The 135,457-nt window shown below is 31.7% G+C and overlaps 9 protein-coding genes and 1 long non-coding RNA gene across 24 annotated transcripts; 6 read left to right on the top strand and 4 right to left on the bottom strand.

Moving 5' to 3' along the window:
- Positions 1 to 3,846: 3,846 nt before the first annotated feature.
- On the top strand, positions 3,847 to 28,050 carry LOC121128567 (uncharacterized). The gene is made up of 2 exons (XM_040724158.2): positions 3,847 to 6,218; positions 26,263 to 28,050. The coding sequence occupies exons 1-2, from the start codon at positions 5,919 to 5,921 to the stop codon at positions 26,440 to 26,442; spliced, it is 480 nt and encodes a 159-aa protein (XP_040580092.1). The 5' UTR covers positions 3,847 to 5,918; the 3' UTR covers positions 26,443 to 28,050.
- Positions 28,051 to 28,867: 817 nt separating this feature from the next.
- Positions 28,868 to 31,578, bottom strand: LOC121128596 (uncharacterized). Its single transcript, XM_040724189.2, has 5 exons — positions 31,305 to 31,578; positions 30,917 to 31,226; positions 30,566 to 30,854; positions 30,161 to 30,483; positions 28,868 to 29,436 (listed from the first exon to the last, which is right to left on the bottom strand). Exons 1-5 carry the CDS (start codon positions 31,559 to 31,561, stop codon positions 29,134 to 29,136), a joined length of 1,482 nt encoding a protein of 493 aa, XP_040580123.1. The 5' UTR covers positions 31,562 to 31,578; the 3' UTR covers positions 28,868 to 29,133.
- Positions 31,579 to 36,700: 5,122 nt separating this feature from the next.
- On the top strand, positions 36,701 to 37,467 carry LOC121128149 (fatty acid-binding protein). Its single transcript, XM_040723714.2, has 4 exons — positions 36,701 to 36,863; positions 36,940 to 37,112; positions 37,175 to 37,273; positions 37,347 to 37,467. The coding sequence occupies exons 1-4, from the start codon at positions 36,794 to 36,796 to the stop codon at positions 37,395 to 37,397; spliced, it is 393 nt and encodes a 130-aa protein (XP_040579648.1). The 5' UTR covers positions 36,701 to 36,793; the 3' UTR covers positions 37,398 to 37,467.
- Positions 37,468 to 59,259: 21,792 nt separating this feature from the next.
- Positions 59,260 to 81,863, top strand: LOC121128442 (beta-1,3-galactosyltransferase 1). 2 transcript variants are annotated; one of them, XM_040724023.2, is made up of 5 exons: positions 59,260 to 59,396; positions 73,480 to 73,951; positions 81,001 to 81,430; positions 81,494 to 81,543; positions 81,620 to 81,779. In XM_040724023.2, exons 2-5 carry the CDS (start codon positions 73,516 to 73,518, stop codon positions 81,640 to 81,642), a joined length of 939 nt encoding a protein of 312 aa, XP_040579957.1. In that variant the 5' UTR covers positions 59,260 to 59,396; positions 73,480 to 73,515; the 3' UTR covers positions 81,643 to 81,779. The 2 variants fall into 2 exon arrangements, with proteins under 2 accessions (XP_040579957.1, XP_040579956.1); XM_040724022.2 differs by having other exon boundaries at positions 81,494 to 81,863.
- Positions 81,864 to 84,014: 2,151 nt separating this feature from the next.
- Positions 84,015 to 85,973, top strand: Noa36 (zinc finger protein 330 homolog Noa36). 2 transcript variants are annotated; one of them, XM_040724030.2, is made up of 2 exons: positions 84,015 to 84,093; positions 84,986 to 85,973. In XM_040724030.2, the coding sequence occupies exon 2, from the start codon at positions 85,015 to 85,017 to the stop codon at positions 85,819 to 85,821; it is 807 nt and encodes a 268-aa protein (XP_040579964.1). In that variant the 5' UTR covers positions 84,015 to 84,093; positions 84,986 to 85,014; the 3' UTR covers positions 85,822 to 85,973. The 2 variants fall into 2 exon arrangements, with proteins under 2 accessions (XP_040579964.1, XP_040579963.1); XM_040724029.2 differs by having other exon boundaries at positions 84,015 to 84,152.
- A 268-nt stretch (positions 85,974 to 86,241) lies between these two features.
- On the bottom strand, positions 86,242 to 89,118 carry Oat (Ornithine aminotransferase precursor). The gene is made up of 4 exons (XM_040724020.2): positions 87,907 to 89,118; positions 87,501 to 87,665; positions 87,254 to 87,437; positions 86,242 to 87,192 (listed from the first exon to the last, which is right to left on the bottom strand). Exons 1-4 carry the CDS (start codon positions 88,118 to 88,120, stop codon positions 86,484 to 86,486), a joined length of 1,272 nt encoding a protein of 423 aa, XP_040579954.1. The 5' UTR covers positions 88,121 to 89,118; the 3' UTR covers positions 86,242 to 86,483.
- A 2,258-nt stretch (positions 89,119 to 91,376) lies between these two features.
- On the top strand, positions 91,377 to 93,115 carry LOC121128444 (gamma-soluble NSF attachment protein). The gene is made up of 2 exons (XM_040724028.2): positions 91,377 to 92,094; positions 92,152 to 93,115. Exons 1-2 carry the CDS (start codon positions 91,897 to 91,899, stop codon positions 92,920 to 92,922), a joined length of 969 nt encoding a protein of 322 aa, XP_040579962.1. The 5' UTR covers positions 91,377 to 91,896; the 3' UTR covers positions 92,923 to 93,115.
- On the bottom strand, positions 93,060 to 111,830 carry LOC121128443 (NIF3-like protein 1). Of its 4 annotated transcripts, none has more exons than XM_040724024.2 (5): positions 110,479 to 111,830; positions 94,077 to 94,338; positions 93,897 to 94,005; positions 93,471 to 93,845; positions 93,060 to 93,410 (listed from the first exon to the last, which is right to left on the bottom strand). In XM_040724024.2, exons 1-5 carry the CDS (start codon positions 110,529 to 110,531, stop codon positions 93,130 to 93,132), a joined length of 1,080 nt encoding a protein of 359 aa, XP_040579958.1. In that variant the 5' UTR covers positions 110,532 to 111,830; the 3' UTR covers positions 93,060 to 93,129. The 4 variants fall into 4 exon arrangements, with proteins under 4 accessions (XP_040579958.1, XP_040579959.1, XP_040579960.1 ...); XM_040724025.2 differs by lacking the exon at positions 110,479 to 111,830 and adding an exon at positions 95,038 to 95,233; XM_040724026.2 differs by lacking the exon at positions 110,479 to 111,830 and adding an exon at positions 95,118 to 95,213.
- LOC139906921 (uncharacterized) lies at positions 107,193 to 110,377 on the top strand. Its single transcript, XR_011783127.1, has 2 exons — positions 107,193 to 109,718; positions 109,789 to 110,377. It is a non-coding gene; the product is annotated as an uncharacterized lncRNA (long non-coding RNA).
- Positions 111,034 to 127,401, bottom strand: Drat (Death resistor Adh domain containing target). Of its 10 annotated transcripts, none has more exons than XR_011783125.1 (9): positions 126,694 to 127,401; positions 124,906 to 125,183; positions 124,539 to 124,679; positions 124,164 to 124,322; positions 123,955 to 124,102; positions 122,036 to 122,263; positions 111,952 to 112,425; positions 111,236 to 111,461; positions 111,034 to 111,184 (listed from the first exon to the last, which is right to left on the bottom strand). XR_011783125.1 is itself a non-coding variant. In XM_040722912.2 (7 exons), exons 1-6 carry the CDS (start codon positions 126,739 to 126,741, stop codon positions 122,075 to 122,077), a joined length of 963 nt encoding a protein of 320 aa, XP_040578846.1. In that variant the 5' UTR covers positions 126,742 to 127,401; the 3' UTR covers positions 111,034 to 112,425; positions 122,036 to 122,074. The 10 variants fall into 10 exon arrangements, 4 of the variants coding, with proteins under 4 accessions (XP_040578846.1, XP_040578845.1, XP_040578844.1 ...); XR_011783126.1 differs by having other exon boundaries at positions 111,999 to 112,425; XR_011783121.1 differs by having other exon boundaries at positions 111,236 to 112,425.
- Positions 127,402 to 135,457: the final 8,056 nt, after the last annotated feature.

Raw genomic sequence — 135,457 nt, 5'->3', positions numbered from 1 at the left:
TGTTATATTATATTTACACTATCAAGCTCTTAGCAAGAAGATGGAAAATTCAGGATATCAAAAATAAGAGAAATAAGAGATGGAAGGGATTTGAGATATATATCAGCGTACGGCCAAACTGTTCACTTAACCCCAATCCGGATGATACTTTAATTATTAATATCAAGGATTTGAACAACGCCACTGAACGTTTGATTAAAGTAGCCAATCCTCAAAGTCAATTGATCAGTTTTGTCGTGTTACCAACTGTTAAATGATAATCTTATCAAAGAATGAGAATGAAATGATACAACTTATTAAAGGATGCCCTTGATTTATATAAATTAATGAAACAATTCCAAATTCTACGTAGTACCTTTCTGAGTTCATATGATGTAGTGTTAGCTTCTTTTAATAATACAATAAAGGGTTTTACTGACGTCATAAATTTGATGATATTTGAAAGAAACGCCAATTTGTAGCTCAAAGTTGATATTTTTACAACATAAAAGTTATACATTTCCAATAAGACTTTGTTAAATTTCTTTAAGAGTAAATAAAAAAGACTTAATAAAGGCATTGAATACTACATGATGCCAATGATAAACTGATATTTGAATGAAATTAAAGTAATATGTACTAAAAATCTCGTAAAAATGGCTAAATTGATGAAGAAATCTGCTTGTACTCTCTGTTCTTTATGAACACACTCACACGTGGATGTTCTCTACTAATACGACGTGCTGAGTTTTAGCTGCACATGTTCATTGATAAATTGATATTTCTTAGATCACGTAGTTCTAAGATATTAAGACCACACTCATAATTTTTTCTTTCATTCCCAGTAATTTTAGTAATCTAGGGTCGGTATAATATAATAGGGGGAAGGGGGCTGGGGGTGTCTAACAGAAAGGGGATGTAAAAAGATTTTTCCAACAAAAATACAAAACCCGAAATTTGTAATGTTGGGGCGGTATATTAATAGTAAGGGATGGGATTGCTGCAGAGAAAAACACTGTTTACAGATTAGAAAAACATACTTAATTCATAGTATTATATATATATTTAAATATTACTATACCATTTTTTCTGCTTTAATGCTAATTTAAATGTATTTATAACAGTAATTATTTTTCTACCTCCAAAATCATATAAAATTCCAAGGTTAGTAGAAATACAAGGTTAGACCATCACTTAATCGGGCTTGCTAGAATTTATCAATCTGATGTATTGTACCGACTACTGGGCAAGACAGGAAGATTTGGACTAAACACGCAACCACTCATATGACGTCATTATTGCTAAAACTTTCAATTTAATGTATCGTACTGATTGCCCGGCAAGAAAACAGATTTTGACAAAACACGCAACCACTCATATACTATGACGTCAATATTAAAAGCGTGGTAGAAGTCAAACATCAGTTGTACACAAGTTATGGTATAACCTTGTATTTCTATTAACCTTGACAAAAGCCAGCAAATGTTAAGAAGGGTCTTAATTCACAACTATCACAAGTATCCCTCCCACTTTTTCCTCGCACTCAACAAAAATCTCATCCCTAATAATATATAATGAAAGGGTGCGGAATAAAAACAAAAAATGCAAGATCCGAAATTTTCCTTCAAAACATATTCTTATATTTATAATATAAAAGGGTATCAACTCTAGAATAAGGAATGGTAAAATTTACCTAAGGCCTCTCTTTGGTAAAACTACGCCACTGGTTCCGAGTCTTTAAAAAAGTAGGAACTCGAGTAGTGGAGACCAGAGACACCCTTGCTCTGACTAACAATATGATATCAATGAAGCTTAAATATATAAAATAAAAAAGAGGGATATACAATACGAGGAAAATTGCAGTAGTTGTTGCAACTGACCCCTTTCAACTGAGAACTACAATATCTCAAATTTGAACTAAATGAGTGAGTTTTGAATGTTTGGGGCAAAATTATATTTACTGATAGCAAAATAAATCAATAATCTACTATATACACCGAGGTCGGTCTGAAAAGCTTCCGATCTAACAAAGATACAAGACATTTTTTCAGAATTTTTTATTTTATTTTTCAACATAGTCTCCTTGTAACTCTATACACTTCTCCCAGCGATTATTCTATCTCTTTAATCCGTCCAAATAGTACGTGCCGTTTTTCTCTGCAAAATCATTGTTCAATAGAATTTTTTTGTTTTTGGCTCAATTACGCCGAGTTGGGTTGACTTGGTGCGTCAAGTTTTAACTAAACAATCCTTTAAATGTCTGATATTGTTTGGACCTATTTAAAAGTTACATTTTTAATATAAATATTTAACGACAGCTCGATACTCGATTTTGACCATTTGCACAAAACACTCCCATCAACTCACTCAAACGACTGTTAAATAACAACTGCGTGTCCAAAATTGCTAAAACTTTGATAAGTAACTGCCACAGATGCTATATAGATGGGACTAGCTTTTATTTACGAGTCCTACTATCTGTACGATGGAGGTTGGAAACTTTTCAGAGCACCCTCGTAATCAATAGAATATGTGGAAGATTTTACAAATCTTATTACGTATCTTTGCATAGACCTGATTAGAAAAGTGATCACCAAGACTAAGGATTCAAGTTCCTTTATACATTTTTCATGAGTCTTTCTAATAAAAGGGGTATCTGAGACCGGAGTCAAAGGATTTGGCCTTCACATGAAAATATTTATTCATAATTTTTGCATCACGTAATGAGTATTAACTTTAATATGTATATGTATTGACTTAATTAGAGTGACTAGTTGTCATATTTTTACCGGACATCTTCTATTTTTACATCTGTTCCCGAGACTTTTTTATAAATTTGTTAAATTAATGCTGCAATTTAATAAAGTACAAATGAAACATGTTAAAATTGGCTTAAATTTAAAATAATTTTCTTCATTAATGAAAGAGAAAAATCCAAAATATTGCTTTGAAAAACAAAAATGTTAAATCCAAAATATCTTTTGGAAAAAAGTAAGATTCAAAATATTTTAACTTAAAATAATACAAACAAGACTCCAAAAGTATTAATTTAAAATATTAACTCCTTCCCTACTAATTGTAAAGGTTAAATTAGTAATATATCTATCTTTAATTCAATTCAAAATAAAAATATTTTAAAACTATGTAGCAAATTATTTGCAGTCGAGGATTTTATGTTAAACATGTTATGTTGAAAAGTTATAAAAATATCAGAGTAAGATTTTGTGATACAACCTTTAGACGGGCCAGATAGATGTTTTAAAAATTTAATTGAAATTATAAGCACATTGACCTAGGTAATGATAGGACTAGGGACAACAAATGTAATACAAATTGGGGACATTGATGGACTTTAAAATAAACCCATTTCGTTATGATATTTTTTATAAGCAGCTCTCAGCCTCCATCTTCTCTGCTTATATGTTAACATATGAAATATAAATGTCAAACATAGAGATAAAAATACATTGAGTGATGATGTGAAGAAGAAGTTGAAGGCGTCGAAGAAACGAAGGAGTTACCCAAAAAATTTAAATTGTAGTAGTATTAACTAATACGTAATAAATACTATTTGATTATTCTCGTAGTCTTAGATAGTTTTTAAAAGAAAATGTCGTAGGAGATGGAAAAATTGATCTTACTCTGTCCATATGAAATTAAAGTATGTATTTTTGGTACTTTCTGCCTTACCATTCTTCAGAGTTGGGAACATAGAATCGACTTGAACGACTTAAATGCATATTTTGACTTTTTATGGAGTTTTTCCATTTTTATAGAAGTATAAAATGATTTAACACAAGGTCTAGAGTGATTGACCGAAAAATAACTATATGTTATCCTTTTTTACTTATTTGCTTTGTTTTGTAGCTTGATATTCTAGGTCCATGCCATTCCTTGCAACTTGATGTTCGGGAATCTGGACTTTTTCCAAGAGTTTCTTAATCTCACTTTCTGGATCTTATCTCCTTTAATGAAAGGATTATATCCCTTGTGAATTTTGTGTATCTTTAGTTCATTTCAAATTCATAATTTGTAATATTAGCTCAATAGTGTTAAGGGTTTCCTAGAGTTCACAATACTAGCTTTTGAGTCCAAGTCAAGTTGAGAGTCTTTGATTGTGAGATCAAGTCTAGTCGCAAGTACACTATAACTTCCACCACAATTGTTTTGACAACAAACAATAGTCCTCATGGAACAAGCAAGGAGAGACGCCATCCTCGAATTGGCTCGCGCGGGACACAATCCCTCTGCTATCTACAAGCTTCTTAACTACCACAAGACCACGGTGTACCGGGTCTTCAATGCCTGGGAGGTTGAGGGGAAGGTCTGCCGCAAGGCCCACAAAATGAGAAGTGACCGAATCCGCACTCCCCGCTTCCTTGAAGGCCTCCAGAAGTCCTACCAAATGGCCAAACAACACATCCTTACGGCATCCATGAAGGCCACCAGGCTCGCCATCGGTAAGCGTCTCCTCAATGACCTGAAGAGCCATGGAGGAAGAATCATATAATGGATGGATGTGAAATAAATTAAAACAAACTTATGAAAGGAGAGTATTTTAATTATCAAATGCTTTAAATTGTAGCTTTAATTTGAAGAAAATTGTTGGAGTTATGGGGATAAACAACTATAATTTCCATTGTTTTGGACTTTTAACTTTTTTCTCTCTTGTCAGTTGCATTGGTTTTAAAAGTTTCCGTGGCTATGACCTGGGATATATATTTTGTGTCTCTGATTTCAAAAAATACAATTTTCTTATCCTAATAATTATTGATTATACAACAAGATAACTTTCTTTTTCCAAAAAACAATAAAATAAGTTATATAAATCAGAATTATATATATATATATTTTGTTTCAAGATGATATTGCACATTTAAAGTTCTTTTTTAATATAGTTTTAAAAACCCTATCAGATAAGTGATGTTCCCCATTTTTTAACATTCGTTTTACCAATGTGGAATCCACGTATTAACACAACACATTGTCAGAAAAGTACTTGGCTAAACAAAGAAAACACACTTTTTTTTCCGTTCAATTTTTTTTTTTTAAACTATTATTATTATTTATTTGCTGTACGGAGCAGAGTCTCCCGAACACATTTCAAGCCATTGTTTAGCTTCACCAGTATTTATACCATCAAAAATCACCGCAAAATTAAAAATAGGACATTGTTTTTGATCCATTGTTTTGGACAAGCATCACACTTTAACCAATAACTCACAAAATTTGTATGAAATTTTGACAGCTGTCTTTTGAAGGTTGATACAAACTCAAAATAAGGTGAATTAAAAAAACAAAAACTGTTCTATCTAATTGTGAAGCCTAGGACTTTTCAGCTCATATACGATTTGTGACATTTCTCCTATTAACATAGTTTGAGAATCATTGATGTCATGTACAATGAAATACTTTAGAGTATTAAGAAACGTTATTTATAAATCCATTGAGATCCCCTTCCTATTTTATTTTTTGACCATTTTAGCCATTATGGTATTACATAATTTATAAGTAATTATGGATATATCATAAGGATTCATTCCCATTTCCTAATGATTAATCAAATGTGTAAAGCTTATAGTTAAACATCTATTTTTGTATAAATAATATTCTTCTAAGCATGTACTCCAAACAACAAAACTCAAACGTACTTTCTCACTCAAAAAGTAGAGTAATGGAGAGCATGGAACCTCAAGAGCGAGAGAAAGAGAGCAAAAATAAAAGCACACAATCTACATAGTAAAGTCAGCATCTAGTAACAGCGTAAACCTTTCTCCGCCAAAATTACAAATCGTAGTCAGTCGTTTTACACATACATAGAAGAAGAAGAATCAGTTGAGTGCTCTTTCATCGACTCTTTACTCGTAAAAACAGGAGAAGCAACAAGTGCACAAAAACAACACAAACAATTCTGGAAAACATAATGATCAACTAACCTTATGGATTTTATACTTCCCCAAGGACTGAATGTCACTCAAGTAGTTTCAAAATTTCTAATGCATCCCTATGAGTCCAGAAGAATGGTTGTTGCTGAGGGGATTCAGGCATCAAAAGATATTGAGGATTGTATAAACACGACTCTTTTTGAAAAGTTTATTCAAAGTGTTGTCACAAATACAACCATAATTTCAAACAAGAAAAGAAGGGAGATTGAAGGAGATCCCATGATTTACATCATCACCGTCCTCACTTTCTACTCTTGCGGAATCATCATTCTAATGTATAATTATATGAAAAAGGTAAGCTTTTACATATCTCTCAAGCCTCACACACTAATCCTCTCTTACTTCTCTTGTGTATTTATTCACCTCAAAATACTGACATATCCTTCTAATATTATCTGTATATCGTATTTTTGGCCCATGTAGTATCCCGCATTGCCAGGAGTCGACTAACAGACAAATTTTGCTTTAATAATATAGAAGATCACTCCACAAGAAATCCTTATTTCATTTACACTGAGACTTACACACATAACTACTCAATACTTATTTTAATTCCTATGACATGTTCTGTCCTCAAGAATGAAAGTGAATAATAAGACTTTGAAAATAAATATATATATAAAGGGATGACTGATGACTACTTTAGTCTCTCGAGCGCTCACTAACAAAAACAAACCAACCAGTGTTTCTTCTATACTATGTACATGTAAGACGCCTGCGAGAGTTAATTCTTTTTTACATACCAGGATTTATATTTTGTTCAAATCTTAACATACACTGAAAATACATATGAATTATGATATATATACATTAGATACCAATAAAAAAACAAAACCAGAAACAGTGCTGGATATTCGATCCTATGTGCAAATGCCTGCAATACAGGGTGTCCACGATAAATTGGAACTATCTTAAAATTCAACCTGCTTGATAAAAATGGAATTTGGAGTGTATTTGTTAATATGAAAAAGTTAGACATGATATTAAACAATAAATTTATTCAACATGTCCTCCCTCAGCATCCACCATCTTCTCCATCCTGCCCCTAAAGGATTTGCATGCCCTGATGACTTCCGCGGAATCGACAGCATTCCACTCTCTCGTAATGGAGACCTTCAGGGCCGCGATGCTCTTGTGGCTGACCTTGCACACCTCCCTCTCCAACTTCCCCTACCAGTAGTAATCACACGGATTGAGGTCGGGTGAGTTGGAGGGCCAGGTGTTGCGATCCCAGAAAGTGATGTCGTGGGAGTTGAAGAGGTTAGTGGTCCTCATGGTGATGTGTGCTGGCGCTGAGTCTTGTTGGAATATGAACTTCCTCCCAGCGGCCGTATCCTTCATCCAGGGGATGACAAACTCCTCCATGACTTCGCAGTACCTTATTGCGTTAACCCCTTCCTTGGGATTGACGAAGAAAGGAGGCATCACCTCACCGGTGCTACAGATGACACCCAGGGGCATCACAGAGGCCAGTAACTTTGTGGTAAAGACCGCAGGGACCTCTTCTCTCTCCTTGGCAAGCCACCTGTCATTCTGGATGTTGTAGCTTCTTTCGACAGTCCAGTTCTTCTCGTCAGAGAAGAAGATGATTCTTCCTCCATGGCTCTTCAGGTCATTGAGGAGACGCTTACCGTTGGCGAGCCTGGTGGCCTTCATGGATACCGTGAGGATGTGTTGTTTGGCCATTCGGTATGACCTGTACCCGAGGTCCTCATTCACAGCCTTGGAGACCAGCTGCTTGCTCACTCCACGGTTCTTGGCCAACCTGGACAAGGAAGTCCCTGGCAAAGCCTTGATGGACTTCCGGAGGCCTTCAAGGAAGTGGGGAGTGCGGATTCGGTCACTTCTCATGTTGTGGGCCTTGCGGCAGACCTTCCCCTCAACCTCCCAGGCATTGAAGATCCGGTACACCGTGGTCTTGGGGTAGTTAAGAAGCTTGTAGATAGCAGAGGGCTTGTGTCCCGCGCGAGCCAATTCGAGGATGGCGTCTCTCCTTGCTTGTTCCATGATGACTATTATTTGTTGTCAAAACAATTGTGGTGGAAGTTATAGTGTATTGTTCACGCAACCTTTTATATTAGTATGATTTAACCCCAAATATCCACATTATGGATCTGGATGAAGTTTAAAGTAGTTTTAATTGATCGTGGACACCCTGTATTTCATTAATAAGACATTATTGTTGTTTTTTTGATGAACGATATGTATGTGAAATACATCAGAGATCATGAACCATGGATACACGTTCGATGCACCATGCACACGCCTGCAATAGTTCATTAATAAGATTGTTATTTCTCAGATCAAAACATATTTATGATATCCAGGGGACTATATATAGTGAACCCCAGGATTTTTTTTCATACTAGCCGACACAATTTGCTTTATTAATATAGATATAATTACTCTGTTCATTCTTTTTTTTCGGGAGGATACTTCAACTTCATTAGTTTTTGAGCTATTAACAAATACTGCAATTAATTATCCTGATAATAAATAATGTTTTTATGTGTTCTTAAAAAAAACTAATAAACTATACATTGGATGTTGCTTGCGTGAGTCAATAATCAGATTCAAAAATGTTCGAGTTATAGGATTATAATTTGAGTTAATAGTAATTGATAATGATCCTCTTATAAAAACATTAGATTTGACATTTTACCTGAACTATATTGCTAAGACTCTCGATCGTTTACGACTCGTATCAATCATATGATACTTGAATAAATACAACAACTCAATAATTTTCCTAGAAACTCGGACTTGTTTCGTTCTCGTAAGAAATGAGTCGTGAACACCCTTCTGCATATCGATCCATTTCTAATAGAAACCTTTTCTCATTTTACTTGCAACGTAATTATAGTAATTTACTAATTTGGTTATATATATATATATGAAAGTTATCCTAATTTATATAAAATTTTTATTAAAATTAATCATAAACATATTATGTACATATACCCGTTATTTCCATACTAATGAAATGATATACCTTTTGAAGGACTTGATTGCTTTGTTATAAGTTTTCTTAAGACATAATTCTTTTTATTTATTTATTTCATATTTATATCTTTTGATGATAAACTTCGAAATGAAATGATGCAATCAATTTCTTTGAATTTTTCCTTTAATAAAAATGAATAAATTGATTGCTATCCTAATCTACACAAATAGTTAGAGCAGATACCTACATTTGGCCAAATCGAACATAGAGATATATTTAAAATTTAAATATTTATAAGACTATTAATTAACATATTCGAGGGTGGTCTGAAAAGTTTCTGACCTCTACATAAAGATGACAGCACTCAAAAATAAAGGGTAGTAACATCGATACAAAATTATTCATACTTCTCCCAGCAAAGTTACATACGGAATGGGTCACTGAAGCATCGTTTGGAGAAGTATGGAGAGTTAAAAGGAGATTATGACGGTGGAAAAATAAAAAAATCAGTATCTATTTTATCACAAAAACACTCATATTAACTCACTCAAACGACTACTATGGTGATAGGGAGGTACACACAAATTTAAAACTGTATTATCCTAAATTGATATTGAATTAAGTATTTATAGCATCATTCCGTAATTACAACATTGAGTTTTTAATGACGTTACCCCAAAATTTCTTAATTAAAATCAAAAACAAAATGTGCTTTTTAAAGAACAATAATACAAAATGTATTTTATTGAAAAAAAGTCTTACAAATTCTGAACTCATTCTGAACTCAAGATCATTATCTTGCAAACCTCCGTGGAAGTGCACATGAATTATCATCATTTATGTGATATTTGATTAAGAATATTCTGGAAAAGTATCGAAATACTTATACCAATTTTGCTAACAGTAAGAAAATATTGGTATCCTGTTCATAATAACTTATATAGTTAGCGGTAGTACCCAGTATTGTCCAGAGTTTTTAGACGTGAACAAATAAACAAACTTTGCTTTAAATGATAATTCTTCAACAAATCATCTTTGATACTCTCCGTGTGTCATGGGCACACTCAGACAAAATTCGGGGAAAAAGTAATTTTTGTATTTCCCGCCATTTTTTAAACTTTGTATATCTTGGTCATTATGGGATCAAACAACAAAATGTTGTAAAGGTGCGAGTGTATACTAAAACGGGGTTCGGATATTATTTCGCTTGCCCGGTTCAGTATTGAATTATCCTACGTTGAGTATTGAGCTATAAAAGGAAGAAATTCGCTATATTTTACATTTTTTCTGCCTGAAAGGAATAAACGCGTCTGCTGGGACTAAGAAAATTTGGAATGTATAATGGGCTAATACTCTTTTGGTTCGTGTTGTAGTGGAAGTGAATGATGCACCAAGCACTGGCAGGCCTTTTGTTGATAAAATCATAGAAAATATCGTGATAAACCATCATGTTAGTAGTCATAGCATCGCCCAGGAGCTGAACATCGATCTTACCATTATTTGTAGAAGGGTAGAAACAAAAAAACAAAAAAAAAAACTCGAATAGGGGAGGAATCGTATTTCATCAAGACAACGCCAGACAGCGCATACAGGGAGCGGGGATCAAATTGTCGCCTAATTTAAACCTTGATAACTTGAAGACGGTATAATCAAATAAAAACCGGTTACCAAATAGGAAAGCTATTCTCGTCAGCTGACCATACGTAGTTCAGTTAGCATCATGCCGTCATCATATGAGGAGATAAAGAGCTATAAGTGGAACGAGGAGCTTTAGAGGTCCGCCGTAGTTATGGCATTGGTTAATAATGGAGGTGAAATCTCCAGTTCATCGATTGTTTCAACCTTAGGAGTGAATTTACGGACTGTTCAGCGTATCCGTAAGAAGCTAGAGGACACCTGGGATGTTGATGCCACCATAAATAGGGTACCCAAGGAGAAAGGCGCCGACAGGAAGGTCAGGGACACCGTCTTTGTCGACAAGGTGAAGAAGATGGTTGAGAATGACCCTACCAGGTCCATGAAGGAGGGAGACAGGCCCTGGGTGTGGCAACAGGACTCAGCACCCTGCCATGTGTCCAAAATCTCTATGCAGTGGTTAACTGAGAACTATTATAACGTCGTAACCAAGGATTTGTGGCCTCCTAACTCTACCGACCTTAATCCTTTGGACTATTTTGTCTGGGGCTATGTCGAGAGACATACGAACAGACATCCCCATAGCACCAAGGCCAGCCTGATGGACTCCATCAAGGAGGTATTCGGCAACATGGACAATGAGATGGTCAGAAGAGCCTACGGCCGGTTCAGAGGCCGTATTGAGGCCGTTATTGATGCCAACGGTGATTATATCGAATGAATGGCTACTCTATACCTATATGCTCGTCATAGTTTTGATTTTCAATAAAAAAGTTAAAAAATGTATATTTTGTGTTGTTTTTTGTAGAAAAATATTTTGGCGACAATTTGATCCCCACTCCCTGTATATATGATGACGCGCCAGAAGCCCCGGGTCCTTGGATGGTAAGTTCTTATGCATCCACCCTAAAGTATGGACCTGACACTAAGTGACTACTACCTGTTCCAATCTATGGCCTACGCGCTTGAAGGTACAAACTTGGCCTCAATAGATGCTTGTGAAAATTGATTGTCCAACATTTTTGCCAATAGGGATAAGGACTTTTAAAAAGTGAGAATTTTGAGGTTGAATTCTCGTTGGCAACAAGTTATCAAACTTAATCGTCTGGTCCAGCTCAGTCCTAAAACTCGAATAAAATAAACTTTGGTCATTAGGATAACGACTGAGTCCCGTCCATATCAGTATCGGTCTGCTATCTTTTTTTAAAACCAGTTCTAGTACTAATAGCTGGAAGGACCGACGGTCTTAAAGACTGATAGGACCTGTTTTAAGACTGGGCTAGATTAAATCAAATAGATAAAGACTGAAACAATAATAGGGTGGGAAATAATATCATTGAACGGTCTAGTGAGTACTTTAGCTAGTTGCTAAACTTCATTTAAAGTCACATTCATTTTCTTTATTTACATAAAGTACTTGCCATTTTTTTAAATTTTTTAATAGGTTTAAATGCATGATTATTTCTGAGATCAAGTACCTACTATCAAAAAGACTTGCTTTATTTATATAGATAGAACAAGTCAAAAAAATTGTTCTTATTGAAAAAAACTTTTTACTTTCAAATTCAATGGAATCTGTAATGATTTTTTCGTATCAAATCTAGTTATCGATCATTTTTTATTTGAGCTTCACTGTTTTGATATGTTGAATCAAACTTTTAAAAAAGAATGATTAAGCTACATTACTATTTGCAAAACTTTTTCTTGATTTCAAACATACAATAATGTATACTTATATTTTGTATGCGATCATCCAATCCTGAGAAAAGCAATTTTAAAAGGTTCAAAAATTACCTTATTTGAAGTGTTTTGTTTGAACAGTTCTCAATTTTTTTAATTGTTTTTATGCCAAAGGATTTTATTTGAAGTGCGAATATTAAGAATTTCATTTTGAAAATAGAATTAGAATAAGGTTCATCAGCAAGCAATATTATACATTTCCATTTATAAAGAAAAAAGTCAATAAGAGTTAACTAAAACTAACCATAGAGATAAAACACATGGAGTTCTTACGCTGATAAAAAACAAGGGAAACTTTTGAAAGCCGAAAGTTAGTTGCCAAAATGATAGAAAATATAGTTATTTTTTCATCAATCACTCCAGACCTTGTGTGAAATCATCTTATACTTCTATAAAAATAGAAAAACTCCATAAAGAAAAGTATAATTAAATCTAAAATACAGTCAAAATTGAACTTAAAACATTTGTAGGGCACTCTATGCTGTTAACATACTTAATTATTACTAATACAATTTGAATGTTTTGTTCAACTACTTCTTCACATCCTCATAATGTTTAAAAGTTATTCTAAATCTATAAAACGAGTAAAAATAATCGAACAGTTCAAATCAACAGTTCTCAAGTTCTAAGTAAGATATTAATTATGACATGACTTTGTGTCAAAATCATGTTTCTAGAGGCATATAAATTGGTCTAACTTAAGATATAAACTGTGTAGTCAAAAGAAATTCTTTATTATTAATGGATTTTTCTTTAAATTTTTATCTCCTTGTCAATCAAAAATTATATGACGCCCGGACTTATAATTTCCAATATTTTATCCTCATTTTAGACAATTGGCCTTGCATCTTTGGTATCAAAATTATCAGAACAGAATCAAAAACAAAATTGCGTGGGTTTGGATGTTACAGAATTAGGGACATAAACCCTATTCACATTTTCAGCCACTTGGCTTGCAGTTTTGCCTTCATTGAATAAAAACTAAAATATGCAGTATACTCTCTTTTCTGGTGTCCATCATTGATGCTCGCTCTAACACTACTAAGTCAAACAATCATGAAATTGTTCATACAGTTGTATTTTTTTTGTACGAATTCTGATCTCTTTAAAACCATCCAGTGTAAACTGATAACACTTATAAAACGCGAGATACTCATTACTAAAGCTATCTATTGGATAAATAATGGATTTATCTTTACTACACCCTTTATATGTGCAATGCAAATAAGGGTGTTGCAGTTACTCCAAAATTATCAAAATTACTGAACTCGAATTTTGGTACTGTAGCTAGGTAAATAAAATACAAAAACTTTTTTAACAAATTTGGTAGAAATTTACATTTTGTTCATTTGCAATTTCTAAGCACGTATGAAGAAATTTTTTTTTTAATCCTTTATTTAAAAATAAAAAAAACATGTTTGAAAATAAAATATTTCTATGGTCAAATAAAGAGGATCTTGATTAATAATTTTTTTGTCACTAAAATTTCTTTGATTCATGCTAGCAATAAGTGATTGACCCTAAACCGTTTATTAAGTAAAGAGGACATAATTAAACTTTAGTTGCGAAAAGAAGAAGAAAAAAACAATAGTTTTTCGTTATTATTATTTTTTTTTTTTACTAATTATCATCTTCATCTGATAATATAAGTTTATAATTAAATTTGTAACTAATTTACACATATAAACAGATCATTTGCCAATTTTTCAATACCAATTACTTTTTTGTTGCTTTCTGTTTCTTGGATTTGGAAGGGTATATCTATCGCTCTCAACGATTTGAAGGTGATTCTCTAAGTTTTTCTTCTTTTCTAGGTTGGCTTAAAAAGTATTGCACACTATCTTCACCCTTCATGCTTCTCCATCGTTAACCACAGACAAGTTATCGATTTTCACTTTGGTTATGCAAAAACCAGGATCTGTTTACAATTTTTCAGCGGGTTTCTGCTAGATGCCTTTTGTTTAGCCTCATGACCTCAAAAAGACTAAATATATTCGCCAACAAACCGTCTTAAATCCAAGTCATCTAAAGTATCTTTTGGAATCTGTGGGAACATTGATTTTCCATATCTTGAGCCGTACCTCTTGTTGCAGAGTCGTTGTTCTAAAGTCAGTAATTTTGATACCAACTTTGTTTTGATGTCGGTTCCAACTTGATCACAAAAAATAATATTAATGATACAAGTTCTTCAGTTGGATACCATAAAGGTAAGGAGAATGCTTTACTTGCCGGATCTGTGCAAGTATTATCGATCTTCATATAACTGATTAAGTTATTGACAAGTATGAGATCATTCAAAGGTGCTCTTGAAGGAAGTGGAGGAAGTGTATTGTGTGAGGCAACTGGTCTGATGAACTGTCTGTTACTTTTATCCTTTTGCACACTTAAGAAGAGAATCATCAGCATTACAAGTTCTCTATATGATTTATTATTTTGGGGGAACTGCAACACTCTAAATATGGTTATTTTCTGTCTTTGTTAGAATATAAAAACAGTATTTATATTATAAAAGGTTAATTAGACAGAAAAAAATGGAGATAGGTTGACCTTTTTTATTTACTGAACCGAAGTTTAATAATGTCCATGATACTAAATAAATGGTCTAGGCGCAATCACTTATTGCTCTCTAGAATCAAGGAAATTAGAGACATATTTAAAAAAAACAACAACATGATAATCCTTTTTGGTTTCATAAAAATATCATATTTAAATACATGTTTTTAAAATAACCCACAACAAAAAGTTTTTCTTCATAAGTGTTTAGAAATTGCAATTATGCAAGAGGTAAATGTTCCACTTACCCGGGTCAGTAAGGGGTCAAACTTATTCTGAGAAGGATTTCTAATTTCAGGGGCAACTGTAAATAGAAGTATATTGTACCCCCTAGATCTAATACTGGATATATTATTCTTCATTAAGATATTTTACAAGTTTTTGAACTACAAATATAAATATATTTCAAATACATTTTGTTCGATCCGGCCTAACATACATATTGTAATTTGAAATGGATATATCATTATCTTTTATTTTTATTATCATTAGGTATTATTAGAATGCATTTATGCATTTCAAGAATATTGATGCAAAAATGAGTTCATGTGTTGGTTTAAATACTCAACTCGTGTTTTTGACTAATTCATATTTTAATATATTTCAATATTTTAGGGGGGTTTCCCACTCGGTAACACTATGCAACAGCATTTTCGCCCGCCAGGTTAAGCCGATATTTATTATTGTTATTTTAGCCATAGAACACTAAATGACAATTAAAATTAAAGCTTATTTTTAAAAATCAGATTTTTGATTATAATTTCGATTCAGAGCCGTATTTTGAAATGAAATAAGTAAAGAAATGAAAATTTTTGTCAATAACAATTGATAAAAGACATTTTAGCATTCAAATGATTAATTATTTATTAAGTTATCTTGAATGTAGCTCCTATAAATTGTGTTTAATAATTCAAAAAGTATTTATGGGAGCTAGTACTTTTGAATTACTTTTTTTGAATTGCTTTATATTATTGATAAAATGAAAGAATAAACATTGTTTTATAATTTCAAAAGATTTGCTTAAAAAAAACTCGAATTTCATTGATTTTTTCAGTTTAACTTTCATTTATTTTTTTTTTTGACGTTGTTATAGAAGATTTATTCTTTAGCTTTAGGTATAATACATATAATGCAATTGAAAAAAAAATTTAGGTTCTAAAAAGACCTTTCATTTTACTAGTAATTTGTATGATAAGATCCATTTTGTTGGGACTGTAATATTTTTATATTATTGTAAAGGAAGCACAAGTTGTAATGAGGAAAAAGAAATAAAATGACGTTATCTGTGATATTATAAAAAATGACATCTTATGTAGACAATAACATCACATCGTTACCTTAATAGTAATAGTAATATACTGCCACTTATATCGTATGTACTTCCAGCCTATCAATCACATAATATTTCTTCACCATTTAATTAACATATTATTTAAATATATATGCATATTATTTTAACGACGAGGGATCAACACGAAATTGTATTCCTGTTCTCTTGGAAACGGATCATTAGTATAGAATAAATCATTACTTTGTTATTTTTCAAAAAGGATACATTATGAAATACCAAGTGAGACGAGGGAATCGACAGCTGACAACAAAAAAACAAAGTATATTTTTGCATTAACGAGGTAACGCTGTGCTGTACGACCAGGAATCTACTCAAGCTAACAGTCGGTTGCCCCACTTTTTTTAAAGCTTTATCTTTCACAATCGGTTCTCTTCAAATATCCTCTGTCTTCATTTTATGTTTAGCATGTACATATCTACATAATTTGGTTAAGAATGCAAAATCAATATAAGTCAGTCTAATTAAACAATTATTTTAATTATAAGCTCCAAATTATATTACCATGTACATGGATTCTATTCAATTTAACTTTATAAAGGTAGAAAGAGAGAAATTGATTAAAATTTAAGTTACGGAGTTATTTTTGTAGCTGATTGCAATATCCATTGTCTTTCTCTAAAAAGAGAAAGGATATAGGCGTAAAATGAGTTGGTAATTAGACAACTTTTCTCATCTGTGAAACTATACTTCATTAAATAGTTTGAAAATTGGTTATAGCTTAGCAACAGGTGATTTAATTGGGTAACAACTCAACGTTTCAAAACATTTATTAATATTAAGATAAGTAGAAATATCACACTGTATATGATACTGCCTGATCTATATTATATACCAATAAAGAAAAAAAAAGTATACTATATATGATACCACGAGCACTGTGCCATCCAACAGGATTACTAAAGTGTGTGAACACTGTTACAGGTTAAAAGCTAATCTTTAAAGGGATTTAAAAGGTTGTTCTCAGAAGTTGAAAAGTTGTAATTGTCATTCTAGGCCTGTAAAATAGCCTCAATTGGAGAAAAGATGATAAAGAACTAACTTGTTTGAACTTGTATTCTGACGTTAATATAGCCAACTGAATTTATAAACAAAACAAAAAAGGGTTATAAGAAAATAATGATGAACACAGTAAGTGGACAAAGTGTAAAAGAAGAACAGAAAAGGGGCACGCAACCTCGAATAAAAGAAGAGAACTAAAATATCCAAATGGGAAAACCTCTACGTATCAAACAAGGAAAGAACCCTCAAAAATAGCTGATAATCAACAATTAAAATATATAATATATAGTTGTTCTTTGATTTTTTTTTGAAAAAAAATCAAAAAATCCAAATTTTTAGAAAAACACTTGACATAATTATCTGACATATAAACTAGAGTATATGAATATACCAGGGGTGTTCCCAAGGGGTGGGCTAGAGGAGATGCAGCCCCCCCTGTAATTAAGGAATTTTTACTTTTTACTAGAAAATTTAATCTAATCTTTCAATTTTTTTTTCCAAAAGATTTAATTTTCTGTGAGTAGCTATGGATTTTTGAAATTTTTTGTGCACAGTGTGGATTTTTGAAATTTTTTTCCAAAAAATTTCAAATTTTTGGAGAATAGCTATGGATTTTTTAAATTTTTTTCTAACATTTTATATTTTTTTCCAAAAGAATAATTTTTTATGCGCAACTGTCGATTTTGAATTTTTTTTCCAAAAAAATTAATTTTTTGAGAAGTATTTTTGAAATTTTTCTCTAAAAATTTAAATTTTTGGGTACAACTGTGGATTTTACAAAATTTTGTTTCAAAAAATTTAATTTTTTTCAATTAGCTATGAATTTTTGTAATTTTTGAGAATAGCTATGGATTTTTGTAATTTTTTTCCAAATAATTTACTACTTCATATTTAATTTTCGATATTTCTTTCCAAAAAAATTAATTTTTTGTAAACATAAATTTTTTTTCTTCAAAATTGAATATTTGAAAATTTTATTCAAAAAATTTAATATTGGAAATCTAATTTTTGATAGTGTTTTTCTATAAATTTGGATTTTTTGATTTATTTTCAAAAAAAAAAAAAAAAATCAAAAAACAAGTACCTATCCCCCCAAACAAATAAATATATCAGCCCGCAGGGGTCCTTTTATAATTTTTTTAATCAATGTGTAACGTCATTTCCATACAACTCACCCCAACCACTCACAACTGAAGATGAAAGTGTAATGCTTGGATTATAAGGCCTTCATTCAGTATTTTGTGTTCTGGGGCTATGTACAATGAACTTACGCATTATGTGTCCCATAAGGGAGAGGTGGGGGGAGTAAAGAACGTCAAAACTTGCGGTCTTACTTTATTGAATTGATTTTTTTAGTCCTTTGCCATCGACTAGGATAAAAAAGTATGTCTTATAAATCTATATACATAATAGTATCTATGTATAGGAATTATAAAATCTATTTTTTAAAGAATGAAACGTCCTTATATGTTCATGCTTAAATCATTCGTGTCAACATTTTCCTTGATAATATTTTTTTTATCCTACACTTTTCCTTAAGCTCTTGTAATAACAATGTTTCTTATATAATACGTATCACGGATTCTAAAATACGAGGATAATAATAGTTGTAATGAATATACAAAAATTTAAGTCATCTACGGAGAATAGTAAAGAATTTGGGACATTTGAATGTCAACAAATGATTAAATGATTTTACAACAATAAATCAAGTCTTTAATCAAAGAACAAGTAAATCATACCTATTTTTGAATTTCTTGGTTAAAAATAATTCAAAAGTGCAGTAATATCTCGAAAATCGAGTAACTGGTTACACGAGTGTTTTGATTATACATATAGACTTACTATAACAGAATATTAGCAAATACCCCAGCATTAAGAAAAGACAATGAAACACAAAATAGTATAATCGAAAACCCTCTTGTAATATACAAGAAATGGGTGTAAGAAATAAAAGACTGTAGCCATATACAGAGCGTGGAAAAATGTTTGGGACATGGGGTGGAGAATTGTCAAATCCCAAATAAAGAGCAGGGGAACAAGTAAAGGGAGCGGGGATCAAATTGTCGCCAAAATATTTTTCTACAAAAAACAACACAAAATATACATTTTTTAACTTTTTTATTGAAAATCAAAACTATGACGAGCATATAGGTATAGAGTAGCCATTCATTCGATATAATCACCGTTGGCATCAATAACGGCCTCAATACGGCCTCTGAACCGGCCGTAGGCTCTTCTGACCATCTCATTATCCATGTTGCCGAATACCTCCTTGATGGAGTCCATCAGGCTGGCCTTGGTGCTATGGGGATGTCTGTTCGTATGTCTCTCGACATAGCCCCAGACAAAATAGTCCAAAGGATTAAGGTCGGTAGAGTTAGGAGGCCACAAATCCTTGGTTACGACGTTATAATAGTTCTCAGTTAACCACTGCATAGAGATTTTGGACACATGGCAGGGTGCTGAGTCCTGTTGCCACACCCAGGGCCTGTCTCCCTCCTTCATGGACCTGGTAGGGTCATTCTCAACCATCTTCTTCACCTTGTCGACAAAGACGGTGTCCCTGACCTTCCTGTCGGCGCCTTTCTCCTTGGGTACCCTATTTATGGTGGCATCAATATCCCAGGTGTCCTCTAGCTTCTTACGGATACGCTGAACAGTCCGTAAATTCACTCCTAAGGTTGAAACAATCGATGAACTGGAGATTTCACCTCCATTATTAACTAATGCCATGACATCGGCGGACCTCGAAAGCTCCTCGTTCTACTTCTAGCTCTTTATCTCCTCATATGATGACGGCATGATGCTAACTGAACTACGTATCGCCAGCTGACAAGAATAGCTTTCCTATTTGGTAACCGGTTTTTTATTTGATAATGTTGTCTTCAAGTTATCAAGGTTTAAAGTAGGCGACAATTTGATCCCCGCTCCCTGTATAAGTTTGCCAGCATGCCATACTTTCTCTTTCTATCTCAAAATGGGAGACAATGACAGCGGATAGTTGAAATTCAATTATTCCAACCTTTTCATAATAAGTGAATAACTTTGCTAAGTGCAGCGAAGCAACGCTTTGTACAACTCAGCATATATTATTGGATTATAAGAAGAGTATGTCGACTCAATAGATCACAATTTCTCAAATAAGTTTTTACATAGGATTAGACAATCTTTGGAGTTTGTACTATGTCTTTTATCTTTATTGATGTATGTTTATAACAATTTTCTGCTTCACGAGTTAATGAAACTCATGACATAAAAGTTCTTCTCCGTTATACCTATTACGTTCATCCTGTAATTATAAGTAATGGATCATGGTAGATGGAAAAAGAGTAAAAGTACTTTACTCTATGAAATGTGATCTCCTCTGTCATCATCTCTCAGTCCATGAATCGACTCCGAGTCCCCCGTATCAGAATACTTCATAAGAGACAAACTCACAACTTCTTTGACATAATGAGACCTTCCATTTACTTTCATGATCCTCCAAATATCTCGAAAAAGTCGAGATCCCTCTCCCCCTAATCCAATAATATTATTATTCGATTTGAAAAGTTATTTCCTTATTATTAAAAGGTTGTGATATTTGAGTCTCAACTATCCGCTGTCTCCATTTTTGAGATAGAAAGTATGACGTGCGGGTAAACTTATACAACGTACCCAAGATTAATAAAAATACAAGGTTATACCATAACACTTTTCCCACTGATGTTTGACTTCCATCACACTTTCTAACAGTGACGTCAAATAGTATAAACGAGATGCCCTCGTCAAGCCTCACTGCTTGGGGAAGAGGAACCCAGATATTTTTAAGGCCTTAAAGGTAATGAAGATTGACAGAACCTTCATTAAACGCACCGTAGACAGATACAAGGAAACAAATAATGTCAAAGATCGTCTTCGATGTGATTTACCACTAACAACATAGACTTTAATCATTGGTTATAATCAGCCAAAGGTCCAAAAAATTCATATTGGTCGATCCTTGATAAAAATAAATTTTCAGGGTGTCTGCGAGTCATTTCTTGCCTATGATGTTACATAATCAAATCAATGTAGCTAATAAACTACAGTTAATAGAACCAAGGCTTTTTGAAAATAAAGATTGGTTCTAATAGGACTATTTTGTTTCTAATCAAATACAAAACCTGGGGTTTATTCAATTCGGAATAAAGTCCTTAAAAATAGTATTTGTTATAGCTAACCTTGATCATTTTCAAAATGGAGTACTTATAAATTAAACAAAAAACCATCATTGGAAATAAAATGTCAGTATACATACATTAAATAGGAAATGATTTGATTTTTAAGTGAATTTCTTTATTTTTTCATTCTTAAAAATTAGCTAAATATCCATATTTATTTATTTAAGTCCGTGTGTCATCATAATGAAATTTTACAGCAAAGTATTAAAATAAGTAATAGTTGACAGTTTTTGTGATGGATTTTCTAATATTTAGCAGTGTTATCAGCGGTGAATCGGTTCTTTGCAAAAAATTGCATTATCGGGATAGATCTTCGTTTTCATTCATCTAAAACACGGTATACTCAAAGTACATCGGATTAATTTGACAAATCACGAGTAAAGAAATTGCAGTTTATTTTTCTTTTATTAAATGATTCATTGTATTTTGATTTCAAAATAAGAGACCACGTTTGAGGGATTTCCCTCGGATTTTTATCTGTGCATAAGCAGAATGTGCTTATTTGAAAACATGAATATCTAATCTTTTGTAGACAAAAAAACGTACATATATGTTACCCGTTAACACAAAATCAAGTTAGAATGATATTTAACAACAAGTGTCGATTACATTTGTTTTTTTTTTTCCAACTACTATTTTCGTTAATTTCTATAACCTAAATAAATTATACTTACTAGGAAAATTTCACTTTAAAATAGTAAAAATTTCATAGCTACAATTATTATTATTTTTTTGAAAAGAATCAAGTTTGATTCTTGTATATTTTGATCCTTGTCTTTTTTTGAATATTTGTCTTTCCTTATTTTTAATTTAACTTTTATTTCAAGTTGAATAAAAAACCCGTATTTATATAAAGATGTAAAAAGAGAAAATGTCCCCAGAAAAGAAGACGGTTGACCATTTAAAATTGCTATCTTGTTCAAATAAATAATAAAAAAACTCATTTATTTATAGAGTTTAAAGAAACTCCCCAAAAATATTAGAGTAAAGTTGTTAAACATCATTACCATTCATCATTATAAAAAAATAAGTAATATGTAAATTGTATAAAAATTATGAGAGTATAATAATATATCATTTCATCTTATTCAAACATCAATATTTGGTAAAATAGATTGCATTTTTACTTGTATCTTACATTTGTACATAGTGATCATTTTGTATCATTACCCTGATGCAATATACTTTTACATATGTATTTTCTTCAAATATTTATTCATAATCTTATCTTTAATTATGCTTATAATTCTATATGATTCGATTCTAACGAAACTTGCAGTCTAACAGTTGTGGGAACCTAATAATTTTTCGTTATTCTGCTAAACGTTAATTTTCCTATTGCTAATTCCGCAAAGTTTATGGGTTTGCAGGTCTGCTAAGTTTAATCTGCAAACATTAAATCACCGATTAAATTATTTTAATGCAAAGGTCTTTCAAATGGCCTTGCTATTAGTTTTTTGCCCGGGTCAAAGTAAGTTTTGATGTGGAAAAAGATCAGAAAAACATTGTCTTTTTTGGGTAGGATGGATTCTTGTGTAAGAGTGTTACTCATTGAGCCTCCTTCCTCACTTGATCTGCTGGACGAGCCACTAACAAGGTGAATTAACCGAGGCTTTTAGTGAGCCCATTAAGAAAACGCTCAAAGCGTTACTGAAGCTATAGGCTTAAATATCAAATCTTCAAAAAACCAGTAGATCTCTAAGTAAGTGAGAGGTAATGATGGATTAGAGTTCCATCAATTTTGGTGTTCCACTAATAATTGATCCCCTAAATTGTCAATCTGCTACTATTTTTTCCCCCACTAATTAGTAGATAAGCGGAAGTTATTAGCAGAATACCCACCTCTGTTATGTAACAATCAATATTCTGGGGAATTACAACGTTACTTATTTATTTACCAACAATGGGTCTGTATGTAAATCAACAAATAAAAAGTTAAATAGCATATACTACAGGTAAATGGACCTCTTACTGTAACGAATAATTGATTACTTTTGCCCTTGAGTAACATATTTACTTTTTTAGACACATAACTAGTAATTGAGCACTTACTCCAAGTAACCTCTCGCCAGAGGTAAATTGAATGCACATTTTGAAGACATATGATTCTACTTGATCCACTATCAAAGACTCGTGACTTGAATTGGACTCGATAGCTAAGTCTTATAACAAAACTTTCCCTCGAAAGCTTGATCAAACTCAACTTAAGCCTTAAAACTATGAACCCTATATCATAATTATGAACAGAAAATGAGATTAAGAAATCTGAGGGCTAGAACTAGACTCGAAGAAAATATTTACAATTTTGAGGACAGATTTGAGACTTTTCCCCAATTCTTCTACACTCACTGCTCAGGAGTGAGCACGTAATCAAATCTCTTCTCCCAAAGCAATAAGCTTGGGTCTAACGAGTTAAAAATTTCTTTTTTGCTTTCGTTACTAATTGAAACGTTAGATTTGTTTCCGGGGTTTTCCCGAATCTATCTAAGCTCATACTAAATTTGAAAAGTTAAGATTCAATGTGTCTAACAACCAATTGGGACATTTGTAATTTCCTAATTCATTAGCATTTTTAGAAGTTATCCAAAAAATGAGTAATTATTATTCAAGTTATCAAAATGTTACTAGTTAGAAAAGGACTTACAACATTTAAAAAGCAAAATGAGTTTATTTGAACTGTAAAAAAAATAATTTTTCAAAAGAGTAGCATCAATATGGTTTTAATTTTTTATTACATTTTTATTAGGAAAAAATAACTCATGGTTACGAACTGATAATTTTTGTATAGTGTTACATCAATCATCTGTTATTTTTGACTCATAAATTTGTAATCAAATCAATATTGCTGCCGAGCGAAATCCTTAAGAAACATACATACTGCTTACCCCAACGAATCGTTAAGGAAACTTTGGAAAGGTTTCATTGACTTACTAAATTATTTGTATATTTTTTTCTACCTAAACAAATAACTGATTGAGCAAAACCAAAAAACAAATTTCTTCATCATAACTGTGAGTCAGCGCTTTTTGACGCAGGAATGAGTTATGGCGAGAATTTTTGCCTGGTCCCCTGCTCCAAGGCTCATTACCAAAATTGAAAACCTGTAGGACGATAAAAGTGTTGAGAGGAAGCCACAAAGTCAAAAAAAAAAGAAGAAGAACTGAAAAGTGGAATTAAGACAACTTTTCGAATTTCTGAGTCTAGTCAATGAGGCCTCCGTTCTCACCAGACTGCAACCATCTTGCCCATGGGATCCATTAAGAGGAAGGCCTGAGCCATCTCCCATGGGAATGAAGAAATCCTAAGGCTGCGGTGGAGTAAGAGTGGGCTAACAAGTTGGAAGAATACGTGAAGACGGCCTGCAAGGTCTTCAGATCTAATACTGAGCCGTGAAAGCCTAGAATAATCACATTGAGATGTAATTGATTGTATAAAGTGATTATACTTTTTGAAAATCGTGATCAAGTTGAGCTAGGGAAAATTCGTTCACGATTCTTTGGAACACACTGTATAGTGTATATACATACATATATGTTACGAATAATTGAATGACGACAACATAACGCTGATATATAGGTGTAAAAACGCTACAGGAAGCGGGGATCAAATTGTCGCCTACTTTAAACCTTGATAACTTGAAGACGACATTATCAAACAAAAACCGGTTACCAAATAGGAAAGCTATTCTCGTCAGCTGACGATACGTAGTTCAGTTAGCATCATGCCGTCATCATATGAGGAGATAAAGAGCTATAAGTGGAACGAGGAGCTTTCGAGGTCCGCCGTAGTCATGGCATTGATTAATAATGGAGGTGATTTCTCCAATTCAACGATTGCTTCAACGTAAGGAGTGAATTTACGGACTGTTCAGCGTATCCGTAAGAAGCTAGAGGACACCTGGGATGTTGATGCCACCATAAAGAGGGCACCCAAGGAGGAGGGCGCCGACAGGAAGGTCAGGGACACCGTCTTTGTCGACAAGGTAAAGAAGATGGTTTAGGATGACCATACCAGGTCCATGAAGGAGGGAGACAGGCCCTGGGTGGGGCAACAGGACTCAGCACCCTGCCATGTGTCCAAAATCTCCATGCAGTGGTTAACCGAGAACTGTTATGACGTCGTAACCAAGGATATGTGGCCTCCTAACTCTCCCGACCTTAATCCTTTGGACTATTTTGTCTGGGGCTATGTCGAGAGACATACCAACAGACATCCCCATAGCACCCAGGCCAGCCTGATGGACTCCATCAAAGAGGTATTCGGCAACATGGACAATGAGATGGTCAGAAGAGCCTGCGGCCGGTTAGAGGCCGTATTGAGGCCGTTATTGATGCCAACGGTGATTATACCGAATGAATGGCTACTCTATACCTATATGCTCGTCATAGTTTTGATTTTCAATAAAAAAGTTAAAAAATGTATATTTTGTGTTGTTTTTTGTAGAAAAATATTTTGGCGACAATTTGATCCCCGCTCCCTTCATACGAACATGCTTGTGCATAACCGACATTGTTCTGCTCTCTACTTGCATATAGTTTGTTACGTGCCATAGAAATGTTTGCTAGACTTACATGACTTACTTGTATGTCACAATCCTTGAGGCAAATTTTTCTCATGGGGAGTTTTACACTTCATAATATAATATATAGTAGCATATATTATAGAGTTACCTCAAAGATGGTGATTGGCAAGCCTCATTCGAGTATTATACATATCTATTATTATCTTTACAAATAAAAAAAAACAGTATGTACGTTATATCTTTTTGTACTTTTGAGGTCAACAGCAATGCATAACCGGCTTTGATAAGAACACAAGTTTGAATGAAGTATAGGTACAGAATGAAAGATTTGAATATTTAAATATGATAATAAAAGTTATTATATACATATTAAAATATGTTTGTTTCAGGAACAAAGAGAACAAGAAGAGGCCAATGTCTACAAACAATATTTGGATAAAGCTAGGAGTCGATATGAAGAGTTCAACAATCGAGGAAGTAGTCTGAATCGTTTAGCCCTTCAGGCCCTTAACGCTGTTAATGTCATCTCTCAGCATAATGAGTCAGGGGGAAGGGTTGCCTTTGTATAAAAGATCAAATGATTTAAAAACCATTCTCATTTTTATATGTAGATATATCTGTAAATATTATTTATATTCTATATGTGTCTAATTTTTCTTAAACTCGGCTATTTTCTTTGGTTTTTGGTAATTTATTTATTATTAATATTCTGTAATAAATTAGTTTGTATACTTATTATTGTTACATGAAATCAGACACCTAACCAATGTTTTTATACAATAAGTTCCAGCCGTAGACAACTTATACTTAAAATAATCGAGGACACTGTTGTTGCGCGTATTTATCATACTAATAAGGATGTCATTTTTTAAAAAAAAAAGGAGTAAATTTTGGCGAGTTTATGTCTATAAAAAACTCCGTTTTTTTTATCCAAAAGCAAAAAAAAGTTCCCTTTTTTGACAACTAAGCTGTCTACTTAATCAAGGGCGTCTGCAGATATTTTTGGAAAAAAAAATCCCCAGCTATTCAGAAAAAATTAAATTTTTTGGGAAAAAGTTTAAAATATTAAATGTTATATGAAAAAAAAATCAAAAAGCCGTGGCTATTCTCAAATTTTTTCTTTTTTTTGAGAAAAATTAAAAAAATCTACAGCTGTTCACAAAAAAATTAAAAAATTCCGCAGCTGTTAACAAAAATTTCAAATATTACATTAAATTTTTTAGTAAGAAGCAAAAATTCCTTAAATTGGGGTGGGTTACAGGCCCACCATTCCACCACCTGTGCACACCCCTGTTTATATATAAATAAGGATGCCATTTTTGTAAAGACAAAAAACGATCACAAAGAAAAGGCGGGAGGTGATACTTATGGTATTACTAAATTATGATCCTAATAACTATCAGGTGCCTTATATATGATTTTAGGGTGAAGGAAATGTATTACTGCAATAAAGGGGATATCCCTCGAAAATGAAAATTGCTTTAGTGCAGGGAAAATATGATATTTATATTTCAATTCACATATATAAATTTAATTAGGCATTTCCAAAACAATTTGCACCAAATATAGGTGAGAATGCTTATTTTGGGTCGAGAATTGAACACCACGACGACCTATTAAATAATGTACAAAAAATAGGAAAGAGCTCACGCAACAATTTTTTTCCTTTTCTAACTTCTAAATTCAGTTTTTTCATCACAAAAATGGGGCATTCTTTCATATTAATCAAAACCAACTACTGGCTGTTTGAAACTCGTTAATAGTATATAATTACCTAATTTTTATATAAATCTAATTGTTTTCTAACTATAAAATATTACTGTACATTTTTGTTGTTGTGATGATACCAGCAGAAACAGCGCACTTACCAGCGTATTTTTACACTTGTGTTCACAAAAAACTTGATCACTATAATATTTTTCTATTTTGAGAACATAATTTATATTATATTTTATCAAAATAAAGGTATTCATCAATTATATTGGCCAATTATGATAGTTTTGTACTTTTATGAATGTGTGTAGTTCATTGTTTATTATGTATGCAATAGTTAGATATATGTCCATAAATCCATACTTTTTTGCTGAATTTATTTAATTCTTGAAAATAAAGTATTTTTAATTGTTCTATGTTTAATAAAGTATTCGAAATAAACTTTCAAACTTTGCATACAAAAATATGAATAAATTATCAATTGGTATGAACCCAGAGCTATCCATTCTAGGTCATTCACAATATACGGGATGCAGCAATATAACTCAGGCGTGGTTTTATTCTAAAGGCGAGATTCGAAAATTTTATATCATACGATAGAGTAGTGAAGAACGTACATTTGCTGTCAAGGATATATTAGTATGTAGTAAGTATTAGTAGTTTGTTTAAACTGGTTAATTGAAACCGTCTTTATTCTGGATAACAAACATTAAGGATCCAGATTTATAAAATAACATATGTTGCAAATTAAATTTTTAATCTTTTTATGGAGAATAACTTTTCCACTTAGTCTCTCAGTGAAAAGTTATTTAAAGAGAAACCAAAATAAATAAAAAATGACTGGGTATAAAAAGTACCTTAGTTCGGTGTATGGACGTTGGGGTTGTCACCTATGCAATAGGATTTTTAAAAAAATATGTAAGAACAAAACTTTTAATGTTTTAATGAAACCAAAAAAAAAACTTTTCTGATTCATAAAACTAGTTTATTGTCGTTGGAAAAAATAAGTGATGTTGAGCCTAACCTATTTATAAATTTGTTTCTTATTTCTTTTCGAACTTTTAGGGAAAGAAAGAAAATAATGAATAACCACTCATTAATATTTGTTAAATACACTATAAAGTTCAGGAACTTTCATTCCTGAACAGAACAACCCTACATTTCCAATTTAAATATTGAGATAACATCTAAAAAAACTGAAAGCTTTGACAAGATCACGAGTGTTTTCAATCAAGGCAGCAAATATTGAATGAAAAAAGGGCTTTCTCCACAGTGTGGTTGTAAGTATCTATAGTCTATTTATTTTAAAACTCCTTGAAAAGTATAATTTTTTTTTTTCTGAAGTAAATATTCGAGGACAAAAAACCTCCCATTTTTATTATTAATAATTTTGACGTCAATTTTGAATTGGTATTCTACTGAATTTTCTTTTTGTATAAAATTTATTAAAATCTCACTAAAAGGATGTTTAAATCTTGTCATAAAGTAAAAAAAAAATATATATAAAATTGCTCAAACTTTGAATGGATGCGTTTGGACAGGGGTAATTAATTGCATCTGCCTTTCCTTGAAAATTTCCTTATCCATTTCGTGAATTTTGCAACATTGGTATAAATCCCTGGTTGATTCAATCCAGCACATTGTTCTCCCCTACTCACAACCCCAATAATAATGGCTCTTTTCTTTCCTTTTCTCTTTTTAAACCTATAAAGAGGCCCACCAGAATCGCCTTGACAGGAATCAGCATGTCCAAGGAAAAAATTCAATTGAGATGCGTTCCCAGTGATGTTTAATCGATTGATTTCAGATTTTCTTCGCTTAAAGAAAAAATTATCTTTTGTTCCTTTAATCTGAAAATGAAGTTAATTTATGTTAGTACATATTTTAAATATCTAGAAAAAGCCTTCGTATTATATTTTAGAGAAGTCAAACGCAACCTCCATGAAATGTCGACTACCAAACATCCGGTCTCAGTAAGGATGCTCGGTATTGTTTTATCTGAAGGCCTCAAAATGAAGCCAATTTGGTTCCCTTTTGATACATATTGACTGGCAAGGATTACTTGATGATTTGCAAGCAAAAGTGCTTCCTAGGCTTGCAAGATCACAAAGCAATACATTTAAAAAAAGCCGACGGAGCTCCTGCACATACAGCTAACATTGTGCAGTATTGGATGATCAAAAAATTGAAGTTCTGACCGAAGGACTTCTGACCAGGGCAGAGCCCCGACTCTGGTATTAAAATGATTTCTTATTATTTAGCACTCTAAAGACTAAAGTAATCAATAAATCATAACAATATGTTCATTTTTTTCTCCTCAAACTCTGACTAATATATTTTGTCGTTCTTAAGGACAGAACACATATGCTTTGATATAAGTATAGAATAGTTATGTGTGAGTGTGATCATGAGAAACGTAGAGTAATACGGATGATTTCTTGGGGATTTATTTGCTACATTATTAAAGCAAAATTTATCTTTTGGTCGATACCTAATTACTCCGGAAAATGCCGGGAACTACAGCTAGAATGTACATAAATGCTTCAAAGAAAATTGCTTACTAGGGATTTTCACCTTGTAACGACGATATACTCTTCGTTTAGGAAATAGGATTTTGTGCCCTGCGCAAATTTCTTTGTCTTTATCATATTGAAGTGTCTCCGAATTCGAAATGAGCAGGTTACACTCTCTTTTACGAAGAGCAACCAAGTTGATTTCCATTAGTTTGGTTGCTTCTAGCTGTATTGCTGAGCATTGCTTCGAACAAAATCCCCAATCTTGTGTAGGGGACACCTCTGTCATGGTTTCATCTTCCATTTGATAGTCATCAAAAGCAGTGCAATAACCAACTTCATTTTCTTGTGCATCTCTTCTACAAGATCCACACCAACCATGACCTTTAAACATGGAAACACGATAATGCACACACTACATACACTCTGAAAAAACATAATTTGTAGAATCAATAATTATAATTACCATTGTTTTCAAGTCTGTAACAAATTGTTTCCTTCTTCTTGGAATAAATGATTTTAATTGCATCTTTGGTTTTGAGATTATACTTGTTTCGACCAATCGCTTTTAAGAATTCTTGACATATTTTATTATTTGCAGAAGGGCTATCCGATGTCAAACAGCCATCAAATACCTGTCCATTATATGAAAAAGGTTTTCTACACCGAACATACTTAGAAGGACCATTGCTATCTGTTAAGCAAGAACCTCCAGTTACACCCCACCCAGCCGCATAAACCTTTTTGTTATGAACCTATACAAGTTCAAGTATGAGTTGAAAGAAAACACACAAATATGACCTATTTGGATATTTACTCTAGCTTTTCGTGAGGGCAAGCAAATGGGTCCTACTTTTTTGTCAATAAATTTAATCTTTCGATCAGTTTGAATAAGAGCCAAATCTGGAAGATGTGGATGCCCAGTTCCATCCCAGTTTTGGTGCATAATGACATCAACCGCATGAAATATTTGGACATCTTGTAGTTGATCCAATTGAGAGACATCCTTATTATTGACTCCAATATACATATTTATATTCTTCGAGGGGTAAAGCAATTTTTTATCCTCACAGGGAATGACGTCACTTCCATACAAACAAACGCAGTGCCCAGCCGTCAAAACAAACCTATAAATATGTAAATGTTAAAGAAAATATGTAGATAGAAGTACTCCAAAAACTCCTTGGTCTAGAACGTATATGCACCTATCGTTTATAATTGTTCCTCCGCAGGTACTCTCGTCTTTGTTAACCTTAATCAGGGCTAAGAAACTTCGGGGCGGGGGTTCGTATCCATTCACAATCCTTAATTTTTCCTCACTTTTCTTTTCGGGTCCTCCAAAGAAACGATGCCCTGCTTTCAAGTTCATTTCTAGATCTTCTCCACATTGACGTCGACAAATTAGTGATTCTAGGCCTTTAGGTAAGATAAATAGAGTCAGATTAATAAAAAAGCTCCTCATTCCTATCCGCAATTTCCCATCATGACAATAAATATTAATTCAAACAAGGGAGAGGGGAACTGGCGTATAAATCACCTTTACAAATCGTATTTATTAATATCATATTCCACACAGGAAATAAGAGTATTAAAAAAAAAACTTAATTAAGTTTCTTTAAAAAAAAAAAGTACTTAGTAGAGTCATGTATCTTCCTTATATATATATATACAGTATTAGTGATGGGTATGTTGGTTTTTTAGAGCCTTCATCAGATCTCACTTATTTCATATTATGTAACTAAAATAAATGAGATCTGTTTCGATGTTGATGGATTTATTAAGAAATAATTTGAATTTATTAAAGTTTACGGCATGATACTCTACGTTGGATCTGAAAATTCTTAGAAATTTCCTCTGGCTTGTCGAACTTTGTTCATAAATAACTTTCCTATCATCCATCAGACTCCTCAAGATATTTTTCTACTCTAAAATATATAGTTTTTTACAACCAAAGTCGAATAAGAAGAGTAGAAGACTCTCAAGATTTGGACTTTTTTGGTGATTTTAATATTTACATACATATTTTTCAAAAGTTCCATGTCCTGTATTATAGTTCTATATATCTATTTGTTTATTTTTTGTACGGTCCATTTGATGTACAAATTTTAGATAACTTTCTTATGTTGTTTTTTATTCGTATTAAAATTATATTTCTTGTATCGTTGCGATTATATTAATTAGAAATCCTCAAAAGTCCATTTTTTTAAATATTTTTATCGAGTACAATTCAAGGCCTCAGAGAGTAAAAGTTAGTTTAAAGAGTACTTTATACCGGACCGTCGATTGGATTGTGCTTTTGGGAGGGGTGCGAATTTTTTCTTCAAATTTTACATTTAACATCTCATTTTTTTCCCCGACTCTAATATGAAATGACTTTATTTTCTACAAACATATTTTTGCCTTTCATATCATCAATATTTTCTATAATATTTATGGATCGATGTTTTTTTTCTTTAAAGAATGACGTTTTTTTCTGAAAAGCTTTCTTTTATCTTTTTTAATAAATTGTGTCTATATTTAATTAAATAAAAGTTTTTAATAAGTAATATTTATTTGGTAATTTTTTTTTTCCAAATCATTACACAAATAATCCAAAAATATTGTTGGAATGTACAGGGTTTTGCAGATAAATTGGGAATTTTTCAAATTGTTATATCTCGGCTTCCACATAGAATTTCCCCTAGAAATTGCTTTGCTGTGACTGGCTGAATTCTTTCTTTCATATGAGACTTTTTTTAAAGAGAAGGTCAAGACCATAATAGGTGTTTGCTGCCCAAAGCTTTTGAACTACTTAAGCACATGGGGGATACAAAAGTTATTGTCCACCTCGATGAGAAAAAGTTTGTGGTAGACGCAGGAATTAATCGGCAAAATGCAAGAGTCATTAAGTCAATAATCCAGATTTGAACATTGTAGATTACTATTTGTGGGACACCCTTCAAGAATACGTCCACAAACGCTTCAAAACACTGTTAGCTCGCTAAATGAACTGTAGGATGATCCTAGCCGATCACATAATCAAGGCTGCACACAATTCAGGACAAGAATCACAAAGGTTATTGAAGCTGGAGGTGGGCACATCAAATGAATTAAAATATAAGATCACTAGCAACAGCTTTACAGGGTGTCCACGATAAATTGGAACTACTTTAAACTTCATCCAGATCCATAATGTGGATATTCGGGGTTAAATCATACTAATATAAAAGGTTGCGTGAACAATACACTATACCTTCCACCACAATTGTTTTGACAACAAACAATAGTCCTCATGGAACAAGCAAGGAGAGACGCCATCCTCCAATTGGCTCGCGCGGGACACAATCCCTCTGCTATCTACTAGTTTCTTTACTACCCCAAGACCACGGCGTACCGGATCTTCAATGGCTTGGAGGTTGAGGGGAAGGTCTGCCGCAAGGCCCACAACATGAGAAGTGACCGAATCCGTACTCCCCGCTTCCTTGAAGGCCTCCGGAAGTCAATCAAGGCTTCGCCGGGGACTTCCTTGTCCAGGTTGGCCAAGAACCGTAGAGTGAGCAAGCAGCTGGTCTCCAAGGCTGTGAATGATGACCTCGGGTATAGGTGATTACTACTGGTAGGGGAAGTTGGAGAGGGAGGTGTGCAAGGTCAGCCACAAGAGCATCGCGGGCCGCATGAAGGGCTCCATTACGAGGGAGTGGAATGCAGTCGATTCTGCGGAAGTCATCAGGGCATGCAAATCCTTTAGGGGCAGGATGGAGAAGATCGTGGCTGCTGAGGGAGGACATGTTGAATAAATTTATTGTTTAATATCATGTCTAACTTTTTCATATTAACAAATACACTCTAAATTCCATTTTTATCAAGCTGGTTGAATTTTAAGATAGTTCCAATTGATGGTGGACACCCTGTACATATTTCAAATAAATTTGATGAATGAATGACCATCTAAATATAATAACTTGCCGAGAACTTCAAAGCCCTGTATTTACTTACTTCCAAAGAATTACAAATGAAAAAAAGGCAAGTTTCAAATTATGCATTAAGTACTGTAAGTGTATAAAGTGCATATTAGAAGAAGAATATAATACTCAAGTGGGGATTAAAGGGGGAAGGGCGGAAATGACGTCATTAGACTTCCATGCATCTAGAATTTTATGCCCTAATGTATGAACATATAGTTGCTGTAAAAACGTAATCAATTAACCTTGATAATTAATTAATAATTTTGTATATGAAAAAAGGAGAGAATATATTCATACGTGAGTAAATAACTATTAACACCTATGTATATATGTAAATATTCTATGTACATATACAATCACATATATGACAACTACATCATAAGGTGATCCACAAAAGCGAAGTCGATCTGCTGTGTACATATTCTAACAGCTTGACATTTTATTATGTGATAAAATAATAATCTATTTATTTTCACACTAGTAGAAACTATTGCATCATTTAGCAATGAAGGAAATCCAACGTTTATGACTGTATTGCAATTTATGAATTATTTATATAAGTATAGGGTTGGCTTTTATGATGAGGCAATAAAACGGTTAGGCTTTTAAGATTAATGCATTAACAAATTTTTATTGGAAGAAATCTAAAATGTGTTATTTTACTCAGAAGTAGACAAATTTCCATTTATGCTCTTGGTACGAATTCACGAGATGATGATATTTTATAGAATGAAGCCAGTAAAATACTACAATTTATTTTGTATACATATATAGATATATAAATAAACATTCTAACACAAAGTTTACAGTTGTTTATTCTACATAAAAACACGTATATCTGTAAATATTATTTTTCATTCGAAGATAGAAAATAACAGATCTATGCTAATTGGTTAAAAAAATTCATTTTTGAAGAATGTTTTCTTTTGTTCTTACTAAATATATGAATTTAATATATGCCAATAAAATTAACATTAGGGGCTAGGTACAGGAATTGAAATTGCAAACACAAATTATAGAGAATCAGTCACTCCAATTTGAACAAACTTTGACCTCACCCAGCTCCCCTATGAGTGAATCACGGCCGAGTTTTTCCCTACTCATAACAGAGGTTATGTGACTCATAACAGAAACACAGAGAAAAATAGAAAACTAGGCCAGATAATGCAAACCTTTTTTATTCAAAACTCTGTATATTTAAAAGATCTACTAATCCTAAAACCATAATTTAAATGTAACATCAATATTACCAACTCTGGGACCATTTATGCAAGATTTACTTTTTTTGTATTAAGTAAAATAGTTACTCCGTGGGATAATTGAGGCAGTGGACCATGGAGGTCATATATAAAATTAATATGACATTTATACTATTAAATAAAACCAAAGAAATCATGATAATGTCGTTGCTCAGGATCTGGACAAGGTCAAAGTGCGTTCCAGTTATAGGGCACGACCCTATATTAAAATGTGCCAAGTGCAAATATGTGTGCAAAAACTTTCGTAAATACTTTGGACATGGTCCCATACATTTATTCATTTATTATAGTAGATAACATGTATTTAACTACTCAAAATATTTTTACCTAATATAATATAATGACAAAATATATATTACATTTCATTTCTACGAATAACTAATATAAGAGATTTCCCCAATTAACTTCATTGGAAAAAAAAATCCCTTTTGCAATGTCTATAGTGTAAATATATATGATAATTATATGAGTGACTGCTATGGGAAATGACAAATTCTTGTGCTTTGGGAGGGGGGAGTAACTACTATCGAGGGGTCTGACTAGAGTATTTTCACTTACGTCATAAATTGCATCATAAATAAAGGAGACACCCTTTTTGGGGCTCAAAGTTAATATTTTTACTTCATAAAATAAACAAATGTCCATTACATTTCCATGAAACTTCATCAAATGACATTATGAATAATAAAAGACTGAACATCCGCATTAAATACTACTTGATGCCAATGATTTACACTCATATTTGAATCTAGTCAAAGTATAATCTACTGAAAATCCCTGGATTTAAAAAAAAATCTCTGAGTCAATTAAGGAGGAGAAAAGTAAGATATTTAGAAAAAATATTGGGTTCTTTCATCGTAATAGTTAATTATTATCTACAGTATAAAATTAAGAAAGTATGTAATGAAATATTTTTAATACATTTTGGGGTCATTTATATAATAAATTCAGGCAATAGAGCAATTGATTTTTGAAAGACTGCAAGGCTCAAGTCCTATTATTTGTTGGCCCCATTTTGACATCACAATTTTTCTTAATATTAATCAAAAAAAGGGTTTCCTTGTTATACAACTTTGTTGTTAAGTCCTTATACATATACTCGAATGAGTGAATGGGATATGTTACTATAGATTATTAATATTATCTGAGATCCTCTTATTTTGTATCAAAATAATGAATTATAAATTAAAAACTGCTAAAAGTTTGATTAATAAAAAGACATTGATAAGTGCTTTATTTATTTTATATATATCATATGTAATTTGTAAAATAGAAAATAAATATTGTTATACAAAAAATAAGAGGTGATAATATATGTTACACTTCTTATCTCATGATAGAGAAGAGGGCACAAAAAGTATAGTTTGTGTATATATACTCTCAGCTATGCTTTTTGAACTTCATTCTTGTATCAAGAGACTCAGAACATATATACATCAGTATATTTGCAACCCTTTCACGTGAAACAAATAATCACTTACTACATTCAATATGGTCGCCATGGCTGGAACTTATAACTTTGTCTCTCAAGACAACTTTGACAAATATCTTTCAGCTTCAGGTAGAGCAATCTGACTCTTTTAATATTAGTCTAAAGATATATCAACATACTTTTTTTTTTCTTCTTCTTCTTCTAGGAGTTGGAACCATTCATCGTATGGCCATTACCAAAAGCAAACCAGATATTGTTGTAGAATGCTCTGGAGATAACTACACTTTCACAACGAAAACAGCATTGAAAGACATTAAGATTTCCTTTACTTTGGGCCAAGAATATGAATGTGATCCTGGAACTGGGCGTGTTGCAAAGGTAGATAAGATATATAACTATACAAATATCCAGATAATTTGACTTTTTTTTTTCTCCGGTAGTACGTCACTACCAAGGATGGAGATACATTGATTACAAAGGAAGTTTCCGATCCTGATAGTGTTGCCACAAGGAAGTTCACAGACAATGAACTTATCATGGTAAATATATTATATCCTTGATACCTATATGGGCATTCAATTACTCTTGCTTATATGTATATTTTTATTACAGACCATGACAGCTAAGGGAGTCACCGGTACCCGGACATTTAAGAGAGCTTAAGTTTCAACATTATCTCAACTTAATTTTGTCAAACATTTCGCAGTCAATATAATAAAATATTATAAAAGAATCACTCTTATTTTGATCCTATTTTGACTCTCATTTCAATGACATAATTATTTTCTCACCTTTTAGCGTCCAAGGAGCCTTCCAATTAAATACCTTTAATAAATCTAATTATAAAAATCATTTAAACAGCATATTTCTATAAAATAATATAGGATTTAAGGAATTTTTTCTAAGAAAAGAATGCTGTTTTTCTTTTACAAAAGTGAGAAGACAGAAAAAATATTACTCAGACATAAATACCATTATATGAAGTGTGTATATAAAAATGCATTGGGATGTTTGTGTAAATAAAAATTTAAAAAAACAAGAAAAGGCAAGAAGAGGAGAAGTTAAGTGTGTTTTATAGAACATGCCAGAATAAGAAAAACATTGACTTTTAGTCCGATGTCTTTGGATAGGTTTGGTTGGGATTTGTGCAGCTCAAAAATATTGATGATGTTACCGTTAGCCAAAGAAGCAATTTTTGATGTGAGGAAAGGTAATTGAGGGAGGATTCTTCTCTCGTATCCCCTTTTTTTCAAGTTTAAATTGATACTTGAGGATAGAGATTTTTTATATGAGAGGAAATAAATTACATAACTGCAAAAAGTACAATTTCTGATTATAAATTTAGTTACACAAGAACACCATTGCCTATGGATTTTACTATAATATTGCAGAATATTATATTTAAAATTAGGGTTTTTATAAAAGAATAGGTGAAAATATAATTGTACTGAGGTAAAAAAAAAAATTGTTTATCTCTGACTTGAACCTGTTCACACTTTTTGTGTTCTTTTGTTCATTTAAAAAAAAATAAAGGTAGTCATTCCTTTGTGTTTTTTCTTCTCTAATTCGTTCATTTAAATTCAGTTATTTTTTAGCAGAAAAAGTTCAATAATTTTTTCCCGTTCATCCCTCCACCCAATTATAGATGCTCGAAAATGAACTCAAATCATGAAATTCACTCACTTTCAGCTCAATCTCCATCCTGTTAATTTATACAGGACTCCATAAAGTAGTTAGACTTGAATAAGTAAATAAATAGCTCAATGAGCTCGAAACAAATCTGAGGGATCGATCAAAATATTTAATGGCTTTGACTTGACTTCAACTTGTGAGCAAATACTTGAGACTCGCTTTTAAGATTTTAGACTTTACTTTGACTTGCAATATCCTAATTTTCTCCCGTTTACGCCAATTATCCAGACTTTGTGGAGTATTACTTTTAAAAATAAATCAATAATGAAGATATGTACAGGGTCGTGCAATACCATTGGAACAAACTAGAGCCTCATCCAGATCCCGTATGGGTGGATCACGGCTAATTTCCCCCCTCCTTATACAAAAGGTTAGATGACTAATCAAATAAATATCCGTTTTTTTACGTTATTAGTCAGTTGTCCAGATAGATAAATACGATCACTCATAAAGAAGTAATTTTCTAAATTATTTGAACGCGAATAACTCCAAATTTAAGGATGCTAGATTGCTATAATTGGTCACCTGTCATTCAAGGCTTCTAAATTGCTCCAGTTGACTCAGAGGAGGTAATTGAAACCTACTTGAAGACCGTTGATGGAAGATTTAAAATACACTTTTATGAAATAAAAGTGTTACGGTCGTTTTTACTTCATAAATGAATATAAATTTAAATATGGGCATGTAAGAGTTGAAATAGGATAAAATGCAAGGAATACCAACTGTTTCGAATGGTACCATACGGGCTAATACAGTTTTAAAATTATGAATTTTTTGGATTTAGCGTCTATTCCTTGAAAAAGTGCAACACCGAGAACAATCGAATGCTAGGCTAGATAATGCAAACTAATTTTTATTCAAAAGATCTACACATGCTAAAACCAATCATTTGACTGTAAATTAATTTTATGGACTCTGGAACTGTTTATGCAACATTAATATTTTTCTTTATGAAGTAAAATTATTACTCCTTGGGAGAACGGATGTACTGATTGAGGCCCACGGATGTGATATTTCTTTTACCATCTATGTTTATAAATAAAACCAAACAATGCATTTGTTCAGCATCTGGATGAAGTCAAAGTATGTTCCAATTTTAGTGCATGACAATATAGATCAAATGTCTATCATTAATGTCCTACAAATATGAATATGAATTTAAAGTTCTCAAAAGGGACTCATTGCAAAAAGATAAATGTTGCAATCATCAGAAACGTCCCCAGGGGTGGGCTGGAGGGTCTTTACCACCCCTCAAATAAAATTTTGTTTCGTTTAAACTAAATAAATTGTTGTTTAAGAAAAAAATTTATATGTAAACAGCCTTGCAATTTTTTTTTCCATTTAAAAAAGGCCATTCTGTCAAATTTAACTCTTTCAAAAAAATTCACCTCAAAAAAAAAATTCCAATTACTTTTTTGTCTCTTCTAAAAAAATAAAAACCCAACACAAAATAAAATTCTGGAGACACCTTTGGTCATCCACAACAAACTAGAGTTTTTATCATGTTTGATATGACTCCTTATCCTATTTCTGTTTTTAAATGAATAATTGATATAAACCGTTTTGTTACTGTAGTTTATATACCTATGAATCAGCCAGATTGTACCTATGAACCCTTCAAACTTATTTTGTAGACTATCCATATGTATATTGACATAAAAAGCCTATCCACATACGCTATGGACAGTCTATCTTATCATTCATTTTTCGAAGTTTATCAATATTGATAATATAAATGTACAATGTACATATGTATTTGTGGAAAAAAAATCAGTTGATTGAGGGCAACAAAAAATTGATAATAAGATAGGATTAAAATATGCATAGAAATTGTTTCAAATATTTATACCTAACCCCACAAAATATTTGTAATATTACATGTGATACAGAATGGATATTGTGAATTAAATATCTGTAGTACTTAAATATGTGTAGAGCCTTAAGTGATTGGATACATATTTGCAAATACAATTCCAATAATAAGAGAAAGTTACATGACTTTTAGTTAACATGAACTATGAAAAAATCGACTCCATTTTTTAAGAGTCATTTTTGTATGTAGGTAAATTTATACAAATGCAATCCTACTTATTAATTCAGTGTTTCTTAAGCTTTTTAGGGTGTACAGCTCCTTCCTTTTTCATCAAAGGTTCGTGAAGAATGGGAGCAGTACCAACACTTTGTTTTTGACTCAGTTAATCGAATTTGATCGGACAAATTTAGAGCCGGCGCCAAAATTTAAGAAAACAAACCTATACTGAATCTATTAACTGGCAATCAGTAGGGCGTGGCCAAGTATGAATATGAGGTCAGCGAGGTCACTCATATTTTTGAGATGTTTTAATACCCAATTTGCCCAACTGATTAAGATATAAACAATTGAAACATTTTTGCGAAACGTATTTTGTAAATTGTGGTAAGCATCGAGAAGGACTAATGAACCTTATACACTAACCCAGAGGTGAGTACACTTCTTATCTCCAGGCCCATTTAGAGTTCATTATGTCTGAGGGCCTTAATATAGGAATATCTACTATAATATACGAATGTCGTTTGAAATTCAGTGCGAAGTCCGAGAGATGGTACTACTGGGACGTATCGAAGTTATTTTTAGTTAGTAGCATTTCTTGGAAGAACACACACCAACTTTGAGGCAGGTCAGTCTATTTATTTCTGCTTGGCATTCGTTTGAATCAAGGAATCGGTTGGAAATAATAGGCTGTTGTCCTTTTGTATTAATGGTTACGGAAAACATGAAATAAAAGTTGATCAGAATTCTGAGTTACGTACCTGAGGCTATGTTTTATTATGATCCAACTAGATTCCTGGGCTCTGGAGGGCAAGTTTGTTTTTTCACCAGTAAGTTGATTTTTTTTTTTTCATAAAACAAGATCGATTCCCTGTCTCTCAAAAAAAATTAAGGTAGTAGTTCTCGATTCGAAAATGCACTAAAAAAAATTATAAATCCAAATACAAATTATTGCACCCACGGAAAAGAGGAGAGGGTATATTGAATACAAATTAAAGGAGGGAATTGGGAAGAGGATCAGCGAGTTAGTCCTAGTATGTAGCTTCATTATCGTTGAAAGAGGAACGAACATCTTTTTAATTATAATGGTCAAAGGGATGGGAGATCATCAAATGTTTTCTAGTGACAAGCTTTACTAAATATTGGAGTTATTTACTGCATTAATAAAATAATTCGAAATAATAAATATTACGGGTACGTCCTGGTATGACATGAAATAATACTATACAAAATATTTAATTTTAATATTCATTCAAAAAAACAAGTGACTCACCTTTATCAGAAGTACGAATATTAATGAAATTTCGTTGACCCAATTCAAAACATGCTGTCTTCAAAAATGCTTGCACTGAGATATTTAACACAATGTTGAATCTCCCAGATTACACCATTAACATAATCTATTCACTAGACTGTTATAAATTGCATTTACCGAATAGTACAGATTTTAGTTGTTAAAAGCTGATAATATGGATTGCACACCATTACAGCTAATAGTTAGTTTAAAATAGTCCCAATTTATATCAATGAATGCATTACAGATGGGCTTTTTAATGCCAGTTAGCATGGTTTTGTACTGAATAGATTCATAGCACATTACAGTTAGCAAATTGTTTCTTCTGAAATATGTAAAAATATTGACTTTTGGCAAATAAAAATGCAGAATCAAACTCTCCATCCATGGTTCCCATCAAAAAGTTATTAAAATCACTTTGTATGCTTTCTCCGTTAGTACGTTTTTGTGCTGGTGTGCATTTGGTTATAATCGTTAACACCAACTTGTCAAAATTAAAGGGGTGAAGTTGGTTGTGACGATATTCTTAAACACAGTGAAGACTTGAGTCTGTGATCTGCGACTAGTTCTTTGATTTCTAATTATTTTTAGTATTGAAAAAGTCTGCTTGCAAATGTACAATGTACATAGGTCGATGCAAATATCACAGGCATTTTTTTTTTTTTTGCAAAGTTAGAAAGAGCAGGAACTGAATGAGTTCCTCCTCTATCTTCAGGACTTTTTCATTCTAGGGCGTTAATCGTTTTTTCAATTTTTTCATTAGATTTATTAGGAATTTCATCTTTATTAGGGCTTGTAAATTTTATCGAACTATCTCAAATCTGCGTTATTTAGGTATATTAGTAGAACGGATACCAATTTTCCTTCATCCGTACTATTTTTATAAGTGCAATTTCATTCAGTTTGAATAAGTTTTAACATCATTTGCTACAAGCAATAAAATAGTTGCTGACCGTATATGGAGGCGGACCTTAGTTTACTCACCTTTGGACTAACCTAAGCTAAATATGCTATACTTGAAGTTGTCCCCTTCTTACTTATGCTTTGGAAGGTCTAAAGATGCAAAACCTATCAATCAATGATCATTCTTGCCTTACATAAAATACGTGTTGAAGATTTTTCTAAGTTACCCAGTGTCAACTTACATCAATGAGAGGTCATTCTCAGCCATGAAAAGACTGAAAACATGGCTTAAATCTCCCATATTCAACGACAGATTGAAAAACTTATTGACTTTAAACGAAAGAATATACTTCCAGGGGTAGATACGTCTTCTCACTGGAGGATTCAGCTAACTTTAGATGCAAAAATTGATTTGCATAATTTAAGGTGATGTAATTTGTATTCATTTCTAATTGATCATAATTTTTATTTTAGTATATAATTAGACTAGGGTAAAAAAAAAGTATTAGTAGTATTTCCAAATTTATGAGACTTTATAAAGACTATTTAGTATTTAAGCGTGCAAGTTTATTTTCACCCTCACCCAAAAATGGTAAAAAAGCCAAATATACCTAGAGTAACAAAGCTCTTAGGAAGGATTTTCATATTGGGGAAGAGGTAGAGAATATCATTTTTATTCGATTATTCGAACAGAAAATAAGTCCTGGTCAAAGTATTTCGACCAGTTCTAGGTTTTTAATCCCTACATCTCCCATATGTGCTTGGAATAGTTCCCTTTTGAAAAATCCCCTAAAAAAAAGTCTTAATTTTTGACAGCATGGGTGCTCATATCTACAAACTCGCACTATGGATCAGTAGGGGGGCATATGTAGAGTTCATAATTTTGTAAGGGAAAAACTAAGTTCAGAAATTAGAAAAGAAAAAAAAACGGTTGTTTCTTGTACTCTTTCTTCTTCTTTTTTTTTCTTCTCATTATTTAATAGGCTATCGTGGTGTTAACTTCTCCTTCTGAAGTAAGAATTATTGCCTATCATTGGTGTAAATTGCTTTATTTATTTCGACCACCGGTGACAGTCAAAGCCTATAACGATCTACTTTTTAGTTAGTATATTAAAATGATCTTTGTTAGTGCAAGTAATAGGAATATTCAAATTTTAAAAATAACATAAAATGAAAAAAACAAAAAAAAAACTCAAATTGTAACTAATATATCTATAAATATGTCACAGAAAAAAATAATTAACTAAAATTATAATTATATATTTAAATAGCCATAATTATCTCTATATGCCAGTAATTCATTCCCCCCCAAAAAAAAAAAAAATATATATATAATAGGTAGCTGATAATAACAGTGTCTTAATGCAGTAGTACCATATGTCTTGGCCCCGTCTTCTCCTCACACTCATTTTTTCCTTACAAAAATTGCATCCATTGACATATGTAAATATTTCCATTACAAAATTTGCCGCCAGTTTCTCCTTCTTTTTTTTTAAAACAATATATATCAGATAAATTTACGTCAACCTAATTTTTACTATTTTTTCAGTGGAAAAATTCTTAATTTGTCACAGTCCGTCCTAAAATATGCCGCTCCTTGAAACAGGAGGAAGTTCCCATATGGCTTCTGTTAAACTATATATGCTTGTTAATACTAGAAAAATTTAGTTTATTGTGGGGATACGTAATTGAAAGAATTGACCTATAAATCTAGTACTGACAATTAAACATCTAACATTTTAGAACGACGTCATCCTTACTTATATAAATAATATAATATGTTGACAAAGAATTTCATTTGATACCCACTAAATTCATAGACCTACTAAATGCACTTGCATTTTTAAAACAAACACGGAGATCAGTAGATAACTTCATATTTCTTATTGCATTCTACTTTAATTATTAAGGAACTTTAGGCTACAACCAATATTAGCCTTTACTGAAATTCTTCTCTGGGATATTTAATAAAGCTTTTTTCTGCATTTTTAAATGCACTGATATTCATAGATAGAGATTTAAATAATATGAAGCTTCGGTATATTAAAAAACTCCATAAAATTAACGTGGTCACCCTAACAGATTGAAACATGTTTGGGAGGAGAACAGCTGAATCGAGAATAAAAAACAAGTAATGAAGTGAATGTTCTGCAACATGTTTTGCTTCACCTTGATCCATAACTTTAAAAGTTATTTGTTTTTGAAAGATACTCATTATTAGATTTATAAGTCCCTTTTTGTCCTTTTGATGGTTACACTATAAAAGGGCGCCAAATTTGAAAGAGGTAAATTTATTTATAACTATCTTACTCTGCTACTGAGTTTCGCCAATCAACATTTAGAACACACATTAAAGGAATGATAATTTAAAAAAATAGACGGCTGCTAAACAATACAGTGTATATTTTTTATGTTACAACTGTTTCTTTAATATGAATATAAGTTGACTACTTACCGAGATTTTATTTTAGCTCAACAAATTAAGATTCACGTGGCCTTGCGTAGGGTGCTAGGTAATTTTGTCTTTTACTATTTTGCCATAGGACATTTTCCTTAAGCCATTTCGCATTAGGACATTGTGCTTAAAAGCCATTTAGTCTCAAATATATTTCTCCTTAATATACAAGGTGAGGACTCAAAAATTAGAATCCTCTTCGAGGTTGTTCAGCCTCAATTCTAAAAGTACCACAATTTTGAATTTGGCGCCATTCGAAAGAGCTGAAAAAAGCTACAATTTGATGTTTGTCTAGTTTTTGAGGGATCTACAATGTCCGAGCAATAAGAAAAACGGTAGAGAGCGTGCGATCTCTTCCGTGAACAAGCCGATCTCCGACACGAAAATTAACAGTGGACGCTGTTCTGAACAGGAGAAATGATGGCTTCTTGGCTGAATCAAGAGCTCAGGTACCTTCAGGACCAAACATCCACCTCAGGTTATGGTCCTCGGTGTCGTGGTGTCCGACGGTAGCAAGATCCCTCCCTACTTCTTCAAGGCCAACAAGAAAGTCAATACGGACGTTTACTACAAAGGCCTCAGCTAGCATGCCTTGTCATGGTTGAAGAGCACGTTCCCCAGAGACAACCATGGGTTTACACAAGACCTCACCCCTGCACACACGTCCAAGAAGGTGTAGAATTTCTTCAGGAGCTACCTTCTGGCCGGCAGACATCTTGCTTTCGTCCTCACCCGACGTGAACCCCCTTAACTACGCTGTTTGGTGAGTCTTGGAGGGCAAGACGAACAAGACTTCTCAGCCGAATGTCGATGCCCTGAATCACAAAGGAGTGATCCCCGTGTTCAAGCCATTATTCAGAATGGAGGGGGACATATTGAATAAAAAGTTTGAAACATTGCTGAATTATCAACGTTTAATTCAAAAGTTTTCCATAAAAATGGCACATAATATAAATATGTAGAAATGAAAAAAAAAAGTAATCCCTCTGTAAACTAATGAGATTTATATGCTGTTTTTGTTATTTTTGGTTAAGACGGATGTTCCCTTGGAATTTTTTAATCAAAAAATGTCATGTGTATTACTATAAAACGCATGAAATGGTTGTTTTCTGGTGGAAAAATGATGAAATCACGCCCCAAAATGTCAATGCATATACCAACAAAATCTCATTACGTAATGAATTTGAACCAGAGACAAAATAGATAATAAATTAGTATATTAAGGAGAAGAAAAATGAATAAACACGTCAACGATGTAACGTTAGTAATTAATAATTATCATAAGACATGATAGATTAATCCTTGAAGAAAAAACTCATGGATTAACGAAAAATAATACAAAATTTGATTAAAAATTCGAGTGGAACATAAATTTCAACCAATAACGATGATGAATAAACATAATTGATTTATATATTAAGGCAACATATCCTTGATGCAATGGCTTTAAGGCAAAATATCCTGAGGTAAAATATTTAAAGCCAAAATTATTGGACACTCTTACGCAGGGAGAGGCAGGGGGTGTAAGAGGGGGGGGGGGAGAAAAATCTTTACCTCTAAAAAAAAACACAAATTGAAAGGATTATTTAATTATTCTAATTAAACATAAATTAGTAAGAGTAAGCTATACTGTAACATGTCCCTTCAGGGGCGTCCGCAGGCTAATATTTATATATATATATTTTTTTTTTTTTTTTGGGGGGCTTGGTTTTAGAATTTTTTGAAAAAAGTTACAATATTATTTTTTTTTTTTTAAATTTCAAATATTTAATTCAAAAAAAAAAAAATTCAAAAATCCACAGCTATTCAAAAAAATTCCAAAAATTAAATTTTTGGGAAAAAAATTTCAAAACAAGAGCTATATTTTTTTTGGGATAAAAATTTTCAAAATCCATAGCTATACTCCAAAATTTAAATTTTTTGGAAAAAAATCTACAGCTATTCACGAAAAATTAAATTTTTTGAAAAAAATTTAATGTATAAAATTTTTTTTCGAAAAATTTCAAATATTAAATTTTTTATGGAGAAAAATATCAAAAAAACCAAAAGTCTTTAATTTGGGGTAGGCTTAGAAGTTGTTAGTTTAGAGTTTGAATAGCAAAAAAATCAATAATTCAAATGATATAAGGGATTTATAGCAAAAACAATGAAACCCCTCAAAATCAGTTTTCAAAGTTTTAGTGCCACCCAAGTAATCACGAGCACACTCATATTTAAACCCCCCCACCCGGTTATTTATAAATCAATGATGACACTCCTTAATATTGAACACCGCTCACTATTGCTTTGATAAATGAGCACGAGGAGAAGGCATGGTATATGGTATTACTAAAGTAAGACGCTTGTGAGATGAAGGCTTCAAAAAAGGCGCTATAATTGTAATTGCTACCTGAAAATATTATTTATATTTCCATCCCTGCCAACATGATTTTTTATTCTATTCTTGAAGAGAGAACAATAAGTATAAAATAATCACTATTGTATGAAAGGCAAGGAGTATCTCTGAGGATTTGTTGGTGAGTTAATAGTGTAAGTTTTGTTGGACTCGTATTAGAATTGAGGACCGACCTTCCTGTAATTCCTGCCTATATCATTGTTAGCTACGGAGTGGGATTGTGTTTATTTCCTTCATCTCACGGCTCCTTGCAGCTGATTTAATAAAACGTCTGCTGTCAAACATTCTTCAAATTGTCAGGATGACAACAATAGTTTGAATATCTGCCTGTCACTATCAGCTATACGGGAATGATATGATTTTGGGGGAGAAAAGGAATTACTGTAATAATAAAGTATGTAGAGAGCTTTCGTCCTTGGAAAATATTATGCATATTTAAAACAATTTGCACCAAAATTAGGGAGAATGCTTACTTCAGAGGGAGAAGTTAGTTACAGAATAATGATCTATTAAATAATAAACATAGAAAGAGCATACGCAACAATTCTTTTCTTATTTCTAAGCATTGTTTTTAATTGCAAAAATAACATCCTTACCGATTCCTAGGTTAAAAAAAAGTTGTCAAAAGCTTTTAATTTGAACATCATATAGTACAATTGTAATGTAAATTATATGATATTGTTGTAGGTTTTTCCCCTTGAGCTGTCTGTTGTTCGAGATTAAGTCCTTGGTGTCTCGAACGAAATGTAATTTTCAATTATTATTTTTACATAAAGTTGCTCTCTTATACTCCATAATTTGAGAAGCACTGCATTAGCTGTAAAGCCATTGCTCTTTATGGTATTAAAAATTCTATGAAATGCATTTTAACTAACAATCTCTACATATTTGTGAAAGATGATAATGTGATTTTTTTTTTCATGTAAATAAATTAAAAATTAAAAAAAAGAAATAGAAAACTTAGGGTGCATCAGAAAATGGATTAACCTTTGATGTGCGCTTCATATCTAAATGTGGGTAATGGAATACGTAAAGTACGTCTTAAAATTAAATTTATTTTTTAATATACAGGGAGCGGGGATCAGATTGTCCCCTACTTTAAACCTTGATAACTTGAAGACGACATTATCAAATGAAAACCCGGTTACCAAATAGGAAAGCTATTCTCGTCAGCTGACGATACGTAGTTCAGTTAGCATCATGCCGTCGTCATATGAGGAGATAAAAAGCTATAAGTGGAACGAGGAGCTTTCGAGGTCCGCCGTAGTCATGGCATTGGTTAATAATGGAGGTGAAATCTCCAATTCAACGATTACTTCAACCTTAGGAGTGGATTTACGGACTGTTCAGCGTATCCGTTAGAAGCTAGAGGACACCTGGGATGTTGATGCCACCATAAAGAGGGCACCCAAGGAGGAGTGCACCGACAGGAAGGTCAGGGACACCGTCTTTGTCGACAAGGTGAAGAAGATGGTTGAGGATGAACCTACCAGGTCCATGAAGGCCATGGCGAGGGATCTGGGCTACCATGAGAAAAAAACAATAAGGGACTGTGTATCCAAAATCTCCATGCAATGGTTAACCGAGAACTGTTATGACGCCGTAACCAAGGATTTGTGGCCTCTTAACTCTCCCGACCTTAATCCTTTGGACTATTTTGTCTGGGGCTATGTCGAGAGACATACCAACAGACATCACCATAGCACTAAGGCCAGCCTGATGGACTCCATCAAGGAAGTATTCGGCAACATGGACAATGAGATGGTTAGAAGAGCCTGTGGCCGTTTAAGAGGCCGTATTGAGGCCGTTTTTGATGCCAACGGGGATTATATCGAATGAATGGCTACTCTATACCTATATGCTCGTCATAGTTTTGATTTTCAATAAAAAAGTTAAAAAATGTATACTTTGTGTTGTTTTTTGTAGAAAAATATTTTGCCGACAATTTGATCCCCACTCCCTGTATGTACAGCAGCACTCAATGCTAATTAATAATTGTTATAAAGCAAAGGCAAACGTGGTTCAGGAGATTCAATATTTATTCATTAAAGGAAATTTAAGTTAGTTAACGAGTGGTCGATTAAAATTAAATAAATCTATAAAAGGGTAAGTAAATTGTTTATATATTCTTTAATCGCTGATAGTTTATGTAAAAATATATTGAATTCGGAAGATTCTTCTAGGTTTTTGACATGCCGTTTTTTTAATCATAAGATCACAGCTTTGAATAAGTTTAAAGTAGAACAATACATTAAAAACCGAATTTACGATAGGAGTTTGGAAATGTATACAAGTTGCATAATTCATTCTAATTCGGTTATTTTCAATTTTACTTTTGCCTCTGAAATCGGAGCCCAGAACATTCCTGATACTTACTACAGAAATACCTGTAATCGTTTTATTGTCAGCTTTTGTAACATCTTCCAAATTAATGATAGAAGAATGAACCAAAAAATAACCATCCAAATGACCAACCAACATTGCAGTCATGGATCGCTGTCGAGTATCTGTAGTTTCGTCCCATACAAGAAATAAGCCCTTCATTTCAAGTTATTTTCTTTATCTTGGATAATACTTCTTTAATTTGAGACTCAAACTAACTTGGTGATGGAGAGGAGTAAATTTCCATGAACTTAATTTCTTTTAGATGATTCCCGATATGGAGTAGAATATTACAGAAGATAATTATCTTGAAATGTAATAAAATTGGAATGTTCAGAATTGGAATTAATTATGTGGCTTGTATAACGTACCAAATCCCTTTTTTTAATTTGAGTTTTACTGTCTACTTTAAACATCTGTAGGTCAATAGTTCCATAATTAAAAAGACGGCATGCTAAAAACCACGAATCATCTTCGTAACTCCATACACTTTTACTAACATTATCAGCAATCCAGGATTTCATATCAATAATCAGTACTTTATCCCAAAAGTTTATCACGATACAACTTTACACATTTCTAAAACTTATTCAATTAATTAATGAATAGTTAAAATTTATTCATTTATAAGTATATGATTATGAACTAAATGTTTTCTCCTCAAGAAAGGAAAAATAATGATAAAATTTTATATCATTGGTTTGTCGTATTATATGGATTACCAATTGCAAATTTTAGGATATATAATATGCATCTCTCCAAATATATTCCAGCGCTGCGCCGATGAGTTTAAACATTCTATGTACCAAACAATAATAACATCAGAACTTCCTTAAAAGATCATGCATAAGGAAAGTTGCAAAATGTTCTTAAGAGTTACTTGCAAATAGTGCTACATTTTATTGCAAATTCTTTTTTATTACTTTACATTTGGAAGCATGTTTTTTTTTATATTTAGAACAAGGCTTTGAATAGCCTTGTGAGAATAATATCGACTGGCTATATCAGGGGCGTCCGAAGGATATATATATAGATTTATTTATTTTTTTAAGGGGGGGGGGGTGAAATGGTCTCTTTGGAATTTTGAAATAAAAATTTTTGGGAAAAATATTTCAAAAAAAAAATTTCTGAAATTTATTTTCAAAAATCCACAACTGCACAAAAAAACAAAAACGAATAATACATTTTTAGAGAAAAATTCCAAAAATCTATAGCTATTTACAGAAAATTAAACTTTTTGTAAAAAAATTAATTTTTTTTTTTTACTGTCTTGTATCTAAACATTTACAATCTTATTATAGTTTAACAACATATACTCTAAAAAATAATTCGTAAAAACATGTAGACAACCGAAAATTAAAAAGACAATTATAGAATATGGTACAATCAAGAGTATTTAAAATAAATAATTAAATAATTTAGAAATAACATCCATTGGATGATGAACTAACAAAAATAAAAGAGTTTAAATCTTCAATAAAATATTCACATAAAGATTAGCTATATTTAAAATTAAAAATATATGGTACATATTATTTTGTTATTGCAACCTCTAGTTGGCATCTCCCATTGTAAATATAACTTTTTAACTATTTTAGTAGCACCATCACAAAAAAAAAATTAAAACGCCTTGAGTATAATGATAATACTATAAAAACATCTGAAAGTCCTAAATGCGGGCTTAGCTGAAATTCATCGTGATTTAAGATAAAGATTTCATTTAAATGAATTCTACAATAGTCGTCATATTCCCATAACTTTTTAATCTAATAGAAGCTCAGAGATTTCCATAGAAACCCAAAATCCACCATACCCGGGCCCTCAAAGTTCAATGGGGGTTTATGGACTCTTAAGTGGTTTATGTTTTTGTTTTTTTGTTCAATAATTTCAAGTAGGAATCTTATAGAGATAATATTTTCCTAGTCATACTATTGTTGAAAGGTGTAACACGGAAGAGGTACGTTACTTAAGGAATAATATAAATATTCCATGCCATCATCCTATCCCATACTTTTTAATGGAAAGAAGAGGAATAATACTTGTTTTCCTAATACTCTTACAAATCTCTTTCCCATTCATCTTGCAACAACTTCTTTCGCCTATCCAAGATCCCAAGAGTTGTACATTTGATTTCAATTTCAAATTATGGCAAGCCTTTCCAAGTAACTAGTTATAAGGACTGATATGTAATTTCAGTTTTCTCTTCATTTAACAACAAACCAGATAATTTGGAGAATGAAGATAAGATCCCAAACGTGTTTTTGATTTATTTCATTGTCTTATAAGAGCTCCCACAAAATATAGTTGGTTAGTCGTCCGCATATCATATACATTTTAAATTTGAGAGTGGCAACTGAAAGCCTTTTATTCCATCTCTATGATCTATTTCTTGTATTAGCCCATCATGGCATATAATAAAAAGTCTTGGGGACCGAGGATCTCCCTGACGAACGCCCCTGTTGTTCGGAAAATGTTTAAGTTCGTTTTTGTATTTAATCATTGTACGAGTACACGCAGTGATAAACATACGAATTATAAAATCACCAAATTCTTTTCGTTAGAGTGTTTTTATTATTATACAAAGTATCAAAGGCCTTGGCAAAATCAACTGCTACCACTATTAAGTAACTTTTATGCTCGACAAGAGACTGTAGTGTTAAAGGAATAATATCCGTGATCTTCTTTTTTACAAACCATACTGTGATCTATGTAAAATTTTGCTTAAAACTTTGTTTATACGATTAGAGACTACGAATGAAAAAACAATTTTGCATAACAAGAGGTTTTAAATTTTTAAGATATCTAGTACCTTTTTTTTGTTTTGTTGTAAAAAATTCAAATACTACATTTTTTGGAAAAAAAATTCAAAAATTAACAGCTGATCACAAAAAAAAAAAATGGATTTTTTTTTCCAAACATTAGTGATGTGCCGTAAGCTGACTTTTTCTCCATGAGTATTTTTGAGTTTCCAAAAATAATTGAGGAATTACGAGTTATACTCGTTACTCGCCTGAATACTCGTTACTCACTCTACCACTTTTTCTTCGCTAAAAAACTCGTTACTTTAAAAAATCCTATTTTTTAAAGAATTATTGAAACAATGGATAAATTTTTGGATCCCTGATCGGAATCATATCTGCCCTTCGATCAAGCATTTCTTTTCGAGTCCTAGAAAACTTTTTTTTTTTTTGACATAATCATAGACAGATAGTTCTAAACTATTATTATTGATAAAATAATTTAAAGCAACTTTATGGATGTTTTCCAAGTGGTGTTTGATTGAGGCCGTGCTGTTGTCACAAGAAACTTTTATATTTTTGTTGGATAGACAGTAAATTTCTTTAATTTTTATCCATTTAGATGTAGTAAAAAAATTGTAAACAATGCAATTTTTATCATTTTCCTTTTTCTAACTGGAAGTGAATAGAATAGATTTCCAGAATTGGAATTAAACCCTAGTATAACTGTTATAACTTATAAGATATTCAAGGTTGATAATTTCCTAATATTGTAGTTCAACTAGAGATTCGAAAAGATAAACCAGGTTGTTAGAGTCACATACTTCACCATTCAACTTCACCATTACTTTCCTCGTCATTAATATTCTTAATGACCAATTTATTACTATTATTATTTATTGAATATGAATATATATTAAAATTTAAAGGAATAAATTCATTTCAAGATATAACTAATATTTATACAAAAAAGATAATTATAATTACACAGTTAATACCCTAATCCTGAAATGCTGCAAGAGGAATGGGATTATATTTAAGGTTAAATTTCAAGGGATACATCAAACGAATTTGGGACTAGAAGAGTGAAAATCAGATTTGAACATTCGAATGTATGTTCAATAGAGGCCCCTCCCTCATTGCATTTAGAAATATTCATTATTCTATTTAATACATACAATTTTATCGTATGTCTATTGGTCTGAGGAGGACTTTTGAGCGTATACTTAATAAACTACGTAATTCCAAGCAATGATCAGTACTCCCACTATACTTAAACATTCAAACATAGATTACTTTAAAGACTAACTGGGATTAAGAGTATTTATTTAAAAAAAGTCAACATGGTGTTGCCTCTGAGAAAACATAAATTGTAAATTTAGTAGAGAAAGGAAGTCAGTCTAGAAAGTTTACATGCTATAATGGGCTCGAAAAAGAAAAAAAAAGTGAATCCTAAGTTACAAGGTTTAGTCGAGTTCAGAGTAACCCCGGTTAAAATGCAGTGGGATTACTGGCCGTGGGGAAAATAACCTTCTTTTATTTAATATTAGCCGTTGTACCCGGCATTATCCGCAGTAATTAGGCTTCGGAAAAAGACAAATTTTCCTTTAATAATACAGAAAATAAATCTGCAAAAATGCTCAGTTTTGCATTACGACACTCCCACTAAAAATTTTGTTTTATTCAAATAGAAGAGACAGAGATATCAATATTGTTACTTTCTATTCTTCACAAACACACTTACATGTAGCTACTCTATACTTAGAAGTTCTCTCTTCAAGAATGAACGAGTAATAATGAAAAATTAATATGACGTGATGAACCAGGTATTACTTTAGTCTCTAGAGTACTACCTGACAGAGTTTTAGGACGTAAAATAAAACTTATAATAAAAGAAGGCATAAAGAAATGCAACGGGGGGGGAGGCAAAAAACACATCATTTTTCAAATTGTCAATATCAAAAAAGTATATTTGAAATTTAATTTTTCAAATTTTTTTGGAAAAAATTTCAATTTTTGGATGTTTTTTTGTGAATAAATTCAAAAACCAAGCCCCCCTAAAACATAATTATTTGGACGCCCTTGATAGCAAAATTGTGTTTTTTAACTATTATTTAAATATTAAAGAATCTGAATCCCTAATTTTTACTAGAATCGGATATGGATTTTATTTATTTATCGTCCCATAACTAATTTCCTGATTAGTTTATTGTAATTTGATTTAAATATCTATAACATGGTGTGCTAATGCCAATTTGAGGGGCATATTCAGTGTGTATTAGGATAATACATGTAAACAACTTTGTGAAATGTATCCTATAGCCAAGAAAGATGATCATGGCCTCTTATAAAATCAAAGAGAATATAATGTAGTTTTTTTTTGCACTTTGAGTGTAAAGTCACATAATATAGTCATTTTCTAAGGTAAATATTCAAAAGATTATTTTATTCGGGGACACATTTAAATTACATTCAATCCAAATTACGTGTACGAACAACGTCTCCATGGTGTTAGGTATTTTCATCATTAACTATTTTGCCTCACGACATTTTCTCTTAAAAATCCCTAGTAAATGAAGTTTGTACATCGTTATTGTTTATTTTCGGTTGAAATTAATGTTTGTTTCTTTAATTTAACTAAAATAAAATACTTTAATGGTTGCTTTCTATTGGAATAATGAACCAAAATTAGAATACATACTATCAAAATTTCAACCAGAGGCTTCATAATTATGTAGTAATATAATTAATGGAGTCCAGAAATAAATAAATGAAGAAAAAATGGTTCATAAAGAAAATGACAATCTAGAAAAAATGGCACAATTCATTTAAACCAACCAAGGTTATAGGAAGACCCTTTATTTTATCGAAACATTAAGAGAATCCTGATTTATAATAAAGAGGAGCTTGGTTTATTTTTGATTTTGTATCCCTGGTTTTAGAAAAGAAAACAGTAAATAAGTTAATGCCTCTATTTGATTCGGAAGAGTAGAAATTCAATTTGACAAATTTTGTACCGTGAAGGAAAAATATTGAATCCAGCAAGAAATAATCCTGAGAGTTTTATTTCATATTAAGATCATTGATGTGTTGACGAGAAACTGACTGTATATGATATGGGTAACTGATGCATATAAAAAAATATCCTGAAATACTTGATTAATTCAATTAAAGGACTCCATGGAAAGAGGGGACACTCAGTAGAAGACTCACTGATTGGCTTAAAATTGTCAGATGCCATGATACATTGGTCTTGGAAGGGTTTTACTTATTATTTTGTAGGCTTAATTTAATTATTTGTTATAATAGACAATAATTGCAATATATTTTTCATAATGGTAATGTCAAATGAGTGTCCGGTGTATTATAAAAACAGATCAGCTACGAATAAAAAGTCTCCAACCTTTGTTTTAATAGGATGTCACTCGGCTTTATATTCTAATTTTTCGTACTTAAACTATTTCCTTAAGGGACATTTTGAGGATAATGTGCCTTAAGTAAATCTACAGAAGGATTGTGGCGTGTGGTACATAATGCAATTCCTACTTTATTTGAACATTATGTATTGATACATAGAAAAATATTATATTTTAGACTTACAAAGTATACCGGAGTAGAACAATATTTACTATAAACATACAAGCAAAACAAATTTAGTAAAATAAAGTATAAACTCAAAATGAAAAGCAACACATCAAAGCGGAATGATTTAAAAAAACCATCATATTAGAAAAAACTAATTTATTGGTGAACAAACATCATATCAGGCAACAACATTGATTTCCACTTTGTTATGATGCAGGATATGTCAAAAAAAAGAAGAGTATTGTGGGGCAAAATACTGAAAGGATTCGGGAGGCACTCAAGGAGAGCACGAGGAAATGACAAACTTTAGCAAGGGAGCCTATAAAGCAGAACGGTTGGATCTATCTGGGATCGGAAAATAAAGATTAAAAGGATGGTCTTCATCTCTTCATTAACCTTATTTCTTATCCAAAGAATACAAAACAGGCTGCATTGTGTATTTGGATTGGAATATTATAAAATCAGAAATCTGTAATTAATAAAAAAGATACACCATTAATAAAGTTTGAATCAAATGTTCAATTAGCCAACAGACTTTCCCAAGATTCATTCTTACTGGTCCTGTTCAATGTATGTAATGTACAATATTTTTTTCAATGCATATTATGTATATTTGCTTAGATTTGTTATTAATTTATTTTGACTCTGACCTTTTAAGGTCGATTTATTGGATGAATTGATGATTCATTCTATTTAAGATTTTTATAAGATTTTTTTTTTGTAGAATATTACAGATCTCCTTAATATACAAAAACCAAATCAAACAATTTCTGAAAGCTTGAATTGTGTTTTTTTTAATATGTGTAGTAAAGAAAATTAAATACAGGAAAACATTGCCAAATTTGGCATTCCAAAAGTTACATCATTCATTTTTTAAACATGTATCCTTGTATGAAAAAATAATCATCAAAATCACTAAATTAATGTAAAAATACATTTTAAGGGCCTTTGAAAAATTACTAGCATATTTAAAATCCCCAAAAATGCATGAATACCTCCCCATAATCAAAAGAAATACAATAGTTTATTATTCCTCAAAAAAATAACATATTCTTTTTTTGATTTGGATCTTAATTTATTTTTATTTTTTACAGAAAATCTGAATTGTACTTTAAATTAGGGGGATCAACCATTATATTTACTTTATTTATATCTGATGAATAGGTTACCACAGAAAAAAAAAACTGCGTAAGATGCTTTATTGTCTCCTGAAACCAACATTTACGTCGTTATAAATGATTCTTGGAAATCTTCAACTCCATGATAATCTAAAAGAGTGACAAAGCATATACTACTGATAGTCTATTTGAACAAAAGGGTCACCATTTTTCCCTCACAATTGTAAAGTTCTACAACAAAGGCATGGGTGAGTCGATTGCATGGATCAAAGAACTGCTTCATACCAATTATGTCTCAAGTCATCAACACGATTTATTTAAGAATCTTCTTTGATTGTCTGGATATAGCTATATCGTTTATAACATGAAATGTCCAAATAAATTATGGATTCTTGACTACAAAGTTGTAATTCACACCCAAACACCCAAAACGGACACTATTGCCCCATCAAATTCTGGCGAATCTATTGAAGTTATTAAAAAAATATATCTAATTACTTCTAATATGATCAAAAAGATCAAGAATTGACAATTATTATCTTTGATTTTCTTTTCAATTCAATGTGTGCCTGAAAGGGTTAAGGAGGTCAACCGTTATATTTTCTACAAACCTGTCCAAATTTTGCATTCCAAATATCCATAAACAACTGAACATTTCATTACCTTTTAAAAAAGTCCCCGGACATTCCGGACAGGATTTAAAAAAGGTCATATCCGGGCAAATTAACCAACATATAGCAGCGATTTTTTTAAAAATTATAATGATTACTGCTTCAAAATACATGCGGGGAGAATGAATCGTCCTTATTTCTTCAAACTCCTCAGGGTGTTTGATACCTTCTATTCTATCTTTTTTGTATCACTAATAAGTTTTTGACATATTATAGTAGAGGGTGCTCAGATCATCTTTAAATTGTCACTCAGGCCACATTTTCAGTGGATTTACTTAAAAATTGGCTTTAATTGTAAATATAAATGTTGAAAAAGAGCTTATTTGATGTATCCGCCTCGTGCATCAATCATGGCCGAGATCCGGGCCAAGAAAGAGGTGCAGGCGTTTACAAGGTAGCTCCTTGGTGTGTTGGTCATTGTCTCCTTGATGGAGGCAACCAGAGAGTCCTTGGATCCATGAAATTTCAATTTATTTTAGATTCAACGTAGAACCATATAAAAAAATAATCCATCGGATTAAGATCCGGACTGTTGGGGCCATATTTCAGTCCCAATGAAGTCATAGCAGTACTCACTCAGCCAGCAGCTGATGATAGGTCTAGGATCATCAGTGTTCAAAAGAGATATACAAATCTTTTGCACGCTCTGGATTGGGACGCCAGTCCCATTTGAGACCCCCGATTTGAAATCTCCATGTTGTTCTGGACAAAAATTCTTTTCATGGGTCGGCGGCACACCCTTATACGTATTTAGAGCAGCTGTCATCATAATGCCAAAAACTTTTTTTAAATTTGTTGTTACAACAATGTTTCTGCCGGCAAGTAAAAATAAAGAGACGCTATATCATGACAAAATTACCGGGGTACATAAGTGCCGATTCGATCTAAATCCTCTGTAATTTAGAAGTATTTTCTCATATTTTATGTTACATATACTTTGAGTATAAAAAACACCCTAAAAATGAGACAGCCTTTTATACGGACATACCTTAGATGTGCAGCTTATTCTTTGAAAAGTAAATACTCAATATTAAATGAAAGTCACAATATTTGATCTAGGGGTAAATACTATGTACACATTTTATGAGTAACCGTATACCCTCCCCATTTTATCATGTTTCTTTAACCGTATGTCGTGTACACAAGTACTTTTAACTACGTAAACAATTCCATAATAAAACAAATGCGTCTCATAAGTCATACTATAACACCGCTAAGCTCAGGTAACTTCTTCATTTCTCCTTCTTCATTTTTTTCCCAAACATAAACGCTGGTGAAATAAACTTAGAAAATTATTTTATTCTTCCAAGTAAAAAAAAAGGTAATAAAGAATTCATTTGGATTTTACAACTATTTGAATAAACTCATTTATGTAAAATACTATTGAAAATAGCAATAAGGTAAGGATGACTTTATCTTATAATTCCTTTAAAAAAATAAGAATTAACCCAATCATATCATTTTGTTAAATCATTGGATATCAGAGCTATCCGCAGGATTATATATATTTTTTTTTTGGAGGGCGGAAGAAGGATTTGTTTTTGGATTTTTTTTTTTAAAAAAAATCAAAACATAAATTTTTTGTTGAAAATAACTTTTAAATTTTTTTTTTTCTATAAACAAAAAGTACATAATTTGGGGAGGGCAACAGTTCCTTCAGCTCACACCCTGAGGACGCCTTTGATATCAATGTAGTATCAAATATTCAAGAATTTATACAATATGATATTTTTTTGTATGAGTTTTGATAATTTTCTATCTGGTTCAAATATAATCACAAATTGAGCTATCACCATAGTGTTGATATTTAGCTTATTCCAAACAGAATGATAGAATAATTTTTTCATTACTCATATTTTTGTGGTTTTTGTTAATTATAATAATATCCTGTCTGAGAAATATTATTTTTACTAGATATAGCATAAAGTTTAGAGAGCCAATAATTCTACATTGCCTTTCTATGACATCCTTGCCCAGATAGGACATTTTTATTCTAAAGCATTTCTCTTAATTTTTTTTCAAAAAATTAATAGAAATATAATTGTACAAATGGTTATTATTTAATTAGTGTTGGATTTGTCACAGGACTTCATTCCAAATCAATCAGACGATTAGTCGGTCCTTCAGTGCTAGCTATTTTTTATTTTCTTCACTTTTAGCTTGGATTGAAGTAAATAAAACCAAGGAAATAATTAATGATAGCTATATCCAAGGTTGTGCCTTTATCGGCCTAGCAGTTCAAGTTCTTGAACTGCTGGAACAGACAATGTCCAACAGAGAACGCCATATATTCCTTACAAGTCTCGGTTTTTGTGCTTTTGTTCCTATATATAATATATATAGAAAATACAATATATATATTATAAAAAATAAATTAGCTATAATCAATAAGTTAATTTTTTGAGGTTAAAGTGTAGTGTTTTCCAAGATTTTATTTTACTCCCCCCCAATACACACACTTATTCATTTTTAGCTGAGGCCGCCTTTATACGAATATACGAAACATGTGTATTATTACAGGGAACGGAGATCAAATTGTCGTCTACTTTAAATCTTGATAACTTGAAGACGACATTATCAAATAAAAAACCGGTTACCAAATAGGAAAGCTATTCTTGTCAGCTGACGATACGTAGTTCAGTTAGCATCATGCCGTCATCATATGAGGAGATAAAGAGCTATAAGTGGAACGAGGAGCTTTCGAGGTCCGCCGTAGTCATGGCATTGGTTAATAATGGAGGTGAAATCTCCAATTCAACGATTGCTTCAACCTTAGGAGTGAATTTACGGACTGTTCAGTGTATCCGTAAGAAGCTAGAGGACACCTGGTATGTTGATGCCCCCATAAAGAGGGCACCCAAGGAGGAGGGCACCGACAGGAAGGTCAGGGACACCGTCTTTGTCGACAAGGTGAAGAAGATGGTTGAGGATGACCCTACCAGGTCCATGAAGGCCATGGCGAGGGATCTGGGCTACCATGAGAAAACAATAAGGGACTGTGTATCCAAAATCTCCATGCAATGGTTAACCGAGAACTGTTATGACGTCGTAACCAAGGATTTGTGGCCTCTTAACTCTCCCGACCTTAATCCTTTGGACTATTTTGTCTGGGGCTATGTCGAGAGACATACCAACAGGCATCCTTATAGCACTAAGGCCAGCCTGATGGACTCCATCAAAGAGGTATTCGGCAACATGGACAATGAGATGGTTAGAAGAGCCTGTGGCCGTTTAAGAGGCCGTATTGAGGCCGTTATTGATGCCAACGGGGATTATATCGAATGAATGGCTACTCTATACCTATATGCTTGTTACAGTTTTGATTTTCAATAAAAAAGTTAAAAAATGTATATTTTGTGTTGTTTTTTGTAGAAAAATATTTTGGCGACAATTTGATCCCCGCTCCCTTTATGTGTAGACTGAAAGCAATCCTCGATTCTCCATCTGCCTGTACGTATAATTTATACATACTAGCCAATTCCTACTTAAAAAGTGTTACCTTTATTGTATCTTGCAACCTTTCATCCAAAAAGAAAAAAAAAAGCCCGAAATCAGTAAGTAGGTAACTAAATAATTTAATCGTACCACCTTTTATTTACCTCTTAAGCACTCCAAGACTATCATTGTCTTTTATTTCTCCACAGTTTTTAAAATGAATTACATACTCGTAGTTATGTTTCATAACATTAAGATCCTACGTAGTATTTTGATTGATGCTGTATTATAATATTCGTAAATAGTCTTTTATTAAAACCATAGATATAAATTTGCATATAATAGCCAAAATTTCTTGATAGAAACAATACAATAACCAATATACCTAGGGTTGTTGGAATCGTGGATCAAGAGCAAATTTGATTGGTTGAAAGAGATTTAAAAAAAGGAAAAATAAACGTTGATACCCTTGCATCTTCTAAATAACTTCTCCTTAGTATTGTACTAATTGTCAACAAAGCAACTTCCCTTTTCGGCTCTCTCTCGTACATCATGCCGAAAATAACTCGCCTTTTTTAATGGGTCTCTAACAACGGAGGTATTGATGTGGAGAGTAAGAGTATCTTTTTGCGGTTGTTCCTGCCCATTTCGTAATTTATAGCAAGTAATCTGTCACTCCAAAACCATCCATCACATCAACAACTTAAAAGTCTTCAATAAACATAAGATTAAAGGGTATGAAGAAGAATTAAACGGCACATTAGGACGTAGTAAAGTTATTTGTGGTGTGTAGCATCCCTTTAACTGTCCTGGAGCATCCCAATTTCTCCAATTTCATTGAAAAATATACAGGAAAAACTACTTCAGGTCGATGGGCCGTTTTATAAACTGGTCAGGGAAGTATGTCAATGAGTTTTGAATAGAATAAAAGAAGAGGTGATAGAAAAGGACGTGTTCCTTGCACTAGATGGGACAATAGATCATCAAGGGAGGTCAATGACGGCAATTTTGATTGGCATTTTGGATGGTCATTTCTGTGTGAGACCTTACCTTATCAACTTGATGGATATTGAGATTGCAGCCGCGAACAATTTAAAGAACTTCGTCTTAAGTTCAGTTTATAAGTTGTTACAGGAAGATTTTGTCCTCTGCAGACTTAAAGTTTTCCTCACTGATGCCGCCTTTATTGTCTCAAAACAGGAAAAGATCTTCCAACAAATTTCCCGGAATTGATTAAAATTATAAGTAATTACTCATGGGAGTGTTCCAGTTATAGTTCCACAAAAGTTTCCTCCAACAAACGAATTAATTTCTAATGTGAAGAAGATGTTTTTGAATTCTGGAAGAAGAAAGCGAGCATTTAATACATCATACGAAATTCCCTTCTGACATCAAAATACAGTGTGGATTTTTTTGCTTGCCAGGTAACGCCCTGGGATATCTCGTCACTTTAAATGCTCAGCTATGACAAAACTACAACAACTGAAATGACGTGGTTAGTGACTACGAAATTTCATTCCTTCTGGGTTACCATAAAAACCGGTCTTAGAACTGACAAAATGAGTCTGAGCCGCACTGATTGCATTGCAGTTATTTTAAGGCTATTTATAGACCAATCCAACCCTAGTATTGAATTATTTAATTCGATTTGGTGGATGATATCCCTTGAAAACCAATTTATGCATTTATTTTAGTTAAAAAATAAGAAAGTGACATTCAATATGAAGAAAAAAATTCGATACGAACAAACAGATCCTGGGAGGACTAGACAGAGGCTGAGAGACGACAAACTTGAGAAGCAGCTCCTGAGCAAATAAAGAGTTAAATGATAAATAATTTATGTTAAATATTTACTATTCACCGGCAGACCATATTTTAGTTTTTTTCTACATATTTTTTTATTAAAGTAAAATATTGTAAATAAATACATTTGACAAATGTGTATAAATCGTTTATTTAAGTTAAAATATATATATATATATAGGTTTAAATGAATTGTATATTTGAATTTGCTGATCGCAAATTGCTCTGAGATATTATATTGCTATATTGCAATGTCTTTCTTGATCGCACATAAGCCTGGTTAAAGTGTAATATGAGATACTTACAGATTACAACTTGTACAATATGTTTGAGCTTACAGGATACAATTTGTACAATATGTTTGAGCTTACAGGATACAACTTGTCAAAAATATGTTTGAGCTTACAGGATACAATTTGTACACTACATATGTTATGTAGGTTTAATCCTTATATTTTAGTTCATTTGAACCATTTTTGTACCCTTTATGCTGTTATGCTCAATTTAGAAAATTGTATGACCCATGTAATAAAACTTGAATTTTAATCCTATTCAAATCTTCGTCATGTTATTTCCACGAAATAATATCTGGTCTTGATATTAAACTTCTTGCAAATATTTCATTCCTATGTTATATTTTTCTGGACCCATCAAAGGTTAATAGAAATACATATTTCTATTAACCTTGGATCCATACAACTTTAATAATGTTTTTATGGTCTCAAATTTTACGAGCATAATAACAATTCACAATAAAATTGTATATTGTGGATTTTGGAAGTTTTGAAAGTCAATGAATGTTTTGTCTAATTTCTTTTAACTGATAAAGGAATAGTTTCAATACCTTCGGGTGTTCAAACGCTACATGGTCATTCAAGAACAAGATAAAGAATAGTACATACGAGTTTAAGACGTGTCCTTTGAGATTTCCTAGCTTACGACTAGTTATAAGTAACTCATATGATTTACAGATGATCGCACTCAAAATGAACAGATTAGATCAAAGATATAACTAGTGATGTAAATCATGTGTATTTTTTTGCTGGTTTTTTTTTTTTTTTTTTTTTTTTGAAATTGGTGAAATTAAGAATGAATTTTCGTTTACTCATCTGTTGTCCTTATTATTTAGTTTCTGATTAGTGAACATCCTTCGTAAATAGATTCCATTATATTCCAAGCCTGATTGAACATTTGTGCTTGCACGGAGATTAACCTTCATGATTTGTGGTGGAGTTATTATTGTAAGCCTTTGTTGAGCTCAGAGTAGAATTGAGGATCGATATCAGAGTAATTCTTGTCAATGTCCTTGTAGATTTACTTCTCGACCTCCTCCCAATTCACCTCTGATTGTAGATGATATCATGAAACTTCATGACTGCTTCAAACATTCTTCAAATTGTCAGGAGGATCAGTTTGATTTTCGGATTTTCTTTTTTCCGATAGGACCGGTTCTATGACTATATTGGACTAGACAGAATAAATAAGAACCCACACAACTATAACTCGTCGTTACCTTTATTGTATCACCCAACTTTTTTTCCGAAAGAAACAGAAAAAAGGCCCAAAACCAGTTTGTAGTTTGTAGCCTTCTCAACTAAAGGGTTTTTCATTAACAGCGCTTACATTTTTTTTTTAAATAAAACAAAACGGTTTGAGATATCGACAATTTCTTTATTTGCCGTTAAAATACATTCAAGTTAATTTATGAATAAAATTCGATGTCGTTTGAATGACCACCACGTGCACGTTTTACGAAGTCCAATCGTTGAACCCAATTTTCGACTACTTTTCCGCATAAATTGGCTGAAACTGCAGCAATTTCGCGTTGAATATTTGTTCTGAGCTCTTCTAACGTCGACGGATTATTGGTGTAGACCAGGGCTTTCACGTGACCCCAAAGAAAATAGTCTAGAGGCGTTAAATCGCACGAGCGAGGCGGCCAATTGACTGGTCCATTTCTGGAGATAAGACGCTCACCAAACTTACTCTTCAATAAATCGATTGTAACATTTGCTGTGTGTGAAGTGGCACCGTCTTGTTGAAACCACATATCGTCCAAGTCCATATCTTCCAATTCAGGCAAAAAAAATCGGTTATCATGGCGCAGTAACGATTTCCATTCACAGTAACGTGGCGATTGTCATCGTCGACGAAAAAGTACGGCCCAATGACACCGCCAGCATGCAATCCACACCAAACAGTAATTTTTTGGGATGTAATGGCGCCTCATGAATCACGTGTGGGTTTTTTCCGGCCCAATAGCGCATATTTTGCTTGTTAACAAAGCCATTGAGCCAAAAATGTGCCTCATCGCTAAAAATGATTTTACGTTGAAAATCAGGATCATTTTCGAATTTTCCTTCAGCCCATTTTACGAATTCCCGACGTTTGAAGTGGTCAAGCGGCTTCAGTTCTTGTGTCAACTTGATCTTATACGGGTGTAGGCCAAGATCTTTTCGCAAAATTCGCCACAACGATGTCACAGAGATGCCCAACGATTGAGAACGGCGCGTAAGAGACAAATTTGGGTCATCTTGAATTGATGCGCTTGCAGCAGCAATGTTTTTACACTTCGTGCATTTCTTTGTCTCACTGGCACAGGAACATTATGTAGCGTGTATGTGGACTCAAATTTTTTCACCAAACGTTGAATTGTTGATTTTGCAGGTCGATTACGTTGACCATAAATTGGCGTTAACACTCTTAAAGTTTGGATCAAAGACTCACCACTTTTCTAATAAATTTTAATAATTTGCAAGCGTTGCTCGAGTGTGTACTGCTCCATGATGAAACTACAATTATTTCTGAGCACAGCTGTCAAAGAAACAATAACAAATATGACGTCGTTTTCGAAACCTATCAACGTAAAATGTGAGCGTTTCTATTGAAAACCCCTTTATATAATTAATATTCAATCATTGTTAGGAATTGTTTACATCTTAACAATAACTAGTTCTAACTCAATCAATCCACTTTCAGAAAACTGATTAGGAGAAAAGATGCTAGAACATCGACAACTGAGAACAAAATAAACTGTATATCTTTGTGTAAACGAGGTAACGCTATGATAAAACAAATGGCAAAACGACAATGACGAGATTAATATTTGTACAAGGTAGCATGTTCCATCTTTATTTATTTTCTAATCCCTTTTTTGGTCCTTTTCCTAGCCTGTGTCAATATTTGGTTTGATACCGTTTTTAGAAAGTAATATTTTTATCTATTTCTAAAATCTTTTAAAAATAGTCTTTATTTTTATTTTTATAAAAGTCACTACCTACATAACCAAATATTCAGACTGACATCCTATTTTCCCATACCCTGATACTCCATAGGGATCACACACCCTGTCCCATCCCTTCACACCCGCTCTGCCAGGTTAGGTTTTTTTGGGGGTTCTTTTGCAACTAGGACCGTTGAATATTACTGCATAACTAACTATAGAACCTCCATGAATTCACCCTTTAGCTGAATAAACAAGATAAATTCTGCAAATGGAAGAAACAGTTCCACACGGCATAAGAGAAACTTACGCTGGAAGGGGGAAATATTAGAACAACCAGGTACATTGTAAGGTGATCCTACTTTGAAGTGTTTTGGACATGTTAAAAAAACTGACTATTAACATGATAATCATGACAATTTGGAGAAAGAATGTTTTGGAGGAGAGCAGCTTATCTGTCGTGACATTTCATTAGATTAGTTACAAAAAGTAGGGACGAGGGGGAGGGGGGGGATGGAAATAAACAAGAACATAGGTAAGAATTACTCATATGTCGATCCTCAATTCTACTCTCAGTAGTCCAACAAGGACTTACAATTATGACTCTGCAACAAATCTGATTCAGTTTCAAATACATCAAAGATATGTTGTACTTAGTAGAAAAAGAAGTTTACTTCTCACGGGTTCAATAAAAAACACAACAGCTGAGAAACGAAAATTCACTCTCTAGGTTCCCAACTCCAAAAATACGGGCTTGGATGCTTAAAAGTGCATCCAATATTCATCACAAGCCATAAATCTCCTCAAGTACACAGTCGTGTTTCGCTACTTTGTTTCAAGGCTTTAAATTCTATACAAAGTAATAATTTCAAAGATGCTTCAATAATTGAATAATAACTTTTTTGGGTATTTTAAAGAACTAGGACCAATAAAATGTATTACTTATTTTTTAAGTTAATGGAACAACGCACCTAGAATTTCACTCTTTAAAAAATGTTAATTGTACGATTTTTTCTGTACAAAAGCTTATGTAAAAACTAATTGTGTCAGAATTTTCTCTAATACCTATTTGAAGCACCTACTTTTATATATTTTATTTATTATACAAAATGATTTATATACTTATATATATATAGGAATGAGGTATGCATTACTATGATACAAATGACTTTTGAAGTTCCAATAATGATACACATTTATATGTATTGAACTTACCATTTTTAAAAGTAATTAAATTTCAAGGATATATAATATGTGTGCTGGGTAAGTCCTTCAACTTTTTTTTAACTTGGTTTTATGTTAAAAATGTATAAAATGATCAAAAACACATTTTTAACATTTTTTTGTTATACTTTTCCAAGTTTGAAAAGAAAATCTGGAGAACGTTCGAATATGTTTATTGACAATATTGCCAATAAATTTGACTTGTTGTCAAGACCATGCTCAAAGTAGGGTGAGACAATATAACTTTCTTTTTCTAAAAGGCAATAAAGCAAGTTTTATAGACCAGAAAAGTTTTAATTTTATTTCTTAATGGTAGCTTTCATTTAAAGTTTTGTTTTACATAGTTTTTAAAATCATACGAGATAGGTAGGTAACGTCAATCATTGTCCATACAATGAATAAATCGAATTTTGGTATTTAAATATCTGTCGATTGTTTAATTTCTTTTATTTCTCTTGAAATAACTTTTTAATTAAGAGATTTGAAAGGAACAGTTATTTTTTACAAAAAGATGTAAGATTTGTAGGCAACATAGGTTATTTTATATCATTTTGTGGATGATTAGTTGATTAGATAATTAGTTATTGACAATTTTACAAAAGTATTAAAAATGTTAATTTTTCTGCAATAAATCTTGTTCAATTTTCCAATTCTGTCAACCTGCTCTAATTTTTGTACTATACTCAAATTGATGGCAGTAATTTTATTTGTAAACTTCAAATTATGAGAATATAATTGAAAAAATCGCTTTTTGAACATATTAGGAATTGAAGCAATTAAATGATCTTCATAAATTGGACCAACAAAAACTCAGGAGCTAAATTGAATTACTTTAATTTTATATAATATTATGTCATACGTTTTTTTGACAACATTTCTTTTCTACGGCAAACACAGATTCCTCATTACTCCAATGTATGATAGCAACTGTCTGTATTTCCAAGAAATATTTAAAATCTCATCTCTAGAATAAAACCACACCCAACCCGCTACTACTTCTGCATCCTGATTGCCACCCATCATAAAAACAGAAGTTATGTTCATTTTTATAGATACAGTCAAATCTGGTCCATCAGTCACCTGTTTTAAGCGTGTCACCGCACTAAGTGACCGTATTCAAATTTCAAATTATGAATGGTTAGAAAACAGGAAACCTGGTTTAAGATGTCATCTGAACTTAGCAGTCGTTTTTTCAGTTTCCCTTCCCTGATCGCTTAATAGAGGTTTGACTCTATGAATCTAGATCAATTTTTATAGCTTGTTTCCCTTAGCCTTAGTTTTGACTGATCTAAACAAATTAAAACTGTTATGTAGTTATTCGAGATAATAAATACATAAAATATTTTACTTTGAATCAATTTGGAAATACTGAAACACCATCGAAAATGGGCTAAATTTGCTTCCCAACAGGAGTGGAGATCCTGGAGGGAATGACCCATTCCCTCTAGATACTTGGAGGAGTATTGTTGATGAAATAATTTAGTATTTAGAACATCTAAAGTGTCTTTATTTTATAAGCAAAAAAATCGACTTAAAACTCCACATCGTCGGGCATAATAAAACAAAATCAAAAGTCCATTAAACTAAAAAAAACTGACTACCCTCTCCATACAATTATTCGTTCAAAATTGTACTTAGAAAAGAGCGCGAGATATATGGTACTACTGAATTAAGACTCTTGTTAATATTACCTGCCTGTTATACGATTTTGGGGGGAGAAAATGAATTACTGCTATAAATAGGAAAACCTTCTACATTTAAAATCGCATTAATGCAGGAAAAATATCATAGTTACCTCCAACGACGAAGTAGAGTTTAAATTTTTTTGTGTGTCTGTTGATCAACAGGACTACGGCAAAAGTTACAAACCATTTCGATCTAACTTGGTACCACGATTATACATGGTCAAATCAAGAGGCCATTAGAATTTGAGAGGTCAAGTTTGAAGTAGCACAAAACGTTCAAAATACATATTTGACAATAACTTTGATATATTCTGAGGTACAGAGCTCAAATTTTTGTCATTATACAGGGTTTTTTTATAAAGATGCTTCATATAGCAAAAAATGTAAGATCAAAATTAAAGGTAAAAGCTAAAAAAACTAATGTTGGATTTCTTTGCACTTTGTGGCACAAATACATATTTAACACATGGTAAAGTATGAATGTAATTGATATTCATGTTCAACATCTCCCATGATTAGGAAAAATGATCATAGGCAAAATTTTGCGCTCAACCGAGTGTCCATTCTAGTTATTATATATATATATATATAGATAGGTGAAAATACTTACTTCAGAGGGAGAAGTTAACACCATAACAACCTATTAAACAATGAACAAAAAAGAAAAATTAGCACACGCAACAACCGTTTTCCTTTTTTCATTTCTAAGCTTTTTTTTTTCCCTACAAAACTGTCTACTTCTAATTTATATACATATAAATTAGAACAAAAAAAAATAGTTTTTGACTACTTTCAATATTTTACTAATTATCTTGAAAATCATAATTAGAGTTGAGTAGTATGGTCTTTCTTCATTTTTTTTTTTTTTTTTTTTTCATTATCTAATCATGATCTTTTCTAATTACAAGGTTGATGGTAGGGATAGATGTCTGTAAAATATTATAAACGCCGAGCCACATATAATTTTTATAGTCACTCATGAAGCACCCTTATCTAAGGATGGCAATTGGATGTCTTTCAGTGCTGAATATATATGTATTCTTCCTCCAAACTTCAAATGGGATTTCTGGGAAGTCAATTAGGAAAATATAAATAACATAATTTCTTAAAGACAATAGGTTAACTTAGGAAAGAGGTAAATAAACTTTGTCATTGAAAATAAAGTTTTAATGAACAAGGTCGAATTAGAAACTTATTCTTTATGTACGAAATGTTAAAACTACGCAGATGTTAGATATCTTCTGATAACATATTGTAAAAAATTAAAACAAAAGAATTCTTAATATATACGAGTATTTAAATGTATATACATATTTGTATCTAAAAAGATAATTTCATTTTTGCAAAATTAAAGAAAGAGAAAATATGCAAGTCAAAGGAATGTTTCCCTTCATCATCAGATTGCAAAACCATTGCAATTATATATACGAAAGTTAAGAAATATAAATTAATAAGTTACTTCATTAATTATATTACTCGACATATTTGCTTCCTCTTAGTTCAACTTCAACATTGAGAAGGTCTGGATTCGGATCTCGGTCGCCAGTTGAGTAATCTTGCTCAATAGGGTAGAATTGCATATTTGGGGGAAAGAATGTATTAACTCCTTTACCCGTAGTCATTCGCAATAATGTAAATCTGGTGTATTTGTTAGCTGGCCTGTTAATTTATAATTGGTAGCATAAAGAGGGAATTTTCTGTCCTTAGCAGTTGTCATAATTTTTTATTTCCTTAGTAGTGAACAACATCCTTTCCTATAGATTCAATTACATTCATAACCTATTTGAATATGCATGTGCTCTTATAAAAGACCTGATGATTATTTGTAGAGTTATAAATAATTGTAAGTCCTTGTTGGACTCAGAGTAGAATTGGGGATCGACATCGGAGTAGTTCTATCAAATGTCCATGTTTATATCCCTTTCTCCTTCTTCTCTTGTCACAGGTGATTGTAGCTGATCTAATGCAAAGTCATGAGCATGATTCTTTCTCTCCTCCAAAACATTCTTCAAATTGTCAGGGTTACCATGTAGATTTTTATTTCTATTGTTTTAACATGCCCATTCTACACGGGATTTTCATCATTGGTCATTAGATCTCAACGTCTTCTCTTTATATATATATATATAAGCATAAATCTCATGAGCAAGGCATGAAAAGCAAAATACTCAATACTTAGATGTTCTCCCCTCAAGAATAAAATTATAATAATAATAGTTTTTTTTGTTTTGTTTTTAAATGTTCCTTTCCATTCTTCCTTTCTATATTTTTCTCCTTCTCTCTTCTCCTCCTCTTCTTTTCTCCCCTTTTCTTTTTCATCTTCCCTCTCTATGTCTTTTTTCTTCTACATCCATTCTTTGTTTCTATTCCCCTCTATTCACCCTGCAACACGGGTACCCTCAGCTAATCTGTATATATAAAAAGAGAATGTGTGTTTATGCTCATATCCTAGGAGGCTGCAATTTTGCATGGGTCTTCTCCTCGTGCTCTCACACAAATCACATCACTATTTATACTATAGATACATTTCTTTTTTTTTTCATAAGACAGCAAGGGTCATGCTTTAAAAATGATTGTGCAATGTACAAATTAAAACAAACATATACAGATGGACTTTGCTTTATAAATAAAGTATATGAGTTCAATTATGTATTTTAATGCATGATGATCTGTAGTACAATGATAAATATATCTTGAACTTATTAGTATTTGCTCTTTGTATTTTTAACTTAGTTGTAGTTTGCAAGGATCAAGTCTTAGTTAGGGGTTTGCCTTGACCTGGCAACATCATTAATTAAAATAAAAACTTCCAGTTAGTTACTTACTAAGTAACTCCTTGTTAATAAAGGGTAGGGTAATTGGGTAAGGCGTAAAAAAACCCAAAGAAAACAATGTATAAATTATTATAGGTATCGCTTAATCATGCAAACTCAGGGGGAAGGGCTGGAAGGGAAATGACCCACAAATGAAGGAATTTCTGATTTTTACTAGAAAATTTAATTAAATTTTGTCATTTTTTTTCCAAAAAATTTAATTTTCTCTGAATAGCTATAGATTTTTTGAAATTTTTCTCCAAAAAATTTAATTTTTTGTGAAAGCTGTAGATTCTTGATTTTTTTTTTTCGAAAAATGTAATATTAATAATTTGATTTTTGAAATTGAGTTTTTGAAAGAATTTAGTTGTTAAAGAATGTTTATGGATTTTTGAAATTTTTTTCCATAAAATTTATTATTTGAAATTTAATTTTTGGAATTTTTTTTTCCAAAAAATTCCAAAAATCAAGCACCCTCCAATATATAATCCTGCATACACCCCTGGATCTCCCTTAATTGAATGAATTGTTCGATATCTATACTCATTATATAGAGATGTAATCATGCCTAATAAGTAATAAACCACTTAAAGATATTGAATACTATTTAGGTATTTTGGCTGGGCGACAGGGGAGCTTTGTTGGAATTTACAAAAATCATAATCAGAAAAATTTGTTTTTTTTTAAATTGCAGTTATTAGCCATTTGCACAATTATAACGAACGACGTAGCTCAGTAGACTTCTCTTTAACTCTATGTGCGTGGATTACCGATCTACGGTCGCTCCTAGAGAAGGAAACATACGTGTTCTGACTTTTGCATATTTACTTCAAAAGCCATTCCTTGGTCAAATGCAGTAATTTTAATAATATAACGTTTGAAAATCTTCCATGTTTCCATCTAACCAATTGATTAACTTTTTTTAAATCATGCACACATATTGTATGATTTGAATACTTATAAATTACTTAAGCATTCGGAATAGATCTGAAGTCATATCTGCTTGTCTAATATAATAGAAAATACAACAATTCCTGTATAAAGATTATAAAAATAAGTATGAAGAATTGCATTAATTTTACACATGCACACACATTGGTTAACCAAACTTAATATGGTTAATTAGATATGCATACCTTTTATTTACTACTTTAGAAGTTTGAAGTAAAAATATGTATAGCCATAAGGGGTTTAGAAAGTGAGAAAACTAATCTTAACTATACATATAAGTTATTAATATTTTAATGGTTTGACAAAAATATAATTGTATTTATTTTTATATACTCTTATTTATTTCTAGGGTTCAAAAATAGAATGAAAAAGTGTAATTTAAACAATGAATGAGCTAAAAAAATGTATGATTAAAGCTATTATACTTCTTGTAACGTCCATTTTCATAATGGTAAGCTTTTTTCCTCAATTTTTAATGAGGATCTCATCCCCCAAGTTGAATCAAGTGGATTTAATACCAGAGGAAAGTTATTTCCCTAATTATTTAAAATATGAAGATAAAGAAAAGGATTTAAAGTGGCTCCCAAATGACACTCTTAACGCATCATACTACATACATCCTCAAAAACGTACAACCATTATAGAGCCATACGTACCTCAAACCATGATAATAGAAGATGAAAAAGGAATAGCGAACTCAACGACCAAAATTCTCATCATTTGTCACTCAGCAGTGGAAAATTTCATGGAGAGAACGACTATTCGAGAAACATGGGGCTCTGCAATGGATTCCTTGCCAATCATGTTGATTTTTATTCTGGGTAAGGTCAATGATTTCAATGTATGTCAGGTTTTTTAGTTTCGAAATTAACTAATTGTGGAAGTGAATTATCATGCATATCAAATCAATTTTTCATAGAGTAGAAGCCCAGCCCTCATGTATTAAATATATATAATTCTAAAAATTTACACCATATTAAAGCAATAAATTACAGGTCTCATATAATCAAATAATCCACTTTCACTTTGAGTACTCAAAACGAATATAATTGACTTATGGGTAAGGATGGGACATATCTTCTATGACATTTTCTCGAATCTGGGTCAGTTTGGATCTGTAGACGTAAATGTTTGGATAAATTTTGGGATAACTGAACATTTAGATCCAAATATGAAACGAAAATTAAAGGGATACTTGTCTTGAATCAAGGATGTCCGCAAAGGATGAGTTGGAGATGATGTAGCCATCCTCCCTCCAAAAAAAAACAGCTGTGGAAATTGAGGGAAAAAAATCATATTTGAAGTAGAATTTTTTAAATTTTTCATATAAAAATTTAATTTTTCCTTTTTCCCCCAATATGTACTACAGGGGTTTTAACACCCCAAAAATCTCCCAGATCTTTTTTATTATATGTAAAAAGTTCAAGCATTCAAAGCCAGTTCATGTCTATTTTCGAATAATACAAGTTATTTGGGTACTTTGTATCCGAGTCCACGACTTGTCTCATCTCTACTTACTCATTATTGCAATCTTCAAGATACAGTTAAATCTGAATGAGAGCAAGATTCGTTTTAGTCCATCTTTTTCTAAGTTTTAATCCATAAATGACTTCGCATAAAAGCAATATTAATATAAGTTATTTGGATTAGAAAAAATTTAAATGTTACCACTTATTGTAACCTATTACCTATTGTAAAAATGTATCAAATTTCCAATCATTTATCCAAATATGTTATTTTTTAAACATATCCCTACCACAAATTTATTAATTGAACTATCCATTGTAAAATATACAAAAATAACCATACAGGCTCCACAAACCATGGATTTCTCAATTCATGCATAAACTCACCGATGTACGTTCATATAGAAAGAAAAATCTTCCTACATTAAACCTTATTGGTAATGAGAGAAAAAAAATGACTGATTTTACGGACTTAATATCCCATTAAATTTTATAAAATGAAAATAGTAAAAAAAAAAACAATAATTCATCTCTGTTCACACTTCATTTGTACATATTTTTATTTTCAATTACAATTATGGATGCACTTCGTATAAGAACAACCTTTTGTTTGAAACATAGTTATATTTTCTCTTCTCCTGTAGCAGTCGAGTCGAGTCGATTTAAAATCAGAGTTCTTTTGAATAGCTCTCATTTAAACAGAGGTATTTTTGCCTACATTCTAGTATTTTTCACATATGTACATAATTAGTGATGCTAATTGATAGCTTTTTTGTAGTTTGCGAGGTTTTTTGGAGTTGGCAATCTTATAAAAGAATTTTCTTTTCCTAACATTCCATTTCTTTTCATTATTTTTTTAATTCATGAGGAGTAAACTTCAATTTCTACCAAATAGGATTATATACTAAACCGCATTTAACATTGGTGCTTACTCATGCCAGACAGAGAGCAACCTTGAGGGGTTTTTCTGAAGTTATAACTATAAGTCCATGTTGAATTCAAATTGAAGATGGACATTAGAATAATTCTTGCCAATGTCCTTGTTGTTCATTACTTTCCCCCTCCTCTTCTCTTGTCACAGCTGATTGTGCATGATCTAAGTAAACGTCATAACAGCTAAGCTGATATTATCCAAAACATTTATTAAAGTGTTACAGTTACCATGTTGACTTTCGATGTATTCTTTTTAGCATCCCCTAAATGCACCAATAATGATCCCTGTACATAATAAATAATACATACTATTAAAGTATGAGGATGCTATTTTTGTAATTAAAAACTAAGTTTATAAATAAGATATGAAAAACTGTTGTTGGGTTTGTTCTTTCCTCTTTTTGTTCATCATTTAATAGGGCGTGGCAATGATATCTTTTCTATCTTAAGTAAGACTTATCCCCTACCTAGGGTGTGAATTTTTTTTAAATTACTAACAAAATGTATATATATACAAGGTGAGTTCAAAAAGTAGGATGACTTTTCCAAAGTTCTCAGGTAACTCACATTTGGTACGCCTGATTTTTTTTTATGTCTTTATACTAGTACACTTGCCACGAACATATATTTACTTTTTCAGCTATATAATATGTTTGGTTTGTTTGTGAGAGGCATAACGGTTAGAAGTATTTTGCGGGTTCGGCAATTTTTTTTTGGTAATGAAAAACATGGATCAAAGAATTTGCTTCACATTTTGTTTATAAAATGAAATTAAGTCCTTCTAAAAAACTTGAACTGTTAACAGTGTCATAAAGTGAAATTGTTTTGAGTACAAAAAATGTTTAATAATGGTAAAAACTCTTTCCAAATGTCTGGGAAGATGTCATCAACGTTTTTTTTTTTTTTTTTTGCTACCATGGCGGAGTGCATCAGGAGCTCTTAGCGTATGTTTGTAGCTACCTCATTCCCCGCATTTGGCCCCTTGTGACTTTTTCTTGATCCCAAAACTCAAGAGTCCTATGAAAGAACAGAGATTTGCAACGATTGTGGAGATAAAGACTGCATCGCTGAAAGAGCTCAAGACTATACCGAAAAAAAACCTATGAGAAGTGTTTCGAAGATTGGAAAAAACATTGGCACAACTGTTTTGTGTCTGACGGGGATTACTTTGATGGGACAGCATAAATATTTATGAATAAATGAATATTTTTTCCTGAAAATACTTAGTCGCCTTACTTTTTGAGCACACCTCGTATATAAATTGAAATATAATTAATATTTTTTCAACACTAATACTAGTTTAAACGTAGAAGGTTCTTAACTTTATAGCAGTAATTCATTTTCTCGACCCGAAATCATATAACAGGCAGCTGATCGTAACAAGGGTTTTAATTCAGTAATACCATATGTCTCGCTCTTGGCTTTTCCTCGCAGTCATTTTTTCTGACCCTTATTGAGGTACAAAGTTGGACCAACTTAGCTATCTATTATTTATGCCTACATGGTGTACATCCCCCTTTAAATTTCTTGTCCGGAGCCCAACTTTGGACCATTTAATTGAAATATCCGCGTTTTTTAGACTAAGATTAAATATGTTAAATAGAATGAGATTGCAAACTACATATTTGTTTTTGGCTAACAAAATTCTAGCCTGTTTAGACCATAGATTACTTAATATATGGATAGACACTAGCCACGCAACCACCTTGAAAATAAATATTAAATAATTCTTCCATTAAATAACAATTGTAGAAGAAAATAATTAATTCATGTTAAAAACTGATGAATCATCAACTCTAAGACAGTGATTTATCCCATCCTGCATTGAAAACTTTTATTTGGCATCTAAGTAATCAATTATGGAATTATGGATCGTTATACCCACTTTAGGATAAGAAAGGAAGTGACAATTAAACAAAGAACTAATATGATGTAAATATAATTAAGAGCGCAAAAGTTCCCTCCCAGAAAATTACCAAAATCGGTGATGATTATGTCAAAAAAAATCCGAAAAGTGAGAAAACTTAACTGCCCCCAATTGATCAATCTAATAACCTAATAAAAAGGTATTATGCAATGAAATTTTGTTTAGAACATGGTACTTTCTATGACAAAATATATGCTTTATAATTTTTTCAGAAGTCATAATATTATTTCTGTGTCTAAATAAAACAATTTTTTCCCTGTGATAACATGTTATTTCAGAAAGGGGCAGTATATTGTTCCTTGCTCACTAATGCGTTCAAATTTTAAAAACATTAATATTGTGCTTATAAAATGATATACTATTTATGCTCGCCACATTTTAGCCAAATGAAAGATCGACAGACAGACATAAAAACTATTTTTTAAGACAGTTTAAGATATAGTTTGATTTCAGGGTCGTCCACAGAATTATATTTATATATATAAAAAATTTTTTTTTTTTTTTTTTTGAGGGGGGCCTTGTTTTTTTGAATTCCAATAAAAAAATTTTGAAAAAAATTTCAAAAATTAAATTTTTTCAAAAAAAAAAAAATTCAAATGTTATTTTTTTAGAAAGAGATTTCATAAATACACAGCCATTCACAAAAAAATCAATTTGTAAGAAACAAATTTAAAAATCTGTAGATATTCTCAAAAAACTAAATTTTTTGGGAAAAAAATTCAGAAATCCACAGCCATATACAAGAAATTAAATTTTTTTCGAAAAAAATTTCCAAAATTAAATTTTACATTTCAATTTCTTTTGAAAAAAATTTCAAAAATTAAGTTTCACATTTTCAATTATTTGAAAAAAAATTCAAATAATGAAATGTCTAGTAAAAAGCAAAAATTCCTTGATTTGGGGAGGGGGGCTACAAAACTTCCAGCCCATTCCCTGGGAGATGCACCTGGATATTACCGATCACTAATTAGGAAATATTCATTTTCCCATTTTTATAATACAATACCAAACCCGTCTGCTCTGAAGCGTTAACAAATAATGAAGAAGAATATTGTTGGAGTAACCCCTTTGTACTAAGTATTACAATATCCAAATACTTTTCATAGGTGAGTTCTGAATTTTTGATAAATTATATCAATAATTAACAAAATAATCAATAATAATTCTATGGATAGCTTAATGTATGATATCCTTTATTCCGACAAGGAGCATGTTATATTCAGAGCTGTATGAAATAGGTCCTTGAGAGCTGATCAGCTTTCCTTGTTGGAAATCTGAACAGGCTTTTTTATTTTCCGACGTTGTTATCATTATCCTTTAATTCTTGAGACAGGGAAATATTAGTATAAAGTATTTTTTAGTGATTGTGCTCATGAAAGGTTATGTATCAGTGGGAGTCCTTGTTGGACTCTCAGAACAATTGAGGATCAACATTGGTGTAATTCCAGTTTATATGTCGTTATGGAGGGAAGGATTTGTGTTTCCTTCCTTCCTCTCACGGCTGCTTGCAGCTGATCCAATAAAACGAAAACGGTGTGCACTTTTCTATATTTTGTACAAGTATAATTGTAAAATAGATAGAGCATTTTTACCTAAAACGGTCGGGTGCACTATTCGATTCGTTCAAAAGTTCAGAAAATGTTTTGAGCAGGGTAATGAAAACACACTGACGATGATTTCCCGAAAGCATTGTATCCTGGAAGCTACCAAAGTTGTGCTTGTTGACGAAAATAAACAAAAAATTGAAAATAATCCCCCAGTCGATGAATATAATCGCCGACAGCACCAAAGTAGCGTCCTGTTCGACTATGTATCGTGTTCTAAATGAAGACTACCGGAACAACAGCTATGGAATTTGTAAGGAACAGCTTCTAACTCCGTTAAATAGGGAGAAAAGAGTTACCCAAACCAAGGCTTTGATCAAGCTAAAACAGAAGCTTCCAGCGAAAGATCTTGTCTGGTTCTTCTCAGATGAAATAACTTTCTGTCAAACCCAGAAGCATAACTCGAGGAACAATAGATGCTTGTCAAAAAGTCCTTATAACGTCCCTAGGATCTTAAAGGTCAAATACCCAGAACAAGATATGGTAGTTGGTATTGTTCGTAGCGAAAGTCTTCAAGCAGGGACAACATTTCAATTCTATGTTCTAAGTCAGTAATCAGTGCACCAAAGCCTTTCCTTGGATCTGTGGCATCATGAAATACCGACTTATGATCTGGCAGCGAGAAGGGACAACATGTCACACCAGCAAAAGAACACTCAATGTTATTGATTCTGAGAATAGGATGTACGACCCTACGAGTTCTTGACCTCATAATTCGCCCAAATAAAATATTTTAGACTACTTTGTCTGGGGTAATGTTGAACGGGTTTTAATAAAGGTCCCCACAGGACAACAAGATCTCTGAGACCTGGGATAAGGAGGGCATTTGTACTTTACCTAGTGGGATGCTTAAGTAGGCTTTAGACGTCTAACGGCGATTTTATTGATTAAATTTCAAACTTATGTTATAATGTTGATGTTTGTTAAAATTGTTATAAAATCGATTCAGAAATAAAGTCACAGTAGCGTTTTACTTTTATTTCTCGTCTAGCGAACGTTTAGTTGAGTCACCTTTTTAATGAATGTTAAAAGTAATACCAACTGATAAAAAACATTCCAAGTTCCTGCAAAATGGGTCTTATAATAGAAAAATTAAGCAAAATGAAGGGTCATATTTGCAAGCTAATATATATATTTTTTTCAATTCCATAAAATATTAGCTAAAACTAATATATATAGCTTTTATTACAACTTAAAAAGATTTGGCGTCAAAAATAATTAAATGTTAAACTGGTAAAATGAATCAAAATCGAGGTTTTTTTTAATTGCAAATATTTTGAAGTAGTATAATAATGTTTACTCTTTAATTATATCTATAATATAAATAAATGGAAAAAAAAATTTGGAAAAATATTAACTTCCACATAGGATTCTTCATTTTATGGATTTACACATTTTGTAGGAACTTCATTCAAGATAAGTTAATAAGCAACTTATTTTTCGAATCTTGTAATGTTTTTATGAATTATTATATTCTAGTTTAGTCCTAAACTAATAAAGTTTGGTCATTGATGACGTAACTCAACTGATTTTATTTTTTTTTAATCAGTTCAAGTACTGACTCTACGAAGGACGGACGGTCTTAAGGACTAATAGGACTGGTTCTAAGACTAGAATAGATTGGACTGAGATAGCACTAGTTGAATATAGTACTTGACTCTATACTCAGACTTGGCTGAATTCGAATACTGTATCCGAATTGGAATATATTTCCAAAGGAAGAAAAATTGAATGTAACATTCGATTCCTAAGAACTCGTAATATTTATCTCAATCAAATAACAGTACTTGTTATTAAAAAAATATCTCATTTTAAATCATATTTAATAATTTTTTTTTTTATGCATTTCAAAAGTATTCGAGAAATGAGCTTATTAAAAAAGAAGTCAAATTTCCATGTACTGATTTTAAATATTATAACAATTTACATATTTATTGCAGGTAAAACCAAAAATCCACTAATTCAGAGAAAAATCCACAATGAAGCCCTGTTAAACAATGACCTTTTGCAAGAGAACTTTATCGACACATACGACAATCTATCACTAAAGAGTGTTTTTATGCTCAAATATTTAAAGTTCCTTAATGATTCTCACATAGATATAAAATTCATTCTAAAGATAGATGATGATTGCTACCTAAACCCAAACTCGCTCTTCAAGTTCAGCTTCATAGCTGAGAAACATCCGTTCACAATATTTGGCAAGTCCCTAGGTCCAAATTCACCGGTTCATCGTCTCATTAACTCTAATGAGACATCTGACAATAAGTGGACCGTACCAAAATATGTTTATTCCAATGACTTTTTCCCTAACGCAATTTCGGGCTCAGGGTATTTTTTCGACATTGAGGCTGGACTTTGCTTATACAGGTATGATCCAGAATGGGTAAAATGCTACGACTAATAAGTTTTCTTCTCTGATATTATTTTTAGGAGATCATTAGACACTTCTTTAATCAATTTAGAGGACATCTATATCACGGGTATATTAAGAGAACGTTGTGATATAAATTTGATAAATATTTCAAGGTTTCATTTCATGGGGAAAAAAATATGTAGTATCAAACGGTCTGACATTCTAATTCATCACGTAAAAAACCCTCAGAAAATGTACATTATCCATGAATTGGTCAATGGTATAACCAAGTGTAGGAAGGAACCTTAATGTATTTCAAGCGAGTGTATATATATATGTATATGTCTTAATCTAATGTGCCAATATATCTTAAATGTAAGATACAGACATTGTATATATATTAAACTTCAAAGACATTCAAGAGAGTCAGTTCAAATGTAATGACAGGTTCCGGAAACTTGAGATTGCAGGTGAACAGACACTCAAGTTTTGAATTGTATTCTATTTGTTAACTTTTTAGATCAGATATTATATTTTATTTTATTAAAATCTTTGATATTAAATTACTTTTTAATGAATACATGACTATTAGAATTTATGCATCTCTGTGTAAATGAATAAGGTAATTTTGAATACTTTAAAACTTCAATTTCAATTTTAAAACAAATACTAATAATATCTTCTTTATAAAATATGTCAAGAATTCATAAAGTTGTTCATACATGATGAAGACTAAAATAACCCAAAGGCACAAAATGTATTACTTATCTCTTAAATATGTTCAATTGGATGAAATGACCAGAAATGCCTGATAGTTCCAAGGGGTTTTGCTAGATGAAAGAACCAGTCACAATTATGAAGAAAATTCCCTATCTAAAAGGTTTTAGATTAGTTGTGTCGTTTTCCATTCACGATAAGCTTTCCATTCATGTCGAACCTCTCCAGCACTTTGTGAGATCTTAAGGGGAGTCTGTCCAGACCACTAGGTTGCAATAGTTGTTCCTTTTTGCTGCATAAATAATAAATAACACTTTAGTGTTTAATTACTCTATTTTAAAGTTAAATATATGTGTAGGTGGTAGCCATCCATTAGCGGAACCACTTTTCTTTTGAGTCCATGAAAGGGTTGCAACTTTTTTTCTTTCTTTTTTAGAGTTTTTAAGTACATCTTCTGACGATTTACAACCTAATCGAAGGAAGTGTATTCGTACCAAATCAGCCGGAGAACCCACAATTTGGGGTTCAATGGTTTTCTTGCAGATACTATGGCTTCTGTGATATCGCTCCACAATTTTTTAATTGCTAAAATTCCCAATGTTTTGAAGAATTCCTCTATTGTGTTCTTTCTATGGTTGAAGTTCAATGATTCGTCAACGCCCAGCATAGGAAGAACGGAGTCCACAATTGATTTCCATGAATTGTTCATTTGTTTCTAGTAGGCACTAACAATACCTGAAGAAATAAACTGCTCTGGAGGACCCATGAAAATTCTATCGTTGATTGGAAATCCTGTATTCCTTTTAAAATGGTCTTTCAAGCATTTTTCCCCAAAAATCCGAACAACTTCTGAGACTAATCAGTCATGTGAAGTTTAAAGATTTCCTCACAGTTACTATATTTTTAGACCTATGCTCCACAATGAAATTGGACCATACTAGCGGTTCTTTGAAAGATAAGATCGCTTTGAACCCCATATAAATTTTCTCTGGAAGATCTGTATTTTGTCTTTAATTTCCTATAAATAAGGAGTATACCTAAGTAAGTGAACTTATCGAAGTATTGCAACCGCGTTCCATATTTTTACCCTATCTAAGATATTTTTATGGTGCTTAGCATACTAGAGATATATTCGAGGTTTCTCTCCGCGTTAGTGTTGATGCTGATTGCTCAATTCTCTTTTGTTACTGAGACTCCAAGAAGAGTTGATCTACTGGAGAACTTCTAGTGGAGACAAGACAAGACAAGTATTGTTGGTGTTGATCACTAGACCCGAAGGCTCAAAAAATGATTCCAGGGTCCTAAACACTACTCTCATATACGAAATTATCTCTTTCAAAAAAACCATGTAGTAGACAGTTAAGTCATCCACGTGAAAGAGAGCCGCAGTTCGTATTTCATTTTTAGAGATAGAACGTAGGGTTTCATGTAAATAGTATAATGCTATAAGAAAAAGGGTTGGAGACAAAGGATCTCTGTGCTTGCATCCCCTTGTTATCCCATAATAATCTTCCCATCATAAAAAGATAAGTTTAGAAGAAGAGTATCGTAATATAAATCCTACCATATTAATAATTTTCAGGGAAAATGCGAATCTTTTTTGCTGCTACCGAATATATTTATGGGAGATGGAGCCTAAGGCTTCCGAAATTCCACCATTATCACTGAGAAGTCCCTCCCACTTACATTATCAATACCAATAGCGTCTTGGATCGATCTTGGTATGTCTTCTGCTCGTCTTCCTTTCATAAAGCCCTTTTATAATTCTGGTATAGTTGACCAAAGTACTTGCACTATTCTATTGTTGATAATTCATGTTAGAATTTTGTACTAGGTATGAAGAAGTGTTATCGATCTATAATTTGCTATATTCAGTTTGGTTTTGTCCTTCTTTAGTATCAGAGTATAAAAAAACCTCAATCAAAAACTTTGGAATGGAACATAAGTCCCGAATCTCTGGGTAAGATGCTTCTAAGATGGGACATAGCTTTTCTACAAATATCTTATAAAATTCAAAAGGCAAGCCTGATAACCTTAGAGATTTAAATTTTTTCTTATAATTCCTTATATAATTTTGGATTTCTTCGGAGGAGATTGGGTGGGGTGGGGGGGAATCGAGCCAGCCACAATCAATTTTTTCGGCTGATCCATGTCACGTCATCTAAATCGTCCAGCAAGACAAGTGGCATAACTCATACATACAGTGGGGGAGTGCCATGAGTAAAGGAGTAAAGTTTATAATTAATAAACTTTCCGATTGCAAGTGAGAATGAGAGACGATAAACTACAAAGTGAGAGTATAGGAAAGTTTCCACATATCTCGTGCGTGTGGACTTTAGAATATTAAAACTAAAGGGCCTTGAGTCGACTAATTAAAACCTCCAATTCAAAATAAAGAATTAATTTTTTGATTTAAAATATTTTTGGATTTTTTAGTGTATCTCATTTTGAAGGACAAAAAATGCCAAATAAACATAATTACGTAGTCCTACTTTTAAAATTTAATTTAAAGAAAGGCTCTTAAAATAGTATAAATTTTTAAAGAACGTAATTTTTTTGTGGCACTTTCTGTTCTCCAAACAAGACACATTTTAAATTACAGAACCTCTTCAATTTAAAAAGGAAAACTGTTGAGGTTTGATTAAGTAATAGTAAGTGCCCATTTGAAATACGCTACTCACGTGTACACGTATGAGAGATGTGGAAAACTCGCCTTGTGAGAAAATAAGTCTTTGAGAGAGAGGGAGACAAAGACTGAAAGAGAGAGAGAGAGAAGGAAAAGAAACTTTTATTAGCATTGATATATACTAGTAATAAATTCGTTTAGTATATTGTTATTTATAAATTATAAGGTAATCGAGTTCCTTTGAAGAGTTAACAGATGCCTAACAAGAAAACGGGGCAACGTAAAAAGGCTGAGAAGCAGAAGGCTCGTCAAAAGGTCATCCGTGATGGAGTTCGTGCTCGTAAGGATTGCATCACGCTGGCTCCATGCAATGGGAAGATGGAATGTGATAAATGCGGCCGACTTCAGAAGAATAGAGCCTTTTGCTACTTTTGTGAATCCCTACAACGACTCCCATGTTGTGCCGAATGCGGAAAAGTGAAATGCATGTTAAAGACTGGGGATTGTGTCATCAAGCATCCTGGAGTATTTACTTCTGGAACGGCAATGGTTGGCGCAATCTGTGACTTTTGTGAGGCCTGGATATGTCATGGTCGCAAATGCCTCTCGGTTCATCCTTGCACCTGTCCCTTAGCGGACGCTGTATGCTTCGAATGTGAAAGAAGTATTTGGTCTCACGGAGGTCGCATCTTCACCTGCTCTTTCTGTGACAATTTTCTCTGTGAAGATGATCAATTTGAGCATCAAGCATCCTGTCAGATCCTCGAAAGGGATGATTATAAATGTGCTTCATGTAACAGAATTGGTCAACATTCCTGTCTCAGGTGTAAAATTTGCTATTGCGATGATCACGTGAGAAGGAAAGGAATCAAGTATGACAAAAATAGTCCCTTACCATGTCCTAAATGTGGATACGAAACCACAGAGACTAAAGGCATGTCTATGTCTACTAAAACACATAAATATGGGGCTAATGCACGTGAGCCAGACAATTATGCTGAGCCAAAATGGTATCAAGCGGATGAGGAGGAGGAAGATGAAGATGAAGAGGAGGATCCTTAAAATTATATTACTTTCCATCTAAGCTTTTGTTAATATTAGCTGTTATATCAATACTTATTTGTTATTGTGAAGAAATATTTTAGTTTGATTCATTAATTATTATTATCAATATTTAAGAAATGTTATAATCGAATTACATCAAATTAAACGATTCTAAGTTGTTTTGGTTTTAAATGTTATTTAAGAGTACAGTGAAGTAACGAGATTACTCGTTTGTTAATATCTTGTATCAATTTGGATTATCCAAATTGATACAAATTTGAAAGGATCAAAGCAAAAAAAAAAAAAAAAAAACTAATTTTAGTGCCTTGTCAAATATTTGAATAGATATTTATCTTATATTTATGCCAATACCTCATCCACAATTTTCAAACAGAGTTGATATAATTTAATTCATTAAGAAATACTCTGTACGACAAATGAAACAATATTAATATATTTAAACATTTATTATCATATTATAAAATCGAATTTGTAATGTTTTTGCTATAGGTATTTAGAATAGAATGCTGGCCTGAACAGAAGTCAACAATAAATTAGTTCCAAGTAATTTACCCTTTTCATAATTGATTAAGGATCTATATTTTCGAGATTCAGAGACATTATCTGGGTTGACTCTTCCCTAATGAAACAAACTTTTTTTTTAATTTTATAATAAAATTCTAATTGAGAGATTCGACTGTTTTTTTGATGATGTTAGCACATTCACGTATTTCTGATTCATTAATCACCAAAGGAGGAGAAAATCTGATAATGTCGCCGTGGGTTGGTTTGGCAAGTAAACCGTTTTCAGCCAATTTTAAACAAATTTCCCATGCATTGTACTTTTTATCAATAACAATAGCATTGAATAAACCTCTACCTCTTACTGTTTTAATAATCTCAGAAGGTAGTTTACTAAGCTCTCCCCTTAGAATTTCCCCCATATTTGTGGCATTTTCCGACAACTTTTCTTCGATCAGAACATCTAAAGCCGCCATCGCCACTTTACATGCCAATGGATTTCCTCCATATGTAGATCCGTGTTGCCCTGGCTTTAATGTAGTCATAACCTCATCATTTGCTAGAGCTGCTGAAGCGGGAAGAACACCTCCGGAAAGTGCTTTTCCTAGCAATAAAATATCTGGTTTAACATTCTCGTGATCGCAAGCCAAAAGTTTTCCTGTACGACCAAGTCCAGTTTGCACTTCATCAGCAATCCATAATACTTTGTTTTCAGTGCATAGTCGACGAACCTCCCTGAGATAGCCATCATCAGGAACAACAACACCGGCTTCTCCCTGAATTGGTTCCACCATAAAGGAGCATACCGTCGGATCCTTCAATGCTTTTTCAAGTGCATTAAGATCATTATAAGGAACTAATTCATATCTGAAGTTTAAATGGAAATAATCTAATGTAAACCCAATCTTAAAACTTAAGAAATGTATACCCTGGTAAAAATGGTCCAAAGTCATTTGTTGCTACTGGATCAGTCGAACTAGATATTGCTCCAATTGTTCTTCCCCAAAAATTATTGGTACAAAATACAATTTTTGCTTGATTAGTGGGAATTCCTTTGACTAAATAGCCCCATTTTCTTGCTAATTTAATCCCTGTTTCACCAGCTTCAACTCCTTGCATAAATAAAAGATACATTATAGAAATAAATTTATCTTTTGATTAATTTACCAAAATACCTGTATTAATTGGCAAAAGTTTGTCAAACCCAAATAACTTGCATGCTTTTTCTTCATATTCTCCAAGTACATTATTATAGAATGCTCTAGACGTAAGAGTTAAAATGTCAGCTTGATCATGAAGAGCTTTGATGATTTTGGGATGGCAATGCCCCTGATTTACAGCTAAAATGACACAAGTATTGGATTAACTAGTCATATATATTTAAACTTATAATAAAATATTTAATTAGTATGTGTATTATATTACAAATGAATTTATAATAAGATATTCAAAAATAATTTAAATCATTGTTAACTTATTTTCGGTTACATATGTATAAATTATAAGGATTTAAATAGCATTTATGTTTAATAAATTAAAAATAAAGTTATTAGCCTATTACTTATGGCTGAGTATTATTACCTGAATAAGCACTCAAAAAGTCGAAATATTTCTTGCCCTCAACATCCCAGACATAAATCCCTTTTCCTTTGGCAATGGCAATTGGAATAGGACTATAATTATGTGCTCCATACTTGGCTTCTCTTTCGATAACTTTGTTCGTAGATAAAGAACGAAATCCAAATTTCCTGTTCGGAATAGAACTTTTAAAAATACTTAGACAGTTTTTACTCATATTGGCAAACAAAAAGGTGACAACCAACTGCGAAGGTTAAAACATGTTCTTAGGTTATTTTCCAATAATGTCTAGTAGTAAGAGTAACAAAAATAAAAACCTGTTTACCTTGCTTCCTAGAAAAGTAAGATCTTGATTATTCCTCAAATTTAAATTTGTTTGAATGGACTATGTAAAACATAAGGAAAATTCTTTAAATTCTCTATATCAAAATATGATTATTGATCTTTTATATAAAATATAAAACTTTGTATTAAGATAAATGTTCTTAATTAAAAAACAATATTCCTTTTAATTAAATAAAACTATAAATAATTAATTCTGATTAATATATTTTCAGTTAAAAAAAGCTAATTTTAACTTTTCTACAATGATTTATGTCTTATTGTAAACCACAATGGCCTCTACATACTTATATAAAATATACCACTTTTGGTTATTTATTCAAACCTGATTTAAATTTTGTTATATTTGCTGTTGTGTTCAACTATTATTTAATATATTTAAATTTCTACAATGCTAAAGATTGGAACTACATTCGAACGGTATACTACTGTACTGTGTTTATACAATGAGGATTAATGAATATAATTAATAAGAAAATATTTTTCTGCAAAAGAACACTCATGAATTTACCTATATGAAAAATACCTATTTATAATTTTAAATTGAATTAAAATATACATCGGCAAAATGTATATTCATCAAATTGTCCTTCATTGAAATGTCCGCTCTTAAGTTTTAAATTCTTCCTCTTAAAATGAATTATTTCTTAACAAAATGTTGTCAAAATTCAGTCTAATTACCAATTATACATTGATTCTTTTATTTAATTTTGATATATCAAAATTACAGGATTATTATGTATTTATTATTAGCATTTGAACTTTATAATTTGCCGCATAATAATTATATTTTAGTCATTTTTTTAAATAGGCAAAAATTACACAATAAATATATCCATCATCCGTGGAATGGAATATTCCATTACTGCATTCATTATCTTCCTCCCATGATTTAAAATTATCAATTTCATTTAATGTTTACTACTTTTACACTTGCTTATACAAATTACAACTTAAAGAACATCGCAACTTAAACACAATATATTATGAAAATTAAACGGACATATTTTTCACTATTAATTGGTGTTTTTTAAGGATGTTCATAAACCTAAGTTCTATACCAGGTTGTTCTCTTATCGGTCTAGTGGTTCCGGTTCTTAAATCGCTAGAGCTGGAACCTAAAAGGCGAACGGAGACCACAATATCGGTCTCGGTTCTTGTGCTTTTGTTTCTATATAACATATATAAAGAAATTAAAATATATATTATAAAAATAAATTTGCTTTAAACAATAAGTAAATTTTTTTTTATGTACTATTGCAGAGTTTTCCAATGTTTTTTTTTTTACATCCCCAGGGTGATTTAATTGTATCTGAGATCTGAGTTCCAAAGTGATAAGGCTTCTTATGATTTGGAAAAGTGGTTTTAGGCACCAGACGGTGAAATAAAAGAGGGAAGGGACGGGATAGATAATGGATCCAGGTCCGCTACTAAGCTTGTCGGGGCCCTATAATATTTATTAAGCCAGGGTTTCCCACACGTCACTATGTCAAGGGCCCTCTACACTGATACATTTTTAGCTGAGGCCCCTTTATACGAAACAAGTGTACTATGTATATGTACACTGAAAGCAATCCCCAATTCTCCATCTTTCTGTGACCCCAACCCCTAGCCTTCTCTTACAGCCCCCACTTTAGTCTTAAGTAACCTTAGATGTAGGGGCCCCTGCGGTACTTGGGACACTACGCAGTCTGCGTATAAGGTACCTGTGGCCCGGTTTCTATCTAATATCATTTCCTTGGCCCGAATTTTCTAGCGAAGCCTCTTATTTTAAGTGTATGTTACCAAACCGAGCCTTTATGAAAAAGAACCGAGACCAGGACCGATAGAACTGCTGAACCTAAACCAGGAACAACCTTGGTGCTACATGATAAAAGTTAAAACTAATCCTCACTCTTTCCTTCATAGTTCTTTAAAAAACAAATACACAATGTTAAGTCAATGACCATTTAAGTTGTCTTCGGTTAAAGTATTATGTATATATACATACCGCATGGGAATGGAATATGATTATGAACAATATTTATATTATTTTTTCTAAATTTACTTGTATGAGAAATCCATGAATAATGATACTACTAGCAGATCAGTTTTTGAGAAGTTGCATGATTTTGTACGTATATTAGAATGTTGTGTACAAGTTATAATTGGTATAGGGCGTTTTCATATGGCATCAGCATTATCCCGGGCATAGAGAAAGAAGCTATTTATTATATTTATATTATATAAACCATACTTAGTATTAAATATATCAGACCCTAGTAGTTAGGCATGTCATCTAAACCTATAGGACCCCACACTTTTTTTCTACAATCAATAACAGTAGTGACTTTTGTAATTCCAATTAATTATAATTTTTTGTAACTATTAATATTTTTTTTTGTTATTTTATTGTCTTTTAAAATATATAATCTATCACCTGACAAAATTTCATTGAGATATTTGCACAATTATTAGATCAAAATTTATAATTTATGCAAAGAGGGAAACGGATTTTCTATCGAATAAATATTGGAAATATTGGCGTGACTGAAAATTGGAGAACCAGCTACAAGCTAAATTTAGTTATGGAGTACAGTACTCTCTGATTTATCCAACAATTTTTTTTTTAAATCCTTTGAAATACCTACTAATAATTGTGCAAATATCTCTATGAAATTATTTATATAGTGTATAGTCTATAAAATTGTAATATAATTGTCTAAAATTTATTAATTATTACAACTTTTCTCGTCTCTAATCATAAAATAAATTAAAAAATGGACAAATCTAGCTATTTTATAGGGATTTTCAGCACATATCATCCTCCAAGATGGCGCAATTTGTAACCCTAGTGAAAATGCTCAATAAGCAGATTGTGCAAGTTAAATCTAACTTCTATAGAATTTGTAGGTCTCATCTCATTTTTGGGTTGCATCTTGTGCAATTTGAATGTTAAATTACAACTTGTCAAAAATCGGAACTTGTAATACACAACAAATTAAAGGCTCGACAATGGTTGGTTTTTTTTGTATTTTTGCTTTTTTTAAATGATTATCGGCTTTAGCTAATTTCCTCTGTTTTTCAATGAAAATATATAAAGAATCATCAGGCTAGAGGATAGACAGAAAAATGATCTACCTAAATTCAGTAGTAAAGTATATTCTCTATGAGTAAGATGTTGAAATTTATGAATTTAACTTTTTTTATTTCGCTATAATTTTGAATTAGTGCTCCTATAAATATTTTTATTTATCAAAATATAAATTATTATTTCTAGCTAGTCTATAGTAATCATGAATCATCAGCTTTTTAAGGCAATTTAAAAAAAATCCTCCCCAATTCATAGCTGAATTACTCTTCTAGCTAGAACTAGCTAATTCATTATACTAGTGTTTTCTCCTTTTTCACATCTATCAATGACGTCAATATTGTCTGCTGCTTTCTATATAATATAATATTGATTATAATTTTTATACGATCATATCAATAAACTGAAACTCCACTATTTACATATATCTAGAGAAGTTGAAGTAACTCATCAATCTCAATACACTTAAACTTCACAGTATTATATTTATATAATAATTAATAATAGATAGCATAAGTAAAAGTAACTAATAAGAAAGTAAAATAAAAGTTAAAAAATATCGTAAAAGGATCGTAATAATAATGGAAGCTAAAAAGCGAGCAGAGGCTCTGGAACACATTCGAAAAGCAGAAAAAGCATTAAAAACCTCACTGTTGAAATGGACTCCCGACTATGACTCTGCTGCAGATGAATATTCTCGAGCTGCGACTGCTTTTAAAGTCGCCAAGGAACCAAAGGAGGCACTAAATGCATTGGATCGCGCATGTGAATGCTACAAAGTACTTAGATCATGAGTTTTAACTTAATTTTTTACTAAATTTATTGCATTTGTGTAGGAAATTCGTTCTCTCTACCAAGCTGCCAAGATGTTGGAGTTATCCGTTTTAATATGTCGTGATCTAGGGCAAACAGATTCAATAACAAAGCTAGCAGAGCGTGGAAGTCACCTTTACCGTCTCCATGGTAGTCCAGAATCCGCTTCTCAGCTTCTCGAAAAGTCTGCTAAAATCCTCGAAGATCATAATGAATTTGATGAAGCCCTTGCCTTATACGAAAAAGCTGCAGAGACGGTCATTGTAGAAGATCGTCCAAAAATTGCAGCAGAGTACATGACCAAAGTGGCAAGACTCAAGGTTAAAACTGAAAACTATTCTGGGGCAGTGGAGTCATGTACAAGAACCCTTGAGCTCTTTCAAGAATCATCTTTTACGAACACTGCAGGTGGTGTTGTTGCTGGAGCTATATTGTGTCACCTTATGATGGAGGATGGTGTTGCCGCTGCAAAATTTTGGGCTCAGTGGGGTGGATACTGTGATTCTGATATAGGGAGTACTTTACAACGTATTCTTCGAGGATACAATGATGAAGAGGACGCTGAATTAGTTAAAGAGGGTCTTAATTCTCCCGTTATACGACAGTTAGATGTTGAATTTGCCTTAATGGCCAGAAAGATTAAAGTTCCAGAAGGCATTGGAGCAGCTGCAGAAGCTGTTGCTAGGATCAATAAAGAAAAAATTGCAAAAAGTGAAGCAAGTCAAGAAGAACAAGAAAAAGATGAAGGATTTGAGCATTCTAAAGAGGAATCAGATGAGGATGAATTGTGTTAGTTGGATTTGATTTACAGTTACTTAATATATAATATATTTTACCGTTGATTGTTAATTTTATTTGTAAATTTTACGGGCTGAATCTGCGACATTATTCCATGATTTTAAAAAATATTTTAATTTTTAAGCAAATATAATTGCTTTACAATAAGCTTTATTCCTATAGTAATAAAATATCACTGAAATTAAGAAATGAATTCATAAAATTCAGACGATCTCTAAAGGATCTTTATCTTTTTTGGATAGAAAAAAACTTATTTCATTTTCATCTTTAAAAAGGTCGTTTTTAAATTGTTTGACTAAATTTGAGAGATACCCCCTCTCAGAATTTGAGTGCTCACAAAGTATAACAGACTGGCCCTTATGAACAGCATCTAAAACTTCATGATGGGACATTTCTCCAGTCACCCATAGATCAGCAAAAGGAGCGGAAGCAAGGACTGAAGATCCAGATCCAGCACATACCGCAACACTTGAAACTGAAGAATCTATACGGTATAAAATATAACTATTATATATGTTAAGCTTAATAGACTCTCCATATTTACCTTTGGTCCTTCCACTAGCTATAGCAAGTCGAACGTGACTTAAACCAAGATGTGATTTAGTTAATTTTACAGCTTCCTCGAGTGAAATTTTTTGTTTTAGTTTACTAAATCTCCCAGCTCCTACATCACTAGCACCAGTTTCAATCGACATTTGTTTTGTTAATTTGTGATCATAATCCTGAATCTTTTTAATCACATCCACAAATTTTCCTTCAGCAAAACGAATTTTTAAGGTACTGGAATTTACTTCTGTAACATCTAATGATGAGACAATCATTAAGGACTTGAGAACACTGTAATCTTTTTCAGGAATTTCTGAGATAACGAGAATAACTTGTGACCCTTCAGGAGATATGGGCACCGGTAGATTGGGGCCTACGAAAAGATAATTTTAGATTTGTTTAAACTAAAGTTTCAGCACCAAACCATAGGGACTAATGAGCCAATCATTAACACCTCCAACAATTTTGTCATATGCCGTATGGGGTGAATATAATGCAATTTCGTTTTCTAAGCAAACACCAGTTATTCGCTCCTGTAAAATAATTATTGCATTACAAAATTAAATGTAGGAATGCAAAAATGGATTTATCAAGTTGAACATACTTTCCAAGACGATTGAGTTATCCTACGAAGGGGTTTAAAGATAGGAGGATGATATGAAATGATCATATCTGCTTTTTGCTCAATAGCCTCTTCCAATACATTTTCAGTCAGATCATTAGTAAGCATGACATATTTTATTTGTTTCTCGGTGTTTCCAGGTTGAATAAGAAGACCCACATTGTCCCATCCCTCAGCTAGAGAAGACGGTGCAAACTTTTCTAATCTACTCAGAACACTTTTCAAATTCATTCTGAAATCTTTGCTAAAATGGAATCAAATAAATATTGAGCTAACAGTTAGAATCGTTATGAATAAACATAAATACATTTATACTGATTTTTAAATTATATAGGAAGATTTAAACTCAAACTTCATACCACAAGATTGTAAATTAAATATGTAATCACACATGAAGTAGAATTTATATTTGCTATATAAATAGGCAATTACTGAGTTCACTTAGAAATCTGGCATCACCTATTCATATTTACTTCATAGTTACACATATTTGTGGGTTCAAAAGTGAATAATTTAAGTTACAGTTCAAATAAATGCAAACAGCCTCATGTTTAAGAATGTCAGCCAACATGTTCATATCGCAATTATTTAAATATTCCCGTAACAGGAAAGATTAAACGAAATTATATAGAATAATGTTTTTATTCATACACGTTATGTAATAATGGGGGAAAAAAATTATATTGAGTGTTTAGTATCTGTCTTTAAAAATGGAAAAATCGTTTTCCTACGTAATTTTGTAATATCGATTACTTATTAGGACACGTTATAAATTTATCTTAGTTTATATAAAACTACTGCTAAAAACTAAAAAGTACATTGATATATTATGAATATTGCAATTATTATTTCTAATAGATCTAGATGGGATTCTATGTCCCGGTTTTTCTTGTATTATAATTTGTGTCTACTTTGTATTAATATTTTTTTAGTTTTGACATACCCGAAAACGCTTTGGCCTAGTTGATCACAAATAATTATATATTATATTTAGTGTTAATAATAATATAAAATAGTGAATACCGAATAGTCTATATTAATTAATCTTTTAAAGGGATCAAGATATGCACACGTTAATGAAAATAATAATTATTCTTGCGATATAATCAGCTGAAGAACATCATAATAAAGCTAAGGTTGATGTAGAAGAATAGTTACTAGGGCGTCCTCTAGCCAATCCGCAAGACTTCAAATTTTAAAAAGTAAGAGGTAGTCAAATTCATATAAAAAAATTATAATTACTGTGTGGCATCATTTTCTCTAACGATAAAAACTTTGCATGTAGCTAAGATTTTACAGATTTCGTAATGTTTTGAGTCTTAATAATCGTTTAAAATTTTAATGAGTTTTGTTGTATTTTATTTAGCGATACTAGCGCCGTGTATATGTGATAGTTACCTTGACGTTAATTTAATTAGGTATGCGGAGCTGGTAAATAAAATACCCAACTCCGACTCCTGTATTTTGAATGTCACCAACTCCAACATAATTTTTTAATAAAATATTTTATAGGCTATATATGTACTATTGAGTCTATAAATATACATCTAATTTATAGCTTTAGGTAGTTATTAGTAATTATATGTAGTAAATAATTGTGGCAGGTATAAAGAAAATATTTGGAATATAAGATATTTAACTAGATGAACATGAACTGAAGTGGATCAAAATCTATTTATAGACAATGTTAGAGTTCAATGTGCGTTTTTTTATCACTCTAGTTGTGAAAAATATGCTGATTGCTATGAACTGAATATTCAATTGACCATTAATTACTTATTAGATATAATTAATAAGTAATAACAGTCAACCGGATCATATGAGTGTTTAAAATCGTAAAAAGAGCCCCTATTGTTACTGTTCCGTCCTGGGATACAATAATGCTTATAGAAAAGGGCTTGAAAACGTATCCCCCCACTTCGTAATCTGGGACTTGGTAATAACTAATTGACAATAATTGTCAATTGAATATTGAGTTCACAACAATCAACAAATGTATATTTCTATTTTTCATCCCTAGGGTGATAAACAAACGCACATTGAGAGTTCTAACATTGTCAATTGCTAATTTAATGAGTTCTTATTCTATAAGTATACTAAATTATAGTATAAGAAAAAATTGGCAATTTCCTTCATAAGTTTCTGAACATAATTGACGTAGTCGTAACCGAGGAAGGACAATACACACAACCTCTCCCAGCAACATTACACTTTACTCTGGGGATATTGACTATTCATTATAGGTATTAATTCATGAAACATCAAAGTTAACTCATTTGTTAGTTTACTACACAAATTTCAAACGTGCTCTATAGTCAATACAATCACAATTCTCGAACATCTCTAAAGACTAAAAGTAATTAACTAGTATGGCTAGTGGTTATGCTCTACCCTACATAATAATTTAGACTTTGGAGATGCTCAAGAATTGTGATTGTATAGACTATACAGCACGTTTGAAATTACTCAAGTAAACTAACAAATGAATTAACTTTCAAGTTTCATAAATTAATATGACCTAATACCCATAATTTATAAGTTAACCATTTAGGTAATTTTTTTACGAAGAATCAATGTAAGCCTTTCAATGCAAATAAGTTTTATTTACATACATTATAATAATTTTTGAAGCTGGAGTCTGAGTCAGTACAAATTTTCCGAGTCCGACTTCGACTCCACAGCCCTCATATAAACAATACATGAATTACGTAGGATTTGCTAATAAATTGAATATGAATAATTAATTTAGAGATGTGCCGCGATCTATTTTTTTGCTACTCGAGTATTTCGGAGTTTCTGAAGAAAAAGCCCTTAAGTAATTAGGAATTATACACGTTACTCCCTAAAAAAAGTTTCTTAACAAAAGAATATACTGGATAAGTTTACTTACAACTCGCAAGTCTCTCTGGTTCTATCTTGAAATTAGAGACTGCATGAGCGGAAAGTTGAAATTCAATTATCGCAACCTTTTAATAATGAGGAAATCACTTTGATCAGTGAAGCAAATAATATATTATTAGTTATTGAGTAGGAGGAGAGAGATTTCAACTTTTTCCAGATATTTTGATAATTGGAACATGGAACTATGATTTTTCATTATATTAAAGTATTCCCTTCTAAACTTCTAATAACCATAAACATATATAAATATACAGTACAAACTCCAATATCTTTCATCGTGTGATCCATAATAAAAAAATGGGAATTAAAACAAGAAAGAAACTACTCAGACGAATTAAAGTAAATTGCATTGACTTTACAGTTTTTCTCTCAGAAAGGTTATGATTATGTCCGGAGGACTTTCAATATGGTATCGATACATCCTTCTCTCATTAGAACCAGGAATGGATCGATTGATGGTTCTCCTGGCTTCACTCTAGAATAATTTGAAGCATTAAGAATACGAGTTCAGCAACAATAAAGCGCCAACGACGAAAAAATATATTGCAACCTCACTCTAGATGAAAGGAGTACAAAGAAAATGATTGAGTTTGATGGTAGTAAGTACCATGGGTACGTGGATATTGGCACAGGAGTGTCTGAGGATTCACTGCCTCCTACCACAGAGCTTCTTGTACTGATGGTGGTTGCCATCAATGAGAGTTGGAAACTTTATGATCCATGGATTCTCTGGGAGAGAAAAGGCAAATTTGGTTAGTACGGCTTTGAGTAAATTGGAAGTGGAAGATATTAGAAAGTTCAACTAAAGCCCCATTAAGAAGATCCAACTATGATTATTGGCGCCCTCTCTTGGAATCAAGCTACGACCATATCAAAGAATTAGTAAAGTGATACGGGTATAATCATTTCAAGTATTACATGTGATGGACCCTCTTGCAACTTTACTATGTTTAAAGCCCTAGGAGCTGTTCTTTGTCCAAATAATATGGAAGCGACATACGTTTCCTCTCCTTCTGATCCTGAAATCCAGATAGCAGTTATATTTAATATTTGCCATATGATGAAGATCGCAAGGAATACATGTGCATCCTTTGGAGTTATGAAAAATCTAAAAGGAGAGGAGATTCGTTGGAGCTTTATCAATCAAATGTACTTATTACAGAAACATGAAGGTCTAAGAGCTGGAACGAAGTTGCGAAAAGCTCACATTGAATGGAAAAGAATGAAAATGAATGTAAATTTGGCATGCCAAACATTTTCGAGAAGTGCAGCAGATTCTTTGGAAATGCACTCAAGATATCTTCAACACCAAAACTTTTCGAACTACACGGATACAGTGGAGTTCATTAGAATATTTGACGCCTTATTCGAAATAATAATCCTTTGGTCAGACAGTTTTCCTCTGCTTATAAAAGATTGATTATTCAACAGGAGGAACGAGAGGAAATTGCTTAAGTCAAGATAACACCACCTTTATATCTTCCGAGGGAAACAAAGGAAGATGCCAGATAAATATGGATAGCAACCATATGGAATTTATTCGTAAACATAGCTTAATTGATAAAGGTCCCTTGCAGTTCGACCATGACTACAGCAAAGTGCCTAATTCTAATTATTGCATAGTAATTTTGGACAATAAACGAGTGGTCATCACTTACATTGCCGGATTTATAGTGAAAAAATTGGAAAAAACAATCTTTTGTGAAAATGCATTGAATCTTTGTGGTGTCTTAACAACGAATTCAGGGTCGATTAGGCCTTGATTAAACAAAAAGATTGGAGAGGATCGCATCTAACAGCACTAACCTATCCTTCTAAGGATGTAATTGAAGTTTGTTTAGAAACTGAAATGATGTTTGAAAGACTTTTAAATTCTACAAAACGGGTTTTGCCGAGAGATTCCAGCCTGACTCTTAAAATTTGCATTACAATTTTGAAAAATATTGGCTTTCGTAAAAATTAGGTCATTCAATGCCTTAGTGATCATATATTTGATTCATCTCCAGAATCTAATCATGTATTTTCCCTTATAAAAGCAATTTATCGATGTTATGCGTATAAAACTGTATCACTTGGGAAAGCTTGAAACTGAGACTGTAGAAGGAACCAAGATTCGTTGTGTCCTCACGAATCCAAATCTGATTCCTCTTTAGTATGGTCAACTCCTTTATCCTTTTCTTGCTCTTCTTGATTTCCTTCAATTTTACAATTTTTTTTTATTGAGCAACAGGTTCTGCAACTGCTCCAATGCCTTCTGGAACTTTAATCTTTTTGGCCATTAAGGAAAATTCACATTTAACTGTCGTATAACAGGAGAATTAAGACCCTCTTTAACTAATTCAGCGACCTCTTCATCATTGTATCCTCGAAGAATACCTTGTAAAGAATCACAATATCCACACCACTGAGCTCAAAATTTTGCCGCAGTAACACCATCCTCCATGATAAGGTCACACAGTATAGTTCCAGATTCGAGTATGTTCAAATATTATAAAGAATGCCATGAACCATTTTATGTTAAAATTCTGAGGCGTCCGCAGGGGTTGGGTGGAGGGTCTGTAGACCCACCTAAATATCCAAAAAATTAATTCTTCAAATTTTTTTCCCACAAAATAATTAATTTTCTGTGAATAGCTATGGATTTTTGAAATTATTTTCCAAAAATTTAATACTTGAAATTCTTTTCCAAGATTTTATTTTTTTAATAGCTGTGGATTTAATATTTAAAGTTTCATTTTCCACATTTTTCCAAATTTTTTGTTTTCTGCGAATAGCTATGGATTTTTGATTTTTTCCCCAAAAAATTTATTATTTGAACTTTTTTTCCCAAAAAAGTGTAACTTTTGTGAATAGCTGGGAATTTTTGAATTTTTTTTTCCAAAAAGTGTAATTTTTGTGAATAGCTGTCAATTTTTGAAATTATTTTTCCAAAAAAGGGTAATTTTTGTGAATAGCTGTGAATTTTTGAAATTTTTTTTCCAAAAAACGTTATATTTAAAATGTAATTTTTGATTTTTTCCCCAAATAATTTAATTTTTGAAAAAAAATTTTCCAAATAATTTAATTTTTGAAATTTTTTCTAACAACAGCCCCTTTGCCCCAAAAAAAAAAAAAAAATATATATATATAATCCTACAGATGCCCGGAAATTACAATAAAAACTTGGAATTACAACTATCTTTTTTTATTAAGGTAAAGGAAAAATAAAAATATGGTTTATAACTTTTTCCTCCGCAACGAAGCTGGTTTTTTGTTTGCTTGTTAGTAATCAGGATTTCAGGAAATGTCGCAGATCGATTTGAATCAAACTTGATACGAAGATTATATATGGTCACAGTAAGATGCCATTTAATTTTGAGAGATCAAGGTAAACACAAAATGTAAAAATTGCATAATCGACCATAACCTTGGAATAAATTGAGATACATAACTCAGTTTGATTTTAGGCAGAGGCTTTGTGCTCTATAGTGTGCCCCTTCTAGTTTAAATGTAATTTTAGATTATCGTTTATTGAAAAATATACCTAATATTGTGATGTGTACATTTTCCAATTTAGAATGAATACTCATAATGATTAATATCTTAGAATCAGCCCTATCAAAGATACATAGTGATTACTATATTAAGCAAAATTAATAAATAATACTCAGTGAAGAAATGAAAATAGAACGCACACAATACTGTCCACTATAACAGGGATTCTCAATCTTTTTTCAGTGACGTACCTCTTGTAAAATATCTTTTTAACAAAGTACCTCCTAAACAGCACAAAATATATTTAGTAAAAAAACGTAGTGTTAATACTCTCTGTTTTTTAAAGCATTGTAACTAAATATAAATTACATTTTTTAGTGACAAACCTGAGCTTGTACCTCATTAAAAATCTTCTTCAATCTTTGTGGCTGGGAGGCAATTGCTGTAATCAGGCTCTTTTTCCAGGGTCAGTTTGTTTCTCTATTATGTCTTTATTACATTCATTGCCGGAAGGTTTCCTCACATAAATATGTGGAGGCACAGAGCCATAGCTGCTCTAAAGCTCTCTACCCCAGGGTCAGGGTATTTCTGCTTTACACACACACAAAACTGTGTGAGTGTGGATTTGTCAAACTTAAACTAGAGGCCACGGTCAGATGACACTTGTAAGAGTTCTTCCTGATCAGTGATAGGTAGCTTGCTTCTGTTTGTCTCAGACAAGAGAAATGGGTCTCTCACCCAATCCAGCTGTGCAGATTTCTTCTCTAAGTCAGGAAAGTATGAATGGAAATCTGGAATCAAATTGGTCAAATGCCCCACTATGATTGAATTTGCTGGAGCTCTGTTCACATCCACATAAGAGAGAAAATAATCCACACGAGGAAAGCAGGTGAAATTTCCATGCGGATATACCCTTCTCCACAGCTCTGCTTTCTTCAAGAAGCCTCTCACCTTGTCATACATGTTTAAAATGCTGGTGTCCTTGCTCTATAGAGATGTATTCAGTTAGTTCAGTTTGCTAAATACATCTGCTATGTAGCACAGCCTTGCCATCCAGTCTGTTTCGTGGAATAAGGTGGCGTGGGAGGATTTGTACTCGGTCAGAAAAGGGGTTACTTCGGGTCGCAATACCAACAACCGAGTGAGTATTTTTCCTCGAGAGAGCCAGTGCACTTCCGTATGGAGTAGCAGCTGTGTGTTCAGCTCAGAGATGTTCAAAAAGCTATTATAAAAGAGGGCCCGGGTTTTGCAGTTGTCACCTTACTCAGAGAGAGTGCTCCCTGCCTTAATATGTGTTTTTATTTACCAAAGCTGTCATCATTATTTTGTTATTCCATTTTTTATGATGGCCTCGCCATCACAAATTAAATGGAGTCTCAAAGTAAATTAGTGTTGTCAAAGATTATGGAGTATCTTTTGGGAAAGGATATTCTTCCTTAGTCGAGAATACAGGTAGATCCAGACATTACTTATTTTTCCATAGAGTCGGAGCATGAAGAATTGTACTCGGAACCAGAATACCCAGAAGCAGGAAGACTCGGACCTGATCTGAACACTGAATAGGTGAATTCAAATACAGCTCTGAGAATGGAATGTTTACTCTTTTCTTTGGTTATATTTGAAATGAGTAATTGAATTTTTCTATGGAATATGAAAAGGTTCTAGATGGAGATACAAAATAATTAATGGGAATTATGAATATAGGTAGATACGAGTATAATATGATAAATTTATCTTAATATTTGGTTTCTTAAATTGATTGTACTATGTAGGTTTTATTGATGATAACCTCGACGAAAATTGTAGTGGTCTCATTCATCAGTAAACATTTAAGCTAAATATTTTTCTTGCCTTAGACAAGACTACAGGTAGATCCAGATATTATTTATTTTCCTATGTACCCGGAGCATCATAACTTGGACTCAGAACCAGAAAGATCCTAAGCATGAGGACTCAGACTATACCTAAACACTGAAAAGATGGATTCAAATACAGCTCTGAATATTGGATCTAATAAATCTTTACTCTTTTCTTCAATTATATTTGCTATTTAGAATGAGTAATTAATAATTATTTATGGAATATGAAGAGGATCTATAATGAAGGTACAAAATATCTAATGATAATTATAAATATAGGTAGATATTATAGTATTATATCTTAATATTGGGGTTCTTATATTGATTGTACTATGTAGGTTTTATTGATGATAACTTTGACGAAAATGTGTGGTGGCATCATTCATCATTACACATTTAAGTTGTGCGTACAAATTTCACCATAAAATAGGTTTTATATGCCATGAATGGATAACGTTATCGTTGATTTATTGATTGCATCACTACTTTCATCCATACCATGGAGACGGGATTGAAGTGTTCGACGTAGTTATCAATCGTTTTTGTTCATCGGAATTAAGAAACTAAATTTTTGCTCCAGAGATATCGTAGTTTCGTCTAAGAAAAGAAGATCATTATTCCTGCACGTTCTTTTTTAATCTTTGACAACAATACTTTACTTTGCCACTCCATTACCTTGGGAGTAGCGATGCTGTAGCGAGAAGGAATAGCCTTACCAGTATAAAGTTCCATAAATTTTACAAGATTTGTGTGACTATCAATATGGACAGGGAAAGGTTCATATCCGACATAAAATTAAAAGCATCAGGACTTGATTCAACTATATTCTTTGAATAAAGCTTCAAATTATTATCATGAATACAACTTTTATTATGTTGTTGAAGTTCAAATTTTCTAAAAGCTTGGCTCAAAAAATCACAAAGGCCACATGAAACAATTCTAAAAGCCTTGTCATAAATCTAGACTTTTTCTCCTTCATTTTCGGCAAAAAATAATTAAAATTTATATTTATATATAAAAGTTATATAATAAAATTGAATGTTATTTAATGTTGAAAAATTAAATATAGGTAATTGTTATATCTATTTGTTCTTATTAGATGCATAATATTTTGTTTAAAATGTGTTAGAATTCATCATAAGAAAAGTAAGTAATATTAGAATTGTTGGTACAAAAGTTTTTTTTAAATGAATACATTGAAAAAAAATTAAACTAAACCATATAATATACGCATTAAATTTTATACAAATTGAAATATTTTTTATTATTTTATCTTACATAAAGGAAGACTATAACCTATAAAATTAATTTCATTTTTAAATTCTGCATCATTTCAATTTAAGTTTTAATCAAACTTCGGAAATTTTCATCACAATTATACATTTAAGCAAGGTATGTTGTCTGTTTTTTTGTAGTTTTTTTTGGTCTTGATGATGACGTAGAAATTTTTCTTTGACGCTCAACATAACATTGAATGCGATTCATGGAAATGACAATTTTGTAATTAAAGGGCAAATATGATTTCAATATTTAGAGGAGATAGTAATTATATATTGTAATATCAAAGATCGATATCGTCAACTCCTCTCATGCCTTTATTAAAAGCAATGCCATTTTAGGACACAAATGAACCAAGACTGGATCATTTTCATCAAATTAGAACATTTGCTAAGTCATTCAACCTTGATAAAAACTGAGTAAGATGATTGATTAATATTGTAACCATTCTTTGCTATACAACATTAGTTGGGAAGTTGTGATTTTGGTAAAAAAGATTAGGAAATGAGTAAAAATGTAGCAATTATTTTTGACACGAATACTAAAATTTGAAACTAAATACTTGAATCAAAGTTCGAACAGTTTATAACAATTCTAAATAAAAAATAAAAAGATTATTTTCAAAGAAAAATATATTTTATAGCTTAACAGTTGAACATGTATCAAAACCAAAACAGAGGAGAAGGTACTTATTAAAGTTTTTAGTAAAATGTTTGCTATGAAAAAAATATAGTTGTTATTTATATGGAAGAATTGTGCATGATAGCTCTTTGTGTATGCCAAGCTTGTAATACTTGAGAAAATTGGCTGGAGTTTTAAATTCATATGCAGGGATATCCTCTTCTACAGGCACATCTCATTTAGAACATTGAAAAAGTATCAATAATTCTTATAGACACATCGACTTTATTGGTAAAAATCAATTAAAATTTAGAAATTTAATCAATGAAGCCAACAGCAATATACATACGGCAAGAGAAAGATAATTATTGCATGGTCTACTTTTTAAATTAAATTCATATTCTTAAATTTGTTATCAATTATATTTCAATATCAATGAAGTATTATTTTTAAGATACTTGAGTTTAATTAAATCATTAGATAACAATACATACTAAGAAAGTTTTGAACTGCATTTTGTCCTAAAAGTTGTTTGTTTCAAGCAATCCTTATACATAGTCGGAATTTATGTCTTACAATTAATTATTCATTATCACTATATGTAGTTATTTTCCTCTGTGATTTGTTCTTGAATACCGGGAGTGACAAAGTTACACGATCTTTTGTTAGATTCAATTCCACACATTCACCAAGGAGTCTCTAAATAGTATCTTTTAATTGATGAAGAAGGCTTATGATAATTGATGACCATCCTAACAAATGACTGTCATACATATTAGTAATTATAATACATATGGATTGAGTACATTTGGTCTTGGATTGAATGATAGAATTAATGACGAGTTAACATAGAATATGTCTTTCGTTTCATTTTCGGAATAGATTTGTGTCATTAGTGACAGTCTTCTTCATCCTCGCTGTAGAGCGATATGGAAATGAGATTCTCTTGCGAAAGTGAGACTTAACTTCATATGCTTCACTACGACGTGGAAGATCCTCAATGGGGTTTAATGACTCTAATAAAATGAAGACATTGTCAAATTGTAAAATCAAGAATGTAGATTGTAGAGATAGACTCGGGACTACAATTCTTTGAAATAAACAAGCATTGATGCAGTTGTTAGATGAGAGACCTACCGAGGATACGAATGTCCTTCACTTTAATAACGGAAATAAGGATTCCTAAAGTCTCAAATCCCGGAGTAGATGAGGAGGATGGATGACTGAATAGAAGTAGACAGCGACAGCAACTTTTATTTAGATGTTCAGTCCTCAAGAATTAAATAATAATGACAACAACTTTAGAACAAAAATCCCCTTAAGATTAACAACTAGAAAAAAACACTCCTGATTCTAGGACATGTTTTATACACCTCTAATGAAGATGGACTAATATGGTGCCTGAATATGATTAAAATTACATATTGTGTATGTTAAAATTAGATTTTTGATTAAAAATAGTAGTAAAAATACACAACATTTAACCATCATTTTCAATGATCCCATAAACCAGAGGAATAAGTTTTTAAATTTGGTTTTGAATATGGTTAGACTTAAGTAAAACTGACTTTATTTGTGTACTATTTCTGCACAAAATGTATGTTGAATAAAAAATGGTCTAATATTTTACCACTCTTGCTTTTTTGGGGAAATATTCGGCTTGTAAAGATGATATTCAGTTCTGAAGGTTTTTTTTTTTTTGCAAAATTCAAGGCAAAATGCAACTTTTGACAGCAATTCCATAATAAAGATTACTTCAACTGATACATTAACTTTTATGTTGGCAATTTTTTGTGTTAACTTGCTATATCAATAGAGTACATTGAGACAGTGGTAATTAATTATCTAAATAATAACCTATTTATCGGTATAATTAGAACATAATTTAATTTAACCAAAAATACATATCTATATTAATAAATAATATATACAATGAAGCAAAGTCTATATGAAAGCGTTAGTCGTTTTTAATCTAAGAAGTAACAATGGCGTCATGTTAATGAACGTGTATAGAGGATGCATTGTATATAGTGATCCCATTTGTATACCATACTGTATAAGTATATAATATAATAGGTAGCACTGTATAATATTACTCACTGATGTAGATATATCATAAATAATTATAATTCATATACATTTACAGAGTTGTATAAAATGGTGCCCGGTAATTTTGCCTTTGGGCATTTTGCCTTAAACCCATTTTGCCTAATGGATATTTCGCCTTAAAAAAATATAAATAAGTAAAGTATATACTTTGTTATTGTTTATTTTTGGTTGAAATTGTAGTTCTATTTAAATTCTTTAAATCAAAATAAGCAATATTTAGCATAAAATATTGCATAAATGTTTTTTTTGTTTATCTAATATCTAAGTGTTTATATCGATTCTGTATCTTGTTCTGAACTTGATATTTCCATTTTTAGGCTGAAAAAGGATGAAAAACAACACTCTTCTTTAGACCCTTATAACTTATTCACTCTAGCTTATGAATGCAATACTAATAGGCGTTAAATTCTATATATGTACACAACTCGTTGACGAGTGTCAACTGACCCCCGCACCAACTATCCCCGCTCTCCCTATATAGATACATATTGAAACTAGAATGGGCACTTGATAGAGTGCAAACATCCACCTAAAATCATTTTCATTGCAAATTAATATTCATTATGTTTTATGCTATTAGTCAAATGCTTGCAATGTTAAATATTTTTGACCTTTTGTCTGAGCTTATTATATATAAAAAGTGCCTTTGTTATACTTACCAATACTTCGTTCGCAGAGGTTATGAAGTCCCTTCCGTTTGTTTGATTATAGGTAGGATTATGGAAAAAGTAACAGACCGATTTAAGTAAAACATTGTTGAAAGATTAAATATCCTAACAGTGAGAGGCCATTAAATTTTGAGATGTAAAGGTAGAAGGGAAAAGTCACACAAAACTTTAAAATTGTCCATAACTTTGGAAAAAATTGAGGTACATAACTTAAACTAGTGTCATATTATAGGTATAATAAAGGCACTTATTATAGGTACTAAAAAGGGAGGAAACGGCTAAAATAAACAAATACATTAGTCGTTTTAACAAAAATAGCTTCGTACACTAATTTTTTTTTGAGAAATTAGATAAATAAACTCAATAATGATTTAAAACAAATGTAAAAAATATATTTGATAGAAAAGGACTGAGAAAACAATATTTAAAAAAAATATATTTTATTAAATAATACTAGACATATCCATGGAATTATAGAAACAATGTTTAGTATTTCATGACTTATTTAAATGCAATTTTCCAGCCCTTTTTCGACCTAAGTCTGCGAAAAAAGCTTGAAATGTGATATTTTCTTTGGGAACATAGTTCAAAATGTTCTCAAAATCGTACATTTTATGATTTAAACACTAATTTTCTACTAAATTAATCTATTTTGCATTTTTTGAAAAAAAAAAAACAAACACTTTTTTTATATGTTTCCTTGATCAGAAATACAATCTTTCTTATCAATGTTTTTCTACTTATGACTTACTGAAAATGATCACACTTTTTTCCAACACAATTTCTTATGAATACAGGCAGTAAATTTGTAATTGAGTTCTGCACAATCAGTAATGTTACATAGGAAGTGGTCCATTAAAATCTGAAAACTTTGAATTTTAAACTTCGACCAGATATAATTTATAAATTAAAAATATAATTTGACCAAAATTCACACTATAAATAGATGTATATCTGAGCTCTCTTAGTCATTCTAGGTGGCGGAGAAAGGCCTGGCACCCGCTGAGGATGTAGTCCTCTGTCACGGCGTACCAGTGCTGGGTGACACTGGCTTTGGGGGCCTCAGTATTTGGACTTTGGATGACAGACACTGCAGGCCTTCTCCTCGACATGCACCCAGAGGTTTAGTCGAGGGGGTTGGTATCAGGGCTGTAGGCGGGCAAAAGTGTGAAAAAAAAGATTCCAAAAGCGTCTCGTAACGGAGAACATGGGGTTCTTTCATTGCTGGTATCAAAAGTGGCATTTTCACCCTCACAAGGCTCTTTCCAGTTTCTAGAGAGCTCCAGTTTTATCTGTTTTGTAGCTAATTGTTTATGCTTTAATATATCGAGACATTAATTAATTTCAATCACTCACTCCTCATTAATTATTGAATGAGCAAGTGTTCAGATTTCAACAGCCCACCCGGTTTTATTAGTAATTAATTTCTATAAAGTCATTTGGAAAAACCATATCCTCGGAAAATTAACTATAAATTCATAAAGCAATAATATTAAATAATATTTTCTATTCATGTTATTTTCCCAGTTTTTCTTCTTTTTTTTTTTGTCATTTATATTTGTTTAATTGTTACAAATAATTTAAACCTTATTATTGGTCTCATTTATCAAATTTTTGTCAAAATATCCTATGATTTATTTAGTACGTGTACCTATGTTTGTTATGACGACTAATTTATTTGTTTATTTTCGGTGTTCCCTTCCTTGTTAGTGTATCTCGACCTAAGGCTGGGCTGTTTGGTCAAATAAATTACTGTTTTGAGATTAGAAAAGGGAAACAGTTGGTAGAATTTCCCTTTTTTCATATTTATTCATTCTCTCTCAAATTATTGTTGTGCTAACATCTCCCCAAAGAATCTATTGTTCACAGAGGACCTTTGAGTTTGTATGATAAAATTAGTGAAATGAGGAAGAAAAAAATTCTCCCTACGCCTGGATGGAAATTAATGTAGGCCATGAAATTTGGAGCTACCTACCAAACGATAACAAAATTTTTTATCAAATATGCCGATCTAAGTACTCTTACAAACCCCTCATCCAGAGTCAAATGACACTTAATGTTCTGGTCCCACATCAAGAATATGAATGCGCACAAACAACATTTGACTCATGATGATTCTGATAACTTTAACACCGACCTCTTAAAGATGCTGGTTTCCTGTAATATACCTTTTGTCACCGTGGAGAACCCCATTTTCTCAAAGTTTATGAAGAAATATCCTGATATTATCTTCATACGCAGTAGAACGACTCTACATAGATTAAATGAGGTTGTCAGCAAAGACGTAATCTCCAAAATTAAAGGGAAAATTGGAGATAAGGATATTTTCATAGCTGTTGATGAGACTAAAGACAACCGGGAACGATCAATGACATCTATTTTCAGGGGTCCTTGGATGGACGGTTTTGGGTCGTCCTTATCTAATCAACATGGTAGACATTTGCCGAACATTTACGCGTCGATATCAAGATATAGCCATTCAAAACAAAAAGGAAATAAATTTTTAGATGAAAATTTACTGAAGGATTTGCAAGACCTAGTAAATTCTGAGGAGACAATTTACAGAAACAAATCTTTTGTTAGTTTGTGACTTTGGAGAGGATTTTCAGCATATTGAGAGCCATTCATACAAAAATTAGATCCTGTTTATCAGTAAAAAGTGTCGGAAACAAGCTAATTATAAAATGGAATATTGAAATATTAGATTCGGAAGAGTAAGTATTTATCAAATAACTTTTTTAAGAATAAATTAAATTTATTCCTAAATACACTAATATGGTCAAGAACAACTGTATGAATGGCATCAAAGGAGGTCTTAGCTCAAATGGCGTGCAAATAGTTTGTCTAACATCAGTTTCTTTGGGTTAAGAATTGGATATGCTCCATGGATTCCAACATGTTGAAGTACAATTTATTTAAGATCAGTATAAGTCGTTTTAAATACTGCAAATATTAATTTACTTTTTCTTTTCTTAGCTTAACAAATTACTTAGATGACGAAAAGAGAGGATTCTACTTGGAATTTGAAGGATTTTATATCTACTCAGAATTAGTATACTTTTTTCTGTATAAAAATGTATCATTATTTTTGTATATTTATAATTTACATTTGTCCCTAATAATTTGTTGAATCTATTTGTAATATTTAGTGTTAAAAACTTCAATTTCGAATCATTTGTCCCTAATAATTTGTTGAATCCATTTGTAATATTTAGGATAGTTTGTTATTATTAATTTGTTTCACTTTCTGTGAATGGCTACAATTGAAATATCTAATTAATATTTTTCGTTATAATTAATTGTTTTTTATTTGTGTTTTTTATTTTACACATACTTTTTTAACTTAATAACTCAAATATACGCTATAATACTTTAATTTATCAATTTGCTAGTAATTAATTAAATAAAAAACATTTATTGCTACACTTCATATAAAACATACAATCAGTACGGATACATGTAAAATAACTTTACCTTTTGGTGCCCTCGAAGTCGTTTGCCATATTCGGTATCCTACAGCAGTCCATCCTGAAGGTGTTCTAGGGATGGTGCATTGTTTAGCCAGCCCCCGATATAAGAATTCATTAAAAAAAACTGGAGAGGGTGAAGACAGACTACTTTTTATATTCCCTCTTCTTGTGTAATATGAAATATAGAAGATTCTCATTTTTATACCAGCATCACGTGATATTCTATCCTCCAAAACCGTAACTTTTAATCAATAGTACCATATGTCTCGCTCCCGCTTTTTCCACAAACTCGCTTGATGCCCAGCCCTACTCATACCTTTATATACTGCTCAATTAAAAAATCACGGAACCTCTATGGTACTGTTTTGATTCGATTATTTAAAAAATAAATAATTTTTTAATTGTTTTATGATGTTAAGCCCATATATTTATATGTCATTTTTATACATCTTGCTAATCCCTTCCTTTGACGTTCTTATGTCAATCAATTTGACTCAAACAGTAATATATAATATACCTACGTCTACTAATGGAATATTATTGAACTGCATATAATAGGTAGAGTTTGGTTAGTTTATTTTAAAAAAATTAACATTAAAAATTAGAAAAGGAAAAATGATTGTTGCGTATTCTCTTTCTCATTTTTTGTCCATTATTTAATCGGTCGTCGTGGTTTTAACTTTTCCTCTGAAGTAAGCATACTCCCCTATCTTTGGAGTAAATTGTAGTAAAAATGCATAATTAAATATATATTTAATTACAAAGTTTTCTCTGCACCAATGCTATTTTAAAAGTAGAAAGTTTCTTCTGTATAACAGTAATTCATTTTCTCCTCCAAAAAACATATTAAAAATGATCTTAATTCAGTAGTACCATACGTCTTGCTCCTGTCTTCTCCTCACGTCCTTTTTTTCCTTTAAAAAATTGTCTACACTAATAATATCTCTGTAGATATAAATGTCTTTTTTCTTCTGCTAAGGTATATTGCTAATGATCAAGGTTGATAATTTTGTTAAGGATACAAAAGCGTGCGAGGAGAAGGGAAGAAATACGTATGGTATCATTGTTCATTGATTAAAATATAAACATCTTCCTCTATCAAGAACGTTATCAATTCCCGCCTTTATTATTTAATAATAATATAATATTACTTATCCGATACTGATAATCGATAGAGAACTGAATAAAATGCCTAAAATAACGTCTCCTTCTCTCTGGATTTCTGGAAATGGAGGCCCAGCAATTTGAAAGTACTTACCGGACGAGAAACAGATGGATTGTCAGATTTGATGATATAAATGTGCCTTTAGTCCCCCTTCTAGAATTAAACGCCACTCATTATCCTTATCTCATATCAAGAGCATGGATATTCATCTACAAAATAAAGTTAATGATGAATACCCTCAAAAATCATAATAAAGCAGGCAGTTGATAGTCACATCAGTATTTTAAACAATGATACCATAAGTCGTTATACCCCCTTCTCCTTGCAGGCGTTTTTCTCTACAGGATTATCAACTTTACTAATGATGAAATCCTGTGTGTGTTTTTTTAAGTGGTCCAACATTTTGTGAATGGTAAAATAAAGAATGAATTTTTTTCCTTAGCGGGAGAATTCCGGAGATTCCTAAGGTAAATAGATTCAATTAATTCCAAACCTGATTGAATATTCGTGTGTTCTCATAAAAGAACCCTGATGATTTGTCGCAGAGTTATGATTGTAAGTCCTTGTTGCACTCAGAGTAGAATTGGGGATCGACCGCAGAGTAATTCTAACAAATGTCCTTCTTTATATCATTTTCTTCTTCATTTCTTGTAACAGCTGATTGTAGCTGATCTAATGAAACGTCATGAACATTATTATTCTTTCTCTCCTACAAAACAATCTTCAAATTGTCAGAGTTACAATATTGATTTTCGGGTTATTATTTTATAACATGCTCCTTCTACACTAGAATAGAAATTTATAAAAATATAAATGAAATAAAACGATACACTATGGACATAAATTAATTCAACACTAAAATGTGTAGTATTTCTACTTTATTAGATCATTTTTGCAATATTTACAAAAAATGAACCAGTTAACGAGGGTTATTTTTTGAACAACATTATTCACCATAACTTTTTTGATTTTGCAAGTACGTTAAAAAATATTGGTAGATTTGTGTTCCTCTTTACAATCCCAATAAATTATCCTAACTACTTTTTTGAACAAATAGTAAAAAAACAGTTTTTGTGCAATTTTCTTTGCGAATTTATCATGCATATATGGTGGTATATTATTTTAAGGTTATAATACAATTTTATTAAAATTCATTACAATGCATATTTTACATAGAGACCCTATATTACCCTATCTTTCGCCCACACAGAAGGAGTCTAAATTTTAAGAAGAAGTAAAATAGACCATAGCCAATGTGATTTACCGCTCCTTCCTTGGCCAGAATAACCCTTTGCTAGTATTTTATATAAAGATGGGATGTGTGTAAAGAAAAAACTAAGTAAATGAATTAGAAAAGGAAAAAAACCGGTTAATCGTATGCTATTTTTTCTTCTTTAATGTTCATTATTTAATCATCTCCCTCTAAAAATTGATTACACCCTCAATTGAAAAAAAAAGATAATAATAACAAGAAAGATTTTTTTTTTTACCAAAATGATAAAAATAATAAAATACTTGCTCACAGAACAAATTGTAATAAAACTTGTGACAATTTCTATTAAACACCGTTGAGATATGAGCATCCACATCTCTCTGACGATTCACCAAACTGACAAAATCACTCCATATTTATGTATGGGTTTTTTTACCTGTTGCTTGGCAACAGCCCACTCCATAGGGATCTATTTTTGTTGCCCAAAGCAATTTCATTCGTTTATATGATTAAATAACCAAACAAATCATAATCTATTGTAAATTATTATTATTAGAGCAAGGTTAATAGAAATACAAGTTTAGACCATCATGTAATTGGGCTTGCTATAATTTTGAATCTGATGTATTGTACCCACTGCTGGGCAAGACGGACAGATTTTGACAAACACAAAACCACTCATAGTCTATAACCTCACTATTGCTAGAACTTTCAATTTGATATTATATAGTACCAACTCTTGGGAAAGAAAAACAGATTGTGACAAAACACCAAGCCACTCATCTACTATGACGTCAATATTAAAAGTGTAGTGGAAGTCAAACATCAGTCGTACACGCATTATGATATAACCTTGCATTTCTATTAACCTTGATTAACAGATCATTTTACTAGTATATATTTTGCTTTATACAACAGTATAAAGCAATATCACACTTGAAGTCGCAGTATTGTCACTCTATATCAGCACTGCTGTGATTGGCTGCCGTCCGGCATCGTGTGTCATCCCGGTGTCGTTTGTAAAATGCCCCCACCCATAGTATATATATGGCCGGCAGGATATTACGTTGGACTTATTCGGTAGCAACAGTTATATATCCTTTGGACACAAACCAGTGCAGGAGAGGTGCAAATAGAGGCCACAGGGATTTTGAAGGCTATTACTCCGCCCAGCTTCCTGTTCATTGCCTGTATGACGCATTAAAGATTGATATTGCTCGATCCTCCCAACAATGCACTCCAAGCCAAATCCACATACCTTTACACTGGTCCAAAATGCCTTAGCGTGAGTTGAGAAGCTGAGATGTGATGCTTAGTTTGACTCATTTTAGGAGAAATTCTCTCAAGACTGACAGACCACAGAACCTCTTGCAGCAGCACACCACAGAAACGACCAAGAAATTTGAGCCACTCGAGTGACTATGTGGTGAACACCATAGTTAGTCGCCTTCAAAAGGAAGCGGGAGAGAGGACTGGGTGTAAAAGACTTTATTTTAGTACTCTGGACATTGTAGTGGGGGAAATTAAAGAAAGATTCAGCATAAGAAACAGCCATATGGTGTTGGCCCTGTGCACCTTACATCCAGGGAGTGATGATTTCCTGAGCACAAATAAAGTGAAACCCCTGCTTAACCTAATAGGCACATAGTTGTTACAATTTTAATGACATTGTAAATTTATTTCTTCATATACATATGTCAAGAACAGCTTAGTTTATTAATTCATTAAATGTATTATGTTCATAAGAACCCATATTTCTATTTATTGTATTCATTTTGTGCTCTCTAAACTTTAAGAATTATACTGATTACTTTTTGGACAAAGTTCAAAGTCTGAAAGTGTTCTTTCCTTGTTCGGCTAAAATCTCTGTTTTATTTTTAAGTGGCAATGTACAATTGTTTGTTATGTCAAATATCCTGCACTATTTATAAAAATAAGCGTTATTTTTGAATTGTAGTCACATGTTTTTTTAGTGTAGAATTATGTTCTTTTTTACACGGCTCACATCAACCATATCAAAAACCTATCCTATATTCAAAGTTATCTAAGATATTAGTAAGCTAATGTTGCACATGAAATAGTCTCCAGATCACAAGACATAATATGACACCATTTTCTAAGCACAAGAAGTACTTGTGGCTTATTTGTAAAAAAGCAAAGTTTGAACTGAAGCTGGGTAGCTGGTTTTAGTATTGTATTGGTGCACCCCTGTAATCTCCAGATGCACCCCAAAGCATTATGTTCTTGAACCAGGCTTGTAACTCTAACTATATATCAGAAGAATAACAAGGGGATTTTGTACAAATTTTGAGACTCTTAGATCAATTTTTCAATTAAACTATAAAAACTAGCGTGTACATTCTACAAGTCCCTTCGATTGTACTTTTTTCTTATGTGAACAGAGGATAAATCTTTACGCCTTTGTTTCTAAGTACTCTTTCATGGGTACTAGGAAACCTGTCCTGGAGAAAATTGTCAGTGGAAAATTGCCTGTATTTTGTTCAAACTTGAAGAATAAATAATAACACAATATAAATTCACTTAATATTATTTATGACAAATATCTAAACATATTTGTTTGTTCCATCCTCCAAGAGTGTATCTTCAACTGTGAGTAATATTAGTGCAATTTTTAAATTCAATCCAATCTTCTAAAAAATGAATCGAGAGGATTGGAAGGAGGGAGGGAGGAATGAATATCTTAGGGGCTCGTAAAATATGGTTGAATATCCTCAACCCTCGGGTTGGCCCGGGGATATAGTGGTATATCTAAAAACCAATGCCAATTTAAGCAATACATACAAAGAATCCCTCTAACACAAAAAAATAGTTCCAAGGCCTAGGGTTGTGCGTGGTACTTGGGGGAACCCTTGGATCCTTAAAAAAAACACCGACAAAATATCACATACATCCCAAGAACGCCCTAATACTAAGGGCGGAGAGTATTCAACCATATTTTAAGAGGCCTTAAGCTATTTAGTCCCCCCTCTTCCACCAATAATATTACTCACACTTGAAGTTACTCCCTTGGAAGATGGAACAAACGAATTTGTTTAAATATTTGTCACAAATAATATGAAGTGGATTTATTAAGTGTTATCTTTCATCATAAAGTTTGAACAAAATATGGCCAATTTTCCTACATGGCAATTTTCTCCAGGGCAGTTTTTCGCGCACGCCTAGGACCCCTTTCATATCAAAAATAATAAAAATCGCCTTTCCCTTGTGTTTTTACGCTATTTAACGCTTTTTTCTTATAGATGCTAAGTTACATGCAAGTAACATTATTTGTATTTCAATAGTTGTTTTTCAAAAATTGTTTTTTCTTTAATTTTGGAATTCATAATGTGTTATTATTCATCATGAAGTTAGAACAAAATACAGGCAATTTTCCTAATCCCCAATTTTCCTCCAGAGCAATTTTCCCTGGGCAGTTTTCCACGGACGTCTTCGATGTACTCCCCCCTTCCCCCTGAAGGTCCAGTATCATGAATGATTAAAGGGAAATTAATACGCTGAGCTATAAAGCTTGTAATCTAAAAATAATAAGCGGGACATACTACATTTGGATGAAGTCCCTACAGCGTGTCCGAACCATTGTGTTTAGACTGATCCGTATGTCATTACTATTTTTGTTCCGTACTGGTACAGAAGTACGGGTTTATGCTTTTGATACGGACTTGCCTATCTATGGTATATACATATGGAGTTAGGGAAAAAATGGCAGTAGAAAAAATGGGAAGAAAAAAATTGGTAAAGTAACAAAGTGGGGAAAAAAAATTATTATAAACTAATATAATACTTCAGTCTTGTGCAATCATGTCTGAGGATATTTTGAAGCTGTTGTGTTTGTTTATTTTTCTTTTATCTTAATCTATACTATGTTGGTGCTAAGTATTATATCAATTTAATAAAATTTTGCCATTTTTTCCACTTATTCACGTTTCCTTTTTTTTCCTTGCCACTTTTTCCTAAAATTGTATGCATATATGAGCCTATATATACACTTAGAGATGTAATTGCACGATACATGTTGTAGCCCGCCTTAAAGCTGAATTGGTAGGTTGAAGTGTAATCTTCTAAAAAATCTTAGTGAAATAAAACTGCAGATCTGATAATAAGTTTTTATTTATTTTAGGAATACTCATAGTTTGGAACAAATTTGAAACTATCCAAACAACATTAGTTGCTAGAATTTTGGTTCAAATCGGGTTGCAAAAATTAGGAGTCATGTCTCTATTTGTAAGCTTGATTGAGAATAAAGATTTCAACATTAGTTAATTTCATATGTGACAATATATTAACACATTTGTTTCTGCTTTCAAAAATGTGAAGACGGTTGATATTTTAACGACTCAAAATCTGGTTTAAAAAGTTTTAATAATATGATTCAAATCACTTAAAATTGGGTTAAATATTTCAAAAGTAGTTTATTCTTTAGCATAAATAATAACTTTTTTCAAAAAAATAACAGAGAATAAGATACATTTTTTTTTGGTGCAAATTTAATAATTTTGCTGCTAGTTTTCAGAAGTTAACTTAATTATACCTAACAATTTAAATAAACATGTTATAACGGTTTTCAGCTGTATGTCTAAAGCACCTATTATCTCATGTTTGGGCTTTTGAAACCATGAACTAAATCATAAATTAGGCTTAATTAATGTTATGTGATAATCTTGGGATTCAATTTTAATGAATGGAACATTTCAACTTATATAAAATTATACAATTCATAGAAAAAAATTTATTTACTAAAAAACTTTAGGAATTGATCACATACATTTTAAAACATAAAAATAGGTGAAAGATTTTTACCCACTCTTAATTTTAGAGATAACTTAAAAAGAAATTCTAAATGTTTCCTTGAAAGACACTATTTTTTTTTTCTTGGGTGGAAATGATTTCAATTTTAAGAGTAAACACGGTGAGAATTAGAGTAAAAGAACTTTAAAATCCCGTTTTTAGTGTTCTACATTTAAAAAATAATAGCGTTTTGTTCATTGAAAGTGCGTTACGCTGAACGCTGGTAAATTTGCGTTCCGTCCACAGTCTGACTCAAACCAAAAAATTATTTTTTTGGCTACACATGCATTTTCCATTATGAAAATAAAAAGTATATTTTATCATGATATATGAACAATATTTAAGACGGTTTTTTATATCATCCATTAAAATTTTATTATAAGAAAACAGACTCATATACAGTGTTGAGCTTATTTCGTGGAACACAATTATTTTTTTTCAATTTTTCAGGAGTAAAATTTAAACGAGAGGTTTTGTGCGGACATTTATTCAACGAAGCTATCTGAAAATAATGTTTGGTACAACTTTATTCAATATGTGGACCCTTAGTTCTAATAATTGCCTCAAAACGGGACTTAAATCACTTGCAAATCTTGTCCCTTGACTATGTAGCACTTTAATATCCAAAAATTTGATGTAAGCATTCAGATTGAGCCGTTCCTTCCTCTCCACAAAAATGAAGGGCAGACTTGGCTTGTGCTGGCCACTGGATTTTTTTTTGTTCTGAAGACATGTCTTTGTTGTGATGTAGCGGCTATTTTGCTTATTCACAGTGGTATCAGCAGTGAAAAAAAATTTATTTGAAAAGTTGGCCGAATTATTGATACCCATGAGAAAATTTTGGATCTTCTTTGCTCTTTCCAACAGTTTCAGCTTGTTCTGTTCAGATATAAGATGTCTTGTTGTCCTACCCTGTAATTTTGTACCAATGTCATTCCGGATTGAAAATAATAAAATGTGTACAACTAGATAAGATCAACACTGTGTTACATGGAAGTGCAGGATCCACCACGATTACAGTTGCTTTATCGCCGTAAGACTGGTCCTAATTAGTAGAAAGATGCTCTACACCCCTTCGGTAAAAGACATAAAATTATTTTCTTTGTAATGTTCTACGAACATCACCAACAGACGGAAGTAACGGACCGGAGTAAAGCCAATAAGAAGACCTTTGGATTGGGGGTACAATCATACACTAAAACATATATTCTATAAGGGATTAGATTTAAAAGGATGTACATGCATATAACTATTAAAATATATCAACTCGTAAAACAAAAGGTACATTACTATCTATTTAAAACAAATCCCTACGTCATGATCTAAAAGTATAAAAAAGACAATACATAATATTCTTAAAGAATAATAAGATTCGAAATTCCCCTAAAGAAAGATTTTTTTAACAAATATAACAAAGCATCTGCTTTTGTATACACTAGGGATGGGATTTTGGTATTTTTTTGGAACCAAATAGAAATGGGTAATTGAGCTTACGACTCTGGTTGAACCATATATTTTTTTTTTTTTTTTTGGCTACGTAGCTTTAATTCCAAAAAAACCTTCATAAGTACCGAATAATGCAAAAATGCAACCAATTTACAGATGAGTGATGAGCGTTCACGGCACAAAAGGGAGAATGCATTAGCCCTTCACTTTTTGAAAAACAATAACAATAAAAAATTTATTAATAAGTAGAGGTGAGCACTTTGTAATGAAAAAGGGCCCCTTAAAAATTAGAAATGGAAAAAAAGTTTTTGCGTATTCTATTTCTTATTTTTTGTTGATTATCTAATAGGTCGTCGGGGTGTAATTATTTCCCTCTGAAAAAAGAATTCTCGCCTATTTTTCATGTAAATTGTTTTAAAACTACATAATAAAATAAATATATATATAAAATAATAATCATTCTATAATAGGCAGCTGATATTAACAAAGATCTCAATTAAGTAGGTCTATATGTTTTGCTCCCGCCTTCTCCTCAAGGGCTCATTTTTTGTTACAAAAATATCAACTCTACTAATTAGTAGAGTCAAGTAATTTATAATGAAAAAAATGGGGCAAGGAGAAGATGGTATATGGACCTACTAATCGAAAAAGAAGCATGAGTTTTTCCTTTTCTAATTTTTAATGGTAGTTTATTAATTACAAATTACTGAACTCGGTTACGTTTACTAAAATCTACCATCACCATTTTCATCATCATCTTTCTAATTATTCTCTTTTTTTTTTCTCTCTCTCTCTTTCTATACCAAGAACTTTTTTCCCTACAGTCAACTAGATATTAATCCTACAACAACTTAATATATTAGAATGCATCATACAATTACTTTACAAAGATTATAATTTATAGATTTGTTTATCTCAATAGGGAAGTATATTGGATGTTTATCGGAAGTGGACTTAGGGATATTATAGAAAAAATCTGCTTGTTATTATGGATATAAATTATAAACGTCTATGGTTTATATTGAAAACATATAAATTAGTATCATTCATTATTAGCTACTTCATTGATTTATACTCATTCCAATTAAAATTAGAAAAATATATATTTATAGTATCTTATTAATTAATTTTCTATGTCTATACTTTTTATGTTAGAGCATATTTAATTTCTAGTTGAGTCTAGAGGAAAAAAGTTCTTGGTACAGAAAGGGAGAGAGAGAGGGAAAAAAAGGAAGAATAATTAGAAAGAGAAAGTGGTGATGGTAGATTTTAGCAAACGTGCCCCTGAACTCTACTAATAAGTAGATTTCAGATTACCAAATATAAGAAAATGTCCATCACGTTTAGGTCATATTTTATACAACTAGTGATTTCCTTCGCTGAGCTTTTAACACATATGATGACATCAAAAAAACTATGAGATCTTTTGCATAATAATTAGTGATGGGACGATTAATCGGAATCGGAGAATCGGGGATTTTTGTGAAATCGGCATAGGGAAGATAATGTTTATTCTCCTATTCCAATTCTTATTTATTACAGGATCTAGGAAAGCTCGCCTTTGCAAATTTGCCTCGAGAAAGTTTGCCGTTGGATTACTAGCCCTGGAAAAAACTCACCGGGCAGAAGAATCGCCTACTTTTATTTATTGTCAATATTATTTACATTGAATAAAGGAAGGCGATTTAATTTATTAATGATAATTCTTAGAAATTTACAGCAAAATTGTATTTTTCAAGAACTATATAAAATATTAAAGAATCGGTAAAGGGAATTTTACTAGAAATATCTCCGAATCGGCTTCGGGATTTCCTTTTAGAATCGCCCTATAACTAATAATAGTATGTTCTCATACAATAAGGGATAGACTCAAAATTACCCGTCATTTGTTATATATATTAAGATGCAGGACAAATATCCTGGCAAAAACGGGTATCCCACAATAAATAAGGTTTGTAAATTTTAATATGGCCTCCCCTCTGAAATTATTTAGAATTTAAAAATCTTTGGACAAAATCCATTTATTCAAGCTAATGTAAAAAATGTACCAACATAAATCATCAAAAGCAAAGTAAATATTAAATCAAATTATTTTATGATAAAATTGAATGTAATTCAGGACATAGTACATAAATTAATAGGATTAGGATCATACTTAGTAGATACACAATAGAACAAAGGAATCTGCCTAAAAAATAATTAGTTAACAACTTTGCAAAATATTTTTAAGAATAGTGGATTAAATAACGTCAAATAAGAGTCAATTACTTTAATATTTGAGATTTGGACATTTAACAATTTTCAATGAATTGGGATCATTTCAGTTTGTAAATGGTTCTAAGTATTAAAATATAGCACTTATTAACTTGGATTTCTTACAAAAAATAAAGTGAAGTAAACAAGTTCAGTAGTTGCAAAATTTGGTTATTCGGAAGGAATTAGTTAAACAATAGTTAGGAGAGGGGACGTAAATTTACAAAATATATTATGTACACATGTTATAAGTTATAACTATATCATGATTCTGATTAACTTGTATTTTTGTTTCGATTTATTAATTATATTACTAACAGGAATACCTTGATATGATATCAAAAGTACCGCTACAAAAATTTATACAAAGCATAAAAGATAAACATTCAAACAAAGCATGTTAATAATAATTTACAAAAACAAGGAAATAATTTATAAAAGCACATATATATGTATATTTTAACTTATGTTCAATTATCTTATCCTATAGCTTATCAGTCAAATGATGGTAAGGATTAATTTCTATTTCAGTCATTTATTATGTAGGTATATTAATAAATAAATAAACAAATATTGAGTTGATATAGTATGTAAAAGGACAATAAAATTTTTGATTCATTTAAGATCCAAAGGGAATTTTATCCATGAACTGAATTTTATCACAAAGTCAATGCTCACTTTTTAGAGGAACACTGGAGTAAACACGAGGATTCCAAACTAAATAACTCTTGACGACTCCAATTTCATATTTGAAACAAGGTCACAAATTCTTTCGGACTGCAAATATACATTTTCTGGGTCCATTTCATTTTCTGTTTGATTGCAATAAACGATCTTTCTAGACTCTTTGAATATCTTCTTTTGAGCGAAAGCACTTAATGAGGAACCAACAATAATATCGCCATCCTTAAAAAAAAATTATATTATATTAATTATTATAAAATAATAATCGGCAATAAAGGATTGCAATAAGTAAGGCTGTAATCACAAGGGTAATATTTTTCAACCCTATTAATGGTCATTTAAACAAGGCCTCAGAAATAGAAAAACCGTAATTACGTCACTGAAAAGCCATTATTAAAGCCTCTTTACGATATATAGGAAAAGGGCGGTCCCAGAAGTACCCTGCATGAGTAAGGTATGGTGGTAATTGATTATAAAAATATTGTATAACAAGTTTGTATAACAAGTTTGTATATAATTGTATATTGTATATAATATGGTACGTTCGAAGGTGCCACTTTTTTTAGTATTTGTATGCCACCCATCAATAGTGAGCGTTTGTGAATTCGTGAAATTACAGAAAATTGGTCATCCTTATGTAATACAATACTTTTATTTGAAAGGCATCATCCCAACCAATATAAAATCTAAACTAGATTTTACTCTGGATGAGTCTACTCCTTCGTTTAAAAAAATTAAAATTTCTGCCAGGTTTCTCCTGCCAGTTTAAATGAGGTCATACGAACTGCCAAGAGGATTATCGTAGAGATCCGCCAAATGAGGTGACGATTCTTTAAATTGTGAAGAAATCCTACAAAGCGACACTGGTGGATCGTTGACTGAAATTGACATTCCAAAAAGTGCAGTACATCGCATTTATATGCAAATTAGGATATTAGAAAGCTGTGGGTAAGATGGGTGTCACGTTTTCTCAAACTCGACCAAAAAAAGTGTCGTCAATAATTTGCAATCTTGTATTTGGCGAAGTTTCAGTGCAAAAAAGAATCAAGTCAAAAATGGCGGGGAAATTTTTCAAAAATCCCATTTTTTTTTTAAAAGTGCATCGATCTGAAATGGGATCATGTTTTATGTATCTTCCCCCCCCCCTCAATTTCTTTTTCTTGAGTCGGATACTTCTGACACCAACCTAGTATAACGTATTTATTTAACATAATTAGGATTGTAAATCCTAAGCATTTTTTAGCGTAGGAGTTTCATTGTTGTTGGCAACCTGATCAGTGTATTATATTTTCTTTAGATGTTATCATTAATCTTTCCTTCTTGAGTAGATTACATTTATGGGTCTTACATTTATGACAGACAGACTTGACAGAGGGGGTACTAATGAAAAAAAAAATTTTTAGGATAGGGGGGCGGAAGGTATGGGATATTTGGGAGTCCAAAATATTGAAAACTGATCACTGGTGAAGGCCTAAAAATTTAGGACGTCCAAGCGGTGTGGAGATCAATTCTGTACAAACCCAGACGGGGGGGGGTTAAAAATGGTACTTTTTCCGGATGTCATAGATGTTTGACCCCCAAAAGTATAAAATTTGTGTATTTATGAATTGCAAAGAGCAACAACGAACATAAGTTAACCTTGCAAGACTCAAAGTCAAATTGAGGATCGACAACGGGATAACTCCTGTATACGCTTTGCTTGATATGGAGTGGGACTTGTGTTTATTTCATTTGTTGCTAATTTGCAGCTAATTTAACGATACGACATAACAGCTAAGCTGCTCTCCTCAAAAACCTTCTTCAAATTGCAGGATTACTATGTTAATTTTAGTTTTGTTTTTTTAATACCGAAAATACTTACGAATTACAACACTATATATAAATATGTAGTATACTAATTTTTATTTACTTACAGTCTTGCAAACCTTGAACAATCTATTTAGATGTCTGATGTTTGTTTGACAATTTACTACAACATCAGCTGGACCCTTCACTGCTTCATGAGTTCGATCGATTAGAATCTCTTCGTAGGCATCATCATTCCATTGAATAACTTGCACACTAGAAGAATGTATTAATATGTATGCACACGTAGGTATACTAATGATATAAATGGGTTTACTCTGGAAAATCTGTCTTAATCATTGACAAATCATTATCTCTGGAGGTAGCTACTATAATATTTTCTCTGTGAGGCTTACACTCTTGCATTTCATATGCTCTAAGCAATTTTAAAATCCACCAGACGTAGTTGTGATCTCCAAGGATGAATATTTTGGAACTAAAAAAATATATGAATTAAAGTAGGGTTTAAGCAATATTTTTCCATAGAGAAATATGATCAGAAAAAAATTTAATAGATCAATATAATTTATATTTTTAAGAGAAAAACTTACAAATCCATCATTTGCATGATTTGAATAATAATGCGGACCTTGATTCAGGCTTTATTTAGCTAATGTTTTACTTCAATTTTATTAGTATTATTTATAGTTACTTGGAATTATATTTGCTTAAGCTTTCAACAACGTTCATCGAAGAAAAACCATAGCGTGGTAAAAGAGCAACTCTACTATAAGGAGCTTCAGAAAATATAAAAAGTGATTCTAAATCTGTCACGTTTATATATTCCAAACATCTGAAAAAAATATGATAAAACAATTGAATTATAGATTATTGTGAATAATATTTTCATTATCATCAATTATAATTACTTCTTTTGCTATATATAAATAAAGAAAAGACACTTAACTAATTAAGGGCAATCTCATTTTATAGAAATTGGAATCTCTTTATTTTTTCTTACTCCTTCATAATTTATAATTAGATGACAATAAAATAGCAGAACTATTTCAAAAGCATACCTAAGATTTTTAACAGGGTAAACAAAGCAAGAGTCCCCAACATGAACTGAGGAACAATTAGTGTTATTTTCGAGTACAACCCCAGTGACAGACACAATATTCATTAAAAGATGCTCGGATATTTCAATGGTATCCTCTTGTTTTTCCGATATAGAAGGTAAGCGACATCGAGGTGGAGGGGTACTGTTATGATGGTGGTGATGTATTCGAGAATTTAGTGGATTAGAGGAAGGAGTATTTTGGTCCATTTTAGTAGGATCTCTGTAGGTACCCATTATCTGAAAAAATACCAAGGATCAATAAGACAGTTAATCAAATGGATAAATAAATTTAAACAACATTTTTTATCACCTAATATATCTTTGTATTGAGCATATACAGCACTCGACAGCCACGCTAGCTCGGGGCTAGTAAAAACTAGTCGGACAATGTACAGGTTGCCCTGTGCTTGCCGGTTTAGCTACGATATGCCGTACATTAAATACCACATGTATACATGCAATTTTGAGTTCATATCCTAAGTATTACATTTTGTTAAAAGACTCAAACATTGAATAGACATTGAAACCAAATATTATGTATTATTTATAAATACAATATATTTTTAAAAGACAAATTTTGCAGTTTTAGAAAATTCAGATTAATACTTTGATGAAGATGGGGCAACCAGAGCAGATTATTTACTTCGAAATGAAGAACTTAGAGTTGTTAGTTTGACGAAAGACATATAGGATTTGAATAATAATTACAAGTTCAATTTTTAGTTATACTTTTTATAAGTGTATCACAAAAATATATAATACTTTCTTTTTGTACTACCAAAATTTGACTTATTTAAAACAAAAGTACATCTATTATGTACAAGTCTCAAAATGATCCAATATTTTTGGTATTCTGGGATGGTACATTTTTTACATGGATAATATTTTTTTTACTGTTCCTGTTGGATAAATACTAACTTTAACGACGTCGAGCCTTGAGTATGTCTTTTTTTTTTTAATGCAATTTTGTACAAGATTTATAAGTAAATGATACAAATTGCAATCTAAAAATGAGATGAATGATTAATTTTAAATGAATAATTTAGAGTAGATAAAACATGAAGAGATTGCAACAATTCAATATCGATGATCGATATGTTAAAGTCATATTTGACATTTTGATGAACAAAACTACTTAATAAGTAATATGTGGCACATTATAAAATTCAAATGTTCACAGTTATAATACTTGCAAATGCATTCTAAACAAGTCATTCTGATAGATCAAAATAAAAGAACAACACCAATTAATGACTCGTAATTAAAATGACTCGTGATGAACGTAAATACAACGTAATAAGATAAAGAAATTGTAACTTGTACAAAATCACAACTTGCACGCAACATATACTAGTGGACCTCTCATGTTTTCGGGGATAACAACGTTTTAAAAAAATGATCCCATCTTCAAAAGTGTACATATACTTTTTTCAAAGAAGTTTGTGGACATAAAACAGTATACACCTACTTAAATTCAATCTTGTTTTGACAACCACTCTCATAACTAGACAAAGGTTAGATAAAAAAGTGCAATATTCCTTAATAATCCCATTGACATAAATAATTAAACATATTTTAGTGATACCATAATATTTAATGATAAATAAAAATAAAAAAAACATCAACAACCTCAAAATTCTTTATTAAAGATATTAATTACAATTATAGAATAATCTGATAAAAAAAAGTATATAGATCAAAGAGCCAATTAAAAGTTGGTGATGATAAGTAAATAAGTCTGTAATACCTTTATTTTGATTCCTTTTTTTTCATCTTGAACTTTGAGAGCACCCATTTTTTGTTTTTATATATCCTTAATGAATTAGATAATTGGTTTTCTTAGAGTCTTTATCATTCAGTAATGCATTTGTCCATTAAATTATGTTTAAAACTTTCTTTTACCGATATTATATAAATTTAAAGTTTGTTAATAAGAAAGAAAGAGGAAAACAAAGAGAAAGAGAGAGAGAGCTTGAGAGATAGAGCGCCTTCTCTGATCCTCAATAGAAAACTAAACTATAAAGGAGAGTAGGAGAAAAAGTATAAAATATATATATATTCTTTTTTAAACTGATTTTTTTTAAACAAAAATAAATACAAATAAATAGAGTACTAGGAGTGCAGACGGTAGTAGTACTCCTAGTAGTACAGAAGTAAAACTATAGAAAGAGAGAAAAAAGGAGGGCGCGTAACGTTTACTACACTACATACATACTCCATACATAACATGGCCGTATTAAAAATGTATGATTTAAACGTGAATCCACATTTACATATATTGTTTGCTAATTGCTAGGTAGAAATACGCAACCTCCACGGAATTGGAATAGTCGTAAGCCTCATGTTTTATTTTTATCTTCACGAAGTGTATGCGTGGATTGAATATCAACAAAGAATTTTCGCAAACGAAGGTTTTCAGAGGATTTATTTCCTTACTTCCTCCTATGGATGGTGTAATTCTTTTTTATCACATAATTTACTTCTATGTATTACATAACAGAATACATATCATATTAACAGGAGCGTCGGACTGTCTACTAGGGTCTACCTATATATATTTTATCTTTATATTAAACTTGGATTTCTGAAGGGGTATAGAATATTAAGATATGCATAGCTAAACTTTTGACCTTGTAATAAAGGTCCTATTCAGGGGCGTCCATAGGATTAAATATATATACTTTTTTTTTTGTGGGGGGGGGCTTGGTTTTGAATTTAAAAAAATAATCCTTTTAAAAATATTTCTAACATTATTTTTTTGGGAAAAAAAATCCACAGCTATTCACAAAAAATTAAATTTTTTAAAAAAGAATTTCAAAAATCCACAGTGGTAAAGATAAAATTAAATTTAAAAAAAAAATCATAATAAAATTTTAAATATTATATTTTTTGAAAAAAATTCAAAAATTCACAGCTTCTCATAAAAAAATTTAATTTTTGGAAAAAAAAAATCAAAAATCCACAGTTGTTCACATAAAATTATATTTTATGGGAAAAAAGTTCAAAATAAAATTTTAAATAATATATTTTTTGAAATTTTTTTCTTATAAAATCTACAACAAGACACAAAAAATTAAACTTTTTTGGAAAAAAAAAATCAAAATCCAGAACTTTTCACATAAAATTATATTTTTTGAAATATGATATTAAAAAAATAATTTCAATTATATTATTTGAAAAAAAAAAATTCAAAATCCACAGCTCTTCAGATAAAATTATATTTTTTGAAATTTTTTTCAAAAATTAAACTTTAAATATGAAATTTTCAAATACAAAGCAAAAGTTCCTTAATTTTAGGGGCTAAAGCCCCTCCAAGTCCCACTTTGTCGATGCTCCCACTATTAATGAAACTTAAAGTGTTACACATTTGATTCAATATATATCTATCCAAATATTTCACATTCAAGAAATAATTATCACAAATCCCTATGGTTTTCAAAAAAAAAAAAAAAAAATCATGTCTGAAACTTTAATAATTTTTGTAGATATTTATATTGTATAAATACGGCGAGTTTTCTGCACGGCAATTTTTCTAAACAGCGAGTTATCCCACGACAAACTTTCATAGATCCAATATAATCCCACTGATTATATGCATATTTATTGATGTACCGAAAGTATAAAAATTTGCGGATACGAATATTGCATAATAAGTGGATAATTTGCGTATGCCGAAGCGAGTATCCCACATATGTTGCAAACTATACATTTTCAAAGTATAGCTTGATACATTTACTGCCTTTTCAAGGTCTCTTGGAATTTAGGACGGATACAATAGAAAATATGTTGTTTTTGACAAAAATCCAAACATGTACTCTGAAATATGTGATCATATATAAAAACAAATAAAACAACCACTCCCTGGACAAATCCTCCTATGGACCTTTGTTATATGATTTCAAGGACAACTAAAGTGTCTTTTGTTGTACTCGTATTAGATAAATAATAGAAAATAAATAAAAAGTTGAAACAATTCTCAAAATAAAATAAAAATCCAAGACGTATAAACTCATTTATGTTATTAGTATACTTTTTCCAATTAAGTTTTTAAAATCCGACAAATCAGGCCGAATTGGCATAGGAATGTTTTCTGGACTACAAGGGCTTTGAAGTCATAGTTTCGTTCATAGGAAGGGAGGCTCTCCATCAGAAGTAACTTTTACCCATCCGTTCTTTCACTTCGTTTCGAGATTTCTTTCCTGAGCTGCAATAAAGTCCAGCTTGAATAATTATTAACGTCATCACTTGTATTCATATTTGTACCTCCCTTATCCTTATACATACATTGTCTCACAATCAGTCAGTAATCCTGATACTATATTTCCCAATCTAGATTTTACTTTTTATTTTAGTTCAAAAATAAATAAAGATCTAGACTCCAATTTTTCAAACTCCTTTGTGGACTATTCAAGAATTATTGAACGCCTTAACAGAATTTAAAAAAGAAGTTTTTTTACCATGTATGTTTTTCCTTTGAATTAAATTTAATTTCCTACTTTCAGATTTCTACAAAAACCTTGAGACAAAAATAGACACAGTCAAAATAGTTAAAGCTTTGCTTAAAGCATTTCAAGGAGTATGAAATTATCGAATACAAGGTTAAATCTAATGCATTAGTGAGCGACGCTCAAAATTCTTGAGGCAGGGCAAGGGTGCACTCAAAGCTTTAAATAACGAGAAAGAACGGATGCACTTTTATTTTTATTTTGCTCGTCAAATCTAAAATAAATTATAGTTATTAGCTTTAGGCCGCCCTCAGGCTTGATGCAATCTATAAGTCTTTAAGAAGATCAGGCCGGTCCTAAACTAAATATATACATTCTATTTTACCTCTCACTATCGTATTTTCTAAATCCTCCACACAATTTTTTATTTATATTCTGTTCAAATACCTTTTATTATACATTCATCCCATAGGCCGGATTCCCGGTATAGGGGGCAATGCATAATTCTCTAACCTGTCTCCTAGCTATACCTTATAACCTGCCTTAAATGCTAGCTAATATCCCCAAAGATTAATGTTAGACCTCACCATTTAACTAAGGGCACAAATTGCCAATTACACGCACAAATTATTAATCAAGTTAACCTAATTTTAGAAAAATTAAAAATAAATATCAAAATAAGCTAGAATCTTTTTTTCCATGCTGTATCTGTCACTCTTTTCCGTTTTCGGTTGGCAAGTTTGCCTCTCATGTAGTTAACTACTCAAAGAAGAGGCTGATCCCGATTCTCTCAGAGACACCGCCAGTTACTTCGCGTGAGGAAATACCATTGGAAGATAAATATTTATTTTTTGTTAATGAATAAACCCAACTGAAATATGATTTTCCTTTATTTTATATACTATATTTACATAACATCTCAAAATCTCACCTTTGTTCAAGCTCAAGCTAATTATCAGATTTAATTGGATGATAGTGCACGAAACCTCGTAAATACAGGTCTCTTAGGGTAATGGTTCCCAAACTCCTTGTTCCCAAGGCACACCAAAAGACAAATAAAAATTTCCGGACACACTTATTTTAATTAAACAAATCATTTGGATTATTATACGGTATTGCAATTAATGTATGGTTGTCACAAATTGTACAGCACTCTTGAACTTGCAATATATTGGATTTAATTGCAACCATAAAGAGTTGTCAAATTCAAATACACTTATAAGAGTGAAAAAATGAGCATTGCTCATTTTTAATTGAGCGGGAACGTACTCATTGCATTAAAAAACGAGCTAAAACGCGTTCCCAAAATTATTAACTGAGCTACAACGCGTTCTTATTGAATCATATTATAATGTTTTAAAAAGGACTGAGACTTAGATAAAAAGAAAACACCATCAATCAGACAATCGCAGACTTCGGAAGCAGATAAAAACATATAGATATTTATGTCATTATTTGAAATAAGAGAGCTTGATTTATGAAATTGGGTGAAGAAGTGTCATCTTCAGTTGAATCCAGCATTCACAAGGAGATTTTTAGTTGTATGATCTTGAAAAAGAAAATGTGTATAAAAAGAAAGAGAAAATACTCAAAAGAATTTTAAAAAATCGCCATAACTTTACAAATTTTATTCTCAGAAAGACTATGACTATGTTTGTAGAATATTTGAATCTGTTTTGCCTTACCCTTCTGTCATTATAACCTGGAATGGGGCCATTGATGGATTTCCTATTTTTAACATGGAGTCATTTGAGAAATTTAACAGTAGATGAAATAAGTATAAGAAAATTTCATCGAATCTGATAGTCGTCAGTAGGGGTGCTACGGTATAAGGTTGTACCACCGTTCGGTACGACCCTTACGATTTGGTACGTTTTAACCCTAGGTGCCCTACGTATATCTACATATGAAATATTTTGTTATTATAAAATTTTGGTTTTTTATTTAAATTAATAAATTTAGATAGTGAGGTAAGATTTTAATCCATTAGCATCGTTTTATATAAAAAATAATTTATGCATTTGTTTATACAAAAAAAAAAGAGATAATGAATTAAAAATTGATAAAATACATACCAGTTGACGAAAACTCAGTCTTATAGTAGAGGGGTAATTTAAATTTAATTTATGAATGTTTCCAAGAAGCTTTAAGAGCTCATTCCCTAATTTCTTTCGATTAATTAATTTGATTTTATGAATTTTTGTCAAAATTTAGTTGACTACGCAATACCTTGATTTTTCCCCTGCAATTAGTAAAAATAATATATGTAGCTCCAAGGAATAACCTCTCCCTTGTGATTTTTCAACATCTCAAAAGATGCAAAAGTTCTTGCAACTTGAATACCAAGATACTAAATGCATCAATTACTTTATAAGATTAAGAAGAAATGTTTCCAAATTAACCTTCCTCCCCTATTAATAGCAACCAGCACAATTAATAAGACTTCAATAGCAAGAAACAGGGAATCATCTGAGCCTCCAATGTCTACACATCCGTGATGACAACTAGGGCTGGAACGCTACGCGGTTCGGTACGGTATAATATTATAATGAGAGCCCTCTGGGCTCTGAATATTAATTTATCAAAATATTTGAAAGTCTTTTGAATATATTTATTTGAATTGGAACTTCATATCTATCCCATAGTAATAAAGTCAGACATATATATATATCCGAATAAGTGGTCCTATAAATATAAAATAATAAAAAAATCGTATGCAAAGACTCTTAAGGTAAAATAATTGTGCTCTATGTCATCATATGCACAGCGTCTCCTTTCATGAACGAATATTAAGTCCTGTTACTAACTCAGAAAGTAGTATACATACATTTAAAACTTCACTTCCTTATCCTAGTTATAAGTAAGAGGCATTGCAAAAAATATAAGTACTATTTCATTGTCTTTTTATACTGAATTTATAGAGACGAAATGGTATCATCAATACATATTGTATTGATGATTTGTATAGTATTACAGTGAATCCCAGAAAATGATTGTATTTTTTACTATGTGTCAGCGAAAATAACACTCAATAATTGTGGAATAATATTGATATATATTTTTCGTTATTATTCACTAAATAATAAGTAACATTGGACAGGGGCGTCCACAGGGGGTGGGCTGGGGGGTTGTAGTCCCCCTCCCAATGAAGGAATGTTTGCTTTTTACTATAATTTGTTTTCGTTATTCGGGCAAATTAGGCAAAAGAGGAAAAAAATTTAATATTTGAATTTTTTTTTTGTGAATAGCTATGGAGTTTTGAAAAAATTCACAAAATTTTATATTTGAAATTTTTTGCCAATAAATTAAATTTCTTGTGGCTTTTTGATCTTTTTTTTTTTTAAATTTAATATTTTTAATTTTTTTCCAAAAAATGCAAGTTTTCAAATTTTATTTCGAAAAATGATAATTTTTGGAAATAGCTATGGATTTTTGGATTTTTTTTTTCTAAAAAATCCAAAAGCTAAGCCACAATATAATACTTTTGGTCTCCTTCTTTTGAATGATGTTCTTGAATATAATATGTATCCATATTTAAGAAAATACTACAGTCCCGTTTACTTCGGTCCTCTTGAATTACAACTAACTTATTTATCTATTCAGCCTATATTTGAAAAGAAAAAGGAGATTTAAAAAAACAACACACACATACCTAAGGTAGCTAGTTTTTGTTTGTTTTTCTTGTTGCCAACTGTTACTTATTAATTGGAGAATAATGATTATATTCATTGAATTAATAATTTTATCATAATAAATATCAATGAAAGATTACGAAATGAGATTACTTCTAAACGAAGGCCCATGATTGATATGAAAGGGCTGTAGGCCTCCTCCAAAATTAAAGAATTATAGCTTTTTAATATAAAATTTAGTATTAACTTTGTTTTTCGAAAAATTAATTTTTTTGTAAACAGCTGTGGATTTCCAGGAAATTTAATTTTTCGTAAATAGTTGTGGAGGATTTAAATTTTTTTCCCAAAAAAAAAAAAACAATTTTTAGTAAGCAGCTATAGATTTTTTAAATTAAAAAAAAATTGAAATTAAATTTTTAATAATTTTGCTACAAAAAATTTAATTTTTCGTAAATAGTTGCCGATTTTTGAAATTTTTTTCCACAAATAAAATATTTGAAATTTTTTGTGAGCAGCTGTGGATTTATGAATTTTTTTGTATACAACTGTGGATTTTTGAAATTTTTCGTGAATAGCGGTCGATGTAACAAAAAAAAATCAAACAATTTAATATTTGAAGTTCAATTTTCGGGAAAAATAATTTTTCAAAATGTTTTTCAGAATTTTTTTTTTTTTTTTTTTTTTCATGCCCCCCCCAATATATATAGTTATATCTTCCTGCAGACGCCCCTAAGACCGGACTGGACCGAATTCAAAAAGGATTGACGCAATAGTAGTTGAACGATACTTCTTTATATCATTCTTCACTTTTCAAATCGCTAAAACACTATATTAACAGATTATACAATTTACATTTTATACGTCTCATTACGCTTAATTTAATTACAGCATCAGACACTTAAATGACCAGTTATTAATTCTTGTTTCATTTAATATCAATCAATTAAAATTACGCATTTATTATGTATTTAGTCTTATAGTAGTCATATACGTGTAAGCATTTAAACTTTATAATGTGGCACAGAATAAATGTCAATTAGTAATTTAAAAAAATACTAAAACTCATAAATTAAACCATTAGTACTTCGACCATCTATGACGTATTCCATTAATGTATTGTTCTTATTGCAAGAAGTCTAAATTTTTTCATTTTAAATACTCCATCTTATTTTTGGGGCTGTAATATGTACAACTTGTTTATGCCTGTTACAACTATCACAGAATTGCAACTTGTACATGAGGAATGTTAGGTTTGGGAAAAATTAATTTCGTATTTTCCTCAATTAAAACAAGAAAGAAGTATATCCTGTTTATTATTGGTCATTCCGCTCATACGATAAGGCGTTGTAAAGGTGATCTACAAACCTTATTCTGGCAGTATTGCGCTTGGTTGGTTCAGTTGTGAATTATCGTGCGTCGAGTATTGGAGGTTTCAAAGGAAGAAATTCGCCATATTTTACATTTTTACGATATGAAAGGGAAAAATACGTCAGTAGCAACCAAGAAAATTTGCAATGTATACAGGGCCGTTACTCTTTCAGTTCGTGTTGCACATCAGAAGTTTGTGCAATTCCCCCCCCCCCGATCAATTCTATCAATTCTGCCCTCTACTGTGAACAACTCGACTGTTTGAAACTAGTTAGCGAACAGAAGTGGCCAGCATTGGTGAATAGTAGACAGCAAGACATCATTAAGTTGTATGATGACACGCCAAAAGCTACTGGAGCTCAGACGGGAAGTTCTTATACATATACCCTACAGTTTGGACCTGGCACCAAGTGACTACCATCTATTCTTGTCTATGGCAAATGCCCTTGGGGCACAAATTGGACCTCAATAGAGACCTGTGAAAATTGGTTGTCCGAGTTTTTTGCAAATAGGGGCAAGGGCTTCTACAAGAAATGCATTATAACGTTTGGATTCTCGATGGTAACAAGTTATCGAACAGAGCGAGGCTTATATTGGATTATTTTAACACTTCTTCTAAAGCATTGAAATCAAGCGAAAAATAGGAAATTACTTTTCCACCAAACTATTATATATATATATATATATACTGGGTGGCGACGAGTAGCTGGTGGAAGATTTTGGCACATTACTACTTTGTTATTAATATTCGCAGAAAGTTAAAAATTTTCCTAGAAAATAAGTTTCCTTTGATTCCGTCTCCTTATTGAGATATTTGACCATGGATCAGTTGCGCATAAAAAATTGCGGAGCGGATCTTGATTACAGTGGAAAACAAGAGCATCGCAAGGACATTTGGATTCCCCCAAAACACTGTCTAGTGGATCAAGAAGAGGCTGGACGAAAGGGGGCCTAATTTTAAAGATCTCCCACACTCTGGACAGTCAAGCAGAGTAAGTACACCTTCAAAAATTGCTGAAGTGAAAGCCTCAATTGAAGCCAATCCTTCTACAAGTGAACTCAAGCT

This window comes from Lepeophtheirus salmonis, chromosome 13 (assembly GCF_016086655.4).
Source record: "Lepeophtheirus salmonis chromosome 13, UVic_Lsal_1.4, whole genome shotgun sequence".
Classification (NCBI taxonomy): Eukaryota; Metazoa; Arthropoda; class Copepoda; order Siphonostomatoida; family Caligidae; genus Lepeophtheirus; species Lepeophtheirus salmonis.
This window is presented reverse-complemented; position numbering and strand designations above follow the sequence as displayed.

Excerpts from the sequence above, each read along its gene's own strand:
- LOC121128567 (XM_040724158.2), top strand. The coding sequence starts at position 5,919 with ATGGATTTTATACTTCCCCAAGGACTGAATGTCACTCAAGTAGTTTCA. Across the intron at positions 6,219-26,262 it reads TGTATAATTATATGAAAAAG|GAACAAAGAGAACAAGAAGA; the intron begins GTAAGCTTTTAC and ends TGTTTGTTTCAG.
- LOC121128596 (XM_040724189.2), bottom strand. The coding sequence starts at position 31,561 with ATGAGGAGCTTTTTTATTAATCTGACTCTATTTATCTTACCTAAAGGC. Across the intron at positions 30,855-30,916 it reads TGCCCTCACGAAAAGCTAGA|GTTCATAACAAAAAGGTTTA; the intron begins GTAAATATCCAA and ends GAACTTGTATAG. Across the intron at positions 29,437-30,160 it reads GAGTATATCGTCGTTACAAG|ATTAAAGGAACAAAAGATAA; the intron begins GTGAAAATCCCT and ends CTTCATTTTCAG.
- LOC121128149 (XM_040723714.2), top strand. The coding sequence starts at position 36,794 with ATGGTCGCCATGGCTGGAACTTATAACTTTGTCTCTCAAGACAACTTT. Across the intron at positions 36,864-36,939 it reads CAAATATCTTTCAGCTTCAG|GAGTTGGAACCATTCATCGT; the intron begins GTAGAGCAATCT and ends TTCTTCTTCTAG. Across the intron at positions 37,274-37,346 it reads CAGACAATGAACTTATCATG|ACCATGACAGCTAAGGGAGT; the intron begins GTAAATATATTA and ends TTTTTATTACAG.
- LOC121128442 (XM_040724022.2), top strand. The coding sequence starts at position 73,516 with ATGAATGAGCTAAAAAAATGTATGATTAAAGCTATTATACTTCTTGTA. Across the intron at positions 73,952-81,000 it reads CATGTTGATTTTTATTCTGG|GTAAAACCAAAAATCCACTA; the intron begins GTAAGGTCAATG and ends TATTTATTGCAG. Across the intron at positions 81,431-81,493 it reads GCTGGACTTTGCTTATACAG|GAGATCATTAGACACTTCTT; the intron begins GTATGATCCAGA and ends TATTATTTTTAG.
- Noa36 (XM_040724030.2), top strand. The coding sequence starts at position 85,015 with ATGCCTAACAAGAAAACGGGGCAACGTAAAAAGGCTGAGAAGCAGAAG.
- Oat (XM_040724020.2), bottom strand. The coding sequence starts at position 88,120 with ATGAGTAAAAACTGTCTAAGTATTTTTAAAAGTTCTATTCCGAACAGG. Across the intron at positions 87,666-87,906 it reads CTTTTTGAGTGCTTATTCAG|CTGTAAATCAGGGGCATTGC; the intron begins GTAATAATACTC and ends GTGTCATTTTAG. Across the intron at positions 87,438-87,500 it reads ACTTTTGCCAATTAATACAG|GAGTTGAAGCTGGTGAAACA; the intron begins GTATTTTGGTAA and ends TATTTATGCAAG.
- LOC121128444 (XM_040724028.2), top strand. The coding sequence starts at position 91,897 with ATGGAAGCTAAAAAGCGAGCAGAGGCTCTGGAACACATTCGAAAAGCA. Across the intron at positions 92,095-92,151 it reads GCGCATGTGAATGCTACAAA|GAAATTCGTTCTCTCTACCA; the intron begins GTACTTAGATCA and ends GCATTTGTGTAG.
- LOC121128443 (XM_040724024.2), bottom strand. The coding sequence starts at position 110,531 with ATGGACTGCTGTAGGATACCGAATATGGCAAACGACTTCGAGGGCACC. Across the intron at positions 94,006-94,076 it reads TAACTCAATCGTCTTGGAAA|GAGCGAATAACTGGTGTTTG; the intron begins GTATGTTCAACT and ends ATTATTTTACAG. Across the intron at positions 93,846-93,896 it reads TTGGCTCATTAGTCCCTATG|GCCCCAATCTACCGGTGCCC; the intron begins GTTTGGTGCTGA and ends ATCTTTTCGTAG.
- Drat (XM_040722912.2), bottom strand. The coding sequence starts at position 126,741 with ATGGGTGCTCTCAAAGTTCAAGATGAAAAAAAAGGAATCAAAATAAAG. Across the intron at positions 125,184-126,693 it reads AAAAAGGAATCAAAATAAAG|ATAATGGGTACCTACAGAGA; the intron begins GTATTACAGACT and ends GTATTTTTTCAG. Across the intron at positions 124,103-124,163 it reads ATTAAGACAGATTTTCCAGA|TGTGCAAGTTATTCAATGGA; the intron begins GTAAACCCATTT and ends ACATTCTTCTAG.